We start from the raw sequence: 142,496 nt of genomic DNA, 5'->3' as shown, positions 1-142,496 counted from the left end.
CACCCAGCTCAATCTCCTGGATCCCACAGGCACCTCAAAATTAGATCAGGCAGCTCCTAAGAAATTAAAGGCTATGTGTTATAGGCAAATAACCCAGTTATTCAGTTGGACCTTTTTACAATCCTCAATTAGAATCCTCTGGAGGCCTGTGAAAACATGAAAATCTATGCTTTCATTTCTTAATACCCAAGTTTATTCCATGCTGGCAGTGGAGAAGAGCTTGAAAAGCACTATTTAAGGCTTATATACCAGAAACAGATGAGAAGAGCTAAAATTCCTAATTACTTTAAACATTTCATGATTTTAAACTAACCCCTGTGAATTTTGAGTGCTGGGAATTGGCAATATTATGCCATAAGAATTCTAGATTAGATAGGTGGGGTCTATTTGATTTGTGGATATGGATAACATTTTCTACTTATAAAGTAGCTCTTCAGGGGTCTTTGGCTCTACTGAGAAATCTGAGGAGAAAACAGGAGTTCTGAAGATTTTGCACAGAGTATGATGTGCAAGGTAACTGCATGCAACCGTCTGTAACAAGACTCACTGATCCAATAGCCTAGTATGAACAGCAGACTGAGCTGCTGTTAATAGAAGGCTTTGTAGTTAGAAAATGTCAGGTTCACGGAAACTGAAAGAATTTGCAGCTACAAATTCTGTAATGTATTTCTTGGGAAAAATTCAGATAACATCTTTCAATAAGGTGGAAAGGTTCTGTTTCAAACAATTGTAGAAAGTAACATTTCAATATATCATTTCCAAATGGTCTTTTTTGTACTGAAATAATTTTACGTAATACAGAAGTAATGTTGAAATTAAAAAATTACAATAAACCTGATGAATTTCTGGGGCTATATTTTATAAAAAGCAGAAATTTAGCAATACTCATTTTTGTTCCAATTCGGGAAAGGAGAGTCATTCAAAGATGCAGAATTTCCTATAAAATGGAAAACTCTGGTCTTCCCAGGCCCAGCTGGACAAGTAAGAGACTTAATGGGTTTCAATCCTGAATTTAAACCATAAATTCTTCAAAATAGAAATAATCCTTTGCTCTGCTTTTGCATGCAACCTGACATAATTGGAACCTAATCTTCACTGCAGCCTCTGCCTCTGTTGATACTGTCATAAAATGGGTAATACAATGATCTGACATGGGCAGGTCATTTAAACTCTCCACTTACTTTTCTTATTGCAAAATGAAAATTATGACATTTATTTTAAAAAGCAAGTTTAAAAAGTGAGAAAATCATAAAGTACTAAATGCAAGATTTTAAAAAGGATCTAAAAATTATGGGATTGGTTGGTCTTAATTACATTTATATTACATTTTATACTTTCTACAGCTTTTTCTGAAGTAACATCCTTAATCTGGGGTTGAAGGCAACTTGCAGACATTACAAAATCCAGCTATTCCATAAGCACAGAACCCATTATTTCTCTCCTTCCTACCAAACCTTTACCTTGGCTTCCTTCCTCCATTCCTGTTCCCTGGATGCTCTCTTGTACCACTGATCCAGCCAAAGTTTCTTGCAGTATCTTACGGGTTAATGTGACGTAAGATGAATGCAAAATAGGACGTTATCCTAATAGAGTAAAAGTATATCTGGAAGAACCTTATGAAGAGAAGGGATCTGCTCACTAGAGCACTGAACTGTGTAGTGACATTGACACAATCTTTGTTCTGTCTTCGTTTATTTACCATTTAAAGAAGATTGGATTAAGGCCAGCTGTTGGCCCTGTGTGAAAATGCAAAGGAACAAGATGTCTGTGTTTGCAAAGGACTTTGCAAGGTGTAATTTGTGTTACCATGACAAGTATAGATCATTGTACCTAAATTTCAACCCAGAAAACCATTCCTCAGCCACACACATATGCCACAAACCACATGTTCACATATTCTACTGCACACACAACACACAGACCACACACACAGAGAACCATACCCAGCACATCCTTTCTTAGGTCACAGATGAACATGAATTTGCCTGCATTACAAAACAAAAACTCAGACTGGTAGAACTCCTCATCACCCTTCCTGCTTGGTCACGGAAGATGAAAGTGAACTGTAAGTAATCACCAGAGATCTGCGGGAAGTCTTGAGTGGGCTAAGAGGAGGAGCTGTGGATCAAATCTCAGGTAGAAGCTTAGCATAAGAAGCTCAGCTCAGTACAGCAGCGAGGAGGGCTGAGGTGAGAAAGTAGCTGAGAGTTACAGAGCTCACTACAGTCCTTATAGGTCCCCAAAACAATCTTATTCTGTCTTGCAGCATTCCTCTTGGAAATGGTCTTTCCTATGCATTTCATGAGTATTTGTGAAGTCATGAACATTGATTGCCTTTGTAAATCTTTTCCAAAGTGATATTCTTCATATCACTATGGAAATACAATGGTAGTCAGGATCTGGGGAGTATGACCAGCTAAGTGTAAGGAGTATTAAACTGATCCCTGACAAAGACTAAATAACATGCTTGTACCCATGGGTATCCTCTACCCATGCACTTTGTAGAAGGTGCATTATATGTCAGTAGTATACCAAGATTAAAAATGCAATGGCATCTGCATAGGGCACTGGATTTTCCTTTACCCTCTCATGGTGACCAAAGACCACTGACTTAATAAATTTCTTTTCCACCTCTGAGTATGCCACCAGCTTTTTTTCTTTCTCATCCTCGGGGAATTTCTCAGAAGAAGTATGTGTCAAAGTATAAGTTGGACACTGTGATGCTATTATAAAGTCTAGCGCCTGCTGTTTTGAAACATCCCTTCTCCGGTGTCTCTTAGCCTGAGTCCAAATAACTGTAGTGTCTTATATTATTGCACTAGGCTGTTGCAGAAATGGGTTTAGAAATATATTGGGCCCAGTCAATTCAGGGTTTTGTAGCAACTCCTTAACGGTATTTCAAAAGTTATAAGCAGCAAGCGAAGAGGTGAATTGTCTGAGGCAGTGCAAAAGTATTATGATTAGGAAAAAAAGCACTGGAATAGAAAAATTATCATGGTAGGACAGGTATCTGCAGGCAGGTGGCAACTCTGTACCTGGCAGAAGAAGACATGAGATAGCTAAGTTGTTCACTACTTTGTTCATAGATACATGGGTCAAACTCCACAGGGGGAAGGGGTGGCAAAAATTGCATTTAGTTTAGAACCAAGTTGCACAAAAGTAAATCGAATTCCCAAAGAATAGACTGTAAAGAGGAATCCTGCTTTGCCAGATAAGAAGAGCTGTGTCTAAGGTTTGATCTGAGTGCCTTTTCCCTAGGCATTTATTGAACCCCAGAGAATGCACGTGCCCCAGGGATGCCTCCTGTCTAAGTTGCAATATGAGCTAAGTCCTGTTGGACTTGCAACAGTTTCCAGCTGATGACAGCCCAAAATAGCAAAACAGCTTTTGGGGATGCTGTGTTGCACCAACGTGGAAGAGCATGGATTTAAAACTTGTTCTGACACAGAAAGCTTTTCTACATTCAGACAGGCTTATCTTAGAGTTGCATGTAAGAGGGGAGAGGAAGAAATCCATCAATGGCCAGCCATAATTAAAATCCATCCAATTTCATTTCTTTTTTTCAATAGCAAAAATCAAAGCATTGACCTTTTCTGAATGATTTCTGCCTGAGCTAGCGCCTATCTGATTATTTACAGGACACTAATTAAAGAGCTAGAACATTACCTGCCACAGTAGAGCACGGCCAGTTTCCTGAAGTGGTGAAATCAACCGATACCTGAATAGTGTTATCGTCATATGTAAATGAGATACATAAAGAGGGGCATACTTCAGGACTCTGATGTCCAAGGGGACAGTTGCTTTCCTTCACCTGAGAGAGCTTCCAGATACTTCTTGGAGTCATTTTGCTAGTTCTGGTCTTGGAGTCATTTTGCTAGTTCTGGCTGCTGCTAAGTGCACAAAACTGTAACGCTCTTGAGGTTGATTCTCAAGGTGAATATCAGCCCCTGTGATTACTACTGGACTGTCAGCTCTAGAAAACAATCTTCCATTTGTGTGCACCCAACCCAGCATACCTCTGCTGTACACCAGTAAATTTGCTCAGCAGAGTGAGGAAGAAGTCCAGCTTTTGTGAGTCTGTCACATTTTCACCAGAGGGGTGTGAGATTCAAAGATTTGGGAACAGAATAAATCTTTAACTATGGATTATTTCTCTGAACTGAAAACTAAAATGTTTTTGATCATTTGAATATCTTTTTGGTTTTATGCTCTGCGAAACAACCCTTCCTGCCCTTTATGTGAGAGAGCAGCTGGAATGCATGGAGCTCTGCCAAAGACTGGACAATGAGCCAAGTGAAAGCTTATGGGTAAGGATTAAGGTGGAGACTAACATGGGTGACACTGTTGTGGGTGTTTGCTATGGGACACCTGATCAGGAAGAAGAAGTAGATGAGGCTGTCTACAGACAGCTGGAAGTAGCCTCATGTTTGCAGGCCCTGGCCCTCATGGGGGACTTGAACCACCCTGATACCTGCTGCAGGGACAACACAACAGGCCACAAGCAATCCAGAAGGTTCCTGGAGAGCATCAGTGACAACTTCCTGATACAGGTGATAGAGGAGCCAGCGAGGAGAGGTGCTCTGCTCGACCTTATGCTTATAAACAAGGAAGGACTGGTTGGGGATGTGAAGGTCAGGGGCATCCTTGGCTGCACTGGCAATGTGATGGTGGAGTTCAGGATCCTGAGAGGAGGGAGCAGGGCAAAAAGCAGGATCACAGCCCTGGACTTCAGGGTAGCAGACTTGGGCCTCTTCAAGGATCTGCTTCGAAAAATCCTGTAGGATAGGTTCCTAGAGTGAAGAGTAGTCCAATAAGGCTGGTTAATATTCAAGGATCACCTCCTCCAAGCTCAAGAACAGTCCATCCCAATGAACTGAAAGTCAAGCAAAGGTGACAGGAGGCCTGCATGGATGAACAAAGAGCTCTTGGCAAAACTCAAAAGTAAAAAGGATGTATACAGAAGGTGGAAACAGGGACAGGTAACCTGGGAAGAATACAGGGACATTGTCCAAGCATGCAGGGATGGGGCTAGAAATGTCAAAGTCCATCTGGAGTTTAATCTGGTGAGGGATGTCAAGGATAACAAGAAGGGCTTCTGTAAGTACATAAGCAGCAAGAGGAAGACTAGAGGAAATGTGGGCCCAGTGCCAAATGGGGCAGGGGCCCTGGTGACAAAGGATACAGAAAAGGTTGAGGTACTGAATGCCTTCTTTGCCTCAGTCTTGATGGTAAGACCGGCCTTCAGGACTCCCAGGCCCTGGAGACCAAGGGGAAAGTCTGGAGAAAGAAAGACTTTCTCTTGGTGGAGGAGGATTGGGTTAGGGATCCCTTAAGCAAGCTTAACATACGCAAGTCCATGGGCCCCAATGGGATGCACCCATGATTGCTGAGGGACCTGGCTGATGTCATTCCAAGGCCACGCTCAATCATCTTCAAAAGGTCATGAGTATCAGGAGAGGTGCCTGAGGACTGGAAGAAGGCTAATGTCAGTCCAGTCTTCAAAAAGGGCAAGGAGAACCCAGGGAACTACAAGCCGGTCAGCCTCACTTCGATCTGTGGAAAGATGATGGAGCAGCTAATCTCGGATACTATTTCCAGACAGGCAAAGGGTAAGGTGATCGGGCGTAGTCAGCATGGATTTGTGAAGGGGAAATCATGCTTAACCAACCTGATAACCTTCTATGATGCAATGACTGGCTTGGGAGATGAGAGCAGTGGATGTTGCCTACCTTCAGTACGACTTTTGACGCTGTCTCTCATAACATCCTCACTGACAAACTGAGGAAGTATGGGCTGCTGGAGCAGACTGTGAAGTCAATTGAGAACTGGCTGAATGGCAGAGTTCAGAGGGTTGTGATCAGTGGTGCAAAGTAGTTGGAGGCCAGTAACTAGCAGTGTATCCAGGGGTCAATACTGGGTTCAGAATTGTTCAACTTGTTCATCAGTGATCTGCCTGATGGGGCAGAGTGTACCCTCAGCAAGTTTACAAAACTGGGAGAAGTGGCTGATACACCAGAGGGTTGCATTGCCATTCAGAGGGACCTCAACAGGCTGGAGAGATGGGTAGAGAGGAACCTCATGAAGTTCAATAAAGGGAAGTGCAGAATCCTTCACCTAGGGAGGAATAACCCCATGCAGGTGTACAGGCTGGGGGCTGACCTGCTGAAAAGCAGCTCTGCAGAGAAGGACCTGGGGGTCCTGGTGGACAACAAGTTGGCCATGAGCTAGCAATGTGCCCTTATGGCAAAGAAGGCCACTGGTATCCTGGGCTGCATTAGGAAGAGCACTGCCAGCAGGTTGAGGGAGGTGATCCTTCCCCTCTACTCAGCCCTGATGAGGTTGCATCTGGAGTACTGTGTCCAGTTCTGGGTGCCCCAATACAAGAAAGACATGGAGCTACTGGAGCAAGTCGAGCAAAGGGCTACTAAGATGATGAAGGGACTGGAGGCATCTCTCCTATGAGGAAAGGCTGAGAGAGCTGGGCCTGTTCAGCCTGGAGAAGAGAAGACTGAGCAGGGATCTTATCAATATGTATAAATATTTGAAGGGAGGATATAAAGAAGACAGAGCCAGACTCTTCTCAGTGCTGCCCAGTGACAGGACAAGAGGCAAAGGGCACAAACTGAAACAGAACAAGTTCCCACTAAATTTAAGAAAAGACTTTTTTTTTACTATGAGTGTGACAGACCACTGGAACAGGTTGCCCAGAGAGGCTGTGGAGTCTCCATCCTTGGAGATGTTCAAAAGCTGTCTGGACAGGGTCTTGGGCAGTGTGCTCTAGGTGACCCTGCTTGAGCAGGGGGGTTGGACTAGATGATCTCCAGAGGTCCCTTCCAACCTCAACCATTCTGTTATTCCTCCAAAAGACATCCCCAGTGTCCACTGAAGGAAATGCCTTGTTTGACCCAAAGACATTTTTTAAAGTCTTCTATAAAGTTCTGTTTTGAATTAAACTTTAGGAGGTTTGTTGTTTTTTTTCTTCAAACAAAAGCCTTGCTTCAAAATGAAAAATGAAAATTCTTTGTTTTCAAAATGCTGAAACACAATACTTGGCTCCTCTGAATTTTTTCTTCTTTCTTTAGGCAAAACTTTTCCCCAAATTCAGCCTCAGCTTTCAATTACCTACACATTTCATTTCCCAGTTAATTCATTCCAAAAATGCTGCACTTCTTTTATCAGTACATTGCTATTTAGGAGAAATGTATTCCACACTACAGAAAGGGCTAGGTGTCGCACTAGGAAAACTGCTGACAGAAGCAATTCAGATCTCCTATCCCAGCCTCTCACTCCTGTGATTTGTGATTCTAAAGTAAGGGTGAATGGCCAGCCATCCTCATGAGTATGAAAGACATTCTCCTTCACTCCATCCTACCACTGCATTTGGAGCCTAAGCCATAAGATATGAGCCAATAATGGAATTTACTTTCCTCTGAAACATGAGATATTGACTACTGTCTGAGGTAATAAAAAAATAAGTCAGATCCCATTAAAGCAAATCCTATTATCCTATTACACAACTACCCCTTTTCTTCGCTCCTTCCCAGGAAGTACTGAAATCACTCAAGAATCCTCTGCTAGAAGAATCGTAACATTTAGAAAGACAGGTACAATTCCTTTATCTTCTGTTCTCTTTTGAGCTGGAATTTTTTGTTAACATTTTTTTTTCTACCAGCCCAATTATTCCCTGTTCTCTCACGTTTTACTCCTGCTGCACTAGTGAGCTCTAAGAAGAAGAAATGGTGTTTTGTCCACTCCCTTATCCCTTTTCATTACCTAAAGCTAATGTCCCCTGGACAACCTCTCAGCTGTTCTTCCTGACCTGGTCCCTGGGTGTGGACTTCCAAGCAAGCTAGCGGTTCTTTACTGTTTCCAGCTGGATTTTTGTGTTGAGAGCTTGGTGACAGGGTTTGTGGTGAGGCCGTCAAAAGGGGGGTGAGAGACTTGATAGTGTGATGAAGTGTGATGAAGATAGTGGGAGCTCAGCACTTAGCAAGAGTATTTGGAATGTGTGCAAGGAACTTTGAGATGTTGGAAAACTGCATTGCTTTTCTTATTTTTGAGGAATTTTTAGAAGTTTATTTTTGCCAAAAAATTGTTCATGTTCTGAAAAAAGGAAATTTTCACAGTAATTTCTAGTTGCCAAAAAGCCTTTTTTTTTGCCACCAGTAAGTGATTATGCTGTATCTGTGCTGAAAAGCTAGCAGTGATGCAAAATGATCTAAAAGGGAAAGGATGACAGACCTTTCAATCCCAGCAGAAATAATGGTTTTATCAAAACTTGTGGTTCTTAAAAACATAGAATAAAATGGACACATTATTCAAGGCCAACGATGATTCTATTTAGTCGTGGCCAGTAGATGGCAGTAAAAGATGGGGAATAAGAAAGATTAAACCTTTAATTTAGAAACTCCAGGTGTTTTTTTCTCCCTTCTATTCAAACACTTTACTGTAATCTGGTCCCATAGTCTGTTTTCAGTCAGTCTAGAAAGCCTGCATTCCTTGATTGTTTTGAGAGCTATTTTTCTTATGTCTTTTGTCTTTTTCCTTAGGTTCTTTGGATGCTCAGGAAATGTCAACATAGCTGCACAGTAATTTTCTGTTTTCACAGTTTAGCCTTATAAATAAGATTCCCTAAAAAAGAGTTCCAAGCACAATGTCCATTTCATAGGAAGGATCATCTACATACTGCTGAAACTCAGCTCCCCCTCATCAAAGATCCACTAACTGTTAGATAATGATACAGCAAGACTAAACCACGGTTTATGTAGAAAGTGAAGAATACAGACAGCTGAACTATAGATAGGCAGTTGAAGTAACGTTTGGTCAGCGTTTGGATTAGCAAGCTGAATATGGAGGGAAGAAAAAAAAAAAAAAAAAAAAAAAGCCCAGGATCCTGAACTAGTATAGTGGTCAAAGCCCAGGCTATGCATTTTATACAAAGCAAAACCTTGTGCAGCAGAATACTCTGTTGGCCTGCATTGTGTGAGCTGAGTAAAATGCTCTACATTGTAGGCTACATTAGTTATGATGTCACTTTGCAATAACTGAGCACTTCCCAGCTGGGCATTAAGGGACATGACTATCATCTGTCACATTTAGAGAAATGAAACCTAATGAAACAACAAATCTGGAAGGAGTCCTGGGACACTGATATTTTATCCTGGCTTTTCAGGCATGCCCATCACATTCTGTCTTTAATGAATTTATCAAGCTCCACCTTAAAACTAATTCAATCTCCTCCTCCTCACATTAGAGGGCATAAATGTCCTCTAATTATCACGTATAGTTATCCATAGTTCTATGCTGGACTATACTCCAGCTGTAGTATGTAACATAATTCTATAAACTGCAGTGAACACAAACACAAATAGTATATCATACAGAATTAATATGATTATATAATTTAAATACATTAAAAGTGTAAATATAAATAATAAAATAGCCAATTCAGATTGAAAGCAAGTTGACATTTTTCACAGAAATGGCTTCCGACAAGTAGAAATTAATTCGTTTTTCTTCAAAAATATGAAACTTTGTCAGCAGGGAAAACTTTTCGAAGAAACTTTTTCAACAAAAATAGGAGCATTAATCCACTGAAAAGCTTTTTCAAGGGAAAACTGTTTAATCACAATGTGATACTTAGAGGAAATAGCATCTTTAGCAGAGTTACCAGCAAGCACAAAGACTCCTGGAAGTTAGATTCTAGGCTTGTCCCTGCTGAGAGATCCCTCATGTCACGGCTCTAAGAGAGTTTAAATTAACCCGACCTTATGCACATTGTCTGAGGTTGAACTTAATTTAATGGCTTCTGCCTGATACCCTACAGGGGTACATGTTCTCTAAAGACACTTCAGCAAGACCCTTTGGTAAGTCCCAGTTTGTTTGAATTTCTCCTTGAAATGTTCGATTGATCCTTTTCCTCTTCTTTTCACAATCACCACCATTTTAGACTCATAGAAAAATTTATGTGGGAAGAAGATCATCTATGTCCAACCCTCTGTTTAAAGCAGGAGTAACTTCAAAGCTTAATCAAGTTGCTCAGATTTTCTTGTAGCACTGAGGAATCTAACACAACCATGTAACGAGGGCAACGGAAGAGCTCATTTAATGCCATGGAAATTCTTTGTCATAGCATCTCTTTAAGCCAGAGCTGAAGGCATTCACTGACACACCATTATGAATACAGAGTTGCTTGGCTCCTGTTACGTTTAGACTGTGAAGAACTAGTATGAAGTGCACGTGTGATTTCCATTCCTGTTTTGTAATAAGTGTGACAGTTTGCATGCTTATATAAAATGTAAGTTACAGTGTATAAAACAGTCATGCGCTGCGATACCCAGACAGATATTTAGTGATGGTAGTGACTTGTCTATCGCTTAATGCCGTGACAGCTCTTATCAAGCTCTGTCTACTCTTTGGTGAGGAGATGGCTTTACCTTGCCAGGTTCTAAGGATGTCTGCATTTTGAAATTACATGTGAGGGTCAGTAGTCCCTTGGAGGAGTGTTAAAACTGACTTCCATGTTAAGTTATGAATCACAGTAAGCCTTTGTGGAGTTGGACTACAAGGAAACTTGCCAATATAAATCATGATCCTCTGCAATGAAAGCAGTACCTGGGACAAGGATTGTACTTGAATGGTAAATCCTAACCTTAAGGTAGTATAAGAGGCTTGACAGCTGTGTGAAACAGATGAGAAACTTTCTGGCACTAATGTAAATTTATATGTAAATTTGCTCAGTTTCTGTGCACACAGAGCCAATTCAAGTCTTCTGAGCTCTGCAGGCAAAGTTGATTTTGCTGTCCCACATTCAGGTGCAGGAGCCAGACTGTTCCTGACTTCGGAAGTGGAATGAGGAGGGGAAGGGGCAGAGCTAGAATGGAAAGATAGGGGCACTGCTGAGCTGTGCTTTCTGTTCCTGCTGTTGCCTTGGGAGAATGACATCTTTTGCTTCCTACTGGTACAATCCTCCTAGTAGCAGCTCCCCAGCCTTCCCTTAGGTAGCAACAGCAAGCCTGGTCTTCCAGTGCTCTAGGAAGGGCTCTGACTATCGCTGGTCCTGGCAACCTACTTTCCTAAGCATTTAGATACTTTGTCTATACCTAGAGCTGTTCCTATGCACACAGTAAATGTGCTGTCAACATCTGAATGTAGTAAATGCTTTATTTCCTTATTTTTCATTTATCATTTGCTTGCTGTAAAGGATTTCAGAGACCTGGCAAACAGCAAGGCATCCCATTCCTATGGGTGAGGGAATCTTTAAACAAGAGTACAGGACCACTTCCCCAAGATCTAGCCTCTCCAGTACAAGATTCATGGGCAGCAAGGCTGCTCTTCCACTGAGCTCCAGCAGCTAGGGTGAGAGCTGGTGAAACGGGATGTTAGGGAGCCGTCAATGACCAGCATCAGCCATATGCTCCTTGGGATTTGTGCTCTCTGAAGGAGACCCAAGGACCTCTGGGAAGATCTTTCCTTCCTGAGGCATTCAATTGTCTATATGGATTTCTTATGTCACAATGTTTTCAACAAGATTTTCACTTAGAAAAAAGTGTTTTCTAAATGTTGTCTTTGAAAAGAAGATCCATTAAGAACTATATTGTTGGTCTCTGAGAAAACAGTGTGAAGGGGTCCAGTTGCTTAAATAGAGGCATATCTTTATTTGGGATGCCCTAGGATTTCTGAGAAAACCCCAAGAGATTGGCAGACATGGCATAGGACCTATAGGAGGCCTATGCCCTTCTAGGGAGGCAGCTGGAGGCTAGAAGGTGCATCTAGGACATATAAGATGGCTCTAGATGTTCACATTTTGGTATCCCACCCTTAAACTCACTGTGCAAAATGCTTTTTCCATTCCCTCAGGAGAAGGTCTTCAGGAATCATTTTGCTTATTTCAGAAATCGGAACAATTTTGCAGCAATTCAGGCCCCAGAGGCCTTTATGCTGGGCCTTATTGCTGCTTTCAGCCCCTACTTGGCTTCAAGCAGGCAATACATTGCAGCCAGCCACCTGACCATTGTCACGCTCTCTCTGGCCATCATTGGCTAGTCAAGTTAAAATGGCCTCCTATAAGACTGAAGCCTGACCTGTCAGCCTGGTGCTGATTGCTCCATATTTCAGATGTATACAGGCAGATGTATACAGGAACCACCCTAACTGTCCTGGGCCGCTCAGACCCTTTCCTGCAGCTGTGACCCAGACACTTGTATCTGAGCTGAAACAGGTAGGATGTCAGTCACATGGACAAGTAAGGAACTAGAGATGAAAGGAAGTGGCTGCAAACAGGGGAGGGGAGACTAGGAATTTCAGAACTTCCCTGCATGCAAGTGCCATGCAATGATCTGTTTGGTAACTATCAAACCCTGCTATGTCCTAGAGCTAATTTTTATCTGATGACACTTCTATGCTGACTCATCCTATACTTAAGCTTCTGACAATCCTATAACGCCATCCACCAATGCTCATGCTCTAACTCCAGCCTCAGTGTTCTTTCCTATAAAGCAGCAATGCTTTAGAGCCTGAAAGTAGCAAAACAAACTTTTCAACAAGACCCAATGACCTGCATGTGCCCTGTCACCACAGCACAGTGATATGACCAACTAGCTCCTCAGATAATTACAACATTCTCAAATGTTCTTAAAATCAGTCAGTGTGAGTGATATAATTTGGAACAGCTGGACTTCTGCAGCACAGCCAATATGGTCCTAAACCAGAGCTCAGCAACAACAGGTCACAGCAATAACTTCAATCTTGTATTTCTGAAAGTCTCCCCTAGTTATACCTTAATGTTAGGAACAGCAATTGCGCTGAGAGGAAGTAGAAAATATCTCAGTGCCTGAAAGTGATGTGGCAAAATTACCTCATGGTCAGTGCAATCATACCTAAACGATCTTCCCTTTAACAGATCCCTCAGTTCAGAGTTGCTCCCTACAGGGCCTCATTCATTCTCATTTAAAATGCCACCAGTGGTGGACTTCCTGTTGTATTTATACAATTGCACAGTCTGATATTCCAAGTGTCAGAACTGATCAGAGTTAGTTGAATGGAATCATATTTCCTGAGGTATCATTTGCTTGTTACTTTATGTTTGGTTTCCTTACATGACAGCCTCCTTTCTATCACTAAGGGCATTACTACAGAATCAGTTCCACTGATAAATTCTTTTCACTCTGATTTCTTTCTAAGTACCTGCTATCACTATTACACGGCTTAGTTCCCTTGTCTCCAGAAATATCCTCTTCCTGCAACTACGGCCTCCAGGCATAGAAATCTGAAACAGAAGACAGTTGACTAGTTTACTCTTTGCTCACCTTCTGCATGATAGGCCATCTTCTTCAGTGGTTCTGGAACAGCCCAGGCAGCCAATAGGGATCCCTCCGCTTCCTATCTGTGCCCTTTACTGAATCCCATTTCATACACTCTGTAGCAACTACAATCTCTTTATGCTGAGCCATACTGCTACTAACTTTCTGGTTCATCGACGTGTAAGTGCTAGGAATTGGACAACAAAGATTTTTCTGCTCTCAAGTAAAACGAGAAACAGGCAGAAGCAGTTAGGCTTTTCTGCAGCAGACAGGTGAGGTAAGAGGTGAAATGAAGTAGCTGGGAGTCTGCAGTATGTTGATGGATGCACCCAGAAGAAAAAGAATGGCTTCCATCACATGTCACTGACCCACTCTGTCAGCTACCATGTCCCTCCACATCTTAGGTTAGGCTTCTCAGCTACCCAAACACTACAGTCTAGTCCATCCTAGTCCTGTGAGTCTCAGGAAAAAAATCACATACATACATGCTTCAGGACCATTTCAGAAACTCCTTGCATGGGAATACTTCAGAGTCAATCCAATGAGACTGGAATTTGATTCCTATAGAACTTAGAACAACCTAATAAAGTTAATTATGGGTTCACCAAAACCCTATTTCCAGACATATCATTTTTTCTCATGACTCGTATTTGTTGTGTTTAGAGGTCATCATTTGAGTGCACCACTGTGCCAGCTGAAGAGTCAAGTTCAATTGGTAAGTCCTTTTCACTTTCATTTTTTTCCGATCTACTATTGTTCAGCTGATTTCCCTAATCTCCACCAACTCCTGCTTCCCAGGATCTGTGATAAAGGTAGAAGCTGGAGTGTGCCTAGAGTCAGGATCAGAACAAGTAGCAAATATCCTGCTTACCATCCTTTTCACTTCACATACAATAGTCTTGTTCTTCATACAAAAGTCCCACTGGCTTAAGGAGGATCAGAACTGCCTTCTAAAATCATGATTCTCAGACAGAATATTCCCAAGTATCAATTCCACCTAGTATTCTGAACTGAAAGTGAGCTGATCTTATGAGGAGGTCACATGAGAAGTGGTCTCCCCGGATATGATTCTCCACCATTCTGCCAGTGGCGTGTGTGAGAATAAAGGTGCTCTCTGAACTAAATTACTACAAGTAGAATTTTTCTACAACATATGCAACTGCCTGCTGTGGGCTCTAGTGTGTGAAATCTTATTTTTGATGCACAGTTACACACTGCAAAAGGAACTATATGAGAATGCTCTAGAGATCAGTTTATAATCTTAGGCTTCATGGGGGGGATTAATAAGATGATCATTTAAAACTGTAGTTAGAAAAAAAACCCCACTATTAAAAGCCCTGCATTTAAAAAACATTTTCCAAGTTGTGTGTTTACAAAATGTTCTGAAAGAACTTGCATAATGCTGGCAACAAGATGCCAGCTTTACAGTCCCTAGAAACTCTCTTTTGCCCCAAATAATCTTAGAATGACTTGCTCCTTAGATTTTTCTCCCAGGGGTTGAGGGGAATTCTTACTCTCTGACCTATTTTTCCATTCCTCTTTTTTGACAGGCAAAGAAACAGAATGCAGTGAATTTGTTCTGTAACATACACACCTATTCAATCAAGAACAAAATGAGGCTTTCTGCTTCACAGCCAAAAGGAACAACTGGGCACTACCATCCCATAGTCAGACAGGAATCAAAAACCAAGAGCTGAAAAATGTCTATTATTTGGTACAGGACAGTGATGAATAGTCTAAAGTGCTCCTACAGTTCAAAGGCATCTTTATTTACATTAACTCTACTTCTTACCTCACATTAGCAATGAAGAAAAGAGTTTGCCATACATAAAAGCACTGCTTTTCAACATATGGTTCCAAATATCCAGCTGCAGAAGAGATAAGCAAAATAGCTAAGGGAATTCTCTGAAAAACACTTTCACTTCATGTAGTCAGCTCTTGCACTGAAACAGGGGTCTTCAGTTTCTGCTCAAATACAGTAAGGATCCTAAGTATACAGAAGTCTCAGCCAGTGGAGGGCAGCAGCAGCTGTGCATTAACACAGCAATAAGCCTCAGGATGTCAAGAAACATTAACACAGTGAATGATTTTTTAAAAAAATTGTTTAGGTTTCTAGCTTAATAACAAGGATTGTAGTAAACAGGTTTCAAGTAAAGAGAAAGGTCAACCTAGCAAACAGAACAGTACCCAACAGAAAGTGAGATTTGCAATTAGGATAACAAACGTCATTAATTTCATCAGACCTGGCAGAACAGATCCAAGGTTATGTCAGTGACAAGGAAATACATTCTTACATTCTTTGACATAATGAGATTCTTCAATTATTCCCATGTTGAGTGCGTAAATGTCATGTTGGAACATAAAGTCAAGACTGAAATTTCAGCCACCCTAATGACTGTTTCTTGCAAATTGTCACAAAACACACCAGATGGAAAAACTCTTATGTAGTTCTGAGAAATGCTCAGGACATGGTTCAAAGTGTCGCTACTGAAAGAACCACTCTGGAACAATGACTATAATGCACTCAAATTCAGCAGCCCTCCAAAATCCTCTACACTAGCGTTAACTTTCAGGAGGAATGACATAGAGCAGGTACAAAAAAATTAATACCAGCAACCAAAGTGATTAAATACTTTAAAAGTAGCATGGACATTGATAAAAAGCAATCAGGGAAAGGTCCAGGGAAAATATTTCAAAAAGACTTCAAAAGAAACTCTCATCTTCATTTCTTCCTTCCTAAAGTCAGCAAGGCTAAGCATCCCATTTAAGTACACTTTCAGGAATAATAAACAATCCTGAACAAAGTTGAAAACCTCTCCAAACAAAGAAAGTAGAAAAGAATGTAAACTTTGGTAAGTTAAGTTACAAAACCACTGTTAAAATCTGAATTCAGGAAAAGCTTCCCCATGGCATACAAACTATCTACTGATTCTTTTTCAAGCTTATGAGAATCACAAATCCTGCCTGGGGATCTGTAGCACCAACAGATGATCAATCTATTGGACTATTCTAAAGAAGGAACATTTAAATAAATAAAACCTTTTGGCCCTTACTGTGGAGAAGGTTAAAGAGGTTCTTACATCAAAACTTTTTTTTAAATGAGGGATGCAATAGAAGATCTGTCTCAAATTGGTAAGATTTTAATATGATGTAAAAAGAAGAGTTAACAAGGACTTTAACAAAGGTGCCCTACCAGTGTGCTAGAGTTTTTTGAACATAGACAAAGGTGATCGGACTTGTATTGCATTTTCAGATTTTTTTTAAGTGCTTATGAAGAAATCCCCCAGTCTCCCAAAGAACAGAAAATTGCAAAAGAGTCCTCATATGATTATCTAGTTAAAAAGAGGAAATAAAGAACAGGAATAAACAGTTACATTTTCACAAAGGACAAAGGCAACCATTTATGTCCTAAAGGGAACTTTGCTATAGCCTGTTGTGTTCTATGTACTTATGAATGATCTTGGGCGAGGGGGAACAGGTACAGAGAAGAGTGACAGAAGCTGCTGATGCTGAACTGTTTAGGGCCATAAAAACAAAAGCAGACTGTGTAGAGTTGAAAAATACTAAGTAACTAGAAAATAAAATATTAGACTATATTGACTATTGAAAAAATGCAGATATGCACATATCAAAAAAACCAATCTTGCCTTCACACATACACACTGATAGGCTGTGAACTAGCTGTGGTAAACTGGAAAAAGGATACTGGGCTAAAGATTCTTGTCTCAGAAGGACAGTCTAGGACAGTCTGTTCCATTAAGCAATTCTGACAAATTATTTCATCAGGTGGCAGGACCAAAATAAACAAGAGGAAACACTTTTTCCATGTTAAATTGTCAAACTTGTGATTACGAGATATTGTATAAGCCCAAAATTTACATTAACAAAGTTAGACAAATTCTTGAAACTGCTTGGAGGACTTGTAGACACTAATATACAAACCTTGATTTGGGAAGTCCCTAACTAACAGACTGCTGAGAGCTCAAAATTAGGACCAGAGACAGTATCGCTGCGTAATTGCTCTGTTTTTGGCCATTGACTGAGAGAGTATATCAGAGGTAGACTTGCTATTTGCCCTTGTATACAGTTTGCTGTATAGCAGAAGTGCATTATCACATATGGACCAGCTGAGCCATAGTACAGATCTAAATGAGGAAGGTCATCACCAACTCAGACTAGAAAAGGGCCCAGTCCAAAAGAAACCTTTTCTAACGTTTAATTAAATTCTAACAAAGTTGTTGAAAGTGAATTTGTGAAGTAGTTTTCCCTATCATTTTACAGGAGGACAGTTAGAGCATGTGAAAGCCTGCGTTTTAGAAATGCTTACATCATAGATTCAGGAGGCATTTTTTGGCGATTAGCACATTTGAAAACAAAGCCAGTAAACCCATCACAGAATCTGACAGCCTTTACTCAAACCTACCAGACCACACTGCAGTGTAGCAGCACCTTGGCATCTTAAAAGATTTTACTATCATTTTCCATACTCTGTATGCCTACCCATTTGTATTCTGTCACTATTCCTAGAGGACGAAATACTTAATGGCACCAAACATATACCTACTTGTGCAGCCTACAGCCTCAAAAACTTCATCTTTTGTGCCTAATCTCTCTTGGTCCTTATTGCTACCTAGAACCACAATCCAGTTTCTCCTCACATAGTTCCTCTCTTGCTTTCAGCCTGAGATGGCAGCTAGTAGCTGGCAGCAAAGGAAAGTCAGCCATGCTAGAAACCCACATCAGACAGGGCACTGAAGAGGACAGGTATTAAGAGTCACAACACACTTAATCTGTGTATCAAGAACTGATGCAATCACAGTTTTGGTGGTATACAAGAGGCCGGTCATGCTGCATCAGCCAGAGCTATAGCTCTCTACCCTCATGTCTTTGATTTGCCAAGCAGGCCAGGAAAAGAATGCAGCACAGAGACTCAGAAAAATAACCAGTTTTCTGAAGCGTTTCAAAAGAGCTTTCAATGATTTCCGTTTGGTTTTGCTAGTTTACTGCAAGATCAGGTCTTTGGATGGTCCATTTTGTTGCTCTTCAAGAATCGGCAGAAATATTTCCAGCCCATATCATACTGTCACCATACCTAGAAAAGTGTCAACAAAGCATCTTTTCCTGCTTGCAGGGAATTTGAGTTCTAACCCCATTTGAGCAGCTTGGATTCTGTATCTCTTGGTGACCTTACTAAACAAAGCACTACAGCAGGGCAGGGAAAACACAGGTGCTCATTTATTGTAATCCAGATTCTAAAAATATAAAATATAAACAAGTTTCAAATCAAGTTTTACAAAAGCATTCCTGTCCTACAAAACAAATTCTGTAATTCTAGGAATCAAATATTCTTGTGATGGAACTGAGGTTATCAGCTGATGGGAAGGGATCTTCACTCTGTACATCATATTCTATAGCGAAGAGAGAAAAAAAAGAGTTGGAATTGGATATTGAATTATGAGGTTCTGAGGTAGCTCCCAACTGTCCCAATGTGACGTAACACTCAACACTGGGACTTCTAAGGGACTGATCCATTTGTTGGGAGATCCTACAGAGCTAATTCCCTTTTCTTTATCATCTCTTTAACAGAGGTTCTTTAAATAGATAATATATATGCGTATATATCTGCAATATATATAGATAAAATGCAGATAGTTATCTCAATCTGGATGCATACATTTATCTATTGGTTTTGACAAGTTTCATATTAATCTTATGGAAAGAAAGAAATACCAAAATGCCCCTCTGATCAGGTCAGGATCCTAGAATTTAGGGCACCTGAATATCAGAGCAAAACCTAGGTGTCAAAGAAAAGACATCAGTGTATCATGTATCAGCATATCATGTATCAGCGCAGGAGATGGAAGGATCACATCTGTCTGCTGAGAAAAAAAACAGTATTAGGGAACTGAGCAAAAAGCATTCACTTACAAGGCTGATCTTTTCCTCTTACATTTTCCTTGACATAGATGATCCCTCTGTAACAAGCAGAATGGTCACATTACTGGACACCACTGCTGCTCCCCTCTCCCAGTCCCCACCAGTGAAGATAACTATATAGTCAAAAGCAGGACATAGGAAAGCCCGAGGAAGCTGGTACATATCAGAATAGCCCTCAAAGAACACTAAGGGGCAGTGTAAAAACAGGATGATCTGAAAGAGTCTAGGCTGCCTCTTCATCTAAAAGTGTTTATTACCAAAAAAAGCAGCCACGCAACAAGCCATATTAGGTAATTCTTATTCACCCCAAAACACCTCAACTTGTGCCTTTCCTTCCATCCAACTAAGTCACTCTTAGAAGCAGACATAATCCTACATTTTAAAAAGATTTAGATACAGACCCAGATCGAGACATATCCACGGTTCATGTCTGATCAGATGTGGGAGACTAAGCCTAGTCATTACAGAGTCAGGATCCAGATATGAACTTTCCCAATTTCCCCCCTTCCTTACGCTTACACAAGTGCACAAACTTCTAGAGATGGGAGGAGGCTGGCTCAGGCATATCTTTGATCAGACCACAGAGCACTGTGTCCAGATCATGAAGGTCTGGGTTCTCCCAGAATCAACAGAGAATTGGTCAAGATCCTGAAGAGTACATAGTTTATGTAAGCTCAACTTCTGTATAAAAGGAAGAGCATGACTTTTGCTGTGGAGGAAGGAAGAAAAAGAACAGGGGAAAAAAAAAAACAAAAAACCAAGAAAACCCACAGAACTCACGTGGGCCTCCAGTCACAGATTTTTCATTCATATTGATGTTGTGCTCAACTGCTGGCATAAGAAAAAGATATTAAAAACAAACAAGCAAAAAATTCCAAGCCAGTGAAGTCAGTTGTTTGTAGCAAATCATGCTACACTTTGCTTGGTCTTTTTCCTTCACAACTGGATATGAAGTACCCTAAAGAAAGTTATCCGGAAACCGAGCACTGTTGGTTCTGGCACACAGCATGGAGCACCTGGGGCTGGCATACAGGACCTGATGCCAGTCCAGCTATGCTGTGTTTGCAGGGAAGAAGTCAGATATGGCCCTATATGGCAAAATTAAGAATCCTGGAATTGCTGTGCACTGGCCAAATCCCTTGTACATTATCTCCATAGAAGAATTATATTTTTACATCTGTCGTTGATTCTTTACGGATGGTTTTCCTTGTCCTGAACCTAAGCCAGAAACCTAGTATAGCAAGGAGGTCTTCCATATGTGATATTGAGACAAACGCTTATTTTTCAATTATCAGAAGATCTAGGTACCCTTATTATGAGCCATGGAACTATTTTATTAAGCACTGAACAATATCACAGCAAAAATACCCATCTTTGCCACATTTTCCTCAGTCATGAGTTACAGGTCTCATGCAAACCTTTATTAACTTACTACTGTTTTCTACCCTCCCAGTGTAAAGACATTTCTGTAGATTAAAAATAAAAATAAAAACACAATCACAAACCCCCTCTCCAGCACTTCATATTTATTTTCTTTAGTGAAATTTAGGAAGTGCCTGAGAAATAAATTATTAGCATAGTGTAATAAAGACAAAAATATTGTCACTTATAAGCTAAATAAAAATAATTCAAGAAGACACTTCTTACGTGTTCTGTTGAACATATATTGCTCTGTGGAGATGATGCTGGGCTCACCTACAGATTAAAAAAATAAAAATAAAAAATAAAATCAGCACTCTGGAAATTTTTGGTTAACATTATTTTCAAAGCCACTGTACAATGCCACAGCAGGGTAAAATAAGGTTGGCTGAGCTAAGCAAAGGCAACAGTAGTAGTGAGCTAGCTGAATTTCCCACACTCCCTCCCAGCAATAGCCATAACAGCTAACAGAGTTTTTCACGCAAAGTCTGCCAGTTTATCACATATGTCAAGTATGGGAAAACAAGTGTGCTATTTTTCCTTTCCCAGAGTAAGTACCCAGATATTTTTGCATTTGCTTATGTTCCATATATGTAACTCAGATCTGATGCAGGCTTGAAGAATCTATGACAATGAGAAAACTAACAAAATATTGGCAGTGCAACAGAGAAAAATCAAAACAGTGCCAAATGAGAAGGATGTCTGAATACTGTTAAACAGGGCTTTGGGTTCTGTTAACATTTATTTCAGAGTATGTTTATATCTGGACAAAGGAAGTGCATAAAAACTTCATTATTCTTCCCATTTCCACCATAACGTAGTATAACTACTTCATCTCTTGAGAGCTCTAAGAAATTCTCCTACCAAACTAGAAGACCAGACTTGAATGTTTTAAATATTTTTAAGACAAAAAAAATGACAGGAAACAATAAAATCCTCCTTCCTTCTGCCTCTTACTATACTTCACAAAGGAATAGGCTGGGAAGCTAATATCCAGGCAGTGACTATAAGATTTTCCTTCTTCTCTCTACAGGCCATAACACACTATAGGAATAAAAGGAATAAAATCAAAGATAGATGTGAGATGCGTAATTTTAAGACTGTTGGATGAAGATATCTGCATACACAAAAATAAAATAAGGGAAAGGGAACTCACTAGACATATCAGTCAAGTAGTATTCCTCTGTGAGAGAGTCATATTCAACTATTAAAAAAATAGTATGAACAAAGCCTTTAGAAGACACTTCAGCCCATTATAACCAAAACAAGGTTCATGTTTCACTCACATGAAACACTTAGATTAGATTTAGAAGGAAGAAGAGGATGGAAGTGGTATTCTGACCCACAAACCTCTCCACCTACATCATCCAAATCCCTCTTAAAGATCTATACTACCAAGAAAAAAATGTATTAAATATTTTACTTGCTACCAAGCAGATTAAAAAGTTTTATTTCTAATGGGAGCTAAACCACTCCTATCTCTCAACATTTTTGACCCAGTGCACAAATGTTATGTAATAAGACAGAGAAGCTGCATTCTGGCTGGACTCCTCTGGGCACATATCCCACTAGAAAGCACACATTTCCCACCACACACAAGCATCTGTGCTATGTAGCAATTCCCACAAATCAAGTGCAGCTATTCAGCATACTGACCAACTCTGAACAACACTTGGGGACTCAAGACACGAGAAAAGTTGTATATCTGTGCTACAAAAGCATGAATCCAAGAGCCAAGGCAGGAGAGTAAGAGTCAAGGACCAGATGAGCTAAATTTATGCATGCTATGTGAAATCAGATAAACATGAATTCTTAGAAGTAGAAGAGCAACTACTGAAGCACCAAGGTCATGGAGAAACTCAGAGCTATTTTTGTCTGTGTGGCAACTTGCCCAAATAATTTAATAATAAGTCTGACTTGTTTATTTCATATGAAATGCTGTGTCTTGTTGGGATGCTTTGATCAGATGTAGAAAAAAAAGACAATATCATCAGCAGAGGATGTGGCAGTAAGTGTGCCAGAGTGAGAGACACTAACAGAGGTGCGGGGGGAAACCAGACCTGGAAGGGCAGACTGAGTATAGGTCAAGACTAAAGGGATATTAACAATATTATTAAGGAAGAAGATTTAATAGGAATAAGGCCTTCAAAACTAAGAACAGAGGACTCTTGTGATAAAGAAAGGCAGGCATATAAAGAACATGCAACTTGGGTTGAAACTGGTTTTCCCCACAGTTCTCTGGTGTGAAAACAGGGCTAAGATTCCCAAAGGCCTGAAACACCACTGAAGTCAAATCTACACACCTTTAACAATCTGGGTCTTAGTCTCTCTGTGGCCCCTACAGCCTCTTCTATAATGAAAGCTACACTCTTTCATGGAGATATTGCAAGGATATAACTCAGTAATTGAGTTACATAATAATTAAGTACTTTAAAAGTAACAGACAGTACAAGACTAACTTACTGTATTCACTCCTGCCTCTGCTTCCACTGATGCTCATTCCACCTGTAGAAATAAACTCAAGAGAGTATATTCAGGCCAGCCATACTCCACTAGCTGCTCTCCAATCCCTGCAACCATTAAGGCACAGGTGGCCAGCTAGTGTGTCTATGTGCCCCCGTAGTAAGGTTAAAACATCTGGGCTACTTGAAAAATACCACCCTGAGGCCTCTGAGGTAAAAGCTCTAACTATGTTTCATATAAGGAACAGATCACAGAAGTATATAGGCAGCACTTCGCTGGTGTTTTTGGTTTCATACACAGATGTGTTACAATTAACAGTTGGTCGTTTCTTAAAATGCTCCCAGAAACCATCCACTTCATTATGGTAACGGACAACACATTTTTCGATAAATCTATACTAAATTAAAGTCGTCTTTTTAAACAGTCATGCCATCAAAAGGAACAAAACAATGCTATCTAAGAGATACTCTGCTGCATCACTCCCCGCTGCTGATGGCCTCATCACTGTTACTTCAACAGCAATACCAACTTATGGAAGCTGTTCCCTCTCCAGTAAGTTTTGACTCCTTTTTCTTTACCAGAAAATGCTGACCTTTCAGCTGTAGTGATCTGACTATTTGAGAAGATATGCTGTGAACTCAGGAAAGAGAACAAATCCAAATGGAAAAAAAATGCAAAAAAGAAATCTGGGATTGCAGCTGATGCTTCCATAATCAACCAAGAGCTCTGGATAGTCAGTCACAGACTGTGGCTAATAGATAGCCCCTCTCAGGAAACAAGGGCACCCACTGAGCTTATCTGCAGTTGGGTCAGAGGTGAGTTCAACCGGACAAAAAGAAAACATTTCAGATGCAAATTACTAGAAAGAATTGTTGATTAGTGCTTATCTTTTAAGCAGAATACTTCTTTCTTATAAACGCTTAAACACGTCTGCTAAGGAGGCATTCCAGTGTAACATGCCATCCTGGAGTAACCTGCAACCACACCAACAGCAAGAAAGGAACAACTGCTGCAGGGCATAATTAAAATGTGTTAGCACAGCAATAAAGAATACAAAAAACCCTAAAACCACTTTTAGTGGTATTGAAATATATTAACAAAGCTGTGGGCAGACAGCTAGGCTGGGGCTAGCTGGGTGGCTTCAGGGCAGAAGTGGGGAGCACTGACAGTACTGTGTGGGAACAAATTTCAAATAGAGATTATATCTTGTTTTAGCATCAGTAGACTTAGTGATGCATATATTCTTCACTTCTTAATACTACACTTTAAAACTGAACTAATATACTTTTAAGATATTTTACTTTACTCCTTAAATAGGCCATTGGCAAGGAGAAAAATAGGCTTACACTTTTTGGAAAACAAAAGCAAAAACACAGTTTTTCAGTTTTCTGACTTTTAGAGAGTTATCAGAGAGATACGAGGTATGAAGGCCATGAAGGGCTCTGAAGAAAAGGACAATACCAACTCACGTGTTGTCTTTATGGTGAAGTCTTCATTGTTAAAGGCAGTGATACCCAGGAAAGCTAAGGAAAACGGACAAATTAGCAGCCTTCTTACGAGTCTTGTTCCCTTGCTGGTGTTAATGAAAAATCAAAGTAAATGAAAGAAAGCATCTCGGACTCCAAAAAAGGACTTCTCCCTACTGGTCTCAAGATATTTTATTTATTTTTTTATTGCTTGCATCAAAAACTAAGGTCCTGAAGCTTGTATGATCTTTCTCTAACACACATGAATACTATTATTAGAAATAATAGGAAAATTCACTGTCTGAACTCAGCTGAAAATTCCTTGGTAATACATGAAGCAAAATTGGACCCAGCCCACTTTCCCTAGATGGTATTGTATCAAATAGTACCAAAGTATTTTTGGTACTAAAATAAATGTGAATGTTTAAGTTATACAGAATAGCTTATTCAGTTAATTTGCTCATGAATCTGTTGAAAGCAATTTAAGTATTTGAACAAATAGAAACTACCCACTGAAAGTTTTCATAAATCCTTCTTGGTCTACTGATTGACCAAGTGTACTTTCTTTCTGATATTAGGTACTAGAAATTTAAAGTGTTAGTGAACATTCATTATAATATAGGTTATATTATTTCTTTTGTTGATTCAGCATAACTTTTACTTGCAGACACATTGTAAAAAAGAAAAAACAAAACAAAAAAAAACACACATAATAATGATTTAAACTTTCCTTCCTGCAAATATTTTCTCATACTTCCTTATACTTTATCTTTTCCATTAAATTTCTCTAATGTGTTCAGTGACAATGAACACAATAGATACAGAGACACAGCTAAACGCAGCTCCTTTTTCTTTTCCTGTGTAGATTTAGAGGTTGAAAAAAAGTGTTTGATAAAAATTGCTCACTTCCAATAAGTTAAAATCAGACAGACAGCAGAAGACGACCAGAACAATCTAATTTGGAAAAGAACATATTTTCTAACAGTACATAAGATGCAGAGTACAGTTGCAAACTGGCTATAGGGAAATAGATAAATTTCTCAGCAAAAGTATTAAAATCAGTATTACTACAGAAATGCTTATTAATATTTAACGGATATTTTCAGAGGTTGGGAATGGAGCTATTGCATTTTTTAGAGAAGAATTTGGATAGCTCAGATATGGACTCACCCCTCTTTTCTGTAGTCGTTTCTTTCACAGAAGAGCTGACATCTATGGAAGACAAAACCAGCTTTGATTGAAAGCCTGGAATACATGTTGGAAAACTAGAACAAATCCCTTTCATTCAAACCTTTTAAATAATGGAAATCCATTTCTCATAAGTGCAAGAAAATTTTAAAGTTCTTTTTCCTAACAGGGAAAGGGAAGATTCATCATTTCATAGCTGAGCTTTTCCTTAAATATCACTAACACTGGGATATTTTGGAGGTATTAGCATGCTTCCACAGGATCCCAAGTTTCTAGGAAACTAAACAAGTGTTATAATTCAAGTGGAAACTCACCAACTATCTTTGCTGCTGCTTTCTCTGTATAAGATCTGGTGAAATCTAATGAAACAAAAAGAGAAAGGTTCAAAAACAGTTGGAAACATTTTAGAAAACTGACTAAGTTTATCTTAATTACATCTATCAGATGTTTCATACAGTCATAAAGCATGGCTAGTATTAAATGAGATGAAATGAAAATAGGAAGTGTTGTCTATGAATATACTTCTATGGAGTTAGTTTCTAGTAGATTGTGAAAACATTCCTCAGGAAAGCAAACTGCATTACTCAAGTCTCAGTCTACACTAAGTAACAGAATACACCGTGTGAATCAATCCTGGAAAGACCAGAACAGGAGTAAACCACATGCAATCAAGTCTCTTACACACCAACTTCTAAAATGTTTTTACTTCTCTTGGGCATTTTTAAAGACTGTACATAACCACATATATAAGTATACTGGATAATAATCTGACCTAATTTAAAGCCCAAAACAAGGCAAAACAAGACAGCACATATCTAGGATATTACTTGCACTATGCAAGAAGTGACAAAACCTAGACAGTTGTCTAGAACACTCTTGAGATGTGGCAAAGGCAACACCTGTAGACATTTTCTATGTCAAATAAAAGTCAGTGAAGCCTGAGCAAAATTTAGAAATGAAAAAAAATAAAACTCCTTGGATGGACTTAAACATAATGAGCAGGGGTTGCTGCAGAATCAAGAATTCTGTACCTCAATGCTCATCCTCCCTAGCAAGGTTCTGTTAGAAGTCATTCATTAATGCTTACATAGTACTTGAAAACATTAAGCCATTGCTTTAAAAAAAAATGGTTGTTGGCTTCAGACATGCTGTATTTGAGGGCTCAGACCAAATTAATAAAAAAAGACCACTTTTCACTTGCCACAGTTACATACAACCTGCCATGTACTTGGTATATTTGTGTAGGAAAAGTTCTATATATTAAAAAAAGTAAAACTGTATTTTACGATTTGATGTCTGACAACACAGAGATATTTCCTTTTTATTCAGCAGGCCAGTCCCTTCTCTGCATTCATAATTTTATCTGCTCACTTCAGTAATTAATATTTATTTGTTTCAGCTTCTATTGGCTTTACAGAGGTGGCGGCCATTGTTTACAGCCCTTGTCTGGAATTTGGGAGAAAGGAGTGCCAATGCCTGTTCTGAAATTCCTGTGTGATTCTTGATAAGATACAGAGCCCTTGTGTGCTTCAGTACCCATTTGCAAAAATGAGTGCTGATAAATGTATTACAAATTGTATTACAGTGACGGAAGGCATAGAATTAGCTTGGATTAAAAGAGAGCAAGGCTCAGAGAGGGAGCTGCATCCTGTTTTTTAAAAAACATTGCTCTTTTGTTATGAATTGATTATGAAGTTTCCGTCAATAATACTTATTGAAACTCATAGCAATGGATGCAACTCAGCTGTGCAGATTAACAGCAGGAACAGGGCTCTGTAGAGCCTTTAGCTCAGCAGTTGAAAGGCCAGTCTGACTTGCACAGCACAGGAAAAGATTATGGGGGCTAACATATTCTAGGAAGCATTCCATTTTTGTTAACCCCATTTGGGGGGTTGATTTTCATGGCAGAAATTTTAAACTACTCAAGAAGGGTTTTAGGACAGCATCATATGATGAGCAGAACAAGTAAGAGCTGCAAGACCAGGTGCCGTACCAAGGAAAACCACATGCACCAATAACGGAGACTCCTTGTATGTAAGTGTGAAGGGGAACTGTAACCACATGACTGTGCCCTGGTTTACGGCACATGACTGCGCCCTGGTTTACGGCACATGACTGCATGCAGTACCAGTTCGTAACAAAGGGAAAAAGAAGGCAAAAGCCTTCAAAACGTCTTTTGGTGGGTTTGCATTTGGCAATGCCATATCTGGCAATGCCAGCTCTAATCCCTCCTTCCAAAGCTATCATGGATCTTGTGGGGGCTCCAGGCCTGCGTCCACTCCTGTAGTTTGTTGTGGATTACTGAGCAAGCAAACTCACCAGCAGCTTCTGCTTCTGTTGTTGTATCCTCTTGGTAAGAAGCTGTGACACCCAGAGACGATAATTATGAGAAATAATTAAATTTCTCCTGTATTTCAGAGGGCACTAAATACTTTCCAGCAGTTTTAACCTCCACAGCAAACAGTCTGTATGAGTAACCCAGCACGCTACTGTCTTAAAAAACCTTCAGCTGTGGGTCCTTCAGAGCAATCTTAATCTCTAGAGGCCCCAGGCATACATGATGATGTTAGCAGAATTTTCCACAATTGATCCCCAACAGCATCTTGGGTCTCTGCACTGTGCTTCTGTCTCATGTTCCTCACTCAGTCCTGCTTACAGTACATGGTACCAGAGCTGTACTAGAGGAAATTTCTGCTGCACATTTTTCATCTGAGAAAGGAAACAGGATTCAGCTACTGCAACATTTATTTAAAGTGGAGTGGCAACAGAGCTGAAAATTACAATTTTGCCAGCACAGCTGCATTTGTTTGGGGCATAGGGAATTCACACATTCAGCTGAATTCACTCGTCCATCAAGCCACAAAAACGAGCACTGCTGAGAGAAGAGGGCTTGTGCTAGCTAAATTTCCTGAATTCCAGGGACAGCCCAGTTTCACAGCCAGCACACGCCAGTCAGCAAACGCTGTGCCTCCGACTGCAGGCTATGCCTACAGAGCTGCGAGGGCTGAGCTGCAGTGGAAGAGGCCGCTAGCTAGACACAAGGAAACCTGCTTTCTTCCAGCATGTGCCCCAGTAACACATGTCGCCCGTCACGGTTTGCCAAAACACCGGGCCTGCCGCCTCGGCCCGTTCTCCGCCCCCCCCCCCCCCCGCTGCGCCGCAGGGGGAGGACGACGACCGTTTGGCGCCACGAGCGCCACCCACAGGCCCTCCACCACCGCCCCGCGGCACGAACGGCTCCAGAGCATGGCGGAGCCGCTGCCGAAAGCCTCCGGCTCCCCCTCCGCCTCCCCCGAGCTCCGGGGTGACGTAGCGCGACACGCGGCCTCCCAGAGGCGGCCGCACGGTATCTGGCGGCCATTAGCATGGAAGCCGTGCACTACCACCGCTGGCCTGTGGGCGCAGCCGCCCACCTCACCTGGGGCGCCGCGCATAGCCGCCCCTCGCCCCGCAGCGTCTGCCGTCCTCCGTGCTGGCCGCACAGGGCTGCGGTTACCTGGTGCTCTGGTGGGGAAGGCCAGCAGCGGGGCCAGCAAGGCTAGGAGGAGCGGGGCTGCCTTCGGCATGGCTGGCGTCACGCCCGCCGCAGGAGTCCCGGGAAGACAGCAGAACGCGGGCCGGGGCCGCTGCCGCACGCTGCTACTTAAGGAGCTGCGCGGCCCCGCAGGGGCATTCCCGTGCGTCGGGGCTGCCCGCGCCGGCGGGGAGCCTGATGAGCCGGGGGGCCGTACAAAGGATGACTCCTGAGGGCCAGGCAGGACTCCTCGCAGCCATCCAGAAACATTCCCGCATTTTATGGTGGTGGCAGGAGAGGGAATTCCTGCCTCTCCCGTGCTCTGGCTCACAGAGGCGCAGCCCAAGGGCAGAGCAGGGCGCCCTCTCCTTCCCGGTCCTCCCCCACCCAGCCATCCCACACGGGGGCGGAGGCTGTTCCGAAATGGTGGTGCTGGGGCTCCCCGCGGGGGGGGGGGGGGGGGGGGGGGGTGCCTGACCCTGCTTCCCCCTGGGGTGGTTGATACCGTTTCAGGTAATGGAGGAGAGGTGCTGTAGGCTTATACATAGTCTCAATGTTTCCAACTTCTGCTCCAGGCCTGGAAAGGGCCAGCAGCCTGGAAAGCATGGGCGTTTTTTTGAAAGCTGTAACCTGCTGTAACAGAATTTAGCATGTTCGTTTATAACTGTGGCTTGCATCATACAGCACTTAAAAACTTCCCGTTAAATCCTATAAATTCACGTCATCTAGATTTGATCCTTCTGGCTTTGCTTTTGTGAGCAGCCCCGTTGCAATTGGCAGGATTGCCCATAAGGAGGAGGATTGCAAGGGCCGCTTTCCAGAAATGTGAACATCCCCAGCCATCTACTGTAGTGTGAGGAGGCCGTTGGTAGACCACCATGAGTCTACTACACAGGTGATCATCCTTGGAGAGCCACCCTTTAATTGTCCTCATCAGGAAGGAGCTGCCTGCTTGCCTTGGGAAAATGAACTATTTGAAATTATTAAGTGACTTATCTTAATTAGCAGCATAACATGCTTTTAAACATGGCTGACTTTGTATGAGACATGTGGTGATTAAAATGTATGAATTAAAGACCAGATATTAAAAAAACTTCCTGGTCTAGACTGGGTGGTGTTATAGCTCTGTCATCATTAATACTGGACATGGGCCCAGCAGGGTTAAGCCGGATAGTTGACCACAAGGTCATATTTCTGGTGAACCAACATGAGACAGCATTTAAGATGGTGCTTTTACGCCAGCTATGAAAGGTCAGATGATGACTGCTCTGGCATCAAGTCCAGTGGTACAAAGTTGAGCCTTCAGCATTTTTAACAGATTTCAAACAGCACAAGATAGGATTATTTTGATGCAGTACTAAAAGACCTCAGGGCAAATTTACTCTGACACCAAACCCTGTCCTCAGTTTCTCTGCTTACTCCAAAGTGTCTCTTCTCAACAGGCTAAAACCTTTGCTTGCTCAACCCCAAGGAAAAGAAACAAACCCTCAAGACCCAGAAGGTGGATTAACCACAAAGGAATTCTGAAGAGATTTGACAGAAATCCATAATAAGGAGACGCTAGTAGCAGCAGTATCTGCAGAAGAGAGATTCCTCAGACCCAAAACTGATAAATGCCATGCAAACTCCTGTATGGGATTCCATGAGGTGCTCGGCACTGGCTGTCTGTGAGAGGGCATGGGCTGCAGTCAGTGTGTGCTGCAGAGAATTAAAAGGTGACAAACCGGTGTTTCCAGTAGTGACTCTGAACTGAAATACTCTCATTAGCCCCCCAGCTTTTCTCTTATGTAACTGATACAGATCTGTCAATGAGCCCCAGGGAGAAAGCAGTCAAAAAAAAGACAAGAATTTCCTTTAGGGAGAAAAGGAGGAGGTTAGGAGTGGAGAATTAAAATGTAAACAGATGTTTTTTAACCCCCAGTGTCCTTCCTCACTGTAATCACTTCTTGATTAATTATGTCTTGCTACCTTACTTTTCAGTTAAATACCTTCTTCTTGCCCTGCTGCTTTGCCAGGATGTAATGTCACTGTTCTCCTGTGATTCTGATACCTTACTGATAATTTCATGTTATCCTTAAGTTGCATTTTTTTCTACTGCACATCTGATATTCCCAATCTTTTGTTCTTCTCCACTTGTTAAACCTCTAGTCTCATGCTTTTGCCTTTGTCCTGGGCTCATTTCTGGCTTTATGAACTATATCCTGAAGAGAGGAGGACTAGGGTAAGTCTTAAAGAAAAAGAGTGTAAGTAGCAAGAGCTGTAAGACAGACATGCCACAAACTGGCTTCTACACAAAACCCGACAAATGAAGGGGATTTTACTGGTGGTGGCCCTGTAGATTATATCAGGCAGTTCACAATGTATGGATTCCTCACCTGTTCCACTCAGGACTGGGATGCAATATGACCTGTGCTTATAGGTCTGCCTGTCCCACAAGTTGTTATCTGGCAACACGCCAATCATGCTTTTGAGTTGAAAGAGGAAGTGTCTTATTTTAGCATTCACAACATCTTTATGTTTGTGGTAGGCGTGTTGCACTCCCCCTTTATTACTCCCAGTTTAACCGCATCACATTTCATACAGCTGTACAAGACTTTACCTTTTTTGGTGCTGTATGACTATCTCAGCCCAAGTTACCACCAAGATTTACAATAAGGAGCAAGAAGAGAAAAAAAGTGTACTGACAGAGACTCCAGTGAGAGTCCAGGGGACTATGAAGTGCCCTGGATCCTCACGACAAATCTCATGTCTCCTTGTATATTTGTGTAATGTCATTTATTAAGGTTTATGCATTTGCTAAAAAAGGGAAATGGTGATAAAGGAGAGACTGTGCAGCCAGATATCCCCTGACTTCAGGGCTAAGAGCTATAAATTATTCAGGACTTGCCCGTCTAAAAGCGGAGGCTTGCCAAACCGTTGGGAAAAGCTGCTGCTTGTTGTCAGTCATTTTTTTCCAAAAGGGTAAAAAAATTGCCAGTGTTGAATTGTTTTGAAGAGAGATTCTGTTTCAACAGCATTTCTTACCATCTTGTATTGGGTGTTAGGGTGTTTCACCATTTCAATTTTAGGGCCTGTGTTTTGTTTTTTCTGAGCTGATTTTCTATTCAAGCACTGCTGAATGAGCATGGGGCCTGATCCTGTAAACAAAAGGTTGGTATTTTGCCTTTGAGTTAAATGGGGTCTGGATAAAAGGCTGCGCAGCAGTTTGTAGTTATGAAGAAAGATCTAAGAGTCTGTAATTAAAGCACAGACTGAAACTAGCTTATAAATATATTTCATTAGAGTGAATATATGTAAGGATACTGATTCAAGAAAAAATGACATAAAAGGTGGTATTTGAAGGCAGATTTTTTTCCAAGTCTTGTTTTTGTTGAATCATAGCAATTACCACAATTTCAAAGCCATGAAATTAGTTCTTAAATTTCCAACCATCTTTAAATCATCTCCTCTGCTGTACAGCCAGTGGTGTGAAAAGTCTAATCACTATCACACATAAATGCATAAGGAGTGATTTCAAGCAGGTAAGGACTAATCCATGTCCTATTGGAGCCGGAGAAACTCTCAAGGGTCTGAGCACTGCTGAATCAAACCTGCAAAATGAATAATGATTGGGCTTGCAGTTAGAGACAGCATAGCCAGCCGGAAACAGCAGCTTTGCAGAAACCCAGACCTGAAGCATGGCCAATGGGAGGCCAAAGTGCTTCATCCTAAAAATGCAGATTTCTGGGAGCTCAGGATATGGAAGCAAGGAAGTTGTTCATGACTGCTCCAGTCTTAAAGAATTTGTAAGCTGGAGAGACTGTCTTTTGAAGTAGATTAAAAAGACATTTTAGGCTGCCAGATAGGAAAAAATCCTGCCAGTGAGATATATGAGGCTCTGAAATGGACTTTGAGGACAAATGCATCAGGAAGATTTAGCCTGCCGTGAGTCATGTTCAGAAACACAAAGTGTTCAGGAACTCCTGTGAGATTCCTAATAATAGCATTGCTTTATTCTTAAACTGTAAAACTAATAATCATTTTTTTGTAATTTTTATGCCAGGAAGTAAAAGAGGTCGGGCAAGAATGAGATGTGTGCTCTTTCAACAAGGGAAGGCCTCAATAACTACTTTAATTTCCTGCAGACTTTTATGTGCGTTCTGGTTGTTACATCATCCAGAAACAGAACTTACTTTGGAGCATGCTCAGTAGCATGGACAATCTTGGGATACAGTTTTAATTATTGTACATTGCCTCTCGGTGGACCCATCCAATTTGTCTCAGGTGGAAGCAGATTCCAACTCTGATTGTCCTTCCACACTTCTGAAAAGGCTCCAGACAAGGAAATGCCTTTCAAAGCAGCTCCATTTAATATAAGGAGTGCATCTATCAAGAGTAGAAATGGTAAGACTGTGATTTTTTGGAGAAAAGCAACATGATAAGAATTTATATACTGGTCTCAGATTCACTTCCACTACTTTCTTCAGAGATGTCAAATGCACCTGCGAAAAAACAAAAACAGATGCTGAACTCAGGAACTACATGTATAAATATATTATTATTTTACTAAGGTATAACCTGTGTACGGAGTTCTTCTAGGTAGTTCTGGTCAGACATTTTCAAATGGAACATTTTCTGTATGTTTGATCAAATCAAAATTGACTGATCAAAACAACCTAACAAAACCCACATCAGAGAATTATTAACTCAGAAAGAACAAAATCTATGTGCTATCTTAATTTTAGCAAAAGTTTCATATTTTCATTTCATAATGTATGTTTTTTGATCCAGAAAAATGTAAAGCACTTCAGAACTCATGCTGCTTGTGGGGCACATTCAGACAGCTCCCTTTACTACAGAGAAGTTGGTTATCTCTTGAATGTTCTTACAGGGTCTCCCTTTAGTCTTGCCTCTCAGTATTCTGGTAGAGAAATAAAATATAAAAATAGAAACAGGTTAAAATAAATTGTTTTAATTTTTAGTGAAAGTAAATATTTTGGTGAACCCCAAAACATTTTTTTCCCCAAATGCCTTTTGACATAAAATGTCATCATTCAGTGTTTCATGCTCACTTGAAGCAAAACTAAAGACTGTAATCATGGAATTTCCCACAAAGCACAATTCCTGTTTCCTGCATAACATTTATCTTAACCCCTCAGCAGGCCTCTGGGGAGGGTGCATCTGGTTCATGCGTGACTGACCACGGGAACTACCCGCCCAGTCTTTTGCTAAAGTCCAGATCTGTTAATGGATGAGAAATATTCAGCCTATTATGACTACTGCGGAAAAAGAGTTGAGCAGAGTATATTTTGGCCCTCTCTATCCTCTGATAGATAAGTAGAGAAAAATTACATTAAAGCAATAGGAAAAAACATGATTAACTTACTATGTGGTTGCCCCCTGGGATCCCAGCTGAATTCTGTGTTTGTGTACTGCGGTACACTCTTGGGTCTCCACTAAGTTCCCCATTTGGTTTTCCAGATTCAAAGACACCAGATCCCCCTGGAGAAACAAAAGAGAGCATAAACATTGATGCATAAGTGCTTACAACATACAACATGAGGTGATATTTCTCCCTTCATAACATTATTTTCTTCTTCGGTGCTCTGTTCACATCCTAATTCATTTGGGATTACTGAATGAAGTATATAGAAATTGTGTGACATGGTGATTTACTTCCTCTTCCTCTAGCATATCTGTGGGATCTAGGGGAATGTGCTGGTTTCCCTCACCTTTGTATCAAAAACATGTTTGGAAAAATCAGAGCTTAAAAACAATAGCAAACTGCCCTCCTCCCAATCTTCTGAGGATTATAGTAACATGCAAGACAGTTCATATTTTCCTGGACAAAGGAGGATCATCTTGAACTTGCACTCCCAGATACAGGAATAGTTTAATTAGGCTGGTGGTTGAAAGGAAAAATCAAATCAACTAAAAAAATGTTAAAGGACTTATACACCAACGGGGCTGGTCCTCAGCTAGTCCTCTGTAAAAACAAAGGAAGCTCATCTGAGTGAACCAGAACTGTCACAGTGACTGACACAGTTCACAAAATTTCCTGTGATTTCAGGGCCCAAATACTATCTAGACCTCAGGGGACAGAGGTAGGTTTCTGTTCAACACAGGCAGAGGATTACTGAGACTCACCAGAACTTGCAAGAAACAAAACAGAGCTAGATATATTTTGAGACTTTTATAATTTTTAATGCTACCAGCTCATTCAGAAATAAAACCCAAGTCTGATGCCAAAGGCCTCTCAGCTACAGGGAGCATCTGTCCTTTTATTTATGATTCTTGTACATCACTGAGAACAGCTTGGTCATGCTAACAAGTAACGATAATATCGCAGTGTCTGAGTTTGCTGCTTCAGGAATGCAGACAAGACTTTTGTTGCAGGTTTGAATTAAAAAGATCCTAGACCAAATCTTTCCTGTAAATACCAATGAACTTCAAAATATGCTCAGGTTACCTTTTGTTTGTATCAGAGAAGTCATAAGCAAAATTAGCAGTATCACTGCCTTTTCTGACATTGTTGTTCTCTTGAATGAAGCCCCCAGGGCAGACAGAGAGGAGAGAGGAAGAGCTCTGGCTACGTTTGAAAAAAATTCTCCTTCTTAGTGAATTTTCCTATGACAAAAAATAGATTTCAGAATGAACTAGTCTAGTTCTAGTTCTAGACTAGAAGTCTCCCACCTCACAGCAAGGTTACATACCTGACTGGAGTGTCTAGCTATGTAGGTAGCTGGTTAGGTGATTTATGCCAAAGGCAGTGGTCTACACCATCTGTGTGATCACAGAACAGTATGTCCTGTCATCTAGAAGGAGCTGTATGAGTTTTACTTTTGAAAGACTCTTGAAGTCCAAGAAGTGATGGAGTCTTTGGCTTGTTGTGGAATGGCACATCTGTGACATACATCTGATTGCAAACAGAAGATAAATACCTGTGTTGACTCCTCTGAGAGTGGCAGTCCTCTCCTCCTGATACCAGTATAGTTGTCTCCAGCTTTTACCTACCCTCTGAATGAGACTGCTGCACTTCTCTGTGTTTGGAGAAGCACTACTGAGTACAGGCTAACATACTCCATGGAAAAGGTCATGATTAGACTAGCTTAATACAGCAGATTCATCTCTGAAATACCAGAGAGCTTTCTGCTGACACTCTTGCAGCTTCGACTGCTCGTCTGAGTGTGTGACGCACAGCTAGCTGCTACAGCTTAAGTGCAGACAGGACAGCAAAGCTGTTCTGGGATTCACCTCACCAGCCACTTCCTCATGGTTGAGATGACCCTAGCCTTCATGTAGTAAATGTCCATGTCTGATTCTACATGATGGAAAAGAGTGTGGTTCCACAGCATGCTGCACACACCTGTCTCAAAGACATGCACACTGAATACCCAACAGAGGGCAAGCATGCCCTACAGAGAGCTAAATAATGAACCAGTACAGCTTGCAGAAGTTCCATCATGTTCATGGCTCAGGTCCTAACCAGATCACTGGTCTCCCAAGCACTTCCACAGGAAGACGTGCTGGAATGCACCTTGGCTCTCTCCCTGCCCAAGCCTCCAGGGGAAGGATACACAGCTGTCTCCTATCTCGTCCCTGCATGTAGGCAGGACACAGCTGAGATCTGGTCTTCCACTGTCCTGCATGTAGGGTTGACTCTGCTCTGGGATGATTTCCTAGGCAGGCAGGTAGAGAGCTTTTTCTAACAAACTTTTCACATCTCACATTGGTGACTTGATGCCTGGTATTAGCCAGAACAGCATTCTGTGCCTTTCCATGTGAGTAGGGTTTGTTACAATTTCTCTCAGAAACTGTCCTCTGATGCCATGACGAGGATTGCAAGGCAGAGTGTGAATACTGAGTATTCTGCTAGAGCAGAATTTGTCTGTCTAGGGAAGAAGAAGGAATCAGGGTTACAGAGATGAACAATACTACCTCTTTCTTCATACGGACTCCTGTCCCTCCTATTACCACCCTGACATCTTTAAAGAGTCTGCTGAATTGCCAAAGAAAGTGATTTGAAATTAGCCCTAATTTAGGATTTTGGTTGTTCTTTTAGGATTTTTATATCAAGGTCCTAACATGTTTGTTCTAGCCTGTGCTAGTTAATCAAGGCTATCCTTTCAATGGTTTGTTTGCATTCTTTTAATTATCCCTCTCGATCTTCACAGCTTCATTGCTGCCTCCACAAATAAAAGGGATGGTGCTTATCAGCAAAGGCTGGGAGAATGGGTGAAAGGGTAGAAAGAAAGGCCAAGCCAGAACACAGGAAGGAGTGCCACTCCTAACTTCAGACTATGCCTGAAGCCAGAGAAAAGAGAGTGCAATATAAGGAATCAGGAAGCTCCAAGGAAAAGAAAAGGGACAAGAAACAAAGGAGAGAGACAGCTCCTTGGTGCTAGCTTTGCAGTCAGCTGTGATTTTTATATGTCATGTGTAATGTCCATCAGCAGTTAGGGAAACCCTTTCCTTATTTGAGGCCATTCCAGTCTGAGTTGATTTGTCCCTTAAACATGTAATATTCCTTGTGCACCTTCCATTCAAATGTCTCAGGAGCTTGTTCCCTGAAGGATTAAGCTTGCTGGCATGCTGTTACAGCATATGAGGAAACTGAGGCTTGGAATGGTGAAGTCACTTGCCAAAGATCAGGCACTAGGTCAGCCACGGTGCAGGCTGAGGGTCTGAATGCTAAGGTCAGTGACAGAACCGTGAGTGTTCTGGCAAGTGCTGCCTAATGCACAATTGCCTTTTTTGTTTTGCTAAGTTTCTTCCTGTTTTCCTCTATTTATAAAATTCTCCTCATACCTGGGGTTTAAGCTTTAGTATTGAATAATCTTTTTTTCCCCCAGAAAGAATGACCAAGCAGCCTTGTTTCAATGATTCAGTAACAGATAGGTCATTTTCCTCTCAAACTGAGTCAAAGAAGGATGAAGCACAGAGCTGATCAGCTGATATGGCTACAACAGCCAAGAAATAACCAAAGAGCTGAGCTGGGAAGAGCTTACTTACATACCTGGCCATCTGTCCTCCAGAGATTTCTGTCTGTTGAGAACCGTCATCAGGGAAATATTTCCTGTCAGCATTTCAAAGACACTGAATAGGTCATAAACATTGGGAAACTCCCACAAATTCAGTGAACACAATTATATTCTCTGCTGGCTGAGCTTGAAAACCAGATTGAAGATTGTTAAACTTGCCTTGAATGCTATAGTGGGCTCTTTGCTGAAACTGTTACAAGACAACCCTGAGAAGCTCAGAAAGAATGTTTGAAGTAGGTAGATTTGGATAACTTCTATCTTAGATAGAATTTATTTAGCATGAGTAGCTGCACACTTGCTTAGCATAAGTAGCTAAATTTGCTGAAGCCTTAGGCCGTGCTCCTAGTTCATTAAGAAAAGGCCTCAGAGCTGGTGCAGGCTGGAGAGATAAGGGAGTTACAAGCAGTCTGCATTCCTGTGCCCCACTCTCCAGAAGGGAGGATGCCAAGGCTGAGAAATAAGGCCTGTTTGGGCGCCAAGACCTTGGGAAGTAAAAAGCTTCCTCTCACTGTTAAAACAGTGATGATTAAGGGGTCTGGATTATGTCTTCTTCCTCAGGGCCTTGGAAGATAACACCTACTGACCCAGCTGGGGCAGTGTTAATTAATTGATCAGAACCTTGAGAAGCAGGGGTGGGACCCAGGGAAATGTGAAGAAATCATTAACCAATCAGTGTAGAAGAGGAAGGAAGTCACAAATATGGCAATAAGAGGAAGGAAGTCACAAATATGGCAAATTTGATTGTATAAATGCTACCTGAAAAGTTGGGGGGGGTGTGCTTGATTTGTGGGAGACCACCAAGCACCCAGGCTTGCGCAACTCTGAAATAAATAAATAAATGTCTCTCCTGAGTGTGTAATTATTGGCTCATTGCACACCGGGCAACGAATCCGCTTTTCGGACAACAGTTTTCTGGCGACCCAGATGGGACCTCGCTGTAAAGCCTTGCCCGGATCGTCTTGCCAGTTCCGGCGGGGAGACACTGCTCATCGGACTCCAGCGCGCACCGACCGTTTTGTTCGGGGACTCCGTGAGCACCCTCCCCGGTCGGAACAGGTAAGCGACTCAAAGGTGCAACGCAGTAATTATTAAGAGACATTGCATAAAGGGTATGATACAAGGGTAATTGGTTGTGGTAACCAAAGGTAAGCTTTGTACACGTTTGGACAGTGACGACTGGAGTGTACGAAAGCGTAATTGGTAAGAACGTTCTTTTAAGGGTGGTAATATGGGAACAGGACAATCTGTGGGGGTATCCTCCTGTTCTCCTTTAGGATGCATCCTGAAACATTGGAGAAAGTTTGGTGGGAATCCTTTAACAAGGAGAAAATTAAAGGAATACTGTACTCAGTGGTGGCCAATGTATAAACTGGAGGATGAGGAAAAATGGCCAGAAATGGGAACGCTAAACTATAATACAATCTTGCAACTTATGTTGTTTTGCAGAAGACAGAACAAATGGGATGAGGTCCCATATGTAGATTTGTTCTTCTCTCTGAGAAATGATCATGAAACTAGAAAAAAAATGTAAGCTGTTGATCTCTGATTCAAATGTGTTAATGATGATGGGAAACAAAGAGAAAATGTCTCGGTGTTGCTCTGCTTGTAGCATTGGGAAAAGATGTTTAAAAGCGGGTGATGAGGAAGAGGATGTACAATTATTGGTCTCTCCTGAAAGAGATCAAGATAGTGTTAATAGCAGAAATAAGGGAAGTGAGGCATGTAGCCCGATTGCAGGCAGAACTCGGGCTACTCGGGCTCAACAAAATCCCGTGATTCAGGCCCTGCTGCGTCAAGCAGTCGGACCAGACGGGATGCCTGTGTATGTGAAGGTCCCTTTGTCAACTACAGATTTAATGAATTGGAAGGAGTCTGCCGGGTCGTACCGAGAAAATCCAGAAAAGATGTATCAATCCTTTAAAATGATAATTGAAAATCATAATCCAGATTGGCAGGATTTACAGGTGCTTTTAAATACTTTGCTTTCACCTGAGGAGAAAAGAATGGTATTAGATAAAGCTCAAGAGGAAAATGAAAGGCAAAATGCCAGAGACGGACCAGACCGTTTTATGCCGACCCGGGAACCGGGTTGGGATCAAAACACAGGGGCAGGCAGGTTAATGACTAAACAGTACCAACAGTTAATACTATATGGGGTAAAGCATGGAGTGCCTAGGCCCAAAAATATTGCAAAACTATATCAAATCGCACAGGGTAAGACTGAGGATCCCTCTGCATTTTACGAGCAGTTATGTGAAACTGCCCGAAAATGGACAGACTTGGATCCCGAGGACGAAGCAAATAAAATAACTTTTACTACATTATTTGTAGGACAATCAGCACCAGATATAAGGAGAAAGCTTCAGAAAGTAGATGGTATGTCGGGGATGTCGATATCACAATTAATAGAAATTGCAGATAAGGTGTACAATAATAGGGAAGAAGTGGAGAGAAAGGAAAAACAAAAGGAGAAACTGAAAGATAAGAGGCAAAATGCTGCAATCTTGGCAGCTGCATTTGCCCAAGCATAAACTCCCTCTCAGGGAAGGAGTTTTCCGAAAGGACAAGGACGTAGAAGAGGGTATAGAGTAAGAGGGAATTTGGGAGATGGAATTCCGCTAAGGAGAGATCAGTGTGCAATTTGCAGGGGGAAGGGGCACTGGAAAAATGAGTGCCCGAAGAGACAAACAGATCATTGGAAACCTCAGTCTGCATCTGTTCCAGAGGCAGATTTGCTCGTGTTCGGTACAGAGGATTCAGACTGACGGGGACCGGGGGTTGAGGAACTGGATTCCCCAGCCGAACCCCTGGTTTCAGTAAAGCTGGGGAACGAAACAGTTAAATTTTTAGTAGACACTGGAGCAGCATACTCAGTACTAAATAGCTGTAAGGGACCAATGAGTAAATTCTCTATGCCAGTAATTGGGGCCACGGGAAAGCGAGAGGTCAAACCTTTCTGTCAACCAATTAAATGTGAAATAGGAAATAAAGTGTTAACACATGAATTCTTATACATGCCAGAATGCCCATTACCCCTAATGGGGAGGGATTTACTGAATAAACTGGGGGCACAGATAACCTTTGATCAAAACAAAGTTAAGGTGCACATTCCACAAAGTAACGCCTGGAAGGCACAAGCATATATGTTGCAGAAAGCACTGGATTCCGAACAGGTGGAGGATGGACCAAGTGAAATTCCCTCTGAAGTAATGGACGCAGTAATCCCTTTTGTGTGGGCAACGGAGAAACCTGGAAGAGCCAGATGTGCAGAACCGGTAAAGGTGAAATTAAAACAAGGAGCTAAACCGGTAAGGTGAAAACAGTATCCCATGAAGTTAGAGGCCCGTGTTGGACTGGAGCCTGTGATTAATAATTTCTTAAAGTATGGACTGCTGCGAGAATGTCAATCCGAGTACAATACTCCAATCCTGCCTGTAAAAAAAAAAAAAAAAAAAAAAAAAAAAAAAAAAAAAAAAAAACTACATGAGAGAGGGCACCAGGCTTTGGGAGTGCTTGTACAGACTTTAGGAAATTGGAAAAGACCTGTGGCTTATTTTTCAAGACAGCTGGATAAAGTGAGTGCAGGGTGGCCAGGATGCCTCAGAGCAGTTGCAGCTGCTGTGCTGTTAATACAAGAGGCACGAAAATTGACATTGGGACAAAAAGTGACTGTTTATGTGCCACATGCTGTTGCAGCAGTTTTAGAACAAAAAGGGCATCACTGGTTATCCCCAAGTAGGATGGTGCAGTACCAGGCAGTGATACTTGAGCAAGAAGATGTAACCATGAAGGTGTATAATACCCTTAATCTGGCATCTTTATTACCATTTCATGAAGGGGGAGGTTGGCTCATGACTGTCTGCAAACTATTGAGCGAGTATATTCCAGCCGTCCAGATTTGAGAGATGTTCCATTGCAGAATCCAGACTGCGAATTATTTACCAATGGGAGCAGATTTATAATAAAGGGAGAAAGAAGGGCTGGATACGCTGTTGTCACTTTGGAAGGAGAAATCGAAGCAAGATCACTACCAGCAAATACATCAGCCCAGAAAGCAGAACTGATTGCTTTAGCCCGGGCTCTGGAATTATCAGAGGGAAAATGGACTAATGTGTTTCAGAAGAAGCCCCCCCCAGGGGAATTAAAAAGGGGCTTCATGCCTGGGGATTACTGGCAAATTGATTTTTCTGAATTACCAAAATGTAATGGATATAAATATTTGTTGGTGATTGTTGACACCTTTTCAGGATGGCCTGAAGCTTTCCCGTGCCGTACCAATAAGGCCAGGGAGGTAGTAAAAATGTTATTAAAAGAAATTATACCAAGATTTGGGGTATCAGAAGAGTTTTCTTCAGATAGAGGACCTCATTTTATAGCAGAAATAGTACAGCAAATCTCAAAAATACTACAAATTAAATGGGACTTACATACCCCCTGGAGGCCACAATCCAGTGGAAAAGTGGAAAGAATGAATCAAACAATTAAGAGACAGGTAGGAAAATTGTGTCAGGAGACTCAGATGAAATGGACTGATGTTTTACCTCTGGCATTATTAAGAATCAGAATAACCCCAAGGGTTAGGGAGAAAGTTAGTCCATTTGAGATTCTGTATGGTAAACCTTACACTGTAAATTTAACTGGAAATGAAATTCAAATGCACGTTAAGGGCGATCAAATTTTAAGTGATTATCTCTTGTCTATGGCAAAGGTTCTTACTTCTCTCCGTAGGTACATCCAGTTAAGATCTCCTGTACTTTTAGATTCACCTGTACATTCATTCCAGCCAGGAGATCAAGTGTATCTTCGGACCTGGAAGGACGAGCCATTGGTAGAAAAGTGGAGGGGACCGTATCTTGTACTGCTAACAACAAATACTGCTGTGAAACTGCAGGGAATTGATTCCTGGATCCACTACACCCGAGTGAAAGCAGTACCTCGAGAGACGTGGAAAGCTGAACAAGTTCAACCTCTAAAGTTAAAAATACATAAAGATATATGAGTTGTATTGGAAGCGAATCGGTTTTAAATTTAGATTGTATTCAGGAAAGAATTGCTTTAATCTGTTTGTTAGGAATAGGGTTAATATTGTTGTTACGGTATCTATGGTATCTGTGTAAAAATGATGTTCTCCCAAATAACCAGGGGAGAAATGTGGTGGTTAGTTTTTCTAAGTTACCTGAGCCAAACAATTAAAGGGAATCAGGAAGGATTTTGGAGCCATAATCTCCATTTGGAAGTAATTATGAAATCTATGAAGATAATTAACCAGAAGGATTGCTGGGTGTGTACCCACTTCCCTGAACATTCCAACAAGGGCTTCCCCCTAATTGGAGTGCCTCTTAATTTTTCCTTTATGGAATTTATGAGGCAGATAAGAAATGATAGTGATCAAACGAAATATAATGAAACAACCGAACAGGAATGGGAAGTCCAGAGTGTGACAGGAGATTATTACCAATGTATCCGAAGATGTAATAATAGTAATAGATGGTGGGAAAAAAAACTGTACCCTATGGAAAGCAACCGATCAACTGTACTGGAGCCATTAAGGTGGGAGGTTATAAAAATTGCTCTCATATACCTGAAATAGGTTATAAGTGGCCAAGTAAGGAACTAAATGGGTGGCATGTTCCGAAAGGTAGTGGATGGTATTGGTTGTGTGGGAACAAGGCACGAAAAGTGCTACCTCCTAATTGGTCAGGGGCATGTACTTTAGGGGCAATAATCCCTAATGTTACTATAAGAAAAGAACTGAGTAATAAATATCAAAAATCCTGGCTAAGAACATTCATGAGGAGACAAAAGAGGGTCAATAATCCTTTAATAGATCGACCTACTAGGTTTCAGTCATTCGTAAGGTGGCTGTTTCCACAATTGGGAGTGAGTGAACTTGAAAAAGCAATAGTAAATATTTCAGCAGTTATTGAAAAAATAGGGAATAAAACCTCTGATGCCATTGCAGCTTTACAAGAGGAGGTTTCAGAAATTGCTAAAATAAGTACCCAAAACCGAATGGCTCTAGATATGTTATTGGCATCTCAGGGAGGAGTATGTACAGTAATAAATACTAGTTGCTGTGTATATGTGGATCAAAGCGGGAGAATTTCTACTGATCTAAATGAAATCTGGAAGCAGACTGAAATCTTACATGAGGTTCAGAAAGATGATACTTCTTTCGGATTTGAAGAAATATGGAAATGGTTGACTTCCTGGTTCCCTGATGTGAGCTCATGGGTTAAAAAATGTTTAATAATTTTAGGATTGGTGTTAGTAGTTTTTGTATGCGTTTATGTAGTGATTCAATGTATTTCTAAGTGTTATATGAAACTAATATGGGAAAGATTTTAAAAGAGTGAGACTAATATGAAAATGATCATATAAGTCTCAAAGGGGGGAATTGTTACAAGACAACCCTGAGAAGCTCAGAAAGAATGTTTGAAGTAGGTAGATTTGGATAACTTCTATCTTAGATAGAATTTATTTAGCATGAGTAGCTGCACACTTGCTTAGCATAAGTAGCTAAATTTGCTGAAGCCTTAGGCCGTGCTCCTAGTTCATTAAGAAAAGGCCTCAGAGCTGGTGCAGGCTGGAGAGATAAGGGAGTTACAAGCAGTCTGCATTCCTGTGCCCCACTCTCCAGAAGGGAGGATGCCAAGGCTGAGAAATAAGGCCTGTTTGGGCGCCAAGACCTTGGGAAGTAAAAAGCTTCCTCTCACTGTTAAAACAGTGATGATTAAGGGGTCTGGATTATGTCTTCTTCCTCAGGGCCTTGGAAGATAACACCTACTGACCCAGCTGGGGCAGTGTTAATTAATTGATCAGAACCTTGAGAAGCAGGGGTGGGACCCAGGGAAATGTGAAGAAATCATTAACCAATCAGTGTAGAAGAGGAAGGAAGTCACAAATATGGCAATAAGAGGAAGGAAGTCACAAATATGGCAAATTTGATTGTATAAATGCTACCTGAAAAGTTGGGGGGGTGTGCTTGATTTGTGGGAGACCACCAAGCACCCAGGCTTGCGCAACTCTGAAATAAATAAATAAATGTCTCTCCTGAGTGTGTAATTATTGGCTCATTGCACACCGGGCAACGAATCCGCTTTTCGGACAACAAAACCACAAGCTAGTGTGCCAATTTCTTGGTAACCCACAGAAACAATCGCTTGAATTTTTAAAAATTCATAATTTCTCATTTTAATCAAAATAGTTTCTCCCCTTCAGAATTACTGAGCAGTACATGCATGCTTTTTATCCAGTTGTGTACATATTGCTCATGGTTAACTTTCAGATGCTAGGACCCATCACTGAAATTTCTGAAGATCTGTTAGCAGCAGCTGCAGACCTAGATATCTGCTTGAGTGTCTGTCTGGCTTATAGTCAGTGATGATTTCTAATTGGTCCTAAAATGCTTTTCCCTTTTCTGTGTTTGCATAGGCAGCATCTGGATGGATGTGCAGTCTGTTCCTTTGAAAGCTGCCTTGTTCTAAAATGGTAACTTTCCATGTGGTTGAGGTAGTATTCTAGGAACTAATAACTATGATAGCTACTGCTGCATGTTGCTTTTTGTATCTGCTGTTATTGAATAAATTAAATACAAAACTACATCACTTTAGTTCTCAGAGACTGTGACATTTTTCTTGCTTTTGAAGAAAGCTGGAGCAAATTAATTAGACCAGCAATTTTGTTTAGCTGTAAGGATTATTTGAGAGTATAATGTGAAAAGCTACTGTCTCTAGAACATTCAGGTTAAAATCAGATCAGTGAAGTGAAAGACAACACATGCAGATCCATTTCAGGTCAAACTGTCTCCTGCCACCTCTTCTTTTATTATCTCTGTTTTTTAAGCATTTCTTTCTCCACTGCTATTTGACGAGGCGGGATTTATCCCACATCTCAAGAAAAATGTAACCATTTTGTTCTACTATTCCTTTGGCGCTCAGCTCTGCAAGGCAGGGATTCTGTCCTTAGATAGTACTTACCAGAGCAGCATCCTGCTTCATGATAACAGCTCAGAGGTGCTACGGTCATATGAGTACTAAATGTTATTTTTCTTCTAGTCTGACTGACATAAGAACAAACACCAGCATCTCAAGTGTTTTAATAAATCTCTTTATTGATATCTGGTGCATATACTATAAACAATGTGGTACATTATTAACAGCAACAACAACATGGCTTAAGTACAGATAAAGTTAAATACAGGGAACAGTTCTTAGAAATATTTGCTGTACAGGACTCAAGGACTGCAAATCGTTGATATCAGCCTGCCCCAAAGGAGTTAGAGTATATCTGAGGAGAAATTAAAACCATATAAAATCAAACACCAAAACAATAACTAAAATCAAATGCATTTGAACCTGAGGTTCTGGCAGAGGACTCTGATTTAACTGAAGCTACACCATTTGGAAACATAAGATAGCACAGAATGAATTACTGCCCCAAGACAGAAACAACATATTATGGCTCTGTGAAATACTGTTCTGGACAAGTAGAATAGAATTTTTTTGTTCAAGCTAATGAGGGAACAAGACTGAAACTTCTCTACTAATCTAATACAGTTTTCCTGTGCTGTCAATACCTCTCTTTCATACAAATCCCACCAAGGGCTGTCAGGATAGGAAAACTCACATCTAGATCAGGATGTCATAAAAAACATCCAGTGCAACCTTTCCCATTCCCTGTTCTATCCCTGCATTTTTGCCTTTGAGCATATTGAAATCTAAAAGCTTGTGTACATGGCAAATTTTTGCAAAATCAAGTCAGATGTGAATTACAAGTGATGTCTCAAATTGGCCCATCTGGACATTTGCTCTGCCTAGACAAGCCTCAAATCCAACTTTTAATTCAGCAACTTGAGGCCATGCCTTGTCACAAGCACTGATATCATTGAATGGCTGCTGGTATTATGGGTCTAATCAAATTCAGAATAAAAGTAATAAGATATATTTTATCCATATATGGGGAGGTTGAAGGTTTCATGAAACTCCTGGTAGAAGTAACTGAAGTGTGATCAGACTGACAGCATGTCTTCTTTCATAAAAGTCTCTTCAGAGAAAATAATATAAAAGTAAACAAGTATTATACCATGTTTTGTTGAAGGAGCAGAGCCTTCTCAAGCTGACTTTTCTGGAAATAAAAAAGACAGAAGCTCTTAGAAGTTGAATATCTTTTTGAAATTCAGCATGCTGTAAGTGTCCTCTGGAGCAAAGGGAGGGCAGCTACGTGCCATGAGGGCCATGGCACAACGTGTCATGCTTTGGGATGAGGCGTGCTGCTGCAAACAAAAATCGTGAGCTGCTGCCCTCCTGCTGTGACTTGCCCTTGCCTTCTTAGTGACTGGACATTGGTTTGACACAGGATCCACTGTGGTGTCTTCAGCATGGCAAGAGACAACTGCCAGGGAGAGTAAGCCTGGGAAGTAATTAAACACACTCTGTTGCTCTGCAAGAAATTAATCTTTGTCTTCATACAGGGTGTACGTTGCATGCACTGTCCTTTGAAAATGTCCAGTGCTGTCTGGTGATTCCCAGAAAGCTCCAGCATGAGATAGACACAGATACAGCATTTTTTCTTTTCTCCCCACAAATCCCAACTGCTCTGAAAGGCATAACATGGAACTGGCATTACCTTTCTGAAGCAACCCCTAAAGAACTCTGCTGGCACTAGATGTGGAAGGGAAGGTTTTCTGAAGAGGGTTACCCACTGCTGTTCCCAGTCAGAAGCAGGCAATTGTTCTCCTGCTTTCCTTTAAATCTCAAATTGATCAACGTGATTTGTTTGCCCTAGTGTTACTTCACCAAGTCATCATTAATCCTAGTCTTGACAGTAGTTAGGGAAATCACCTCCAGCTGCACTCAGCCATATTTTTGTTTCATTTTGTGGAAAGCTTATGGAGTTAATTCACAACACAGCTGGGAAGCACCTAAAATTAAGTGAAGTTTCCTAGTCTCAGAGTAAAAGCAGCAGAATCCAATACTTGGTGTGACTGGCAGTTCCACCAAAGCTCTTGGGTATTAAAATGTGCTTAATTATATACAGTATGCATCATCAGCAGAGAGCTAGATGTTATCTAGTGTGATTGTGAATTGCTGGCTGGTTGAATTTATGACAGGGACAGGCACTTTAATGTTTGGATTGGGACACTTCCTTTACCTCTTCTTATAAATGTTGAATGAAAATATAAATATGGATAAAAATGGTTTACCCTGTATGTCAGCTGGACTGCACCATTCACCTCAGAGATGATGACATTTCACAGCTAAGAGGATCACAGTGATGAGCAGAATCACTGCGGTGAAGTACAGCGCAATAGCAACGTAACACCAGTGTGAATTCTCAGAGCAGACCACTGCCAAAGAGAAAAGGACGAGGAGTTTCAGAACAGACAAAAGCAAGGGAAGTTTTGTTTTGAGTTGTGTTTTATTCCCAGGAAAACTGCCTTTCTAACTGGTATACTAAATCATTCTTGCTAAGTCCTCAACAGGAGTGTGTTACTATATATGCTATAGATCTAGTACTCATGGAGAGTGAAGAGAAGTTTATGAGGAAATCCTCAGTGTGCTGAAGATTCAACTGAAAACATACTGTTTTTTGGGTTTTTTTTTTTTTTTTTTTTTTTTTTTTTTTTTTTGCTAACTCTGTAGAAACTAAATCTTCCTTTGGAAATTGTTGTCTTAATCAAGAAACAAAAATTTGAAAACTGGAAAACATGGGGTCCTAGCATTTTATTAAGTAAAAAGAAAAAACATTTTATATATATGTATATGTATGTATATGTAATTCACATTCTCATGGTCAGAAGAACACATTTCCTGACCAGTTCTAGTTCTATCATCATAGCTGTTGAGACGGTGTCTAAAAATGTGATTTCTCGCTTTTTGAGGCTGTGCACAGCTTTGCCAGCACTGATCACTTTGCTCTGGAATAGCCCCTGCAATCCTGATCCTGAGCTCCCCTGGAAGAATGACATGTAGGGGTGACGGCATCATGGGTTGTTACTGTAAAGTTACACAATTGAAGACCCACAGGGAAATCTCACAGTCCACATTCAGGCTTTTAAAAAAAGTTTTCATAGGTAATTTGGAATTTCTAGACCATTTTTTCAAGTAGGCTCTTATAATCCTTGTTAAGCATAACAAAGAAATGCATGTATAATTAGCTGTTAAATCTACACCTCTATCTTTCTGCTTTAACTGAAACCCTGAGATCTGTATGTGTGTATTCTTTCAAAACCCATTCCTTCCTACTTCCTAGCCTGATATTTATGAATAAAAAAAAATCTAAAACAGAATTAGAACAAGCATCAGCCCTGCGTGTTTTTTAAAGACATTTCAGTGAAAAACATGAACATGTTCTTAGAACAAAATTCTGAAAACCTCAAAATATGGATAGTCTAGGCAGAACTGGAGAAAGGAAGGAGTGAAGATGGGACTGAAGCATGAAAAGGCAGTTAATATACTGGAGGGCTAATAATGGTATATCAAAACCATACATTGCATTACTGATGAGACTTTTCATGTTGTGGTCCAATCTCAATTTCACTGTTATAAAATCAGAGGGAACTTAAATGAAGCCAGTACATTGTTTTTACCTTTATAACAGCAGAATTGAGATCTGCATTTGATCCACTCTTTTCTGCCTGACTGTGCCATATTTAATCAGACACATCATCTGAAACTTTTGGTTTCTCTTTCCTTGTGAGGCAAAATTAACTCAACAGTGGAAACAATGTTTGTTCTCACTTAGCATTTTCTGCAGCTAACATTTTTTTCCTAAAAATATCTCAAATGCTTTTCTGCATTGCATGAAGTCTTTATAGAAGTTTATACTTTCTTTCCTTCTCTTCTTCATTTTCACCACCTACAAGTACATGAGATTTAAAACTCATATCCAATATATTATTTCACTTTGCAAATCTAAATTTACTTTCAAAGCTGGCTACACTTTTTGAAAAAATAACTTAGCATATTTTAAAATATTCATTTCACAAAAAGATGAGACACAAGTACTTGAGTAACACAAGTTAATTCTTCAAAACCTAATTTTTGCTCCCTAGCTATCACTTTATGTTTTATAAAAACAACTCAATTTATGTGCTTTGAATACTATTACTGAACTGTTCATTCACTTTAAATGCATTTGGAATTGGAAACTGTGGCTAAAATGAAGAGTTGAGTTCCCAAGTGCCTCCACTGCAAAATAAATTTTAACTGTGTGTTCCAGGTACCCCCTCAGGAGGGGAAATAGGGAGAAGTGGATCAGGATCATCAGCAGAAAAGAAGGAAAGTGAAACTCTCCTCTACCCTGGAAAAGTGGGCTATCTATTTGGCTGCTGATAGGTGGGGAGTTGCTGTGTTTTGTGCAGATCTACCCACTACAGGAATGGATTGGCAGTTTGCTTCATTTTCCTTCAGGTCCTGGTCCTCCAGTGAGCCATACTGCATGCCCCATGCATATCTGTTTTCCCTGGGATCCTTCTGGGGTGGACTAATTGTTCCTTCCCAGAAGAAACTGGGTCATATTTCTCAGAACTATTCCCTTCAAATGGTGAAGACACAGTTGATAGCAAATGTCACTCCCTCTGTCCAGAAAAAAACTTCCAACATTATCCCAGATGGAAATTCCCATGGTCCCACACACTTTTTTTCATGTTCCTAAGAGCATATTGTAATGTCTTCTGTGCCATGCTATAAAAAAGCTACTGTGGCAAGGTGCAACACAGTCTTGTACTTTCAGGCATTTCTGTACCAAAAAGCCACAACCAAAAAAGTCTCAAGGGGCCCAGAGGAAATAAGGGGCCAAGGGCTCTGCCATGCAGATGCAGCCAGTTTGCTCCATGGATTGCTGGCACTGACCATTGTGGACACAAACCAGTTTGCACCAACTGGCCAGGGTACCACCATTTACCCCAAGATGCAATCCATACAAATAACACAGACATGACCCAAAGGCCCCTTGGCTGAGTTCGGAAGGCAACCTAAGGCAGACAGTGCTGATGCTGTGAACCCTGGCAGGCTGACCTGTTGGTCAGGGACAAAACATTCAGCTCAATGAAAACCTTGGAGACTCTAACTGTACCTGCTAACTCAGAAAACATCACCAGCAGGCTCCAGGCATCTCAGGGATAATCAGTAGCTGGGAAAGGTTTTGAAGATCTTCTAATTTGCCTGAATCATATCTGCATCTCTTTGTGCACCTAGCCCTAAGCATCTCTTCCATTATCTGTAAATAGATAATTATGATGGTATACAAAGAGAATAAAATATAGTAAGAAAGTTAAAAGTTTTCAGAGGTATTACAATACCTGTATGTGTAGTCTTGGGTGTATTGTCAGACGTGTCAGATTTCCATTTCACTTTCACCTCAGCGTATGTCGTCCTATCACCTACAGAGACAAAAAGTGCTGCAATTAGAGAAACTACCAAAGGATAGCCCTCACAGGTACTGAACTGCCACAGTTCTCACTGGATCAAGCACCCTGTCAGATCAGAAAATCTCAGAGAAAACTCTCTGAGAAAATGAGAACAAGAATACGTGAGAGAGGTTGTTTGGTTTTTTTTTTTTCTCATAAGACATCTATGCCACTGAATGATTTTTTTTGCCAAAAATAAATTACTGCAAGAGTGCATTATCAGAGCTCATGCAGGCAATTGCCCCACCATGCAGTTTTCCAAACAAATACAAAAATGTTATTCACCTATTAAATTTTAGAAAATTAAAAAAGAAACTGTAGAAACAGTTCAGCACTATTATCACACACTAAACTACTCTATGCAAGTAATATAGTACTATTAATTCTTTTTTAATCTTATTATTCCATATCTTTTACCTACTTATATAAATTCTGACAGTTTTTAAGCAAATCAAAGGCAATTTTGTTGGCTAGATTCAAATTTTTCTATGTATTTCTCAAGAAACTTGTTTCTTTCAGGTGCATTCAGATCTTTCACATGGGTTCTAAGCATGCCTGTTTTCGGCTGTTTCTTCTTGCACAAAGAGAAGCAGTTCCTACTGGCACAAAGCTATGTTATACTGTGTATGCATTGAGTAAAGACAAGCTGTTTTTCAAACACATATGGACTAGACATCATTTCTAGCCATTCAGAGTAGAACTTCAAATGTACAACATCATGCAAAACATAAACATACTATTATCATGTCATCTACGAATTTTTTTTCCTCAGGAGCATTCTTCCAAGTATTTAAATGAAGTTTTTATCAATTACTAATAGGGACCACTGCAGACAAAGCACAGATGTTCAGCACAATCCATGAATTCAACTTCTTCCACAGAAAGGGGAAAGGGAAGCCTGACTGCAGTTAATTCTCAGCCAGAACAGTTGAAAAGCAGCTTTTTCTGTTCTTAATCACGGAAGACAGAAACTTGGAGAAAGAAGACTTTCAATAGACTCATCTGAGTCTTTACTACTTTGCTAATTTATGACCTTTCTCATTTGCCAGCAGAAGAGACCCCCTCCTTTCTTACATCAGTGCCCATGATACTTGCTTTCCTTCGTGCAAAGGCATTTGCAAGAAAGCATTTGAAGCTTTCTGTACTTGCTGCAGAACGAGCATGACCATTTGAGTTGCAGCAGCCATCTCCACTGAGAAGCTGAGACATCCTCTTCTCTTGCCTTGAAAATCACCATTATGCAAACCAAGGAAGTGAAGCAGATGTTTCTTTTATTACAAACTTTTACCCTATTTGTTGCAATGAGGTATTGAAGCCACAGGGAACAATTCATTTTCCTCCAGTCGCTGCTTTCTTCTCTTGTTTCTTCCAAGTGGTGTTTCTCGTGCTCCTTGCTGACTTTTTTCCAGTTTGTCAGCTGCTCAACTGATCATCAGGATAAACGTCTCCCCGGTGCATCCTTGTTCTAAGATATCTGGTTTTTAGGATTTATTTTGTAAAATACTCCTGGATCCTTGTACTTCATCAGACTGTCATTGGCAAATGTCATAAATAAGTCTGTCAAATACTTGTGCCTCAGAACATGTGGTCAGTCCTTTCAAAAACTATGTAGCATCTCCAGACTACTTGGAGATATTGGCCCATATAGATATACAAAACTGAGACATAGCTGCACTAAAAGAACTGCCTTGAGACAGAGAACATCCAGGCAAAATAAATCATACCTTTTCTGTTACTGGGGGACATGGCCTCCACATGCAAAAGTATTGCCCCTTGTTATGCATTGAGCTTGTGGCAGGCACTTCAGCATCTTCTGTGACACTCTCACATTAGGCTTTCAAACATGGCAGAGGACACAGGAGCTGCTGGAAATGTCCCTGTTCCTTATCTAAAGGTCAATCAGTAAAAATCAGTTGCCCTGGTAACCACTAGCATAGTTGTGACACTCGTGGTTGCCACTATTAAAAAGATGTTTTCAGCCTGTTTTACAAGATTTTCAGGCCCAATGAACAATATTGAAAATGTCAGGGTAGGTTCCCCCAGAGGCATGGGATTGCCTGACAGACCCTACATTCCCCTCCCTTACCTCTGGCCTCTCAGGCTAAATAGGGAAGAATTCCAGTCTACTATGTTATCTTGGGTGTTTGATCACCTGGGTGGGTTTACTAACAATAATGCAAATTGGGCTGGAAAAGAATTTGGCAATAGGATTTTCAGCAGCAGCTGTTCATTTTCCCAGGAAAGAGGGTGATTTGCTCAGATTGCTTTGCATTAATACTAAGAACCTAATCACTGCTTTCCTTGTCTTAGGAGGCCTCGCCTACACTTCACTGTTATCCTGAAAGCTTAAACTGGGCGTCTCCATAACAGAAGAGATCTGTTTCACTATCACTGTAAAAGCAGTGTATCCTTCAGAGATTGTAAGTTCAGTAACAAGTGCTAGAAGTGGTAGATGCTCAAGGAAGGCAAAGATGATCTTTTGATACCTGATTTCTATTTCCATTATGTTGTCTAGCTACATCATGTACACATTGCTTTCAGATGCACACACTTAAACATGTGCCCAGAAGACATCTCACTGCCTGGAGGGTCTCTGCAGGTCTATTGGCCCAATGCTTCTTTGCATTATTATAAAATCAGAAGAGCTGACAAGAAAGAGTATAAATAGGAAGGTGACTGCAGATGTAATAAGGTAGGGGACTGCCATATGACACATTTTCTCCTCCATCTTGCGGTATTAAATCCACACATTAAATGTCAGAGTACAAGGCAGAGGAAAGGTGGAGAGTTACAGGACAAGCGTGACTGACCCTGGTAGCTTTCTGTAGGTGTGGCAGTGGAAGGAAGGAAGGAAGGAAGGAAGAAGGTGTATTTTTATATCAACTGGAACACACTGGTTTGAAGGTTGTCTTCTTTGCATATTTTGCTTCATTTCACAGGAGTTATTTCCATCAAATTTGCTTGTTGGTAGCGTATGAAATAAAGTGGCTTTTCTTAAGAGAGAAAGCAAATGGATTTTTCTCTGAAATGCTATGGGGAAGAAGAGGAAATGCAAACATAAGCAATATGAAATGTAGGACAAGTCCAGCAACTTGGAGATTAAAAGGTCTAGCCAGCACATGTGAGAACTCAGGGAAACAGTGGAGGCAAGGAAGGGGACTGAAAAGAGAGGAGAAGAAGGTGCAGACTAGCAAGGAGACAGGCATAGTGGCCATGGGAAGCAGACAAAGTGTAGAGCTGTATCATGAGACAAGACAGCACAAACTTTGAAGTCCATTGCTCAAAAAATGTTCAGATACAGGGCAGTGTGAATCTCTTTTCTTTGCTAGTGTAAGCTGTTATTCCTGTCTCACAGGAGCAACTTTGACCTTTTCCAAGCCTTGATGTATCAATGATTTAATGTAAAATATGTGTGGAGCAAGACAACAACTACGTCTTTTGAGCTTTGTCAGGCAGGTGTGTGCTAGCTAACTTAGCTGCTCTGAACTTAAATTTATTGTAGCATGACAAATGCCAAGCTTTTATCTAAAGAAAAACAACCTCTTAAGAGTTCCAGAGATCCTGAGGTTTTCCTTGGACTTATGAAAAACGCTGAATCTAAACAAATTTTAGTATGGAGCACAATCAAATCCCTATCACATTGAATGCAATTATATATTTCTCACACAGAAAGCATGAGTCAGAACAGTGAACAGTGTTTGCCTGGCAGAAGATTAGGATCACAGTTTTCCAAATTAGTGTTCAAAATTAAAAAGCACTTAAACACAAGTTTAAATTGAAAATAGAGATTATAACAATATAAAATGCATATGCATACACATAAGGACATGAAAGAAAAATAATGATTATGTAGGTTAGGGTTTTTTTTTTCAATGTATCTCACTAGGATGCATTTGATGATATTAATGGATGGCAAATTCAAGACTGATTTAAAATACTTCATGCAGTATGTTAGGATAAGCCTGTAGAAGTCATTGCTTTAGGGTCTTATTGAAGTAAAGAGTTTATCGGGACACTAAAAGGATCAACATTCATAGGAGTGACAAGAATATTGGGAGTTGCAATGGAAAATATTTTTCAAAAAAATATGAAAGGTCAAATGCTCTACAATCATACTCTAAAGCATAAGAAGAACATGTCTGAAATTTGGTTATTTAATTGGTCTCATAATTGGCCATCAATTTTTTTTTTTTTTTTTTTTGGCATTGTCTTTTCAAGCACCTAGTACTGGCAACTCTTCAAAGTAGGATATTGTGTTAAAGGGTTCTCAGGATAACTTAGAACATTAATTTCTAAATGCACCTCACTCAAGTATATTAAAAAGTATGTGAAAACACTTAAAACTACAAACTAATGGTAGCATTAAAATATACCTGGAATTTTGGAGGATAATCTTAGATGAGGAAACAAAAAAAATAGATAGAACAGATTTTTATGCTTTCAGATTTTGAAATATTTTATACAGATGGTTGTACTAGGCATATGTGTACATCTCCAATAAATATTTATAGTGTAATTCTACACTGGGGTACTAAAGATTGTCCTGGCAATGCAATCCTTCTATGGAGATCTGATCACCATCTAAGGGACGGAGTTAATGCGTGATAGATGAAAATATTGTACTGTACAGATGTTTTTAGTAGTCTCCCAGGGAACGAATCTATAAAACTTATTTTTATAGATAAATGTTGCTTTGTTAGCATATTCAGGACACATTTTCCTTTCATAATTGTGGTCTCCAAATAGTATCACTTTAAATAAATTTTCCATGCTTAATTATCTTATAACTAGCAAAGTTCTATTTTTTGACTGGAATATAAAAAATAGAACTTGATGTTTTTGTTTTAAAAGTGTAAATTATTTCCTAGGTATACCCATTAATTGATATATTTTGCATTTTATTTTTTGAAAATATGTGTTTAAAGTAATGTAGTTTTATATTTGAAGACTTGTCAATAGGTCATACACAAATCTTATGACTAACAATTTTCAAAATTATAGAAACTTTCATTGACTCCTGACTTCTGTTTTTCTCAGCATAGTAGTTGGCTCTTCTAAACTTATAGTAGAGAAAGAAAGAGAGAAAGAAAGAGAGAAAGAGAGAAAAACAGAGAGAGAGAGAGAAGGAAAAAAGGAAGAAAGAAAGAAAGAAAAAGAAAGAAAGAAAGAAAGACCGACAGACAAACTGACCTACTGTTTTACAAATTAAAAGTATTTCTGGTATCTAAGAAAATTAATCAAAGCAAAATGTAAATATACTGCAGGAGGAAGAAATCTATACAGTATCTTCACTGCACTGTAACTGCCAATGAGTTTCTAATAATTTGTAATAATATCTTTAATTTCTGATCATTAAGGTATTTCAGAAACAGCACATTTCAGCCATACTGATGAAATAGAATTTGGGATTTGAGAAAACAGTCTTAATATTTGTTAGTGTTTAGTGCTGCTTCTACTAATAAACATGACTTTGCAAGTGGTTAGATTTATAATAGACACAGATAGATACTAATAGTTCTAAAAATGCTTTCAACATGACTTCAACTTCTTACGAATATTTCAATTCAAGAAAGGATGAAAGTTTAAAATTTTGTCATTGAACAAATAAAAAGTGAGTAATATTTAACTGACCATTTTTTACCTTCATCTGAAGTTTGTGAAGTAAAATGCCCTCTCTCTTCTGGTGATACTTCTGCATAAATCACCTCACTTGCCATTTTGAAAAAATGTCTTCAGATCTGCGATCAAAATGTGCTCATTGAAGAAGCAGTACCCGGTATTACATCCCTTCCGGCCTCCCTCCACCCATCACACCACATTAGGTCAAAAGAAATGTTTAGATGTCTGTTAGAGGGAAGGAAACAAAACACTTCATTTTTTTTCAAATGTAAGCTCTCATCTCCTAGTCTTCTATAAACTATTCTTAATCATGAGCCCCTTCTGTTGGTGCGTGTCCTATACAAAGAGCATAACAATGATTTTTATCAACTTGCTGGTAAATTGTGACCTTCAGCCTGCTCGCAATATTCATGTGGAACCTGACCTTGCACATGTGGAGTAACCAGGGCTAGATTACACACTAACCATCATAACGCAGGGGGCATCACTAAGCTCAGAGTTAAATCAGGACTGAACTTGACCCATGAGTGCTCTGCATCTCAGTTATCAAATGTCCTCACTAAACACAGGCAACTCTCTTTTTTTTCCCGCTGGTTGAGGTATTAGTTAAGGTCAAAGTAAATGGAGTTATCATGGTGGGAAGTCAAGATGTTCAGTTCTATGCCCTCTTGAGACCAACCATGAAACCATGGCTTTTTCATCTTGAACCATTAAACTTTTTCAAGGATGGGCTGTCACACTGGGAACAATCCTGCACTGTCAAAGAGGTGCACTGTACTCTTCAGCAGTGTGTGGTGGAGGTAACAATAAAATGACCTGCTTTGTTAGGATTAGTATTTCTTTAGTTTCTCTGCATTAGATTCCAAAGGACCTCCTAAATTAAAATTCCCACTGACTTCTTAGACTCTAAGAAAAAATTTCAATGTCTTAGCCCTGCAAATATTAAATACAATACTTGTTTTCAAATTGTAGCAGTATTCCATTGTCTTATTCATCACGTGTATAGTTTTTTTTTTAGTGTTCAGGGAATATTCGATGGGTTTAATAAACTGAGATCACCTTTGCTGAGGAATAATTTTCTGGTTTAGTTTAGCATGACCTGGTGTCCTTTTGCAGGAGGTTCAGGAGCCAGACTTTATCTGCTAATGGCCTTCAGAATGGGATGATTTTTCTTGAAAATTCAACAGAGCACTTTCATTATACCCTTTCTTTTGTCCACTGTGAGCTCATGAAAAATCTAATCTCTGTGACTTCTGCCACAGTCTTGCAGCTTATCCAATAAGGGCAGATTCCTGAGCAGAGTCCTACATATGCCAGCAGAATTGTGCAGGTGAAAGGATGCAGAGCTCAGAACCTGCAGCTTGCATAGACTCCCAGGCTTGGCATTGAGCTTCTTCCTCCCTTTGAGCCAGTCAGAAGGCTAAACCATGCCAGGCACCTGGGAGGCTCTGTGGTATTCCTTATTCTTCCAGGAATAAGCTTGGAGTGAGGTGATTTGGAGGCCAAGCTCTTTATGCAGCCCATCATACCATGTACTTTGAACAGAAAAAGAAAAAAGTGTGACACGAGTGTACTGACTTTTTTTTCTACTCCAATGATTTGGAGTAAATGTAAAATACTCAGCCATACTGAAAGGCTTACTGAAAACTGTGTAGGAACACATACATTTAACTCATACATACATTAAACACATATTCCTATTTAATGCCATGATAACACAGTGTAAGTTTATAATGTCTTTATGAATGATACTAGAGAACAAGCCATCACCTCCAGGTCAATATATCCAGCCTGGCAGTGTAGGCACACCTACACTGTTCTAGGTTAGTCACTCTGGAGGGAACTGGATGTATTCACAGTGAATATTAGCTGGAATAATTGTTACCACTCTGTTACTGGTCTCCCACAGACCTCTCCATCATGTACCACACAGTCACTACCATGTCATCACGCTCCTTATCTGGATGCACAAGCCCTCAGATTCTGTTTAGCACTCATGGCAAATACTTGCTCTTCAGTCCTGCTTGGGCTATGTAATAGCATGTCATAGCCAAGGACTGCGGTGAGATTCGGTTCATGCAATAGGATGATTGCAGATGAGCTTGCACTAGACATTATGCCATCCTTGAGCAGGCTGTGCTCTGCAGAGAAGGGAGAAATCACTTGCTAAGGGCATTTTCAGTAGCTCTGGCCTCTCATAGCAGCCTGATACAAATCCTGACTCAGAACAGTCTTCCTCTGCAAAAAGGAACCATTCCTTATATGCATTATTCTGTGCACCTGGGATGACCAGGAGTGGAGTGATCACACTCAAGTCATACCCCTGGGAGTCAGTTCCTGCCCTTCAACAGAAGCCCATCACATTGAAGGAGCAGAGACATACTTCCTTCTGGTGTGCTTTACCTAGTCTGTCCTGTGGGAGACATTCAACGATCATTCATCTGACCTGTCAGGATAAGACGATAAGTACCCTGGAGATAGCAGTTTCTCTGTCCTGATTGCAAAATAATTGTAAGTAACCACCTTAGATTTAGACATCTAGCCTTAGGCACCTAAATGAGGAAGCAGAAAATTTCAGGATTAAAGCATCCCTGTCCAAAAGAATATCCACCACTTCGCTTACCAGGCAGGTGATGATTCAGTTGAAAAGGACATTTGCTACCTGACTTTGTAGCCAATATGTATTGAGGTAGATTCTTCACTTCAGGAAAACACATGGGGAACAGATTTGTATTGGCACTTAGGCGCTAAATTGTGCCATGAGTGATAGTGATGTAAGTCCAGACTAACTTCACTAATCTTACTAGCATTCTTCTGGATTTATTTATTGTAGAATCTGAGGCCTCTGAAGACACCTAGGGAAAGGAACAAAGGGTTTCTGAGGGCACAGAAGCCATTGATGTTTGATCGCTGCTTTTCAGCCTGCTTATTATTATATCCCACAGAATAGCCCAATTGCACAGGACTGACTAAATTATTTTTGTCAGTGGATTTGAGGTGAGCATATAAAGATGTATGTATCACTAAAAGGATACTTCATAGGTTTGGGAGAGGCCTTTTGCCCTCTTAAATTAACCATTTACATTTTAATAGCACAAAATAGTCAGTAGATGTCTCTATTGCACCATAAAATATACCAGAAAATATATTCATTTAAACTGAAGAAACTCTTATATTGCCATAAATCTTTTTCTTAAAAGTAGAAGTTGCATAAAATAACCTGACAGAGAGTGTGAAGAAGAAAGAAGCATGGAAGATGAAAAAGGAGCACGTGAGATGGGTATTGGCTACAAACTCACGAGGCGCAGGAGATTTGGAGATGAGCATTCCCTGACCTGCTTGATTTCTTGAGCTTCTGCGTGTGAGCCTACTTTTTCCCAGAACCTGAAGCTCTGGTACTGCTCCTAGCTGAAGGAAGTCCCTTAGTTTAGGTTAAAAGAAACATTTGTCTTTTTTTCTTACGTAGGTAATAGTAGGTAGGTATCCTCCACTGCGGCACAGTAGGCACTAGACAACCTCCGGAAATCCTTTCCCAGCCTTTTATTTTTGTACTGTTTTTAAATGATTTTTTCATGGTTTTGGATTCTTCACTATGAAGAAATGGGAAATAAAACCTCTATTTTCAGGAGGGTGGAGGCCCTGCCATCTCATAATTAGCCACTATTTCCCTAAAAAATGATGTGGATTCCTAAAAAGGGGGCAGGAAAATGTTTTTATTAATGCTTACGGCTATACTGCTTATGAAATACTTTTATCATTGCTTGCTCTTAAGAATGTATTAAAAAATACTGAATAGTTTGTTTTTATATTTACCTAGTTACTTTTCATTGAAAAATGTATAGAGTAATGAAAAATATGAAGAATATCAATTTATTTTCTTCCTATCTCTAGATGCAATTCAGCTGTTAAAAGAGCATGCTGCTGGAAAACCAAGAGTATTAGCCTGTTCGCAGCTTGATTTCTGTCTCACACAAGTATTTAGTGAAATGGCTAAGATTATGTATGGTGCTGGACTGTAACATATTCAGGTAAAAGTAAATCAGAGGCAAAGACAGTGCTGACACATAGACCTTTCTCATTTTAGCGCCTTGCCAACTCCTGGTCATTTCCAGTAACTGCAGCAGAACTCAGGTGTGGGGATGACAATCTGAAGGCTCTCAGTCTTTGTGGGAGACCAGAGGCAAAATATTGTTTCCTTCTGCAGTACAGCCCATTATCAGGAGAAAGCTTCAGGCAAGACTGTATATGGTGACATTATTTCAAATGTTTGAAGATCTTTGTAAGTCTGAGTAGAACAGTCTGGATGTATTACACAGTGTATATCATAAATGGAACTAATATCAAGGAACTGAGTTGCAATTAATAATCAGCTGCCTTCTGCCAGAAAATCATGTTGTATTTTATACACAGCTTTTTAAAAAGAATTTATTTTAAAGGTTTTATGCATTTAAAAACTCAGAACTGCTGTGAAACATCACTAAAAGCAGTGCTACTTCAGAAAAAAATCTTAGGAAAAGGAATTAATCACATTTTGAAATCTCTAGTATTAATAAAATCATTAATACTGTTGTGTTAATCTTATAGAAAATCTTATAGCAGCTTGCTATTATTATTTTTAATAATATTATCAATATTAATATTATGAGAAAGTACTGTCCTGTTTTGTATATGGGCCTGAAAGAACCAGACTGTTGAATTCTGAGCCTTCTCTTGCCCAGCTCTCCTAAACTCATTTGCAAGCTTAGGTAATCTATTTTTGATTGTATAATGTGGAACAAGTATTATACAAATATTAAGATATTAAAAGAGGTACAAATTGTAATTCTACAAAGAATATATTGTTTTAGGGGGTGCTGACACTGTTTCAATCATTTAAATTCTGAATTGTTCAAATAGCTTAGAAGAAAGCACTTAGATAATAATAGTAGGTATTCCATAAATGCCAGGAAAGTGAATTTGGTGAGAAAGACAAGTACTCCTACCTTTCCCAAGTCATAGAAGGCAGACAGCTTCATCTGACTCAACTGTACATTTGTTCTGTTTCAATTCTTAAAAATAGAAACAGCAAATTTGACTGTCTGCATTAGATGGTCATTACATCATCCCTGTCTGATGAGAAGTTCAATGAGGTTCTGCCACAAGTTTTTCTCATCATCCGCTGTTCCTGCAGACACCACGGTGCCCACAGATGGCAAGGGACACAGCATATGTGATGAGAACCATAGCTAGTCGTCAGTGTCTAGATTTCAGCCAGGTAAATACACACCATATCTGTACCAGGATTCCAGGCAGCCCGGCCCGGGGAATGGCCAGGAAGGGTATGAATCCCCCCAGGACAGAGGTAGCTGCATCATGGATATGTCTCACCTTGTGGAAATAGACTATCTGAGGGTTCAAGGGACTGTAGAGCATCCAAGGGTTCAAGAGCTGTCCTGGACCAACAGGCATCTGATCCATCAGCTCTGCAGGTAGGACAGCCATAGCTAAAGCTAGGAGTGATTTTGCAGAATAAAGTTCTGTATTTCATGCTTGTCTTTGCTTAGCCCTACATGCCCCCCCTGCCACCTTCTCCTCAGTAAGGACTGAGGAGAATAAGCAGCAAGAAAGAGATGCAGGGCCGGAGAAAACAAAAGATTTTTCTAGGGTGATGTTCTGGTAGACTTTATGCCCAGTGCACGTCCATGCCACTGTACCCCTCTGCCGGGTGAGATCTCCCACGGCAAGCACCAAGCAAGTGTAAACACTACTGCATGTGGTTTGCAGCTAAGAGTATGTGCTCATGCCTTGCTTGAGTCAGTTATGCTAGGTGTGATGCAATATGGCAGTTTTTATGCCAGAGCAGACCTGGCCTTAATGTGATGTGAAATCATGGTTAACAGTTTTGGCAGGATTAAAAGTATAAATCTTCTGGGGTAGGGAGGAAGGGAAAGTCTGAGTGAGAAGAAAAACTAGAAAAAAAATCAGGTTAAATAAAACCATTCTGTAGATGTAAAAGAACTTCCTTTCGTCATATTTTGATATTTCTAACCCCTCATTTTAAGTAAGTATATCTACATTTTAAAACATGATTGAGATAGGCTTGGATCAAGTGTAATGGTTTTCAACAGCTCAGATAAGGTGTAAAATCCTGCAGCATTTGAATGCTGTCACATTCCTCTTGGGATGGGTAGCCACAGGTAATAAATACATCAAGATTGAGGACAGTTGTAAGTCAGGCTTCCAGACTCACCTTGTCTGTTGCTAGACTTCAGTTTCAAAAGTCAATGCTTAACAAATTCAATGATGCAAAAAAGGAGGGGAAAGCATCCCGAAAATATATGCCTTAGATTTTATTTTCTGCATGATTTTTTTAAAACTGTGTTTTTGTTTAAACAATTTCATGCCTCTTTTGCATGAAGTGGTAGGACAGCAGTCACAACTCCATCCAGAATAGTTCAAGGGCTTCAAATTTGTGAAACCTGCAACCTAATCCTGAGATAATGAAGATTTGACTAGTTTTAGACTATTGGAAGAAAGAGGCCACAGAATTGCAGGGAAATTGTTCAGCATTGCGCAAAGCGACTACTGATTATTTCTCATCAACTGATTTTATTTGCCTGTACCAATCAATTCTTTTGAATGAAAATCATCACTTCATCATCAATTATGGATTTAGGAATAGCAGGAATACATTGGGAGCTGACAATGTTCACAGTATGTCCAAGCATGCTAGGGAAGCACAGGTGAATCAGAGTGCTTTAATACTTTGGGAGCTGGAAAATATTTGATGAATTGGGAAACTCTGCTTTTAGAAACACATTTACTCTAATTGTTAAAATAAATCTAATTACTATTGTAGTAACTGAGCACAGGTAAGTATGTTGGATTCTGTACAGATCATGCAGTGAAAACTGAACTGTCTGCCATAAAGCTCACAACACAAGAAGTTTATAACCCAGACAAACAAGAAATCAAATATTCCTCCAGTCTATTTCAATTGTAATCACAGTGGTTAAATAAAATAGGAAGCCAAGTATTATCTTGACCTTCTGGTTTTGTGGGTTGTTACTTTGATTCAAGCTTAAAAGGAAAATGCGTTTAGCAATTCACCTGAATGTAATGGTTCTGGTGCTATGTTCCTATCCTCAGATCAACTTTGCTTGAGAGACTCACAACAATGGTGAATATTATGCCAGTCATGCTTGACAAAAAAAAGCTTAAAATGAGAAGTTCACATGGGTTTCAGTTTTCTGAAAGCTATTTTAAAATTATCCCTAATCATCATGTAAGACTTTTAACGTGAGGCTGTGACAGAGCTGCAGAGAAGTACACCTACAACAGCTCAGGCATGGACTGAAGGCCCCGTGCTGAGCTGCAGTGGGGCTCTTGGGCCCATGGACAACAGGTGTGGGTACAGGCCCCAGGAGAGGCTGGTCAGAGCCACGTGCACTAACGGCTCTTGACACCAGTGCTGTTTTGGACTTCCATGGAAACATGCTTTAATGGAAGATATGTAACAGCGGCTGGACAAGGATCGTGCCTTGGCTTCTGCACTCCAGAGGGTGACCATCTGGAGTCACGCTCATGATGAACTTACATGCCATGCCATGTTCTAGTTCCATACTGAATTTGTAAATGTCACTGTAGCAAAACATTCTGTGCCCCCCTATCGACAGCAACTAAACACACATAAGCAAGCAGGTACCATAAACTAAACAAAGCAATCTTGAATCACCACAAACCTAGGGCAGAGGATCAAGCTCAGCCAAAAACAGAGACCCAACGCACAGCAGCTAATAATTCCTTTAAGTTTTTATTGGCATATTACAACACAGCATTATGGAGGACAACTGTATCTTTGGAGTAAGAGTGTCATGGACAGTCCCTCCAGCTCTTACCAGAGCAATACAGGTGAGCACCTGCCAAAATGGACTTCTCACCCTGTCTAGCAGTTCATGCCCACTCCCTCAACTGACCTTTGACCTGTGACATGGTAGGAAATATGTCCCAATTCTGGGATTTGTAACCCTCTCCAGGGTTGCTTACAACCTGCTTCCCTTTCTGTTCTTGTGCTTTCTTGGGGAACTCTCATGAGAAACTAAGAAATATTGTCCCTCTCTGCGCTCTCTGTTCCAGTTTCTTGTCTCACCTGTTTCTTTCCCTCCAGAGGAGTATATCTGCTTGATAAACACCAAAGGTATCTGCAGCAGTTTGCAGTTTCTCCTTTGCAGATCTCTGAGGATCTATATGCCAGATTCTTCACCTTCCCTGTGAAGTTCTCTGGGCTTAACTTGGCGTTCTGTTCCTAGACTAGCACATTTTCCTAGCTCAAAAGGCCCTTCTCATGGTTACACCTTTGTAAAGACAGTAGCATGTAATCGTGTTTTGTAATTCTGAAGCTTATTGTCAGAGTCCTCAAATAAAGTATCCATTGTCATGTCCTGCAGTTTCAACAATGAAACCATATTCCCCAAAAGTAACTCTGTTCTTTATAAGAGGCATTTTATCATCACTTCTTGGTCCTGCCACTTTTTAAACAGAGTAGCTCTTTTCATGGAGTCACTATTATTGCCTGTATTGCTTCCCAGCTGACCTTGGGGAAGTTTGGATATGATCCTCCTCCACTGCTTCTCTTGTTTCCGTGGATACTGTGATCTCCTACAGCTGAGAGTTCCAACATTTGGAATTCCAGCTTCATATGGAGTAAGTCTCTGTACTTACACAGCCAGCTGTGCTCTACTGTGAGCTGGTGTTGGGATTAAACTGACCAAGGGTGCAAAGCCAACTCTTGAGTGAGGAGCAACTTCTGGTAGAGATGAAGGCTGAATCTATATGGACACAATCTCCATCATCAGATGTATTTACATGAAATCTAAAAAGCCAGGAGAAAAATAAAAATTAGAGCAGAACTTTGGTATGAAAATTAGGCGATGCTAGAAGACCTGCTTCTTGTTCTGGGTCCTATGAAGCTGTGGAGAACAAATTATAGTGAACAATTTTAAAAGGGTCCAACAGATCGTTGAGAGGAACAAAATTCACTTGCATATGAAAGTCACCCCCCCATTGTGATGCTCCTTCTACTAAAGCAAGTTGCTTTGTTCCCAGCAGAGATGTGTGGTGTTTGCTTGTACTTCAGAATCTGCAGTATGACGTGAATGTCAAAGGCATAAGTCTCCAGAGCAGCAGAGATAGTATAGCGGAAGGATCCAGGAGAGCAGTATTTGCCAGTACAGAATGGGGTTCTGCCACCTCTTCCCACCTGTTTTGCTGTGTCTCTGCAGAATACAGGAGATGTGGATACTAATCAGCATGATACAAAATGGGCAATAGCGATGCCTTCTGAGATACAAGCCCCCAGCCCCCTGATCTTTAGGGCTGCTTTTGAGCCCCTCAGTCAGTCTTAGGAGCCCTTGTCCTACAGGCTGTGAGCACTGAATCCTGCAAGACCAGCAGAGCAAGCTAATTAAAATAATCTGTAATACCTGGCACTGATAATTCCTCATAAAAAGGCAAACTTTTGTTTAGTGGGATTGTAGAGAAATAGTTACTATAGACACAACACTAACAGCCTAGTGCTACAGATACATAAAAAAGCAGGCAATGATATTATATACAATAAAAAAAACAGATCTAAGTTTATTCTTGTTTGTACTGATAGAAATCTGAGGTAATTTCATTTCAAACAATAAAGCAGTTTCACGTGAGCACTGGTGAAAATGAACAGAACAGAGCCTTTCTCTCTTCTTTGCTACTTACATATTTTTAAAATCAGTTCTAAAATCTTCTTCCTGTTAACTAACTTCCCCCTCCCTCACATTTCTGTCACAAGTAGTCACTCGTTGGCAGAACAGCTCTGCCTTCTCTGAAGGACAATGGCAGCAGCTCCATTTACACATGGGATTTGTGCAGGTGCAATTATTCCCTGGAGTGAGGTGCCTCTCACTGATACAGCTACAGCAGCCCAGTTCAGCTCATATGCATGCCTTTACACGAGAATAAAGGGACACCATGCAACTTCCACCTTATTTTGTGCCCCTTCCCCACTTCTCTGCAGACATACCTAGTTCATTCAGTATTAGCATTTTTACAGCCATATGACAACCCTCATTTGGTAAGCCATGCCAGCTTATCTATAGTGGATTAGTTAATACAAAATATAACATTTCTACATGGACAAAAAGCAACTGATTTCCCTTACTCTCCTCCTACCCAGTATATTTAAAAGGAAACTCACAAGTTTGTGTCAAATGATTCTCCGTTCACCCAGAAGAATTCACTTCCTCTCTTGCGTAACCCAATCCAAAAATCTGTAGTACACATTCGATATATTATAATGTTCTAGACAAAACAGAGTAAAATGATATATGGCTATGATTACAATTTATTATTGGATAGCTCATTATGATTATATAGCTTTTTATAAAAAAATTGCATAAACAGCTACACAGAGTATACAACAGTAGACAATTTTTTCCCACAGATCGCTAATATCTTATTGCTAAATTTCATTATATGAAATATGAAAAGAAACCCTAGAGCCACCACTAACAATCAATTAAATCCCAGATATTTAGTTTCTATTCAAGCAGGATATTACTGACTGCAAACCCACCCCCTGCCCTCCCCCGTCACTGAAAAAAACCACACATTTCATTAGATATAGATCATGGATACCATATAACACAACATACTGGTCAATTAGTGCAATGGTTTCACTGTATCACCAGAAAAGGTATAGAAAATTAAGTTTCACTAAAAGCATATGCAGTCAGGGACACGGTGCCTGACCCATCACAGGCTGGCCTGGCTGTTAGGTCGTTGTATTTCCTCAGTTACCTTTCACTTTTCTCACTCATGAGGCATACAGAAGATCCTGAACTGGTAGGACTTTCTACAGCAGATTTCAAGAAAATAGTAAAATCAAAAATGATTTGAAAACATGAAACAGTTAGAACACACTGCATGAAGTCCGTATTTTCAGTACCATGAGTCCCAATATCATATAACCACAATCAGTCTTTGCTTTTTTGTCTTTTATGAAAACAGAGGAATTGTCCATTTTGCATAGAACTAATAACACATTATTGTTTTTAGTTGGCCACTAAACCATTTGTTATACTAAAGAAAGTACACTCTTTAAAATTATGTGCTTAAACAATATGATGAATATAAGATACATACACGTGCATCAGTGGTCAGTTAATTCAAAATTTGTTTAGAGTTATATTTGGTGTGGGAATCACTGTTGCCTGGAGATAAATCACTTCTGCATACTCTAGAAAGGGAATGAAAATCAAGAGTATGGGAGGACAGGCTAAGCTGCCTAACTTAAAATGCATACCTAAATTGCCTATTTAAAAAAATAAGCCTTCCTTAATAATTAGGAGGCACAACTCCAATTTTATATTCCTTCAGAGATTACTTTTAATTTATACATATTTTGCCATTTTAATTTCTGAAATACCTCTAAAGTAATAAAAGAGTTTCTGAGGTGGATCTTAGTAAACAGACCACATAGCATTGAACAGGTTTTGTAGACTGCACAAACTTGCAACGAACAAGTCTGCCATGCAATATGCTGGGTTTCAATCCATGCAAGGGAGTAAGGGATGGAGTTACAGAAACTGTTATGGCAGCAGGCATAACACTAAATTCAATGCACTGGAAACTCTACCAGCTCTTGGTGGCTGTCAATCACTGCAAGAGAAGCTCCATGGGCAGAGCAGAATTTCTGGCTGGAATCCCAATCTGCTGCAGCTCCTGAATGATAGTAACATTTCTTCTTGTAATACAGCCAGTCATCAGGGCACGGCTCCAGCTGTAGTAATCTAGGTGGATCTTTTGTTCAAATGAAGAAAGCATTACTTACTTAGCATGAAGTATTTAAAATTGAGTTGTATACACAATTATAAATCCTGGACCTGCTTCCTCTAGCTTGAAAATATCGGAGACTTGCATCGAATGAAGCATGAAATGGGTGAACAATCAAGGTACAGTGCTCAGTGTTAGTCTTCCCAGTATACCAGCTACGGTGTGACTAGGAATGCTCGATTACATGCTGACACACCGGGCACGTGCCAGCAAATGGACTCCTGCAAGTGCACCTGAGACACCACTGGCAAGCAAGTTGGGACAGAAGGCTGTCTTTGACAGAGAGTGCAAACACAGATAGTGATATCTAGAGTGAAGCATCCAGAATAAGGCTCAGGAAGGAGTGCTGGCTCTATGAACTCTGTTGTAAAAACAACTTTCTGGGCCAGAACCAAGCCAACACAGAACGGCTTTACTAACTCTGCTCATGACTCTATTGCCTTTGCCATTCTTCAGCACTTTGCGAAGCTGCAGTAAAGCAAAACCCTGCAGAAAAGTAGTGAAGTAAGTTAGTTTAATGCTACTGTAAACAACTAAGGACAACTCCTAAACGAGCAACTTGGTTTCACTTTCCTTTTCTAGATTTACTGTAACAGCAGCCATGAACGTGTGTGGGAATGCTGGAAACAGGTGGAAAACACCTCTTATCCATCAACAGTGAGAAGACTAAGAGGAAGAAAACGTTAACGAGAAATACTGAATCTCTCTTTCTACAGCTAGTTTATTCTAATAAATGCACTCACTTAAGCTAAACCACATTAAGAGTAAAATCACAGAAACAGCAATGACAATTCCAGCAATTCTCTTCTAGAAACAGAGGTGTGAACACACATCTGAAAAAGAGAGAAATATTAATGTGTTTCAATGTACAAAGCACATGTACAGAACTAAAAAGATTGGGGCCCCGGTCAAAAAAAAAAAAAAAGAATTAAGCACAGATACGATAAATTAATTAAGACTTATGGGCTCGCAGATCCCCCGTCTCGTCCCCGTCTCGCCGCGCCGCTGCCGCTGCCCCGGCCCCGGCCCCGGCCCCGGCCCCGGCCCTGGCCCTGGCCCTGGCCCGGCCTCGCCCCCTGCCGCGCGGCTCCGGAGTCCCGCCGCGGCGCCGCTCCCGGCCCCGAGCAGCCGCTCTGTCTGCGGCCGCGCCGCCCGGCCGCCGCCCACCCACACTACAGCCTGGGCGGGCGCGGGGGTCGCGGGCGCAGAGTGGCGGGGCGGCGGCCGGGTCCGCAACGGGTCCGACCAGAAGCGCCGTCCGAGCCGCCGCAGCTCCCCGCGGCGCCACGACGAGAAGAGCCGGGCCCCGCAGGCATCGGCCTCCTCCATCGCTGCCGGCGGGGCGGGTGCCTCCAGCTCCTTTCGCTTTCAGCGCCGCCCCCCCACTGTGCGCGTGTCCGTGTCCCACCGGTGGCCCCGGTAAGAGGCGCTGACACCGCGGCCCAACCCGGTGCGGGAGCAGGCGGCGGCGGCGGCGGCCCTCGGTGCTGCCGGCCGCGCTCCTCCGTGCTACCGACCCACGCGTTTGGGCTGCTTTAGTTCGGTTTACCTTTTTAGTTTCTCTTTTGGGCTCAGCCTTTCGCATCCTCCCAGCACTTTTCTGCTCGTACGGTGAAAACAGGCTGGGGGAAGGACTGAAAAGGGGTATGAACAGCGAAAGGGCCCGGGGCAGGCTGGCACTGTGTGTGGTTGTGTGTGTGCAAGTGGCTGGGCCCCCTGGCATCCTCCCCGGCAGCGCGTACGCCCGGGCGGGGAGGGCTTCTGCTCGGGACCCGACGGTCGCGATGCAGCAGCGCGGAGAGGAGCTGCCGCGCTGCCCGCGGCCCTTCGTGAGACAGCGCAGACCAGGAAACAGGCACCCAGGCCGAAATCAGAGGTGAAATGTGCAGCTAGGTGTTTGCAGTTCCCCACACAATGCGGAACGCACCTCCTACAAAGCGAAGCGCTGTTAAGTACTGCTAAAGACAGGAAGAAAGTGTGCTCCGTTCTCAATTGCTTTTTTTTTTTTTTTTTGGGGGGGGGGTAGGTTGGATCTCCATGGTTTGCCTCTGCTTGTCTGTAGCCTAGAACAAACCGAACCCCTGCTGCTCATGTTTCATCACTACTTTCAATGATTAAGAGTAAGTTCCTTTGCTAAATAAGCTCTCAGAAATGGAAATATTTCTTGTGACTCAGGGAAAAAATTGGTGACCTTTAGACTTCCTGTTTTTCTTCAGTCTTCAAAACATTCTTTGAAACTCTTCTGCCAGCTTCTTCCTTCAAACAGTGTCATGTGTTCCAGAGACCAATAACTCACCTGTCCCCCAGCTTGTTACATTGCTTGCTGCTGTATCACAAAAGCCAAAAATGCAGAATAGGCTTTTTCTTTAGTGTGGACAAAAAGGGTCAAGAGAAATTCCTCTGTGACTGGAATCAAAATCAGTGCTTTTACAGTATAGTAACATAGTTTTAGTAGATTCGCAGGAGACAAGAGGCCCAGCCTGCAAGTAAACCTTCATTCATGTAGCAAACAACTGAAAACAGGCACTAAAATTAACAAAGTGTTTATGGGACAGGTTCCTGGGCAGTCAGAAGAGTCTTAAGGGAAAGACCACCCATGCTTAGAAACATAAATGTGATCCTTGGTTTCTTTCTGCTTGTATAGGACTATACAGATGGAACCTGGTCTTTGGAGGTGTTTGGGCGCCTAATTGCATTTATGAATTTGTACTGTGGAGGAGAATTCTTAGCCATGTGTCAGGGAACATAGTAATAATAATGGAATTAAAGATGTTGAAGGCTCTTGTAAACAGGAGTGTTTTTTTTTTCCCCCCATTATAACCTAAGTCATAAATTGAAATTTTTAAACGGGCACAATAATGTGGCTACAAATTCTTCCCTGGGTGACTTTTTCAGTTTAATTTATGTCACTGGGAGTGGGATTTAGGAAAAACTGAAGGGAAAACATCACTTATACTGGAGTGAGCTCAAAAGAGTCTATGCTGTGTAGCCAGAGAAACTTCCCTGTGCAGACCAGATTCAGCCTCACTTGGGAAATTGAACTTTTCACATGCAGAAAAAACTACTTGGAGCTACGCAGGGTTGAAGAGGAAATCTCTCTTTCTGGTCACCTTTCCCTCCTGCCTGGTATGCTCCATCCCTTCCTTACCACACTGTTCTCATCTGCTCCCTCTTTCCCTCTTCATCTGGTACGGTCCTCACTCCCTTCCCTGCGAAGCAGTTTTTCTCCCATACCACCTTCTCCTTTCAGTGAGCCACAGATATACAGCACCTGCTCCTCATTTTCCATTTGTTTTCTGCTTTCTCCATCTACTCTGCCTTCATCCCATCAGATACAGGTGTTAGCAAAGGGAGCTGTGGAATTTCTGCTGTTGCCACTAGTTTACAGACAGCAGGGGAAGCACTGATTACACATAGCTGCTTCCCATCTTCCCAGCTGTGGATGGAGCCTGAAGATGAACAGGAGGTTGAGACCACCCAGACTGCTGGGAATATGGAGCTCATTAATGCTATCCTCATCCAAAGGCACCCAAATGCCTTGCAGGCTCTTGGACAACAGTTACTCCACAGTTTGAGGGAGCCAAGAACCCCTGAGCCGAGAAGAAGGTGCTGCAAAAATTGGATCTGCCTATCGACAGGCAAGTTTTTTTGTTTTGTTTTTTAGTGCTAGGTAAGACACCTTCCTGCAGGAAGCTGAGGAGGCTATAACTTATGCCCAGCCTTTTGTGGTTCAGGTTTGTACTTTGCAATATTGGGCTGAGAAAAAAAACTGGAAGGAAGGGGATGGGCCAAGATTTAGGTTGTTGGGAAAAATCAGGACTTGAAAGGGTGGAATGGATGGGATGACTGGGGAAGGGAAACAATAATGACATTTCTGAAGAGAAAAGTATTTAGCAGATTTTTGCAGGCAGTGGATACTGTAGTGATTTCTGGTTTCTAAGATCAGAATATACTGAACAGCCAAAATCAACGATGGCAGCTCAAATCTGTGCCTATAAAAATCTGGACAGTCAATATCGGACTGAAGTCTACCATCAAAACTTTTTAAAGGTCCCTTGGCTTGGACAAGATAAGGACCTGAGATTTTATTCTAGGCAAAGCTGTCAACACAAAAATTGAGATAGCTGTTTCAGTTTGCTCCAAGTGCTCACTTTTCTATGGAAACAGACATTTTTCCACATGGTAGTTTATCTGTCCAAAATACTCTTGGATAAAAGGTAGGAAGTGAAGACCTTATTAAAGAAAATAGTTTTGTGCCATTGCAACAGATCACCTTGCACATCTGCATGGAATTTTGCGTGCGAGAGAGGGTTCATGACAAAAGGGAAATACATTTGATTCAAGATTGCAGCTGTGCTCTGTACCTCCACATTTGATGGTTGAATTGCTTGAGAACATTCTGTTTTCCAAGCACGTATGGCTTGATTTGAGTCAGTGATGACCTACAGATTCTGGGGCTCCAGACATTATTGCTAAGAGATCTGCAAAACACAGTGGAAATGATAAACGTAGGATTGGAAGGCTTAACTTTTCTATATGGGGGTCTATGCATCTGTCTAAAACCTTAGGGATCAAAAAAGGCCAATTAGGTGATAGTTGGCCATTTTTTTAAACTGTCCAGTTATACAGATACCAATTCAGGGTGCCTCGTTTGATTTCAGAAATGCTCTGCATTGACATACATTAAATTAAAGGCTATCCTGATTGCTGTCTTAGTACTGAAATATAGTCTGAGTCTAGGTGCTGTATACATTCAAAGACTTTAATCATCATCTTTTTCACAAGCCTATTGTTTCTTGCTGGACTCGTGCTGTTCACTTTACATGGTAAGCTTTTGAAAGCATTTTCCATTTGAGATAGGTTTCATCTCCCCTGCTGGGCTCCAGGATTGCAGAAGTCAAGCACACACACTAACAGTAGTACTCTGCACTGCCTGCAGGGTCAGGAACAAAACAAGGGACTTCCATCACTATTTCAGTTGTTTTTGTATCATTATAAGGTTGAATAACCTCCAGATATAATTTTAAATAAGAGTGAAGTTTGCCAGTCCAATTTTTTTTTATCTCTACATATAAAATCCAGATGATTTAGATGTAAACTTCCCTTTTTTTTTCTTTTTTTTTTTTTTTTTTTTTTTTTTTCCTTTTGGCTGCATGCTTACTGCTATCAAGAGGGGAATATCCTGCCTCGTCACCCACATGGAAGGTACATGCTCCTCCTGCCTGTCCTCATCCCCTGGTAACCTCTCTGATTATACCAGACAGTACATTAAATCAGCAGCACTTCTCCAGGGCATAGACTGCAGCTGCTCCTAAGTCCAGTCGTGATGGCATCTTTATCACCACACTGGAAGACAGCTGTGTAATATACCTAGCTTATCTTTCTCACAAATGATCTCTGGGGGGCGTTCTGCCTTTTTGTTTTTAAAAATCAGCTTGTGTTGCATACTGTATTTTTAAGGAAAAAAAAAGTCAGCCCTACCTGCTCCTGGCGCAAAGGAGGCCAGATGTGCTCCTGCTGTTCTACACCAAACTCATCTACAGGAGCAAAAGCTGTACTGCCTGGTGTTATCTGAGGTAGCCCAAGTTGCTGGGTACATGCGTGTGTCAGTGGCCCCTGCTTAGCTCAGTCTGTTCAGGGAACCATTGAGTCCCTGCACTGAACCTATCTTCTGCCTGCCCCCAGTAGCAGCACGTGCTATAGCAGAGAGGTCTGTGTACACTTGGGAGTGAATCAAGGAAGGTAATGACATTCGTCCATGTCTGTTTTCCTTTCCTTTTTCAGGCATTTGTTCAAAAACAAGCAGTCACACTTGGAGGGGCTGAGGGCAGTGCTCATAGGTGGCCTGCCAAGTAGTTTCCAATTACTGTGAGCAGAGCAGCTGGCAAGAAAGGAAAAATAGATGTGGACTGTGGCAACAGCAGGCTACCAAATTTGGGAGATAAATTCACTTCCTGCAAGCTCTACTGCTCACATAAAGGCCAGTTACTTTCACTTCAGTATTAGCCACCAGCAAGCTTAAGTAGTGGATAAATGTGCTTTGGGTGAGGAAGGCCTGGATCCCACCTCAGCAGGATGACTCAGAAGTGTACCATATCCTTAAGTGAGCCTGGATATTATATAAAGGATATGATGCTTCACAGAAAAGGTCATTCTCTAACCACTTAGTAAAGATCATGGCATGTTGTAATTCATATTAGCTTTATGTGGTTTGTCCTTCTAATCAGTCATATAATTACTGTAGATAACTTTGTTTAGAAAATGGAAACCACAGTAAATGCAAATTAACTTTTTTCGCTACTAGAAATCAAATCATCACTGAAACAAAACCTGCCAGTTAGTTCTCTCACACCCACAGGACTAGTGTGTCAGACACAAGATGAACAGTGGGCATCACAACATCCTGGGGAACAGCTCCAAAGAACCATCCTCCAAACCATTATCTCCAAATAATGTATTTAACACCTTCATCAGCAGTCAAATTTCATTTGCATCATGATATCAAAATCTAATTTAATTATCTTCACATTGTTTTATCAAGCACTTAACAGTTTGATGCAAAATCAAAGCAACTTGTCTTCATTAAATATCTTAACAATTGTAGGCATTCAGACAATTTCATTACTTAGAGTGAGTTAGATTAATAAGTTAACATATTATGAGGATTATTACCTTATTTCTGAATTAGAACTTGTGTCAAGGTTAAGCCATAGATTTTCAGTGCTTCTAATACTCTACAGTTCACAAGTCTTTTCAAACCCTACTTATATTCCTTTTAATAACTGGGCTGCAGTCCACAACTCCCACATTTCTCAGCTGAAGACAGTGAGAGTTCTGCACCTGGAAATGCACGGGCAATTAGGTCCCTTGCCCTTCCTTTGGCTGCTCTTCTGGCATCTAGTGTGGCACTGGCTTTCTAAAAATCTAAATTTTAGATTGAGTTATGCCAGTGAATGATAAGATTTCACTATGTAAAAATTTTGTTCTCTCTTTTCGTTTTTAGCCAAAGCCACTATGAAGAACTTCCTTCTGAACAGTGCCCCAGTGAGCGGATCGGTTACAGAAAGAAATGTTTTTTCATCTCCGAAGAGGAGAAAAACTGGACATCTAGTCAGACCTTCTGTGCTAAGGATGGATCTTTGCTTGCTGTTTTTGAAAACCAGCAAGAAATGGTAATGGGATAAGAAAACAAAACAGAACTTCCATGTCTCTCTCTTCCTTTGACCGTGATCTACATCTATCTCAATTTTTCATGCAATGCTTTGCCTTTAAATCTTTGTAAAATAACCAAGTTATGTGAATTCAGGTAGTGAAAAGTACTGGATTTGTCGATGTACATAGCTGGTTGGCTGTCTGGCTGCAGCAAGTGCAACAGCAGTGCAAGCTTCCCCATACTGCTTTTGCACCTCGATTTGACTTGAATAACTATGGAAAGCTCTTTTTATGAACTGAATCTTTTGCCTAGTTTTCTTTTTCTGTCCTATGGAACTTTTTCTCCAAAGCAGGTTTGAATCTGTCCAACTCCCAATTTAGACAAATAAACAGATCCTTTGGTTTCCATCAAAAACCAAATCCTGAAAGCCATTGCTCAGCATAATGGGAATCATCCATTTTTGTCTGCTTGTATCTCTTTTTAAATATGCCTTAATTCCTCTTAATTCCTCTATGCATGCTTATATCAATGGTGGAAATAGAACCCCACTGAAGTAAGTTTGGGCATTTTCTCATTCTGATAGTTTTATTAGAATAACCTGATTTTCCTGTATTATGGCTGAGTTGCACTGAATCAGTGAAAGCTAGTGACATCTTATTACTGCATGTTACTAAAAGTGGAATTTGCTCTTACAGACCTGCTCTCTTCTGAGTAATGTCAATGAGCAAGGTGTTTGATCAGAAAATTGGCTTTTAAATAGACTGACCTTAGTGCTTTGTTGTTACTGTGATTGTTGAACCTCTGTCAAAAGGCTGCTCTTCTGGTTGGCTGGCATACATTTTACTGGTGTAGCAGACAGTGAAATGGAGGAAAACTCAGTGAAATCACACACATGAGGTCATATCTGAATTTGACCTAAGCTACTTCTTTGCCAATAGAAGCAAATAGAAGCAATAGAAGCTACACTTCTTTGCCAATAATTCCAACCATATTTGCCAACTTGTCCTGTCTCCAACAAGCATGCTCTGCCTTGTTGCCCTGTCAGTGGGATATCACATCTTAAAAAATTTGTAAATGCCACTCTTCCTTACTTGTCTAAAAGCTTAACTTTTAACGTGGTGTCTGTGATAGTCAGATGGTGAACTGGGTAGGCAGTGTTGGTGGTATTTATGCTGCTGCTGAAATGCCTTATACCTGTAAACTGTGAACAACTTATGAAAGAAAAGCATAGAAACACTGAAATCGGCCTACTGGGTCAGACTAGTGCTCTGTGCCATGTGGTGCCTTGTCTTCAGCACCTGACAGTTATAGCCACACCAGAAGCAGGTACATGAAAAGATGGAGAAGTGGTATTGGAACTCTGCTGAGACAGACAGTTTCTTCTGAACTGTATTGAATTGAAGTTATCAGAGGAGAGTGCAGGCCTATAGTAGTATTCTCCTTAGTCCGTTGAAAAACATTTCATATTCCTGAGATCCTTGCTGACAGCAAATATTTATATTATTTTTTTATTTCACAAACTAACAATATCTGACTGTAGGGAGTTCTATTATATTAACAAACTTGGGGTGCTAGTACCTGTGCTGCTTCTCTGCTACCTCCCATTACTCTTTGCTCTGTGTGCTACAAACTATATATATATTGGTTGCTAGAAACTTCTGAGGCAGTGAGCTGTCTTTTACTTTTTTTTATCTGTACGCTCACAGGGTTTTAAATAAGAACTGGGATGGGGAGAGAGTACCCGTATGCTCATCTGAAATGCTGGTATGGCATGCCTATATGTACCAGCCCATTCAGACCAAGCTCCATGTGTACAGATTGATAAACATGTACAGACCTGTGCTACCAATATGTGGTGTCTGGGTATTACTGTGTATAGTAAACAGTGATAATTTTCAAGGGCATAGAACTGAATAACTTTACTGAAGCAATGGTATGAAAAGAATCAGTTCAAACAAAGGCAGAATTGGGCTCATAACTCTTAATGGAATACTTACAAAACCCTTTCAAATGACAGAATGATAGATTAGTCCTCCTCAAAGGTCACAGGAAGGATTTGCTTCTCACCTTGAAGGTGGACTTGTAAGTTCCTTGTGATTGCCTTAACACATACCAGGACACTGAGAATACCATCAAGTACTTAAATGTAGAACTAGGGTTTATAGCACAAGGTAATTTCTCTCACAGTAGTTTGTTTTGCTGTGATTTGTAACTGTGACTATGAAAAGGAATTCTTTTATAATTAATACCAATCTAAATCCAATAGCATGAATGCAGAGAAGTCCCTGATTAAAAAAAGGCATTTTGGTAGCTCAGCAAATCAAGATAATGATATCTGTTATCCCTATTTACCTTCATTTGTACATATTTTTCAGGGCATAGTGTACGCATTTCAGTCTCTTTTCAGATGTTCACAATTCTTGATTTTCAATGTGATGCTTTGTGCTCATCTTCCTAAAATACACAATATCTAGCAAGTATTGTTTCAGTGTGGCTAGTGATAGTGTTGTCTTACGTATTTGTAGCTGAGTCTGTTTTTTTTTTTTCATTAACTCTCAGGAGATAGTGATTAAACCTGTGTTTGAATAATTCTATCGAAATTGCTTGCAAGTTCTGCCAGACCCATTCTTTCTATTGTTACAGGTCCTGTGCAGTCCTCTTTTTGCCACTTTGTCCTCATTCAGCATTGTCCTAAGAATTTTTTCTCTCTGTGCATTCATTCATATTAAATATAGAGCAACTGCTTTGTTGCTTCATACCAAAGTGCCCTCACTGGGTCTTTCCCAGGTTGTCTGAAGACATTTCATTTGGAATCACTGTTTCCTCCCTTCTCAGCAGTAGTCCAGCCACTGTGGTCAGCTCTGTTGGTTTTAGATACTTGTAAAAGTGTCGTGAACTTTAGACATTGTTTTTTCTAAACCTGGATCCCCTTTATCATCTTGCCCTTCTTAGAAATTCTGAAGAAAAAGATGTGTGACTGGAATTCTTCCCAGGGCTCACTTTTTACTTTCAGTTTATAACCTACATCATTGTAAGAGCTTGGGCTAGGTTATTAACAGTGGAAAAACTAGAAGAGATTTTTTCAGGGAAATTCCTCAGGACTTTGTCATCTATTTTAACAATTCCTGCAAGGACACAGGTATTGGTGGCATTTTTGACATCCAGTGACAGTTGGAAATGGAAATCAATTCTTCTCTAACCAAGCTTTTTTCAGAGACACCCCTTCCCATCATAGTGCAATGCCAATTGCTGTGGCTCTGTTTCCATCTTCACAGCATGGATTGATTGTTCTGTATAAAGGGTGATGCCCTTATTTATCCTCCTGCTTTCTGGAGGTTTTGCCCAGGTTGTTATTTACAGCCACTCATTTTCCTTCCTCCCAGAATTCATAGGGGTGCACTGTGATTTTCTTTTAATCCTGGTAGGAAACCTGATAAATAGGTCAATCATCTACATGTAGTTTCCAGATCTTTAGGGAAAACTTGGTGCTTTTAAGTGCTTTCTCACCTTCACTTTCATGAGGGCTCATTCCCTCTCTTACAACGTAACTTGCTCTGAAATACTCATTACTTTTTTCTAGAGACGTATTTACTGTAATTCAAAGCTCAATCATATTCCAGTCATGTATCAGCATTGCCGTTAGTTTTTCTTGTACTCTTCTGTGTTGTTGCCGTAAATTGGAACATCACTGACAATGGCTTTGGCTCCTTTCAGTCTTTCTAATATTTCATCCACTTATTCCTGCAATATCTCTTCTACAATTGAATCAGCATCTTTCAAATAGGTTTACTGAACTTTGGCTTGCCTAGTCTGTAGTAGCTAGATCTCAGCAGAGGTTTTTCCTTTTAAAAGCATTGAGTTAATTTGTTGGGCTGATACCTCCACTGTTTCATTTATACTCAATTTATCCGTCCTTTGAAATTCCACTTCCATTGGGGCTGTATTGACAGTGCCAGGTATTGTTGTGGTACTTGTAGATAGCCTGATTTTGCAATATCTATTAAACAACCCATAGCTTCAAACACATCAGGTGTGTTTTTCTTACTTTCCTGTCTGTGAGAAGTTCTTTCAAGTATTCCACCACAAATCACAATGCAAATGATTTCAGCACCAGCACTGGGTTTGTAGCCTGGTTTGTAAATGGGAATCAAGGTTTTGATACTCTTCTGCATTTCTGTTTTCACTCCATGTTTATGCAGAAGATTCATTTTGTGGCAGCAGGAATATTCCAGTACTAGATATGCATTCTGCTTTGCATGATGAAATACAAATCTCTTGCAAATTTCCTCTCTTTTGTCTATGCTGCTCAGCTCTGTTCTTAGGCTGTATGTGACTGGTGACCAGATTGTGCTTCTGTAGCTCTTTGCTGTGTACATATGTTTATGTGAGAGGAGGAGAGAGAGAGAGACAGTCACAGACACAACAGGAGTGGTAATACTGAATCCTTTAACCTGTTGTTTGGGTATTTCACGTGTTTCTGCTGATTCTTTCTCAAGCTGCCTTGTCCTTGTTTCTCTTGAGTTTCAACCATTAAAATACTATGAATATGTCATTGGTTAAAACATAGAAAACTGAGAATAGGAATAAATGATCCATTCTCACATTGAAGTGACATCAACACTGAGGTCACACAGGTGTCTGTACTGGGATTTAGGCAGCGGCTGAACATAGTGTGGAAAGGAGGTGACAGTTTGTTGACGTCAGTAAAATAATTCAACTGTGAAGAACTGCAGAAGGACTCCATCAGAATGAGTGGCTGGATGATAAAAGAGCAGATGAAATCCATTATGAATAAATGTAGAACACTATGTAGCAGGAAAGAGAGTCCTGTCTTTACCTGCGAAATAACTGACTTGATTATTACCACTCAGGAACAAGGCTTTGGATTGCTAATAGTTCCATGAAAATATTATCTCTGTCATCATAAGAAAATGAAACCAACCATTAGAATAATCAGAAAAGGGACAGAGAATAAAACAAAGGACATAACCTACCTCTACCTACATGCCATAACCTACATCCATTATGCACCCACATCTTGAGTACTGCATGTATTCTGGTTCTCCCATCTCAATAAAGACGTTAAAAAAAAAAAAAAAAAAAAAAAAAAAAAGGAAAAAGTTCAGAGGAGGAGAAAAATAACAGAAATAACACACTGTCTTCTGTAGGAGGAGCAACTGAGTAAACCAGGACTCTTCAGCCTGGAAAGGGACAACTGAGGAGGGAAATGAAAATAAAATCAGGAATGAAGTGGACAGCATGACTAGAGAACAACTAACTTATTTTCTCTTTCAAGACAGTGGTTATCAAGCAAAATTATTAAGTAGGAGTGTCAAAGAAAACCCCCCAAACTCAAGTGGTTAAGTTGTGAAGCAGAAAGTTGTGCCTGCTACAGTTTATGGGAGATCAGAATTGAATGGAGAAGTTCATAGAAGAAAAATCCACAGAGAGCTATTAAATATAAAGTCAGTATCTCAGGCTTAGGAAGTCCCTGAGCTGCAGATTGTTGGAACTATTCAGGACCATCATTAAATGTTTACCTTGTTATGATACTCTTCCCTGGACAGTTGCTCTGGCTATCTTTGGAGGAAGAATTTTAGGGCAGCTGGAACTTTGGTCAGAGCCAGCATAACCACTCCCAGGTTTTTCATGTTCAATACCAGTTGCTGTATGGTTTCTTCAGATATGTTGTCTTCTAATCAGTGGTCTTAGTAGGTCATCTGTTTTTCTCTCATACACTTTTTTTTGCGGATGAGAGGGAGTGAAGTGATGGATGTGAGGGAACAATCATCTTCAGATGGATTAAGGAGCCTAACAAGCAAAATCCCATGTACTTTAGTGGATTTATCATAACCTGAACATATCCCAGATTTTTTCCCTACTTATTTTAGAAAATGCATGAGCTACAACAGGTCTGCATCAGGCCCACCAAATATCAGTTCCCCTTGTCTTACTCTTCATAGCATTTATGACCTTGGTAGTTTTAGGCAGCATATGTCATAAACTATCTTTTTTCTTTCCTTCTGTTGCCATATGATGCCTGGTCTGGACTGTTCACAGAAATGCAGATTCACACAGTACTGCATGAGCTAACCTGACTTTTCTGACAAGATTTGTCAAACTCACCTTGCTTTTGGCAGCTGAAACTACCATATCCCAAGTGACCAAAGTCGATGTCTATGATTCTTGTCCTAAGACTCTGTCCCCTATCACACACGCACAAAATAGAGCAAATTTTTTAAATAAAATGGAGGTGATGGTGGTGATCATTTCCCCTTGCTCTGCCTTTGGTTTTTGAGCAAAACACGTGTCTTCGAGCTTAAGGGAATTGTTTTCAAAACAGCGATTAGTGCTTTAGGCTTTGTTAAATTATGCTAAACAGTTGATGCTTGAAAAGAGAAATACAGATCACTGTTCCCTCCATGTATTACTAAAGCACACACTTGATCACAAGCTTTTAACTCACCTGTATTAGATCAGTCTAGAATGGATACATATGATTGGAAGCTACTTCAGCCAAAGTTTTGTTTCACCGTGAGCTAAAAGATTCGGCTCTGTAGTAGGAATTATTTGTTAATGGTTATTTTCTGTCTTATTTTTTTCAGGTTCCAGATACAGAATCACTCTGAGTGTGCCTACCTGGAGTCCTTCACAATCTCCACATCAGCATGTTCTTTGCCCAGGTGCTGGATCTGTGTCTGGTCTTCCCTAAAATGATACCTTTGAGACCTCCATTTGTGAATGACTGTTAAGAAATATACACTGCACCATCAGTTTAGAGACACGGTAGGCTGGCTGTGGCCGTGTGTTCTCGGGCCATCTGGAAGCCTGGCTCAAAGAGGGAAGGGCCCATGTGTCACTTCCCAAAATGTGCTGTTTGTAACACACCAAGTCATCTATTCTAGGATGGTTCACAGAGAAACTCCTCACTCCAGGATACATTTACAGATGACCTACACTAGGGTCTACTAGTGCTAGCTGTTGGGGGTAAAGGTTCAGTGGGATTTCTGCTGTCCTTCTGGTAAATAAGGGTCTCTGGTTGTCTCCTTCCTTTCAGCACATGGCCTTGGGGATACTTGGCAGCCAGAGACATCAGCCAGCAGGCACCGCTGCAGGAACAGTTATCAGGGCTCCTGGATTTCTCTGCAAATGCCTTGTGCTCTTGGCTGCGCTTTCCCTGGGTTTGGGCTGACTGGCTCTTCTACACAACCATTTCCCCATCTTCCGGTCTCCCAGCCTCACCTTGAGCATTTGTCCCTCTTAGCTTTTGCTTCTGTACTGCTCTGTGAATCTCATGTTTTTCCATTTGACTTTTGTCCTCTTAAGTAAACAAATGTGCCCAGTTTGCACCATGGCCAGTCTGTGGCCATCACTGTAATAAACACTTGCTATGATCAGAACAACAGGAAGGGCAGGACTTGCCAAAGGCAGGGGCTTCTGCTGACTCACCAAGGGCTTCCTACTCTACCTGGTTTGCATGTGGGATTTTGTACAAATGTTTATCAGGCTTGTTCAAGCTAAGATTTGAGCTTGCTCAAAAAAACAATTGGCAGCCCAAACCCCATCACCCCCTACACATTGGGAGTATTCTTAGCCAGTTGCAGCATCTATAGATTGAATGTATTTTCAGTGGGTAATCTGGGGTTTAGAGCTCAATCTATGTTTCAGAAAAAGGGCACATTCACTTAAAAAGGGCACATTCATTTAAAGGTTTTTTTTTTCTGGAGGCAGTATTTTCATAGTGCAAAAGACCTCCTGCCACTGGAAAGGCAGTGTGGCTTTTACAGAACAAAAAGTGTAGGGAAAATTTCTCTGAGCAGACAGCCGTGGCAGACTGAGGCACAAGAGATGGGGATAGTGGGAACTTCACTAACCTCAGTGAAGTTTGTTGGAATTTGTCTGAACCTGTAGCCAGCTGATTACTGACAATGTTAGTAGAGGGTTGTGTGTTTCTCTCCCCCTTGCATCTTACCCACTAAGTAACATGTAGTAACCCACATGTACCCACTAAGTGACACTAAGTACATGGTGCTAGAGGCATTGGACTGTATCAGTGAATTACGTTTTGAGGTGCTGTGCTTAGCAACACTAGTCCTGAACCATCTCCCACTGACACAAATGTAACACCCAAGTGCAGCCACAGCCAACTTCACAAAGGTTATTCCTGCCTTACACGGGTGCAGATAAGTCAGGCCTCTTGCTTTACACTTCAAAAGCAGTGCAGGTTCTTATGACCAAGGTAAATAATGTGTGTGATAAAACAATGTACTGAGAGGAATGTAATGTGGAGAAAATAAGTCTCAAGGACTTGGAGTGGGGAAAGCCCCACTACCAAGTGCCTGTGAAAAGGCTGTGTGAGAGGGTAGGAAGAGGTGTAAGGCAGTTTTTGACTCTTAACTGCCATAACTTGGATGTTCCCTGGGGGATTCTGTGAGGAAAAAGGTAACCAAGAGCTGCCCTGAATTAATTATACTTGTGTGCAACTACAGATTTTGTTTTGTGTTTGTAAGCTGAAGTAAGCTATCTTTTCTTACCAAAGGCTTTCCCTACATGTGCAGCTTTCAGCGATCATCTTTTATCGGTTAAAGGTTTGAACTGAGATCAGCAAACTTTCAGGCAACCCAAGTAACTGGCATACCCATGAGTGATGTCTGCACACAGATATCTGTCCTTCAGCTTGGTTCTTCTGAAATCAGTGTTCAGGGCTGTGTGCTGAGGACATGCAATGCATGTTCATAGAAAGCTGTGAAGGGGGGGGATTAGCACTAGGCACTGTATATAGCAACTGTGACACACGCTCATACAAGCCTGCCTTGAGAACACAAGCATTACAATAAGCAACTCAAAACAGTTCTAAACAGAAGTGGAGAGGCCTAAATGGCCAAATATATGTGATTTTTTTGAAATTCAGCAGAATCGTCACTTTCTCATAGGTTCATTTGTATGTTGCATAACAACTGTTTGGAAAGATCCATTCCTTCTTGAAAACAGACCACTTCCAGCCATTCTCCAGCCCCACATGGTGAACCTTAAAAATAGGGGAAGATACTCCAGAGAGATACCAATCTCAAAGCCAACAGTGATTCAGATGCAGTCTTTAGTCTCCAAATAATTTCTATTCAGGGCTGATTGGACATCAAGATCCTGGTGTTTTTCCTGTGTCTGGTAGGGTTATAGCTTTTGCCTCCCCAAAATCATAGATTCTCTTCTGTGTGGGTAAACAGGAATCTCTCCAACCTGCATACATACTGCAGGATCTTTAAGTAGCAGGTACAGAACTATACTATCATTAGAGTAGTACTGCAGTGGGAGACGAATGCAAGGTGATTGAAAGGAACTCTACTTCTACCAGTTACAGGTAGATGAACGGGGAGCACGATCTGCTGCAAAATCACTGGCACTTTCCAAAGACACCAGTTCTGCGAATACAGAGAATCACCAAACTGAGTATCTTTAAATCAGAATCAAAGTTGATGTGCTGCTGAAGACCAGTTTCAAGGAAAGACATGCCATGGTCTCTGGGACAATGGCCTTTTTGTCCTGTAAATTATGAATTCTCAATATCAAATAAAAGTAATTGCACTTCCAGAAAAGTATCAATATTTGCACTGGGGAAGAAAACACAAAGAGATGACTGGAGCAGGTTCAGTATCCAAGTTTCTGAAATTGTGTTTTATTCCTATATTCTGAATCTTGTATAGTCTATATTATATCCTATACTCTGTATCCTATCTCTATCCTAAAACTCTGTTCCTGAACTTTCTCTAATTTGCTTTACAGAACCTCAGGACTGGCAAGTATTAAGGCAGAATGAAACCTTTGCCTTACACCCCCTGTCACCAAGGTGTGAAAAAATTACTTGTTATTGAAACAATATCAGCTATTTTTTTCATCACCCTTTAGTTCCTGTTCATCACACTGTCAAAGCAGATGAAATACAATACTGACAAAGTATCAAACAAATTTCCTCATGACGAAAGTAGAAAGATGGCAGCAGGAGCGTGAGCAGGCCTGTTACACTATCATGATTGCGAAAGAGGTTAGGAAATAGCTGGTTAGCATAAAATTGCACAGCAGGTACATATTTCCCACAAGAAAGTCTAGACTAGACTACACACCTACCTTTTTGCATAGATAATGTTAAGATAAATTTAACTCTTGTTAACTTGTTTAACTCATCTGTTGTCCGATGAACTCTCACTTCCTGAAAAACTGTCCTCTCACTGAGATCCCAATAGTAACTGCTGTGTTTAGTTCGTATGGCAACTGCAATGATCCTCTCTCTGCTAGGTCTAATTGAAAACCCTCTAAAAAGAGTGGTTATGGGGATCCACCAGACTTAGAGGTTGAGGGAACATCACAGCCCTCCTGGCAAGACAGGTCTCCAGCCCCAGTCTTTCAGAGAGGAAGAGGAGGTGAAGAAATCACAGCCTAATTTGCAGGACAGGAGCAGCCAGCCAGCCACGCTTGTGCCACTGTGCTGCATGACTGCACTGTGGCTGCTCAGGGTGGGGCACTAAGAAAAGCAGCAGCAGGAGGTTGTTCTCCTGTGTCGGGGCAAGGGCTCTTCACACCCACAGAGAGCTTTTCTTCCTTCCCTTGTTGACGCAACACCCCTTTTATAGATGCCTTGAGTGGGGCCATAACATTTAGTGCAGGAACAGTCAGACGCATGTGTGAGAACCATGCCTAGGGTCCGACATCCCTGCTACCAACCCCTTTGTCATAATTCCTGCCCAAACAAAGAGAGCACCAACTGGAAATAAAATATGCAGGTTAAAGAACTTGCATTGTGACAAAAGGAAAGCCTAAGTGTAGAGAAGAGAGTTTTTTATAATCAAGACTGTAGACATTTCTAACCCTGATCCCTACCACATCACCTCCAGCTTTATACCAGTGCAGCTGCCAGCCTGTCCTGGTACAGCTGGGATGCACTGGACATCATGGACAGTGCTCACCTCAGCTCCTGGCAAGGGGAGAACCAGAAACTGCCCATATGTAGACACGACCTCCACTTCCTCCAACAACTATTTGCATATTACCCAGAGACTTAAAGGTTGTTAAAACCACAGTGGTATTTTCTGGTAGCTCAAATCAGGTCACCTGAAAGCATTCTCAGACAGTAGGGTTGTAACTGCACTCATATTTTTCTTGAAATCATCCACCAGTAACAGGAAGGCTATTAAATGTGGACTTATTGCATGTGCACCTTTGTCAGGAGAATGGGTCAAGATTAGGCCTATTTCCCACAAATAAACAGCCTTACAAGGATTTTCTTAGGAAAGAGAACACCTCATTTCAGGCTGATTTGCAGAATGCAAAATTAAAAAGAAAATTGCAGAAGCAATCCAATGTCAGAGTAAGGGGCTTTATGGAAAAAAATGACCCCAGCCTCTTGCTTCTCCTGACATGACTAGATATGCATGTGATCATAGTGCTAGCAGACAAGAGTGGTTTTGAACTCATGAACACAAGGCCACCTGTGAACACGTGAACACAAAAGCGTCCATAACCAGATAGAACTGCCCTGGGAACTAGTATTTGAAACAGGAGTTAAATGACATTGTTTTTTACATCCAAGAGGAGGCCCTTTAATCTGTGAAAATGAAAGTAAATTAATCCATGTCCTGAGAAGCCAAATACTTGCAGAAAGAGAAGCACTACGGACAGGCAGACATCTTCAAGAGACTATGTCAGCTTTTGAAGAGGATGGGAATGTCCTTCATGAACAAGAGTGGCACTCATCTACCTCTGACATAACCTCACAGAAACAATCAAAGAAGTGGGAGATCCCTGAAGAGGAAGTCTTACCCAGGCTTCCACCTTCAGAGAGAAAGAACTTCTGTAACAGAAAAATCAGGAAGAAACCAGGTTAAAAAGTAAAAGTACCTCACTTTCTATCTTGTTCTTTCCTTGCCTCCCTCTACTGTTTCCTTCTTAATTTTGCCTTCTGAAAAGCAGCCTGGAGTAATCTGTGGGAACTGCTGTGATCACCAATCCCCAGCTCTTTCCAGCATTGCTGAACATCTACAATTCCTGCTGATCTGAGTGACAGCTGCAGAAGGCCACCAATGTGAGCACTGTGGCAGAGTTTTCCTCGCAGCTTCTCTACACTGCGTTTTACATTTACTGACCATCCATGCTATTTGCTTGCTCAGGTCAGAGACCACTTTGGAGCACCCCAGCCTCTACAGAAGAGAAAACATCAGCTGTGCCGTATTTATGTATCAGGTCCAGCAGCTGCTGTCTTTCCTCTTACATGATAATATCATCTCAAGCATACCTCTTCCCAGAAAGACACGAAGATAATCTGCCACAGGGCAGAGGTGGGATCTGTAGGCGGCCTGAGCTCCATATGAGGTCAGGCTGCCTGTATGCACAGTGTGGACTTCCTGAGCCTGCCTTGGGGTTCAGGCTACTTGTGAAATCTGCCAGCCCAGCTACCACAGAGGTCTATTCTTACTTCCCAGCACCACTCACTAAGAAAATATGCAGTGTAGTGAGGAAAATGGAAGAAAGACCTGTCTTGTCTCTGCTTTGTCCAGGCTAGACCTTGAGAAATTCTGCTTGAGTGCCAAGGCTCCTCACTGTAGACTACTCAGCTGTACAAAACATCACGGGTTATGTGCAAGGCTCCCTGAATTCACTTACACCAGGTACAGAGGGACACCTGCCTGTCACCTCAGCAACATCAGGAATCTCACCTCCCTGGCTGGAAAGAAAGTCAGAGATTTAAGAGTCTGTTGTCATCCTCTAAGGGAGGGAAGGACCTCACTTACCGGAAGTCATATACCACTGATCTGTTGTTTCAGACCTCTGTGCAAACCCAGGAACAACGCATCTGCACATTGTTTTAACTGTTGCCAAAACCAGAAAAAAAGCTCTTCAAAGAAATCCGCAGTTCTAAAGTATAGGATGACAATCTCAAAACAACAATACAGACACCTCACTCTGCATTATATTTGAGCAGGCCTACCTCAAATTTGATTCCCTCACAAGCAACTGAAGTGAGGCATGAATTCAATACACGCAATATATTCTTGGAGCAATGACAACTTATGCATACTGTCAGCTGTGCTGTGAAGACAACAAAGAAGTTCTTTCTTCAAATGTCCTTTTCATTTTTTTAAAGTCAAATCATCCAGAACTGGAAGCACCTAGTTGTCTGCCCTCGGGTGTTTCTTTTACCTGGCCGAATTTCAAAGGCTAGATAAAAACATTAAGAGCCCATGAATAAATACACGAGAGTTTTTCCTAACAGAAAATGTTCTCTTTCTAACAGATTTAGTTCCTGATCAGCTCTATTAGCCATATTTATGAATACTTTTGCATAAGAGTAATCTCTTAGGCCCTATTCTGGTAAGCTAATTAATTAAATGAAAAGCATTATGCAGCAAGCTTGTGTCTTGAGCTTGGGGTTGTTGAGAATTTCTGTGCCATTCCCCTTTCCATGAAATGTCTTTATGCTATATTAACACTTCAGTGTGTGATGAAATATCATTAACTGAACATAAGGATATTTATTCTGCTATTTGTGATAATTCTAATAATAGCTAAATGAGCATTTTAATTACATGCTGAGGTCCTGCTACTTGCTGCCTATACTACAGTCTGACATGCAGAAAGATTAGGGTTGACAACACTCAGTGGAGAGAGCTCTTACAGTTACATGGAAGAGTTGCACATAAACAGATAGAGATTGAAGTTTGTTTCTGTTTTTGTTTTACAAAAAATGATAACAACATGCAAAAGCATAAAGAAGACCATTACCCAGGGTGAGAAATTATCACATGAAAGTCTGGAAAAGTTAGAATCAAGCTTGCCCAGAAAGTCTTAATGCAGATCTTTTGGGCATATGCATACATTTACATAATTACATATTGAATTCTGCTTGTCAAATGAGTAATTTCAGATAATTTTTCCTCCCTTACTTTGTTTCTGAAAGATCTGTGGCTGCATATACTGACTCATTACACAGAAATACTCTACTGGTAATTACAAATAAGTAGCAAAATCTGAGTTACAATGAACCTAATCATTGGAAACTAATGAATATTTGTTTTATGATAATACAAAAACATAAATAAATACTGACATTTTGCCAAGATTCCTACATCTAACCAGCCTAAGCCTATTTATGAAATAATAATACAGCATTTATTTCTTAGGATATTGTGCGAGATGTTCAGTTATTTATTCTTATTCCCTTTAGATACAATCACAGCACCGACTTTGAGAATACTACTGTTACGGTCTCTTATCACTGCAACAGTAGCCTAAATCAAGTCAGGAAGAAACCTGCACACAGCTCTAAAGCTTTCTCTAAAGAGAAATTTAGGTAGGTTAATAAAGTACAGGACTAGAAAAATGTTCCAGACATCACTGCTTTCAGGATCACGCAATGCACAGAGGCCTCCAGCCACTCTCCATTGGTCTATGTAACCCTCTTAACTCCAAAAATGAAATCTCAAGGTGAAGGGGTTGTGAGCCACACTGTTAGTGCTTATGATCCAGTCATCTGCACACAACAATGCAGTCATTGTGAAGGTGCACCCTTTTTCTCCAACTCCTCTCAGTGTCTGAGGGACTTAGCCACCACCACATTGGTGGAAGCGATGCCTCTTCTTTCAAAAATAATCCACATCTGTCTTCATCCCACTCATGAAGGCAGCCAGATTCAGTGCAAGTCCACAGGACATGACACTCCTGACCTCTGTCCTGAAGCCCACAGGCCACATCTCCATATTTCATTCAATCTCCACTCTCCAGCTCTGTTGAGTCTGATGCTGCTGCTCTGTGAGATGAAGGGCTCAGCCAGTAAATACCTCTCAAAGTCAGCTCTGCCAAAGCCCATTCTATAACAAGCACAGTCTCTGAACATAACCTGAACAATGCAAAACCTCTAGAGAAACATGGTGAAAAATACAAGCATCTGGTTTCCTAGTACATACATTTTTCATCGTGATTTTCCAGTTTCAAATGGCCTGTTCTTAGTTTAGTTGTATCTGAAATTCTTCTTACATTTACATTGCTCAAAATCAAATATTTCATATTGTCTTTTTATGAGAAATGTTTTTCAGTTTCCCTCCAAATTTCCTTTTTCTCTTACCCTTTCCTCTCTGTGCTGACATCGAGTATGTAAAGGTGGGAATTCCTGTGACACTGCACAACAACAAAGTACATAATTCTTTCAGTGTGATTTCAAGTTTGGCCCAATGCCCAGTGTCTTTGCTGACCTTTTGTTTGATGTGTTTGGTGTGTTTAGTGTAGCTCTATTTGTAGCTTTGCAAAAAAGAGAAGGGATTACTTTTCTTATAAGTACAAAAGAATGAGTGAGTTTGTCTCAATGCAGTTAACCAGAAAATCATACTAAGAAAAAGGGCAGAAACACTCTCACATGCATGTCTGTCTCTCCCCCACCCTGCCAGACCACTGTGTGGCTCTTTTCAGAGATATGTGTTTCAGTAAGGAGTACCTGAAAAACAGGAAACAGGGTTGTGTCCCGATGGTGTAGTGTGAGACACTCCTTCAGTGTTTTTATCCTGAAAGCAGGAATGGCTTTTATCTCTACCTGTGAAAGCAACCTATGTGGATATACTTCAGATTGGGTTTCAGTTCTAGTATTTTGAGTCACGTTGTGCTGGAAAAGGACCAATGTATAATAAGATTTTGGCCATTCAAAATTGGAATTTTCCTTCTGTAGAAAAATCTGATAAATCAATTTTGGCTTTCTCACCCCAAATCAGAATGAAAAATCAAGATGTTGAACTTTTTCACAGGAAGGAAAGTTCAGAAACATTTTGATGAAGAAAAAAGTTTCTTTCACCATCACTGTTGAAGTTTCATTGATGCAAATCAAGAAGTCATCAGTCTCCCAATATCAAAGTGTTTTGCTTCTCAGTTTGGTGTCAAAAACTATCTGATTGAGCTCCCTGGGTGTTCCCTAGGAGCTGTAATCTAGACAACCCATGTCCCTGTTCTTCTTTCCTGGCCAGTATCTATCTCTCCAGCTGCAGAATGGTCCCCCAAATTGTCAATCTGCCATTGGTCTTTCTGGAAGTCCCATGACTATGGACAATTTGAGCAAAAAAATATTGAACAGGTTTGCTACTAGTTACATGCTTTATATATCATTTTTTCTTGATTTTAAATAAAAAACAGCTGTGTGATAAATAGAACAAATGAAGAAGGGATGATGAAGCACAAAGACTTCTGAAAAAGTCAGAAGAATACTATGGGATTTGATAACAGGCAATCCAAATTAATATAGCTTTATTGTCATGCAAACTGGTTTAATCAACTCTTTATTGAGAAAGAAGGCTCAAATTAATACTAATTAATCTGCATTGACAACCTGTATCCAATTTGGTTTTCATACATAATTTCCTTGTAAAAGAGATGGAATTTTTAAAATTTTAAAAAATTCAGTTTCTTCTTGAATTTTGCAATTATAGTAGGTTAGGGAAAGCACAGCATCAATAATGTTTAAAACATTGTGTGCTTTCATTATGGAAAAAGCTCCTGTATTATGAGTTGTGGACTGAAGAACAAACCTTTCAGAAAGCCAGTACCTTGAAGAGCATGCACAAAAATATGTAGATTAAGACAAAAAACTGAATAGTCATCACAAAGGTCCAGGCTGGGAGATTCATTTATCATTTTCCTGAGAACAAAATGGAGGCCAGAAACCTGTTACAATATATCCATAACTTCTCATTTTAGGAGATGGCATATGCAGCCATTTTACAATACAGACTTTTACAACTGGAGAGAATGAGACTAATCTATTGGAGAATATATGAGAATAATCTATTTTAGATTATTGAATGAATTCACATCTTTTCAGATCAAACTTATCACCACTAAAATCTCATGCTGCAGAAATTTTCCTTGGTGGAGAAAATATGGTTGAACTTTTGGAGTTCAGAATTATTCTTCAAGAAATTTCTTTGCATTTGTGAGGGATGATTTCCCTTTACAAATATATCTGCCAATATTGAACATATTTAGGCATATAACGACAAATTCTTTTCTTTATTTGAATTTCTACCACTTTTCCAGTATAAACATCAATTTTACTCATTGGTAGTTCTCCAGATCTCCTTTGAGACCCTTAAAGATTAGCCTCACCTTCCAGTCTTTTGACATCTGAATCTATTTAAGCAAGTTGCAAACCACAGTTAGTTATTTTCTGCATTCCTTTAGAAAGCTTCGGTAAACAGCATCTGGCCTTGGCCTTTTGGGCCTATTCATTTTGCCTGTTTGTCCCATAACCTCTTGTAATGACCCTGTGAACTGACAGAGTCTCTAGTGTGTTGCCCATGAAGCAAATTCTAGCACAGCAACCTCCCCAAGTTCCTCCACAGCAAACACAGATGCAAAAAAGCACTATTTTTTTTTCTGCTATAGTGTGCCATTATCTATAATATGATCATCTGTTGCCTTACAGATATTTTGGAAGGTTCCCTGCTCCTGAAAAAGGAGAGTTTAATTATTTTTGTCTCTTGAAAGCTGCTCTTCAGTTTCTTTCTTGTTTTGTTTTTATCGTGTTTTCACACTCAACTTTATAGAATTTATGCTCGTACCCTTTTGCCTTATTTCAACACCTACATTTCTGTAGATTGGCTTCTTGCTATTCCTTGCCTTTTTTGTCTTGTTGTTTAGTCCTGCCAGTTTGTCATTGCAGTAAAAAGAATGCAAATATCCTTCCAAAATAAAGAAAAAACAAGTGTTTCGAAGTTGCAGGTACAGTACTGTCTTGCCAAAAAAGTGCTTGTGTGCCTTACCCAGAATTTGATTTCAAAAGCCCTTGTTTTTATCGTTAGAAGTATAGACTGGACTTCACAAGAGAAAAGGAAATGATTTAGCATTATATATATGCATGTAAGCTGCTTTGAAGTTTTTTTTCTGCTGAAATAAAATGTGAAGTGCAAAATATCTTTAAGAAACAAGAAGCTGGATGAAAGAAAGATGAAGCCAGTTCTCTGAGCATGCAAAAAGAACTAGGTTTGTCGTCTTGTGAAATAGTATGCACATCAACTGGAAGTACACATGTATTCAAAAAAATCCATGTGGACTCTCACACTTAAGTACAAGTATGCCTAAACTTTTCTTGAATTGTTCCCCTGGCTTGGTGTTTGGGGCAAAGTTGCACTCTGCATCCTTCTGTTGAGATATCCCTGTATTTCATCACCTCCTGTGTCCTGTCAGACAGCGATCTACATTTTCAAGGCTCTTGACTGTGTTTCCTGCCTTGAGCTCAACTTAACTTGCTAACTTGTTTAATAAACACCTCTGCATTTTTCCCCAGACTCTGCCACAGCTGGAAGACACTGCCTGTAAATATCTTACTCCTTGCCTATAGTGTCCATTCCCAAAGCTATCCTCTACTAAGGTGGAATTAAAACCTTTGGATTTTAGAAGCTCCATACTTCTATTAGAAATGACTTCCCAAAAAGCTGGGGATTCAAAAATGGCTAATATACATATATAATTCCAGTAGAGTTGAAGTCAAGCATGTAAAAAATCACAGCGCTGTCCCTGTAATCGTGAGATTCTCTCAAAAAATATATATATACAAAAAAATCAAGTTATTAACCTTTAATTTCTGTGTGATTTATGTTTATTTTGTGGTAAGTCCCACTAGCACACATATGAAAGCAGGCCCTCATATCTGTGCCTAAAGGTTTTGACAACACAATGGTGTCAAAGGAGTTTTAGCACTCTGTTGTTATGTAGAGGCCAAAACTCTCATTTTTACTTAGAAAGTCAGATGAGAATCTGAGACTGTATCTTCATGAGATGAAACTCTAAGAAAGGTAACAGATACCATATCAGCTATGTGGCTGGATTCAGGACAATCTAAGAATGTAAGTGAAACAAGGCCTATGTAGAGATGTGGTAGTAAAGCTTAGAGCATGCAAATCCTTCCAGAGCTGTTCCAAAATATTTAAAAACTCTAGTTTCAAACTTTGTCTTCCCAGTATCAGAACGATAGAGAGAGTTGGTAACACTGCAAGGGTTTGTCTACCCTTGCTGGAGAGCTATTTACTGTTGTGATGCTGAGTGGAGTACCACCGCCTTGTACAAACAGAGAATGTATTTATTTGTCGCTCAGCACCTGCTATTTCACACTGATTTACTTATCAGCCCTGGTTTGTATGCCTGTGTTTGAGAAACTTCTTTGGAGTTCTCACTTATTTTGCAGCATGTGATTGTACTGCATCCAGCTTGGCTGATCTTTCAGGTGCTAACCACAATAAAATGTTGAGCTAAAGTTACTTTGGTTTTCAAGTTCATAGGACCATTCCTATTAATCAGAGTGGTCTCCGTGGTTTGGTCAGAGGTTTTGTCTAAGAAATCAGTGTGTACAATTTCTGTGTAGTGCTCTGGACACATTTTTATTCCTCCAAATAGAGGTGAAATATTCATGAAATATTTCATTGTGAAATATAGCTAATGGCATGATGGATTATGTCTTCTGTGATGGATCACACTAGATGCTACATGAACCCAATAAAAGCGAGGCCAGGATGTGTTATGGGAAGTGTAGTCCTGGTCCAAACAAGACCTTGGCAAAACCTGGCAAAGTTGAAAACAGAAGTCATTAAACCATTTCAGAGAAAAAAAAAACCTTTTGACTTTCTGCTGAATCCTCATTTCCAGAAAGAAATATTTCAGACTAGCACTTACAAGAACATCAAGAAGCTGCTAGGTGGGATCTTCAGTCTCTTCTGGGCCTTCTTGGAGACCAACAACCTAAAAAGTATTCGAGATTTCTCAACGTGCTGCTGATGTCAAAGGTGGGTCTGAACATGCCCTGCTTACCTTCTGTCTACCCAGAGCTCATTCCTCTCAGGATTTACTGCCAGCAGAAGTAAATAAATAGAGCAAATTTAATGTCTTTAAACAGGAAAAAATCCCCAACTTCACTTCTTTTTGGAAGAGATCTCACACAGCAATTAAGAAACTAAACAACTGCTTGCTAGTGGTACAAGAAGCTTGTCCTTTTGAAGTGCAATGGAAACACTGCAAGCTATAAGGTTTGAACAGAGCTGCTTCAGTGGTTCTATGCCACACAAGTCTCCATTTATTAAAAAACATTGAGTTGCTCAACTCCAGGAATAGTGGACAGGCACAAAGTGTAATCAAGGACTAACACATGTATTTAAATATCCTTTCAAGCTACTTAATCAGAAATATGCACACAATCTTATTTTGATAAAACAAGAAGCAATTCCTAGCATTTGAGAAAAACACAGAGGTTGACACAGCTGCTTTAAATATAAGGTAGAGGAGAACAGTCCATCAGTCCAATGAAATGGACTTGAAAGGGATCACATCTGATCTCCCAGATGCAGGAAGACTTTTGAAAGACTGTTTTCTCTGGAGAAAACAGCTTTAGATGTATTAGAGTAGGGTCTGGAGTTTGCCAGAGAAAGACGGAGAGGTGGAGATGAAGAGAAGAAGAAAACACTTGTCTGTGCAGCTTATATTGTTAAGTTCCTGTCCATAGTCCTGCTACCATTGTTTGAACTAAAAGCACAAATGACCAGCCACCGTCCCCTTCCTGTTTATAAGACTTGTTGAAGCATTTCCCATACTGAGTTTGACGCTGTCATTTGTATTCATTGGTGAGAAGTGGTAAAAAGAGCTTGAAATGGAGGATGAAGAGGGCTATGCAAAACTTCATTTCAAAGCAAGCAAGAAAAGCTCCAATGCAGGTAAGCATATAAACATATCTAACATGTTCTCCAGCCATATTCAACTACATTTGAGCTGTCATAAAAAAACCTGCCAAAATTTTTAGATGATGTTACTAAAGTTGCCACAGATGCATGGCAGTATACAGAGAAATATGATGGATAGTAGATAAAATGCGGCAAAGCAGTTCCAGCAGGTTTGGAGTACTGGTGCTGACAGTCCCAGTACAAGACAGAGAAGTGGAGATGGAAGCATACGGGGAAAAAAATGAGACAGTAGTAGTAAGCAAGCTTGGCAGTGGTCTCAGCTTGATAGCAGCCTAAGTTTTGTCCAGCTTGTTTGCAGGAATCATAGCTAAGGAGAATTTAAGAATAATTTAAATGAAAACAGTAAGACAGATTTTTCAACAACTTTGGGGGATTTTGTCTAAAGTGACAGCAGTAGCAGAAGAGAAATCATGAGCAGAGGAGAATCAAATATGTGTGCTGGAAGGCTTTCACACTCACCCTTGCTACACTATTTCTTTTAAATGTTGGACTATAAAGACCAAGTCCTTAAGGCAATTCAGGCATCCAATTTCCAAACAGTTAATCAGCTGTGATGATCAGTTCCTGAGAAATGCTGCCTGAATATTTATGTAAGAACAACTATAATAATAAAAAAGAAGAGCCAGTTTAAGATACACAGTATGACAGGATAAACTGTGTGTGATTTTATTGACATAAATTATGCCAGTTTTCCTATAGTAATAACAACTTAACTAAGAGCCTGTTCCCAACTGCAATAACAACACAGAGCCAGTAAAATTGAGAAAAACATTGGAAAAATGGTTGTAAAAGCTTATATTTACTTAACTAAGAATCTTCAATGATCTTTAGAATATTCAGCAAAGTGCACAAAAATGTTGCTGTGACAGAGCAGATTGAATATTTCCATTTCAAAGAAGCAGAAAATCAGGCAGAGCATATGTCACCACATATGCAGACATCCTAATTGCCTTTTTTATGTCAAAATTGCTGGATAGTACCCAAGGAAGAAGGAAAATGCACACATTCTTAACCATATTATGTTGCATACTCAGTAAAAAAATACTGCATTCTGTTTACATCTATTTTGCCTTCTAAATAAGGTGGAAATATAAAAATAATAGGGATTAGCTATTTGAATATTTAAAGAAGATTAGGTACAGATGCAGCCTTTCCCAAATAAATACTATTGAACTGATAAATGAGGAAAAATGATGTTCAACCTGTGTGCAAAACTGTGATAGGTAGAAACCAGACATGAAGGGAAAGTGTAAGTGAAAATTAGCTTATTATATAGTACAAAGTTCAAATCATATCCTGATTTTCAAAGTTCCAAGTGTTAAAGTTTTCAGATAACAATGTTACAGCAGAGAACTTTTTAAACAGTCTGAATTTGTTTCCTGATTCAGATCTGAGTAATGGCTTTTAAAGGAGAAATCATATCCTCACTTCAGTCCTTACCCAAATTCCATGGGATACTTCCTGATCTTATTTAATAAGTACAAACTGTTCGCCACAAGTTATCAATTTTGGCATCCTGTTTTGTCTTCCAAGATTGGCCATTTCCATGAAATGACAATTTCCATGAAATGAAAAGTCACTGTTCTGTTATTCTCTGACTTTATTCCTGGACCCCAGCTAAAGGAAAATTAGCATATAAAATCTTTTTTCCTATGAAGTTAAGTTTGGAGGTAGTAAACAGTATATTGTGTTGCAGTCTTTCCAGAAGGAAATTCAGAAATGTGTTCCTGAAAGCACTGCTGCTAGAAAGCTAGGAAGCAAATTTAAAGTGACATTTCCCACATAGCTGGGCAACTTTAACTGTTCTCCTCCTTGCCCTGAGGATTCCTTTATGGCGTCATAGAACATCTTTTATACTTCAGTTATTTTAAAGAGCTTTGCTCTCTCACAGCCTACACTAACTATATTACTACCCCTTCCAAGAGAAGTCCAGTGAAAGAATGAGTCCAAGAACAAGTCCAGTGGAGGGCTACCAAGACAGTTAGGAAGTTGGACAAACGACACAGGAGGAAAGGCTGAGCAAATTGGCTTTGCGATGACTTGAGAAGGCTCAAGGGACTCTTATTGCTGTCTTCAACTACCCAATGGGAGACTGTAGAGAAGACACAGCCAGACTTTTCTTGGAGGTGCACACTGGAAGGACAAGAGGCAATAGACACAGGTTGGAACATGGAAAAACCTGATTTGATATAGAGAATTTTTTCTTCACCATGGTGGTGGTAAAACCATAGGACAGGTGCCCAGAGAGTCTGTAAAATCTCCATCCTTGGAGAAATTCACTGAACAAGGCCACGAGTAACCTGATCTAACTGGACCCACTCTGAGCAGGAGGCTGGACTAGATGGCCTACCGAGATCCCTTCCAACCCACATGATTCTGTGATTCTGTGTCAAGACACAGAAATCCAGAAATAGAGTGAGCGAGCAAAAAGAAACTGCAAGTTTCACTAGGAAGAGGTATGCCATGAGTGTGGCAGTCCTATAAGAATAAATTTTAAGATTATTGGGTACTGTTGAGAAGGAAGATTCACCTTGACTGTGCATTTCCAGGCTTTCTTGATTCCAATTAAAAGTAGTATTCTTAGAGTTGTGAGAGAGCTCATTTCTGCATCTCTAATCACTGATGTCTGGAATTCATCAAGCACCCATTCTGCAAAGGAGCCCTGTTTAGTGCACTGATACTTAATATTCCATAGATTTTGTATTAATCTGCCAGTGGGAACTGGCTGAACATCAAGAGCTCAATAAACAAATGAGCTCCAAATTGTAACACTGACTTTTCTAAAGACCTTTGACTTGGCATCCAGTGTCCAGTGATGAAACCTATCTGTGGGTCCTGAGATTACAGAGCTTCTTTTTCAGAGAATCTAGTGGACCCTTCTTGACTAATAGTATGGATATCCACAGGCCCAGAACTTTCATTTTTATTCTTCTGTGTTACATACATGTCTCTTTTCTTCACAATTGTTGGAAACTTTAGTTCTTCCTTACACCTCTCTCACCAAGCTTGTGAGGTTTTGTTTAACAACATCTGTTAAGTACTTGCTGTGACATCTAAAAGTCTTCATGATATCTGCCAGAGTGACATCCCCATGCTATGAAGAAGCAGAAACTGTTCAATAGGTGTTCCACTCACCGAGATAAGTTAAGAGCATGGACAAATTCAGAAATGTTATACAAAAGGACAAAACCTCAAATGAACAGACAAGCAGTGAAGACATTAGACTGCAAAAATTCAAGTCCATGATCTGAAAAGCTTTTCATAAATGAAAGTTTATTAGAAGCAAGAACTACCTGATATGCATAAGACAACCAAAAGGGAGAAAGCAACTGTGACAAAGTACATGGAATAGTGATCATGATGGACATTCTGTCTGACAGATGCCTAGAGAAACCCAGCGTTATGTCTTGGGGAACATCTCATGCCTATTTGTAAACCATCTTCTTTTTTGCAGAACTTACTTCTCGTTCCTCAGGCTTGCGATATGTCATTGTACTCTCAGGATTTCTGAATGTCCTGTTTCTGGGAGCTGTGATCACGCTATTTCAGCACTGTGAGTGACTGAGTAAAATGTTTTGTTTAATACCTGCCAGTTACACAGGAATTAAATCCTTAAGTTTTACAAGCACACTGCTTTGATAAGGTGACAAGATTGTTCATATCTCTACTATTGGATTTCTGAGTGTGGAGGGAGTCACTAGGGTTTTGGGGCTGTGGATCTGCACAAGGTCAGTGGCTTTCAGGGGGCTGTTGAACGTTTGGGCTTTATGAAGAAGGCTGGAGTCTTTCTCACTTTCCACTGCCCCAACCTGAGAGTCCCTCTTCTTCTTTTCCAAAATTGAACAACCAGCCAAGCCTTCCAGCCAAAGCATCCATTCAGTTATTTGGAAAGCCTCTTTTAATAATGAAACATAATTCATTCCAGACAAATGATACAACTGGAAGCCCTTCTGTCTCCTTCTCCCCTTATCTTCATAGACAGTCTTCAACTCCTGGTGCTCTACTTTGTGTGCCATAAGTCTCAGCCAGTCCTCCAAAACCTGTACAATGGGAAATGTGAGCTGGTCTTCAGGGATGGATGAGATAGGAGGCTGGAAGATGATATACTTAGATTGAAAAGACCTCTCTAAACAGATACAAAAATGTATGCCTCTGAGTTTATGAAAGTCACCTTTGCACAGTGCATGGAAGTTATGCATAAGCACAGGGTCACTGCCAGCACTGGCTGCATGCATACTGAGCTTACCTCTCCATCACAGATGTCTGCTATTATCACTGGGCATCTTTATGGATCAGAGAGGAATGGTTACAGTTGCCCAGCTTAAGTAAGTTTTTAGATGGCCATCAACAAGCATCTGAATATTCACTGAGAAGCCTAATTTTAGATTCCTCCTTTATAAAATCTTGGCCTGGTAATCCCAATGTCCAGCTTGCTTTCGGACATCAAAATCACCTTGTTCATCAAAATCACTTGAGAACCCAGGACAAAATGCGATTTCAGAAGTACTTCTGGATATAAGTGTCTTCTTAATGGCAGAGTCAGCCATGCTCCCTTTCTTTGGATGTGAGTCCTACCCTTCCACATCACCCCATTCTTTTCTGAAAACAGCTCAGTACAGATTTCAGGCAGTGGAAGATCAAAGACACAGCCATATTGTTTGAAAGATAGCTGTTGCATGCCACATTGACAAAAACCATGACAATGTTGCAGTCTAGACTATCTTTGTAAAGTCAGTCACCTCACATATTTGTTTAACATATAGGAATCAGAGGCTCAAGTCCCCATTTACAAGAGAGCTAGAAGGACTGAGTTTCCATTTAGAACTTCCATTATTTTCCATGGAAAAGGACTGTGGGGCTTCTTGACAATTCACTTGTGAGCTTTATATTAAAATGATGAGGATTCCTGTCCAGGTGACTTGCAATCAAGTGACATGTGGAAGCCCAGAGAAAATCTTTCTGAAAGTGATAATACTTCTGAAGAAGATCTTCATGAAAACAGCTTACTTACTGCATTAAAGGACAGCTTATGCATACACACAAATGGTAAGGAAATAAAGTCTTGCCCACAATAGCATAAATGGTCTGTAGAAACAAACACCTACACAAAAGGATTGATCTGCAAATACCAGAATAATCTTGTTTCTGTTGTTAAAGATGTATAATGTGATTTATTTTAGAGATCTGTCCTTAAAAATTTTAGTTCATGCAAGAAATAAAAGTGGAACAGTGTTGCTGAAGATCCTTGTTGCTTGTTCATAGATCCTATCTGAACTAATTGTACTACTCCCAGTGATTTCAGCAGAGCAGGGAATTTACTCCATGGGTTTTGCCCCAACTTTTATGTAAGCTATTTAGCACAATTATCTGGAGTTCTGAAATGTCTGAAGACATAAAGAGGTCCCTAATGAAAGAATGACTATGCTGATTACCACTGCAAAGCAGGAACTGTATACATGCATAAAAAGAGATACAGCATCACAATTCCTGGCCCCTGGTTTAAAGCTTCTTTACTCTCATTTTCAAAAGCCCCAGTAAAAGCAGAAGCCAATAATAATGATTTCAGTTCTAAATAAAGAAGTGACAAAAACCTTTCATCCCAAACTCTTCACAGACTCCAGATGTGAACTCTGCCCCATTGGCTGGAAGCTGCATTATGGGCGGTGTTATTACTACTCAGAAAATCGTGATACCTGGGAAAATAGTAAGGAGTATTGTTCAGGAAAAAAATCTGAGCTCCTGGTTATAGAGGATGAGACTGAAATGGTAAATTTGTAAGGCATTCTGTGGTTCAAATGTTCTTTTTATTATACTTTGTGAATCTATGTATCAGAGTAGAGCTTTCCTTGTACTGTAAGAAGCCATTTTTAATCCAAATATGCTCAGAAAATGTATTGTCAGTAGTGAGTGCACTGATGATCAATTACTGCATGCTAAGGAACAATTGTCAAGAAGACCACTAGCCCACATTTCATTTAAACAAAGGATGCCACAATATTCCTAGAGATTATCTCTAGTGAGAAGTGGCTGGTATTTGATTGGAGGATTCTTGCATGCTTTATTCTAAGAAAAAAAAGAGCTGTTCAGAAGTAAGCTGTTATAAAAGCTGTTGTTTTTCCTTGGGGGATGCAGTTATTTCTCTGTGTGCTTTGTACATTTTTAAATGTCAGTGCCAGGTCTGTGTCAATAGCAAAAGCAGTTCTGTGGGCCAAATCCTAAGCTGCAGTCTGCCTCTTCAGTGCTACTCCTGTTGCTTAAAGGTGACCAGGTCCAGGCAGTGACCCACAGCACTTGGGTATGGTTTAGAATCAGAAATAATTTAGATTTTTTTCCTCAATTGCTTGGAAAACATTCCTTGGAATCTTTGGGCATGAAAACCTTGCTATTTTTAAAGTACTAATTACCACTGAACGTTACCAGTAGTGGATTTTTTTGAGGTGCCATTATTATTAGAGTACAAAGACATACCTCTCTCTCTAGGTTTTCTTAAACAAAATGAAGGATAAAGACACTGGCTTTGTTTGGACTGGGTTAAGCTTTGATGAGAATGAAGAAAGATGGATATGGCTTGATGATCCCAAACGCCTAGGGCACAGGTAGGTCTGTTCTGGGATGAATCCGTGTTGGCCTCCATGACGTGTCTTCCACTCTGTGTGCCCAGGATATTCAGCCATCAGACCAAGACAAAGTGACCATAAGATGTAAGAACCCATACTCCAGTTAGGCAGCTTGACCTATTCTGATTTTTCTCAGTACAGAATTATGATCAAAATGTGTAGCTGGCAAATGGAATTTCCTGGCAGCTCTCAGGAAAAGGAACTAATTTTATTAGGTGTGTGAATGCTTTTCACATACATCTGCTTTTCACTTCCAGCTACTTTGCAAGTAGAGAGATAGAGAAAGGATAAAATTTACTAAACAAATAAAACCTCCCTGTATGCCAGAGAATCAAAAGAATGGCAGCTTAAAGACAGAGAAAAATCCAGTCTTTGTGGTTTCACTCCTTATATTTGCAAACAGAATTTTTCAATGACCTTCACGCCTGTGTTTTTTTTTTTTTTTTTTTTTTTTTTTTTTTTTTTTTTGCTCTTACAGTTTTACAATACAGAGGAGGAAGCAAGAAGAAAAATGTGCTGCCTATAAGCTGACAGAAGTGCATGCTGATAACTGCCACTCCCTATACAAGTGGATCTGCAGGAAGAGGGCAGTCGTGTTGGCTATCTAAGAGACTGCAAAATGAAAGTGAATAGGGACTTTGAACGTTTACACCATTTTACAGCAAGTAGAATAGCTGATGTAAAATTAAAGGGAAAATTGTTGACTTGAATTTTGATGAATTGATACATTGTGATTCTCTTTGTGATTAAAGTCCATGAAGATTTCAGGCTTGTGTCTCTCTTCTTTTTCAGGATGAAGGCGTAAAATGTGTCTGTGTGTGCTTGATGCACTGCCCCTTAGAGCTATAAAAATAAGCAGCTTCCCAGCTTTAAGTAGCTTATAGAGACTAAGAGTTGTGTAAACTAAGGCAAATGAGGTTTTTGTATCAGCCTACCAACTAGATGTTACAGAAGGCAGAAAGGTATGATTGCTGCTTCTGGTTTCTTTAGTTGAAAAGATGATAATCAGCACTACGCACTTAAATGGGCTTGCAAATGTCACCAATAAAGGACAAATATGGGAAGCCAGCATGGCTCTGCATAAGGAAAAGTCAAGATCTAGTGTTTTTTCAAAAAAGTTTGATTTCATGTACTTCTTTCAGGGTTACAGAATTTGGCACTTGCTTAAAAATACCGGAAACACCTCTTCAATTCTGAGATTTAATCACCTGACATAATGTATTTGTTTTACTAGCAATGTCACTACTAGTAATGGCAAAAACTATTTATGGGGCTACAGGGCTACCAGATCTCCTTTTGGTAGACCACTTCACAGATTTTATCTTTTTATAAGTCACAAAAGGATGTCTGCCCCTATGGTATAGAAGACCATGGACAGAGACTGACAACTTTTTCCATAACAGATACATTTCTATGGTTTCACTTGGCTTGCGCTAATGTAGGCAATAAAATTTTTCAGTTTCCAGTCTTCCCTTTAAAGCCCATGCAATCTGATGCATCCAGTAATAATGATAGTATAGTACTGCAAGGTTTGTATCTATGTCAATTATTCCAGTGGCCCAGTCAGAAGTCATAGCAGATGCTCAAGACACATTCTCCTGAGAAGCCATGGTTAAACTAGTATTAGCATCTAATTTAAGAAGCCATTTAATGCAGCTTTTTTTATTTAAAGCATCTACTTGCAGGCATCTGATCAGCAGTAATCATTACTTTTTCCCTAATAATTCACTCTGACTTTGTATTCACTTTGTATTCCCCTGCTTCTGCTTTTGTCTGCCCACTTCCTGCTTTTACAGCAAACCAAGTAGTGATGGGTGATATGGGATTAACTTCAAATGCTGGCAGTACCTCAGCATCAGGAGCATGTGGGCTTTTAGCCTTGTACTCCCCTGCAGAAGGGTTAGCAGCTGCATTGAACCATTAATCCCCATCCCTTGGCTTAGCATCCTCATGAGAGGGTGCCTTGGTAAGACATGCGTTCATGCCTTGCTTTCTGCATAATGCTGCTTTTTTAGCTTGTCCAGCTCAGCCTAACAGGCTCTGCACCCTCCTCTTTTAGAAACTGTGTTTCTCATAGTGATACTCAGACTGCTACTTAAGCTTCCCCCACACATTTTGTACTAATATTTAGTTTTCTGTTTATTTCCCTGATTTTCACTCATAGCAGTCTTTCTTCTAACTTCCTCTACAGCTGCAATCCCTTCCAGAGTTTTACACTCTCAGTGTTTTAAATCAATGGGCTTCTATTTCAGCTTGTAATTTCTCATCCCAGCCTTTAAAGTCTGAATTTCTTTATCTAGCTTATGTGTCACTGACCACATTGCCTGTGTTCTGTCTCACTTATTTATTTTCTTTATGGGAAGGTTTTGGTGTTCATACTTTAAATTTTGCATTCTCTTGTTCAGTTTCTGAGATGTTTTTACTTAACTTGAGTTTCAAGTGCTTGGTCTTCACTGAGCAACCTCATTCCCAAGCTTGGACAGAGTCAGGATAAAAACAAGTTAGGCAATTGTTACCTGACTGCTAGACAACTGCTGCCACAGCTGAAACACACTAAAATCAGCTGAGGCCAAGACAAGTCCAGACCAGTCTTGCACTGAAGGATCAAGGCCCATTACCTTTAAGAAGTAATGAGACAAACATATTTACCATGCTACAGGGCTACCTTGTTTTCTTTTCCATGTTCTGTCACAGCCTTTCTGCAGAACAGTGAATGGGCCTTTCATAGGGATGTGATATGGATATCACAAACATCGTATGGATAGCAGTCCATAGCAGCTCATCCAAAGACACATGGAGAATTGCACTCTGCCATTTATTCACCTGAATGCTGGATCTTGCCATTCCTACCTCATATGCCCTAGTGTCCTGCATGCCATTCAAATTCTTCTGTGAAATAGAAAATCATGAATACTTGTAGTTGTAATGTCAATTACCTAGCATACTTGCAAAGTGAAAAATAGTTGTGCCAGGGTACCACCCAAGCTTGGAGATCTCAGCAGCTTCTTTGTGTTGAGCTTTGCTGTGCTCATTTTTCTGATGCCCAGCAGGCACACAGATGTACAATGAAAGTGTAGAGAAGAAATACTTCATTGTCCATCAACAGAACAGTTCAAGTGTTCGACAAATGTCATTGTTAAAAGTGCAAATTAAACAAGCTAAATAACAGAGGAATGAAGGATCATCCTCAAGGTCTGTTTTTTTCCTGTTACAGGCTTTTGAACACATGATGTACACACCATTTCATATAGAAATGCAATCAGTTTGGCAGTGTTTGGCAGCAAATACAAAACAGCTTTCTCACACACTCAGAGTAGTTGGCAGTCACTCTGAGCACTAGATTTTTATGCTGAAACCACAAAGGCAGGCAAAGGAGTCCTGATTCTTCAGGAACTGAGTTGCATTTACCTGTGAAAGACCATGTGCTTTCTCCTCAGTCATCAATTTCTAGCTCTAGAAACCACTCAGTCGGACTTCTAGTTCATAGTAAATTGTTAGCCTGTTATCATGCTTGGTTTGCTCCTCTGCAAAGCTCTGCACAGTGTTTTTGCAGGGGAATCAGGTTAGCATAGAAAACCAACCAAGACTCAGGCTTTATTGTGGAAACTTCTCCAGGAGCTGAATTCTGCTCTGTGTCATCCCAGGTGGTACATTACAGTTCTGCTGACTCCTCTTACAGAAATTTTATTCTTTGCTCCCTGCGACTGAGACCTGCATCACTACCCAGTATTGCAACGTCATATATTTTATTCTTCTTCTTTGAGGCATTTTGATCACTGTTTCTACTGTTTAGCTCACTGAGTATATTCTGGGCTTTAAATTGTTTTCTTCTGTTAGAAAAAAAATTGATTAAACATTATACAGCATATTATGAAAAATATAAAAAGGACAGTCTTCTCAAAGGCTTCCTAATTAGTCCCTTAAAAAAGAATCTATAAAGACTCAAGCATGGTGTCTGGTTCCCACAGAATTACTCTAAGGAAGGCTGAGAACAAATCTCTTAGCTTCCTGTAGGCTGTTCCCAAGAAGAACAAGCACTGATGACTTCTTCTCTGCAGAGCTGTAAATGAAAGAATTCTTATAAATATGTGTTTAAGCATATTCATTCATGGATTGTTTTTCTTCCTCCTGGGAACAAAACATAAAGATTTTGCATGCTTGTAGAGAAATAGCACTAGAGAGCACTGAAAGTTTTGTGGAAGGAAGTGCTTTTTGTACTCCCGTTGGTTTCCTAAACTGGGCTGCAACAATTCTCATTAAGACTGGAGAGCCCCAAAAAGGACATGCTGGTCCCATGCTGGCCATATGCCTCAGATGTCTCTGTTCCTTTAAACATCTAGGGTGAAAGAAATCACAGAATCATAAAACCATCAAATAAATTGGGGAGGAAGGGACCTCTGGAGATCTGTAGTCCAAACCCTTTCTCAAAACAAGGCTAACTTCAAAGCTGGATCAGGTTGCTGAGGGCAGCTCTCCTGTCCAGGCGTGTTTTAGAAATCTCCAGGGATGGAGATTCTGTAGCCTCTCTGGGCACCTTTTCCAGTGCTGCACCACTTTCATGAAGGAAGAAATTGTTTCTTCTGTCCAATCAGAATTTCCTTGGCTGAAATTTGTGGCCATTTCCTCTTGTCCTATCATAGCGCACATCTGAGAAGAATCTGGCGCTATCCTCTCCATAACCCCCCCATTAAGTGGCAGGAGGCTGCAATGTGGACCTTCTTCCCCTTAATTTTCTCTTCTCCAGGCTGAACAGACCCTGATCCTTCAGCCTAACCTCACATATTGTGTACTCCAACCCCCTCCCCACCTTGGAGACTTTCCACTAGGTTTGTCAACATTTCTTATGTAGCAGGAGGCCCAAAACCAGACACAGTACACCAAATGTGGCTTTGTGACTGTGCTGAGTGAGCAAAGTGGAAAAAATCACCTCCCTGCATCTGGTGGCTACACTCTTGCCAGTGTGGCCCATATACAGTTAGATATATCATTATAGCTATATCTATACAGATATAGATATAAACTATTATACTCTTTCTAAGAGCTTTTAAAACATGAATAGTTTGCATTTCCTGGTTGGCTGGTGTCAAACTATCCTATCACAATGAGATCTCATTCAGATCTTATCTCAAATTCAGATCCCTCTCCTAATGATTGCATCATATCCAGAGAAATTTTTGGAAGGAGGGAACACTCATCTATTCTAACTTTGAAAATATTTTGTAAGCTGATTCTGTCCCTGTGAGTGATGAGGAAGAGACCATTCCGGAGGACATGCCCAGCACTCCACACTGCAGTGTGTTCACATGGAGTCAGGATGTGTTCACCCTGCCACAGTGCTATGGTCACACCAGGGTGATCTGCAACTCTGTACCAACACCTCTGCTGTGTCTCACTGTGCAGAAATCTCTGTTATACAAAACACTAGGTGCTGTTGTGTAGACATATGGTCAGCAGAGAGACACACTATAATTTTCCCACCAGCCATTCTCCAAGTCACAGATATGGAATTTCTGAGGACCAGAATGTACCTTATAGCATAGCCAAGTGCTTTCCCTATGGAGGAAGTCCTAGCAGATTCAGTGCTTCGGTGTTCTGAAGCAAAACTAACTCACAATGTGAGAGATGAAGGAAAGGAGAGACTGCAGTCCAGGAATGTGCTGGAGGGGATGTTGACTAGCCATCATGACAGCCATGTTGATGTACTACCACCAAACTGGGTAGGAGATTCTCCTGCCAATATATTCACCCCATCACTGCCTAGCATTAAATATTAACCCAAGGTAATACATGGCAGTCAGAATAAGTACTCTAGACAGTAACATCTTTAGAGAATGAGCCTGAAGTTTAAAAACAGTTGACATGCCAAACCCCAAAACCAGGGAATGAGCCCATCTCACAGGATTCTAGTCCTGTTTGCTTCACATCTGCTCCTCAAGTCCCACCTACTGAACATGAAGCTGATGTCGTGGAAGTATTCCACTTGCAATACTCAGGCACTACTGGTTTGTATTTCCTTGGTAAATCATTTTTGCTCTGTTTAGAAGACATCATTTTTGCTTCAGTATGGAATAACAGTGCATAGGCTTTCATTTGTAGGAGGGAGTGTCTTATGCTGTAGCCGTTCCTCTGATCATCTCCTCCAGGTGTTACTCTTACATCACATTGTATGTACAGGCTGTCCAGGTCACAGGGTTTAGACTCGCAACCCAAAATGGAGACATAGGCACTCATTCACTCATTTCAGCTTGGGACTTTCTCTGTTGCAGCTCTGTTATCAGAAAATAGAGATTTGTTGTCCAAGCAGCAGTTCAAGCTCTTCAAAATGTGCAGCATGTGGAAAGTGGAGCTTTGGCCTGAACTGCATTTTCTGTGGCAGAAGGTGCTGAATTCTGCTTTGCAGCCCATGTTGCTGTTTTCAGTCTACATTTTGCCTTTGCACACATTGAAGGACATGCTGTCACACCCACAGAAGGGGTGTCATCTGCAGCTGTTATCACATCTGCCCTGTGCATGACTGGAACTGGTAACCATGCTAGCACCAGAACATCACTAGCTGGTAGCTCGATGATGAGTGTTAGCAGCAGAGACTGTGTCTATGTGCAATTGGGAGCACATGTAAAGATGGAAGAGAACCTGAGCTAGCATTCATTTAGCTACCTCACCACAGCCACTTGAGCTCCACCTTGCTAAACTCAAAATGATGGGCAGAGGAATCACAGCTAACAATCCTCGCTATCCTTCCCTGAGGCAGTATTTACCAGATGTGTTCATGCTCTGGCAAATGGTCTGAAAACTCAAAGCCAAAGAAACACTTCCCTCCAGTCATGTGGCTGACTAATGCCCACCAACCCTGCTGTTTACTGGCCTCACCAGTGCTTGTATACTATAAGCTAAGTAAATTAATCAGGTGGCTGGGAGGAGAGTAGAGGGTGAGGTACTGCTCCATTTCACCCAGTGAAGTCAAAAGACACAGAGTGAGCATGGATCTTGGGAAAAGTTAGCCCACATGGTTGCACAACCAGCTGAGATCTAGGCTTCTGATGAAGCATACAGATATTTGGACAACTTTTTTTCCCCAGCAATAATAAACAAAAACCACTAAGACTTCTGAATGAGGACACAGCAAAAAACAAGAGGAAATGGGCAAAAGTTGCAGCAAAGGAGATTCTGACTGGATAGAAGGAAAGAAAATCTCTTCCTTCATGAGAGTGGCGCAGTGCTGGAGCAGGTGCCAGGGAGGCCATGCGAGCTCTATCCTTTGAGATTTCTAAAAGCCAACTGGACAAAGCCCTGCATGACCTGCACTCTCTTTGAAAGCAGCTCTGCTTTGAACAAGGGGTGAACTAGAGACTTCTAGTGATGCTTTCCTCCCCAGATTATTCAATGATTCTGTGATAAACAGGCTGGTAATCCTCCAAAGCCCTAGATATCTGACTCTTCAACTTGAATGGAACTACCATGCCCAGACACATTTGGTGGGATGAAGAGGCCTTTCCTCATCTTTCTGAGTAGCTGGTTGTTCTGCTACCAGACCATCTCTTGGTTCAATAATGACCTTTTTTCCACAGCAGCCAAGACACAGGGATTGTTTCTTCTGGACTGAAATTGCCACAGACACCGCATTGTGAGACATCAGTGAGTCAGATGGTGAATACAGCTGGCTGAATATAAAGCTATTATTTAAGATGAAAGGAAAGAAAAGAATGAAAATACTTACAAAGCTAATATTAGATCTAAAGAAAATACTTATCTTATGAAAATTAGGTTGCAGCACAGTATTCTTCTTAAAAGTAATAAAAATTTCATCCTTTTTCTGTGACATAGAAAGAATTCAAGAAAAATGTTTTGCAAAGACTTTTACTCTTCTGTTACCTCTAGAGATTAAAATTCACCTTCCTTTTCATTATCAGTCATAACAGTAAGTGCAGCTAGTAGACTTTACATCTAAAATGCTAAATGTCTATGGGTGTTTTGTAAGTATGCACTGGAAAATAACTGTAAAGACTGTGTATGGATTTGCCATTTTCTTCAGAAAAGTAAGAATGTTCTAAGTCACAAAACATGTAATTATCTGGTCTCCACTGTACACTTATTGACACTGCACTTGTGTCTGAAAATGTATTTTTAGGAGAGGAGAGGAGAGGAGAGGGGAGGGGAGGAGAGGAGAGGGGAGGAGAGGAGAGGAGAGGAGAGGGGAGGGGAGGGGAGGAGAGGAGAGGGGAGGGGAGGGGAGGGGAGGGGAGAGGAGGGGAGGGGAGGGGAGGGAGAGGTAAGGTTCCTTTAAAAAAGAAACATTGTTTTTTTCCACTAGCTCAGAAAGAGCCATGCTTAGATAGACTATGTGTGATTAGATCTTGATGGTTTTGAATCATTTAGAAGGGACTGATGTGAGAAAAGCCTGCTTAGGTATATATGAAATGATGGAAAGTGAGACTGAGAGTTCAAGCATCCTGTTTGGCCATCTCTCTTTCCATTATGGACCAGACTGAAGGGAAAAAAAAAAAAAAAAAAAAAAAAAAAAAAGGAAAGGTTAGGGGGGTTTAGTTGTTGTTGTTGTTGTTGTTGTTTTTCTCATTTCAGAGCCTGACTATCCTGCGGCAAAGGATGGTAAGAACCTCGGGGCAGGTAGTGGAAACTGACTGTCAGAGGAGAACCAGGTGTCAGTTTGGATCAGTCATATGGTTGATGTGTAGGTTGCCATGAAACAAACCTTATCAGTATCCAGTTAGCAGTATCCACATCTGCATACATGGCTGTTCACTTTGTGGCTGATAGAGCAACAATGATTTAGATATGTTGTGATATAAATTGTATCTGAGTGGCACTTCTGAGTAATGTGTTCCGTTACTATCAAAGGTTGATTTCTTTTTTCCCCAAACCTTTTTGTTTCTGCATTTAACACTGTTGCAATCACTGAAAGTAGGAAGGGAAAAGATCAGTAATGCAAGATCACAAAAGCCAGACTTTTCTTCATTTTAACCTGTAGGGATGAAATAGTGTCATTGAATGTAACAGAAAAGGAGAATAGGATATATCAACAGAGTAGAAATATTATTTTCAGTTAACTGGTGTATGTTTGTGGAGTTTATCATTTGTGTTGAATTTTAAAGGAATTTCCTAAATGTGAATAAAGCACAAAATCAGTAACATAGCACTTAACAGGAAATGTCAGAACTGTCTACATGTACAAACCTCTGTGTTCTGACACATATTTTTAGGCGTGAAAAAGGTTCTAAGCTTCAAATTAAGTCTGCTTGTTTTATTTTGTTTTGTTTTCATAATAATAATAATAATAAAACAGTCATCAAAATATCCTGCAGCAAAAGTGTGAGTTATGAACAAGGAGTTAAAGGAGACTCAGACTGTGGAGTTTCTGGGTCAAACAGGAGACAGCTGAAACAGCTTAGGAACAGCAACTCTTGTCCTAGCAACTACTGTTGGAATAAAATAAAAGTATCCAAACATTATTTTAAAATGGATTGACTATATTGCTTTTTGTTTATTCTGAGTTAAGTTTAATGCATCTTTGATATCTTCTAAAGTCAGTTTTTAAACCACTGTAGAACTTGGTGGATGGAATAGACTAAAATAAGCCTTACATTTCTACAGCTCTAGCTGTGGTTGCAGTTGCATTAGCCCCAAAACATCTTTTACTGATATATATCTTGTTTATCTTCCTTTTAGGTGAATAAGCTATGTAAGATCATGCACGCTAGTATAATACATCCACAGCGGTGATTGTACTGCTTTAGCTACGCTTGTGTAAATCAGCAGAGCTTCTGTACCCATGTAAGTCCCTTTGTGGGTAGACCTTAGAAGCATTGCTCTATTTTGGCCAAAAAGGCATTTTTTACATTAATAAAAAGATTTTTTTTATCTTTATTTTCTCCTGTATTCTGAAGGGCAAGAGATCACACAAGAAGAGACAGAATGGTGGCTGCAAATAGGCTTTGAAGCTGTACTGAAAGAAGTAACTTCCTTCCTTTTATCTGCTTCTCAGCCTTCCTCAGAGCCATAGCACAGTGTATGTATACTTCTGGAGGCAGGCAAAGCTAATACAGGATGCAACCCACCATATTCAACCAGCTTTTTCCAAAACTTAGAGGGACTTGTTCATCAATGGCAGGCGATATCACTTATGCAGATGTAGCAATGCTGCCCAGGAGGGAAAGACCACACATTCCTTCTCAGACATCAGCTCCAGGTAAAGTTCTTGGATGTATAGTGTCTTCTCCCTCTCTCTCTCTCTCTCTCTTTTTTCTGTTTTAAATTGCCATTGGATAATACTAAAAGAATGCTATAAAATGCTTCATGCGGAAGTCATGGGAAGAGTGAGAAGCTGCAAATGGTGAGAGAAATCCTCATGAGAAACAAATCAGGAAAGCTAGTCTTAAGTCAGTATTGTTACAGATCTGTGTCCCAGTTCTGGCCCAGTGTTTTGAATAACAGGATGAAAGCAATAATTGCCAAATTTTGAATAAGGAGAAGATTTTTTTTTAATATGAATACTATGATCAAAAGTTGTTAGAATATGCTCCACTAAATTGCTACCTTATCCAAAAATCAGGTTAATGCATTTTACAATGTCTTAATGGAAAAGTGGTAGTAAATTAACTCAATCAGAAAACTAGTGGTAGCTGAAAGTGCAGAAACTGTCACTGAAGGAAGTACTGAATGACTCCTAAAAGCCTACTGCTCTTCCTCTTTGATTTTCCAGTAGGGATTTTCCCAGAACCACATTATCAGTTTGTGACCACTTCATATATTTACAACAAAAGACAAAGGATTAAGTGAATATCCAGGATAAGGAGGTGATTTAAACCCTATTTTCTTAAGAGATAGCATTTCTAGTACTTGGAAACAATGTAATTCATTCTTCAAAGCATTTTGTCAAAATTCTGGATCACAGCTAATGCAAACTACAGTTTTCACTATAAGCAAATAGGAAACACACAGTGGTCAGAGTAAGATGATATTTCCATGCTTTCAAGATATACTAGTAATTATTGTATTTAATTACTTAAAAAACCAAACATTGCATAATAAGCATTTTTAGAATACATGTTCCACTTGCAGTGAAGTTTAATAATGATGATGGTGATCTGAAAGCATGCAATTAAATGATAGAAACATTTAAAAAATATTTTTACAGAAGCTTTCTCTCATAAATAAAAATTAGTTCACTTTAATTATACATCTAACAGAAAATATTACATTGTTCTTCATATACATGCATCTGTGGATGTCATTCATATTGGTGTGACCTGTACAACACAAAGCATAGAGGTTCACCCAGAATTTTACCCCACTTTCTAACAAAATATCATCTATTTGCAGAAGGAGATAGTCATCAAATCTTGATTTGAAGCTATCCAAGAACGTCCCTTGATAATCAGCTAAAGGAAAAGCTTGAATTTGAATTAGTCAGGCCTTAATTTCCAATTAACTTCCAATTAATTTCTGTTTAAAGTTCTCATTAACATCCAGATAGTTCTTGTTAAACTTTTGTCTATTAGTCTTTAGCACTCAGCATTTTCTCCCATAAAGATACTGGCTGAAATAAGCAAGTCATCTCTGACTCTTCCGTTGCCTTTAAATCTTTCACCATAATTAATTTTCTATAGAACTCTATTTTTGTGGCTCTTTCTGTACATTCTCCAGTGTTTCCAACTCCTTTAAAAATGTGGGTAACAGGGGTATGCACAGTATTACTGTGAGTCTCAGTTATGCTGTATAGAGAGACAAAATTCTCTTAAATAATCTTTTCTTCATTTCCTTCATTGATCCCAGTGTCATCTCCCCTCATTCTTGTATCTTGTTATATTCAAAAATGTTTTGTTTGAATGGGCTTGAATTTACCAGGCAATCCTGATCCGCTATATGACTGACATTATTTATTGTTTTGTTAAGTTTCTGTTGTTTTCAGATTTTATCAGCAATGATTTTTATATTTACTTTGACACAATGGGAAAAAAGCACTAAATGATATTGAGCGACTTTAGAACGTCGCATGAAATATCTCCCTGATGACAATTACTCTTCTGTCTTCATCATTAACATACTGTAGTGCTAGCCTATTAACATAGGTTTTATTGCTACTGAAGTGGACAAAAACTTGAGCCATATTATCATGCATTAGAAAATTCAAAATAATCAATTTTGGTTGCTTTTCCTCCCTTGAAGTTTTAAAACTTTGCCTGAAATTCATACATAATCATTCAGTCGGGCCATGTTCTTTTATTCCAAGAGGTTCATCAAAAAGGAGTCACTTTTAGCATAGGAAGAATGGGAGAATTTCCACAAAAAACTTTTTTGTAATTTTTTTAAATCTCAGTAGGAAATTTGGGAAAAAAATCCTGAAATGTGACTGCGATGTCAGGCAATGTTCACAAAGCACACCAGGCTTAGTGCAAGTATTGCAATGACTAGTCCTAAGCTTCCCTGCTGTGTAGTGGATGCTGAGATATGAGAGATGCTTTTGCAGCTATTGGAAGAGTTGGGAATCCATAAAACCCAGCATGATGAGCCAGGAATTGCCCAAAGCAGCTAACAGAAAAGACCAAAGATGCAAAGTACTGCTCAGTCACCTTTTTTCTCAGAGACAGATCCTCCCCCCTACAAGCTAGAAAGAGTGCTCTCCTGCATGGAGTTAGCTGCTGTGAGCTGCGGTTAAGGCAGCTTGAATTGAATGGCTTCCTCATATCAAACGCACCCAGTCTTACAAGATGACCCACTTGTTACCACATCCTAAACAAAAAGGTTTCAATACTTTCTCCAGTTTGGAGCAGGAATTTGAAGCCAGCGCTCAAAGTGAGATTCTCAGCCCCAAAGTGAATGCACTGGCCACGAGCCCTGGGACTGTCAGTGGTGAGCACCATAGGCAAGCTCTTCTTTTGGCGATATCCTGACGCTGTGACACGTTAAAGTGTCCACTAGAAGGTGGCTTGGTACCCAGGTCTCTCCCTTCGCCATTTTTGCCAGTCTCAGTCTTGGCCAGAAATGTCTGACTATCCTGCAGAAAAAGAAGCAGCTTCAAGATGGTGTTGAGAGAAAATACTATACGGGTAAAGCACTCACTTGGGGAGGAGGCAGATTAATCACCATGCCAAATTCCACAGAGGAACGTTCAGAGCAGCAGATTCTCAGACCTGAGGGAAGTCTTCAGATCACTAGCTATGCAAAACTGAAACATCAACACCTTCTCCTGGCTGTATTTTGTGCAAGTTTAAGATGATTAGATGCAATTTACTAGAGGAGATGATAAAAAGTATGAGTTGTGGTGCATATCTAATTTACTGCACTACAGTAGCTGTAGTGTCAGCTGTGTCAAGATGTGGTGCAGGTAAAGGGTACATATGCAGGAAACCGAGTGGTTCCCAAAACTTTGCAGTACCTGAATAGGTTTTTTAAATATGTAAAACTTGGATTTGGGTGTCAAAGTCCCTTTGCAGATCTAGTGCTCTACTCTTTTGTAGCTTTTCTTTATCCATGAGAATTTAGCCAAATTATACAGATATAAAAGTGGATATGTATGGGAAAATCCAAAAGGAAAAGTCTCTTGGAGTTGTCCCAAAATATGTTCTCATCTGAACAGCTATTCAATATATTTTACAATGATACAGAAAAAAATATAAAAAATCACTGATGGCACGGTTGCAAAGGGTATATAAAATTACATACTAATGATAAGGAAAACTCAATTATTGAAACCTTTCAATTAAACTGCATGTTTAACATAATGTGGAAATAAAAGATGTCTGGAGCTGTAAGTTTGGGAGGCTGTACTCAGAAAAGTGATTGAAATGGATTTGTCATGTTCCTATTCCAACTTGGAAGTCAACAGCAAGGTTACTACACAGTCAGTTGAATTTCAGGTCTCAGTTAAATGCTCTGAGCTAGAAGGATGAAGTGAATCTTGGATGCTGAAGCAGGGAATGGTGAGGAGGAATTAGGAGGTGATACTGGCTGTGCATATGCTTTGGTGAACCATCACTGGACTAGCAGGTGCTGTTGAGATACATGTGCTTCAAAACAGATGTTCAGAAGTAGAAAGGAGTTCCAAAAATATTTGTAAGGATAAATGGAATACGGAAATTCATTTCCTAATGAAAGGCTAGGGCAGTTTAAGCTTCCTAGTTTACTCCAGAAATGTTTGAGAGTGACCTGATTGTGGTTCATAAATGATTACACATGAACCTTTTCTCTCTAACGGAAGAACAAACCAGGAAGAGTTCATCTCCCTCATCTAACTACCCTACATGCAGTCATAGGCTGGTATTCATTTGCTCCTTGGCTTCTTGTCCTCCTCCTTAGCCTCCTCAACCCTTCCAGGTGCTTCAGGCCTTGACCATCTTACTTGCCCTCTGCTGGATCCTTTCCAGTTTCACCAAACCCTTCTTGAACTGATGGCTCGCATCTGGACACAATATTCCAGGTGTGGCTTCAGCAGCACCAACTGGGGCAGGAGAGAAACTTCCCTTGTTCTGCTGGCCACGGTTCTCCTGATGCAGCCCAGTAGGCAGCTTGTGTTGGCTGTGGTGAGGGTGCACTCTTGGCCTATATTTAGCTTGGTGTCCAGATGACCATAAGAGCCTGACTGTTGTAAGGTCTGACTCTTTGGAATGAATGATCTGCTAGAAGGACTCCCTACTTGCACATTCACCAAGTAGAAGTTTCCAGTAAATAGAAATGTCTTTCAGCACTTTACAATTTGCATATAGAAATGAAGTGAAATTTCAGTTTTAGTAAGTGATAGAGACCTCCACCTAGAGAATCAGGGCTTGTTGCTGAACTAGGTAAGGGCATATAAACATCCAGCAAAATTAAGGTTGCATGGGCATTTTGAAACCACTTGCTGACTTCTGAGGAGTTCATGTCCAAATGATCATGTGCCAATATAGATTTCAATAGAAGCATTACTTTTATTTGAACTATTCAGATCACAGATGAGAATTTCTTCTTTCATACATTGAGATAAGTGATCTTTTCACTCTTTAAAGGTATGGATCTTTATTTGAGAGAGAAAATATTTAATAATGGCAGCAGACTTTCTAAAGTACCTATTCTAGAAAAAGCATCACCGTTTGTATGGCTAGTGCATTTTAAAGTTTAAAAGTCCGCACTGCTCTTTGAAAAATGTTTATGTTGTAAGAAGGAAAGCCCTTACAAACATTTCTTTTTGAGAACAGACTGTTACTAAATCTATACAGTTATATATAATTTACAGATTTTCTATAATTCATTGAGCTAATAAATTGTAATAAAACAAGCAGCAAACTGTATTAGGTGACATTCCCTAAAACACAGTAGGTCTTGCCTGTATGAATATAATTTACCAGCAGTTCCTCTGTATTTTTCCTACATTAAACACTAAAATCTCTCAACACTCTAGCAACTCCCATATCAAATACTACCTCATGTCACTCTAATGAAACTCTGTTCTTCCCTTCTGGTAGGCTTTTCCCTGATCAGTGAGATTTTGTACAACACAAAGTGCTTACTTCTTGTTAAAAATCCCAGTAATCACAAATTAAGGCAGTAGCACAGAAGCTTATTCTTGATCCAGCTTGATTAAATCTCACCTATTATGGAAAGAAAACCACAGTCCCAAAGGTGCAAATATCTTTCATAAAACTAGCAAATAGCTAGGATTATGGAGGAGGCTTTTAGTTACTTCCTGACACCAGCGGGAAATGGTAAGTCATCAACTTGCCTGTTTTTTCTTAAAAAAAAAAAAAGCTGAACTAGCAGCTTGGCAAACACATGCCCCTTTTTATACGGACTCATTCTTCTACATACTTCTTGATTGTTTCTTTGCTTAGTGGCTCACACAACCACAAATGTCAGCATTTCCCTGCTCCTTACAGGAAACACAATCACATACGCTGAACTACACGTGAAGCCGAAACCCAGAGGGAGCAGCAGATCAGACATTTCCGCTTCTGGTATTGTGCTATTTTCTTTGGCTGTCAGTTACTAATTATAGATTCAGTCTTTCCTATTAGCCAACAGTAAAACATGTTATCAGGAATCTTTACTTCATATACAACCTCTCAATAAAGAACTGAGGTATCGTTTCACAGTCATGTTCCTTTTCACTGGATTCTTGGATAAACACACTTTGCTTGTAAAAATAATCTTGAGATTTTTAAAATAATTTACAAAAAGCTTTTTTGCCCTAAACTGAACTGAGTGAGGGTTTTTTGTTTGTTTGGGTTTTTCTAAGAATGCAGGAAGGAAGTATTTTTTAGCAAACAACTCTAGTTAGAACATCCCTATAGTTAGAACATTCATGAATGAATCAAAATGTACTGGACTGGGGTTTGGTTTCATGCAGTTTGGATTTCATGGCCTCAGTATAATTTCACGTTTTTTGAGGAACTGTCACATAAGTGCAAACTTGCCTGTGTCTCTGCAGGAACAGTCACAAGGGCAGATTTGGCCGTGGGAGTCAGTGTAATGCCCAGATCTTTATTTGCTAGCTGTGAACAATGGTGCTAATCCTCTGCACTGAATGAAGTTTGCCAGACAATACAAGGCCCACAGAAGTGCAAACTGAGAAGGAATGTTACAAAATACACTTGAGCCAGCCAAAGAATGAGGAAATATCAGGAACACAGTAATTTCAAAAGTGTAACTTTGTGGCTTGTGGAAATGGCACCTTGACCCCAAATTTCATGGGGGGGGGGGTCCCCTCTCCTGAGTTTTACACTGTCACAAACTGATGAAGGCCAAACAGCTGGAGAGATACACGTTTAGCTGCACTTTATGGTAATATGCTATCAGTACGGGACTTTGCCTTTTGTATACTTTTGCGTAAGTTGGTCTTCAGCCCTAGGAGGCACTTTACCATGTCCTTATCTTTTCCTGTGGAAGTTCCACAGAAGAGAATGATAGAGAGGAGGAATATACCACAAACCATTCCTGGTACTTCCTCTGAAGTGCTCTGCAGTATCTTACAGGGTACAGGTGGGTAGGTGGGAGGAGGCAGTGCTTGAAAACATTATCTCGAAGGAGAAAGTGAGAATTCATTTCCTCAAGCCCCTCATATCTTCGTATACCTGAGAAAGAGGCACTGGGTTAAGACATCCTTGAGAGTGCCCATGACCTTCCCTGTGGCTGAGGGAAGCTGATGGGACTGGAGCTGTACTACCAGGACATGATTAAAGGAGAGCTCACTAGCCCAGAGAGCACTTCAGGAGGGGAACTTCCACCTCAGCTTATCTGCCACTTAATAGACAATTCCTACAGCAGGAATCCATATGTGATTGGTGGGATTTTCAAAATCCCAGTTAATGTGACCTAATTGCTTGATAATACTTTTTATTATGTCACAGATTTTTCGGTATCACTTGTACTGAATTTCCTCCTACAAACAGTTCAGTAATTCTTAATGGAATAATTAACTGAAAAGCATTTTCTTTTTCTGACAAAATGATCTTTTAATTTCACTTTCACTTACGCAAAACAGATGCAAATTATTAATAAGTAAAATGTCTCTAAATACTTTAAACAGCAGAGAGATTTTAGATGGATGTTTTCCATATAGTTTCCAAGTTGGAAAATGGCATATATAAAGGCAATGTTAATTTTAATAAGGCAAAGATTTTAAGCTGTTCTTCTACCTGGCTTTCTGAAGGTGCCCGACCTCAGCGTTCAGCCTGGTTTTACGTGGCCGTGATCCTGGGAATTCTCGTGCTCGTTTTGCTGGGTGTTATGGCTGTTTTAGCAAAGCAATGTAAGTAGATCATAGCATCTACTTCATCTCTTCACTGCAGGCATGGTTGAATTTCACAAGGAGTATGTTGCCAAAAGAAAAATTTCCTTAATTTGCATTAAAGGTGTCAAGTTATACATAAATACAGGAAGATAAATGTAGCATTCCAAAGGGAACATTCATTATTTGTCATTTAACATATAGAGCGCTGATGAAGGGGAGTTGCTACAATCTACCTCAACATCAGTGATGCTGAAGGCCTATATAGGGACATTTCAAATAATTATGATAATCAGAACCTTTGACCTTCCTGACTTACGAGTTAAAAGTTGCATCTATGATCCTACTTCGAGATTATTTCCCTTAGTTACTTTACAGGTTTGAAGAAATACAATAAAAAGCAGACTTCAAAGTTCCTTGAGTAAAACTTGTTTCATTTAATCAGCCTTTCCTCGCACCAGTAATATAACCCACACTGCACTCCAGTTACACGAAAACTGTTCTAGGGAAGTCATTAATTTTCTAGGATAAAAAAAATCTTGAAAAACTTCATCCCTGCATTGCTGCCAACCCTCCTTAAAGCCCCCCCAAATAACACGCATTCTTTAAATACTCAACTATCAAAAATGGCACAAACTTATATTCATTTTCCATACTGGTTATATTATTCAGCAGCTACACCCTTTGCCAGACAGTTATATTCATTGAGTACGCAGTTATTGTATGTACATACACGCGCACACACACACACACACATGCTCACTCTCACATTCGCACTTACAGTATCAACCTGGATGTAAAGATGACATTTCCTCGACCCTGTAGTTAACTGTAATCTCTTTTTCTGTTAAAGTCGTGAAGGGCAGAGAAGAAAAATCGGAAAGTTTGTCTCAGCATAGTCTTAATAGCACTCACAGTCACATTTCTTCAGTGAAAGCTGACTCAACTGTGCTACTGAAATGGCTAATGGAGGAACTGTGTGAAGATGGAGATGGTAAGAAAGTTAGTCTTTCTACAACACAGAACACATGCTGTGTGTACACTTTTGTTGTCTCTTACTCCCATTTCTGCAATTTATGGGAAATTACTAGTACTACTCACAGAGCATGGTGTCACTGCACAGAGGTGGTGACAGGATCTAAACTGACACTGTAATGGTAATAGTTTTGATCTTCTTTTGGTACATAATTTTCAGTACTTTCTTTGTGTTTGGAGCAGGACTGCCAGGGGCTGCTGTCAGAAATGTCCTATGCCTCTGATCCTCCCTGTATCCTGGAGAGCACTTTGCAGTCAATCGTTTGTTTGTTTGCAAAGAGCAGGAGGGAATTTAACTTTCATATTCTTTTGTAAGGATCAGGCAGGGGAAAAATCTTCCTAGGGTCTTGTGGTCATGGATTTATTATTTGTTGGTAAATTGCAATGCTTTTCTAAGGATTGATTATAATGAGAAAAGGGATATAGACACTATTACTTCAAAACATTAGAGGAAGCCAAGATGTTCCCCACACATGCTCTGAGTGAAATGAAAAGGAAACCTGGGAGTTACAGTGTTTGCCTTATTTAACACAGTTCCTCCTCCAGCTCCATAGCTGTAGTTCGGACCTCAACAAAGTAGCTGGGCTTTCCAAACACCTAATGTGTCAAATACACATTCTCTACATCACATTGCATCACATGGTGTCTCCTCACAAGGGGCTGTGGGAGGAGGAAGAGACCCAGTGTCTTGGCAGCCCTCTCGGTCCTCCCCTGCTCTCCATATGGCATGTGGCACTTAGGAGGTGACAAGAGCCTGGTACTGTGCAGTGGGAATATGCTCAAGTGCACAGCGCCATGGCAAGGGATTGGGAAACTGAAGAGAGCAGGCACACCGAAGCCTTCAACCCTCACTCCACAGCCAGTAAACCCACACCTGGGAGAGAGGATGAACTGCTCTTGGACCGGTCAGCCAGGCAGATTAACTTAAAGTGCTACAGGGCAAGCAAAACAAGCCACAGTGCTAGCTAATGGTTCCCCCCTTCCCTACCCACAGGAGCAACATGTGAGCTGTGTCCACCAGGATGGCAACTACACAGGGGAAGATGTTACTACTTCTCTGAGGAGGCTGTAAGCTGGGATGATAGCCAGAGAAACTGTCTGGCTAGGAAATCCCAGCTTCTTGTTGTTGAAGATGAAATTGAGATGGTGAGCCTTGCAGCAGCCCTAAAATTGTGCAACAATCAATCACCTGCATTAGTCAAACATTTCACCAAGTGAACCCTGAAGCACTGCCCAGATGACAGGTGCACATGCAGCCGAGCAAAAGCATCAGGTGCAGAGCATCTAACTCCTTACAGACCAGACTTGTCTTGGAGTGGACCTACAGGGTAGAGCTGAAGAAGCACAAGAGGGGCAAGTGTAGAAACCGGAGTGGCTTTGACTGGGAGGAGGAAATCCTGGGGGCCTCCCACACATTTCCATCACTTGCCTCTGGGAGGAGAGGCTCCATTCAGCACTGAATGGAAATCCAAATAGTCAAACCTCCTGCTCATCTTCTTTTGGGAACATGAATGGCAGGGTATCACTAAATGGCAGGTCATGGCTCTTCTAAGCAATTCATAGTTCCCTAAGGAGCAGGGTTTTGGAGGTTTAAGGAACAGGCCTTGCAACCTAGCACATTAGAGTGAGGAACACCAGAGGCCATTTGCAAGCAAGGAGGGGTTTTGAAAGTTGACAGGCAGTCAGAAGAGAAATTCTGTGGCGAGTCAATGTGTATGGGCCAGTGTAATGGGCATCACTTTCATATGGCTGGATTCCTACCCTAGCTCTCCACATGAGGGAGACTACATTAAAAAGCTGTGCATGAGACAGAACAGTGACAGAGCACAGCAGAAAAGCTTTGCTGCTGAATAACGTGTTTCTACTTGCTCTGCAGGAATTTATAGATAATAAAGAGAAAGATACCAAGTATATCTGGATTGGGTTGAAGTTTCAAGAGAAGAAGAAACAATGGAGTTGGCTTGAGAAGCATGGAGTAAGAGAAAACAGGTGATGACTAGGAGTGGGGAGGTCTTTGGAAGTAAAGGCACATTACTCTGCATGGGAACAGTAATCCAGCCACAGCCCATGTATACGTACATTGATGCAGAGGGACATAACTGCACAGTTCTGCCACTAAAATCACCATCGGCAAACTCTCTCCATGTACAAACTGTGCACGCCACCTCTGTTGAATGTGATGCCATGTAGACTGGGTGCCTGGGATTCATGCAGCTAAAGAGTCCTTCCCCTCCCTCTCACTATTACAGTGCAGCATTGTGCAGCAAATTTTATCTAGTACTGAATTTGAAGCTGACCACTCATTAGGTTCTTTTTGTTCTCTCATCAGGATAGTGCTAAACAGAATTGAGGCTGACAAGAACTGTGCTGTTTACAGAAGAAAAAACATGATCCAAACAGATAACTGCCAGACTTTTAAAAAGTGGATCTGCAAGAAGAATGCAACTTTATTGGCTCTCTGAACCAGATTGCCAGATAACAGGCAGTGCTCTTTGTCAGGAGACGCATTTTACTGATAAAAGCATCTAATGTAAATAGCTGTAAGAGACACAAGTTTGAAATCTGCTGTCCTGTGCCCTTTGCCTCACTAAGACGGTATCTGATAAATCAAGAGGGAGCTCAGAAGTTGCCAAGTTTCAGTATGAAGACCAAGCAGTAGGACTGTAACTCAGCACATGTGGTTTTTGGGGGTGCAGAGGTTCCCACAGATACTGGCAGAAATTTGCTAAGGGAAAGGGGAGGGGACAAGAGCAACTCGTGAGGATGAGCAATAGGTACAATGAACTGTGATGTGCGAGAAATCTGCTGTCTGTGAGGATGGAAGTGTGTGTTGGAATCCATGGCTTTTGTTTACATCCTGGAGGCTGCCTTTACTGAGCTGAGGCACTTTTTATTTGGGATTCAATATTTTTTGAAGTTTTATATTTTTTCCTTATAGTCTAATTGTGACTCTTTCACAAGTCACTGGAGGGCTGGGAGAAATGCTTTTACGAGACACTTTTAAACTTTTTCAGAGCTGGCCTGCATGGCCGTTGGCAATATAGACATTAGACTAAGCGCAAAGTGACTCATAACACTCGTGGTTCATAAGCTGCTACCTTCTTCTGATACTGAACCTTATGATCTGAAAGAAAGCTCTAGCACAGGAAAGGGCTTGGACCATAAGATCAGACTGCAGCAGAACATGAGGAAATGAAGATGGTAGCCTGCCTTTCCTCCTCTCCTTGCCCTTTATGTTGTGAATTCTCTGACATGCAACTGTAAGTACCGCCTGGATGGTATGCCAGGAAGGCATGATGAGGTATTGAAGCTACACAAAGAACAGTGAAATTACTGTCTGTGGATGCACCTACTAAACACATTGCTTGGTCATTCTAATTTCAGGGACACATGCTGTTTCTGGGTGTAGAATAAAGGAATGATAGGAGCAGTCTGACTTATTGACTCTATTCTGTAATTGAAAAAGTGGAGAAATGTGTTGAATTGATTTCTGTGAACACAGAGAGACCTCACAGTTGTTCCAGCATTTACGAACACCTTAGTCTGATACAGGTAATAATTATTCTAGATCTGTGGCTAGCACATGTCTTTGAAACCAGAGTGAACAAAAGCAAAGAAAATGCTTGCATTTGTCATTTCCAGTGACTCATGTTGCAACAATCAGGAAAGCAAGTAACATGTAACCAAGGAAATTTAAAAAATAATATACGGGAAAGTGGAAGTGGAGCTGCAATAAAACTGTTTTCTTCTTGTTCGCAAATCATGTACATTCACTTAGGTATTATCAGCGCCCTGAGTGCACAAAGAGGCCTTAATAGCCCTGACCAGCCTCTCCTGAGACCCTCACCCAAACCTCTTGCCTGTGGGCCCAGGAGCCTTATTTAATCCCGAGCCTGGGCCTCTAGTCTCTGCTTGAGCTGCGTCATAGATGTACCTGTCTACAGCCCTCCTGGATTGACCTCGGAACTTCGCTGGAGTTAGCTTGTCTCCTGGATGGATCCCTCCATCCAAGTCCAGTCCTGTCTTTGTCCTCATCTCTTGGAGAGACTCTGGCCCCACATCGTAGCTTCGTCTCCCGTCCTGTCTTTGGCTGCATTTCCTTTGGCTCTTGACTGGAGTCCCTGGATAGACCCTGGATCTGGTTCATTGCTTGCCTTGTCTGGGACTTTTGATGAACCACTATGAGCACCCTGCTCCACTTGCTGTAGTCAGATCCTTCAGTGAGGGCACTGCCCGTGCTGAGGTCACCCTCAGCTCCTGGCTCACCTTCCCTTAGGTATACTAGTATGTACATCAGCTGTTACCAAGCATACCAAGCCCCATAGCTGGCACTTTCAGTTCTTTTGTACAGACTGAGCTATGAGTTTTGTGTTCCTGCAAATAGCTTTTTCATTATTGGAGCCCAGAACTTTGGCTCTGCAGATTTTATGTCCCTCATAATGCTCAGGTGCCTGGGGATCTCTGAATTACTCCTGCCCATACGAAGACTCGCAGATCTCTTTTGTCCTTCCCAAACATCCACTGAAGCAGACTGCAACCCCTTTCATGCACAAATTCACCCAAATCAAAGACATGACTCTTATAGAAAACTGTATACCATTTATATGTGTACTTCCACCCTCTGAGCTAACTTGTATGTGTAAACTTTATTTTCTTCTTACAGGAGCAGTGAGTGGAAAAATGTCTTCTCCTCCAAGTGCAGAGGTGAACTGCCAAACCTTAAAAAGGTGGATCTCCAAGAAAAACACAACCTTGATTCTTCTCTGCCAGATACCAGGCACTATTTTTCACAGTCAGAAGATACCTGGCTTGCTTAAGCTAACAAGGGCTTCTACAAGGGGTAGATGAACACAGTACAACCTGTATATTTTACTGTAGCAAAGAATACCACCCTCCCACAGTATGTTTGACTCTTGTTCACATGACATATGCACTACAGTCATGGAACACAGTCATAACTACATTCAACATGGAAACAAAACAATGAACTGTTTTCTTTTCAGATGTGCTTTGAGTCAAAAATACCAGACAGAATAGCATCTGAGTCCTGCCTACATGGCAGGCTAGACAATTAAACTGGTGGCTGGGCCAGGTTATCCTCTGAATAAAATACTAAACAAATACTTTTGATGTGGAATCTAATATTCAAAAAGTTCAGAAATTAGTTACGTTTTCAAACTGTGAACCTGTAGTCTTATAGTATATTGTCACTTTGTGGGGCAAAACAACTGAAGCACTCTCATACTTACAAAGTGCTGTCTTACAAAAGTGTAAAATCTACTCTGTGCTTACAGACAGGACTGCTTATGTAAATTTTCATTTTACCTACTGTAATCCTATTTCAGATAGGACCTCTTCACATGCCCATTAACTTAATTCTTATTATGCTATGCTTTCCACAGTAAGAAGCTGGATTCTTACATCATTTTATAGAATCACAGAATAATTTATAGTGGCGGGGATCTCAAGGCCCTTTTATAGTCAGTGGGAGATTCTAATATCCCAGGGTTTTACTAAAATTTTATGTACTTTTACACAGACCATGGGTGGGTTGGGGGGAACAAATGACATTAAAATCAAAGGTGCTATTCGAACAAAAAATGCATAGACTGGAATTAAAGTCCTTATAGCAGAGAGAGAGACAGTCCAATGTGGCTTTCCAAACACATAGCTTTAGATAACCTTTATTGTGATACACACAACTAAAGGCAGCTGCATGTTTCCAGATATGTTGTCTCATACCTGTACCAGATGTCAAACGCCCCAGTGGAGGCTTGTGGTTAATCTCTAGCAACTTGTGATGAGTAACTAACAGACACACTTACACAGAGCTCTTGGCATAAAAGTACCCCGGGTTTAACATACATGAGTCCAGCTGCAGAATGAAAGGTTACTGAGCAATATGGTAACACCAACAAACTGACACCCCTCCATCACTGCGTGTGAAAATGAGTTCTTCACTGCAGCAAAAGCAAAGAGAAGACAAATAAAGTGGTGTGTGAGCCCTGAAAGTCAGAGACCTGAGAAACTACATGCATAGGACCTGCAATAACCACACTGAATGTTAGAGGAGAGAGAGGGCCTAAGAGAAGTAACTTTCTGTTTAATTTTCAGACTCCTGCACAAATGTAAACCTGGTATCAGGTGAGAATCAAGCTATGGACGCTGATGGGTAACACCTCACTTAGCTTGTTTATGGACACCCAAAGGTGTCAGGAAGGTGGTAGGTGTGTGTGAGAGCTTTTAAGGCTCAGAGATCCTCTGTGGAAAGATACTAACCACTTGATGCAATCTGCTATGTTCCATAAGCATAATAGGATGGCTTTTCAGAAGGACTTTGAGTCCTACATATTAAAAAGTGAACAACATCTTCAGTGAGGGTGACTTTCTCTCAAGTGAAAAACCAACCCAACTTTCCCCTACAGTATGCAATATCAGCAGCTAAAGTTTCATTTGTAAAGCTGTTATTCTCGTGTTAAAAAAAAGAAAGAAAGAAAAGAAAAAAGAAAAATCTCAAGGCAGCATGTGCGCGTGGGAAAGGTTTGGTTTGTTCATTTTGGATACAGAAGCGAAGGCAAGGCAATGGTCTGAAATGAACACGATATATCTTGTCCACGGGGAAAAGTGTGTATATAACTTTAGGGTACTTAAAACACACTTTCCTTATGCACTGCAGACAACTGTTGAATTGCTGTTTTTATGGCAGATGTTTCTCAAGCTATGCTGAACTTAACAAGAAAAACTTAGAAATTACTGAGCTGGTTTCTCTCAAATCAGTTGTGGTGTTTAAGTTTCACCAATATTTATAGAACATCTAGTATTTGAGCATTCTGGCTGCAATACTGTATTTAAACACTTTTTTGTAGGGCTATACTGAAGCCCTTATCTACATTTTAAGCAGTCACTAAATCCTGAGCATTCCATTGACTTTAAAGAAAAGGAATGGGCATTTAGCTGTAGTAGTTCACTAAACCCCACTGAGTAAAGGGAGTTCACAGTCTGACCGTTCCTTTCTGAGCATTACAGACTTTGGATACTATGTAAGATGCTAATTATACCCGTAAAGAGTTGGGTGGTAATAACCCAAGTTATTACCTACTGTGCTCGTAGTTTCTCTAAAACTTCCCTTAAGAACCAAAATTTCCCATATTTGCAGTCTATCCATAGATGACTGATGGAAAATAATCCCTCGATCACAAGAGAGCATAAAAATGTTGTTATTCTATAGTTAAAAAAAATGTTCAGGTAAAGCAGCTCAATAAAAAAGGCTAAGATGCAATGTGTTATCTGAATACTCCTTATTCCTTACATATTTTACTAAACTTGTAAAATGTACCTCTAGTATGCCCATAATGTAAGTAATCTGATAACTGTGCAAGTGTGAGCAATAGAAATTTCACAGTTCTCTCCAAAGGTACTGCACTGTGTGTATTTCAGCATTTCTGTTGAATTAGTTCAGCATTTCACTTAAATAATGTTTTTGTTAAAAGTTTGACATGTTTTAAAGTGTTAAAAAGATTAAATACTTAGAAAGCAGAATTCATTCTCTTCTGGCTCAAATGTCATGTTTCATGTCGACCCCAACATCATTTTTAAAGATCTTTCCATATTCAAAACCTGAAAAATGTTATTTTGTGTCAGTCTCTCTCTCTTTTTTTTTTTTAAATGATGCTTGAGCTGAAAAATACTTCCACTGGCACAATATTAGCACATGCACTGCTGGAATTCAGAAGCTCTGTAAAGTTTTTTAATTAGATACCTTTTCACAACTATTGCACATATCATATCCTTCAGAGCTAATTAATTTAAAAAGTCTGCAGGACAAGAAAATTACTAGTTAAATATAAATTAACATAGGTTAGTAAGGCTATTCATACTGTAGAGTCCTGTTACTGTGCATATAAAGGACACAAGCAATAAAGTGTAGTACAGCAAAACTTGTGATCATATATAAAGTAACATCTGAAAGACACAAGTTATTACAACATTCATACTGCATGGTCTTGTTATGCTAAAGTCCTATTGCCACAGAAAATAATAATAAACAATACAATACAATGAGCAAAACCGGGCAGCAATTGAATTTGCACAAAAAAGCAGTGAAAGCAAAAATAATTACCAATAGAACAAAAAAAATACTGCAAATAACCTGTCAAACCTGCAAATAACCTGTCTTCCCTTCCCTGAAACAACAGTGCACTCTAGTGGCTACTCAAAAAATCTTGCTCCTTTTAAAGCTCCACGTAGTTCGCAGTCCACTCTATAGTATTCCAGATGACAAGACCAACCATGCGCACCTTAAGAGATGGGCAGAAAGTAATCACAACACTGAAGTACATCCTGAACTTCTGTTAGGTAGTATTCTTCCACTTGAATCAGTTGAACAACACTGATTTCTGCCAGATGAGGAGCTGTCCTACATTTCTCAACAAAATACATTTGTAACTTCTACTACTGGGGTGATTCTACAGTGGTTATTGGTTATTCTATATTGATCAGGGATTCTTAAAATCAAAGTCTAGTGTTTTCAGATTTTATTCTGAGCAGAAAGGATTTTATCCTCTTACACATGAGAATTCCTGATCCTTCCCTCTCTAGAATGGCATGAATATTCCAGTCCCTCTATGAAAATAAGTAGTTTTGCTTCGTCTAGACAAATTTCACTTTCTGTCCTCAGTTTACCTGCTGCATATTGAGTGGATAGAGTGCAGTGAGACTGTGCCCCAGTTCTGCGCAGGCTCACATCAATTCAAAAGCACTGGATGTTGATATTAAAAATGGTATGTGCATAGAACAAAAGAACTGATTGTCCAGCCAGAAACTAACCATTTGTTTGCAAACCTCACACTCCAAGAAGCATAAGATGAGGTAATCATGAAATATCCTTTGCTATTAATTCTCTTATTCTCTATTTATGATTTTGCTGCTGACACCAAGCCAAGCTAATTTAACAAGATTAATGCAAAATAGCAACAAAACATTTAATACAATGCACAGCTGCACAACAAGATGCACTCCATCAAACTGGGAAAGCAAAGTTCACAGTGATCCTGTCTAAAACAACAGTGCTAATTACTGGCTTATCCACTACCTGAGAGACACAGGCAGAGCCACTTCAAAACACATACCTGTACACAAAGCCTTGGTAAGGGAAAGGCAGTACAACTATCTTCAAGTACACACCAAAAAGGAAAAGAAAGAGCAGCAGCTTAGGATCCCACAAGAAAAGAGTTAATGGAAGAAATACTGATGACATGGAGAAAAGAAACAAAAAGCTGAGCAGTAGCTAGGAAAACAGGGCATGGAAGTTAATGAAGACCCTGAAACAATTCATGTAAATGACACAGTGGAAAAGCAGAGGACGGAGAATTCTGGCTACCAGAAGAGACATTCACCTCTAGGCAGGAGCTGAGAAACATTCCCAGGTCCCAGAGTATACACATAGCCTGTAAGTGGCAGAGGTGGTGGCTTTCCCCACCTTTATCATGCTAAGCTAGTACTCAAGCTACAGACCCACTTCCTGGTTAAAGAACATCCAGAGGCTGAGACTCCTTTTGATTCAAGATAGGCACAGTTTCCAGAGCCCTTTACTTCAATCCTGCAAGGGACAACAAAAGATACAATTACTTTGACACCCACAATCAAATAATTCACTGGTACGAAGGGAACCAAATGGATTGCAGATTCTCCTTGTACAATGCCTAACTTACTACAGCCAAGGCATCACAGGACGGAAGATGACAGCTTGCACTTTGGAAAGAACACCGCAAAGATTGTCTTTTCCTTATGAGGCCTCGCCCCTGGGACACAAAAACCTAGAACTTTCAGTATACCTGCATCTTGTCTAGCAGCTGCTTAATGTGAAATGCATCCTTGGAGCAGACTGGAATTCATGTGCCCTTCTCAAATAACCCGTGCTATCAAGACAGGCTCCCTCTTCAACTTCCATATCCTTTTGTACACCAAAACAGTTCTAAAAGAAGCTGTGAAAAATGCCTCCCTTTCTCATTTCCCTCTTCCTCATAACTGAAATAGCATTATGGTTAAGGGGGTGGTGAAAAACAGGAAATGAATCTGTGTTTCTACACTATAGGTGTTGCTATGTAAGAGATAAGAGCCTCCTTTATCAACTGTGTTTTAAACCAAATTATAGCAGTTTTCTGAAAAGGCCAGTCAAACTCGTAGATGCTCTGAAAATGCCAATGGGACAAAGCCCCAGTATTAACTTAACTCTGGATACCAACTGAGCTTAGACATCAAGATGCTCACCCTTGCAATGGCAGGAGGTGCAGTTTTAGGCATGCAAAAAGGCAGAAGTATAAGAATGTAGGAAACTTCAAAGGTGAAAAGTAAAACATCCGTGGATGTATGTATCACTGGCCTGAGGATAAGCAAAAGTGGGAAGGACTGCAATTTTGAACTCAGATGCCTATGTTTTGCTTAGATTTCACATTAGATACTTATGATCTTCATTGGATCAAGTCCTCAAGACTTGCTGAAAAACAATATAGTCAGGCATCACTAGTGATGTCACAAACTTATGAAATGGAAAATGTAAATATTCAAAGTTAATTTCGGACTTCTCAGATTTCAATTCACATTACTCTTATTAGTAATTCCACTGACTCCTGCTGACAGCTGTCCCATGAAGAGAAGCAGCAGTCATTCAGAAGATGGGGAAGCAGTCACTGGGAGGAGCAAACCAGCCCATGCTTGCCACCAGTGAGACAGAGCACAGACTAGTTACTATAGAGTAGCTCACTGAATATAAATTCACTTCACTTTTCCCTCCAGCAGTTTTTTTGTACACACGTACCATGAGAAGGATGAAATCTCTCGATTAACCTGTCTATAAATCTCAGATAGTACATTTCCAAGATATATTATATAACAAGGAATTCACAGTATTAGAATCTTTTATTTCTGTCCTCCTTAACTTTTGTACCTTAGTGGTCTCTTGGTTTAACTCTCTCTTGGCTATACTCTCCGTTACCATGACTCCCCTTTTCATATTACCTCTGAACCTGGTGTTATGAACTTATCTCTTAATTTTCATCCATCACAGTTTTAACACTGCTGTGTGAAATCTCTGTTGTATTCCATACTCCTTCCAACATTGCCTTTTCAATGTTAGTATAGACATTTCTTTCAAGTCACTACCTATATCTGTATTAGTTTTCCTTTCTTATTCCTCTATAATCTAGTATCACTGTCAAAAAACCTCATCACCAACTTACAGTTTGTTATCTAATGCGTTCCCATTAATCCAAAAGAATTCTTTGTTTCTTTTATAAAGTCCAATCCATGGGTCTTGCTTTGTTATCTTCACCGTAAAATTCTGTATATGAGAAAAGAATATTTGTATGTTCGGTTCAGTTTTCAAAATATAAAGTCTTTGATCAAGCTCTATAAAGCAAAAATATGATCTTGTTTTCTCCCAGAAGGAACAATATCAAAGATTAAATCTAAAAAATTAGTGCAGCATCTGGATCTTGTGTAATCTACATAAATGAAAGAAAATCTACAACTTGATTAGAAATCAAAAGGACCCATTTTGAGCCAGAATTCCTGCAGCCCTCAGATATTATAGTGATAGAAATTCCTACTATGAGAATGGAAGTCCACAACTGAATATTAAGAAAATACAAGAATTTCTATGGAACTGCAAACACATCACTTTTTCTAAGGAACTGCAAACATCATTTTATGGTCTCTCCACAAGAAAGTCTTCAATGAACCATCACTTCAGCAGCCAATGGATTTCTCCATCACTGACGCTTCTTCAGCATACTAACTCTTCGCTACCAGGTAGCAAGGATCTGTGGAAGATGTTTTAGGGACAGAGAAGTAAAGAAAGATCCTTGTCACAGTGTATGCAACAGAATTGTCATCCATGCTCAATACACTCCTTATACTGGTGTTTCTGATGGGGCCTACTGACCTAGGGACAGGCTGTTTTAGAACACCGAAGCAAGTGCTGTCAAGGCCTATAGCAGATATGGGAGAACATATTCTCCTGTGACTTTATGCTAGATGCAGTCTTTCCAAGTATTGCAGTATTACAGAAAAAGAAAATTCAGGCTGTAATTAGGAGTACTATCTCCTAACTCCTAAGTTCAAGGTTAACGTATTTGCTAAAACTGACTGTCATTAACAGACCTTGCTAAGGTTGAACAGTTTCTGTTTAATTAAAGATGAATCAGAAGCAACAGTTTTTCCCCTGACAATGTGAGTATTTCTGACTATAATAAGCATAAAATTTAACTCAGATACACCTCAGCTGTTTTCTAAAACATTAATTGCTAAAGCTGATACTGGAGTTTGCAGGGAGAGGAGGGACACAGCTTTCTGTACTCTGTGACTTGTCACAGTCATCAGATTTCAAACTGTTCAGCTTATGAGACTGGAAAAACACAAAGGTTCATTGTGCAGCTCCCTACAAGTGAGATGGGATTAAACCATCATCCCCTTTCTGTTCCCTTACCAGTTCCAGATGATTTTCAATCACAAGGAGGGAAGCATTGTGTAACGAGCAGAAGTTCTGACTGGAGTTCCAGTTGGCTTCACTTTCTGAGAGGTAGTAGCATTTCCTCTGGAAATAAAGCCAATCTGCCGGACAGAGTTCCAGGGAAGGACAGCCAGCAAAATCTTTCTCCGAAGAACTGTTTACTGCTAAAAAACAAAAACAGTCCACCTATTCCTTCTGACTGACACTGGAAAAAGCTTCTGGAGTTTTCTAGCTTGCTTTCTGATTGCATCATCTAATCTCATCCAGTTCTAACCATAATGTCATTATTTCTGCCCAGCAGAAGTAATTATCCCAAACTGATTGTACATTCTGGCTCCTGCACCCTTACAGTTGCTGATACATCTTTAAAGTGATGATCACAGACAGGCAGGCAGAACTAGATGAGAAGGTGATAAAAATGTTTGCTTCAAGGACCCTTCTGTAAAATAAACATTTCTGACTGATAACTATAGCTTCTGCAAATGTTACTTTTTTGTACCTGCATTAATAGCTTTATTAATTATAGTGTCATTTTCTGAAAAACTACAGATTGGTTGCAAAGAACAAGCTTCCATTTGTTATTTGTTTTCTTGAACTTGGATTGAGATTAACAGTAAGTTTATAAATTAGAATGTCGCACTAGGACTAATGTGAACACTCACCTAACTCCGCTGTAACTACTGAAGTCATTTCTCCAGCACTTAACCTCAGTTTTAAACAGTATGTCAGACAGGACATCTATTTAACTTTGATATAAGGTAAGGTTTATATAAACCCAATGAGTTTTGGGTTTTATTTTCTTAATCTATAAGAACTTCTGACCACCTAGAATTCCAGTAATTACTGGGCTAATTATAATTTCTTTTAAAATAATTCACACACTTACCAAACTGAATACACAAAATCAAAACTGTAGCAACAGCAAGGAATCCAGCCATACCTCGCCAGAACCAGATATTTGAGAATAGACCTGAAAAGAAGAAATGTCAGAAATTTCAAAAAGATAGCTGAAAAACTGATTAGAGCCCAGGATCCACTAAGCTATTCCAAAAGAAGTCACTCTCCACGGAGAGTAGACTGGCAGCAGTGCTGGAGTGTGTGACATTTAGCTTGTCATCACAAAGCTGTTGAGCTAACAAGAACTATGAAGTACTACGAATTTTAATTACATAATTCAGAACTCATTCAGAGCTAACAGTGAGGTAATTCCTTACACTCAAAAGTGATTGAAAAGGAAAGAAATTAATGTAGAACAAATGAGTGTGAGACAATAAGTCTCAGACAGACCTGATGTCTGAGTATAGCACTGCTAAGAGAAGTGAGGCAATTCATTAACTCCAGAGCCCCAAACTTCCATTGAGGAACTTCTAGTCTCACCACACAGAGACACCTTTTCTAAGTTCTTCTTTTCGTCCCATCTCCCTTCTAGGACTGTGCAGTAAGCTGGGTTTGATGGCAGGAAGGACCTGCCAATCTATCATTGCCGCTTGTTGTTTCAAACTTCAGAGACAACAAGAAGGGATGAAGCACCTAAAGCATCGCTGAAAGACCCTCTCACTCGTGGTTACTGTATGATCTGACAGTACAACGGCCTCCTTGGAAAGCCTCCTTCCTTGCTCCGTGGAATGCACAGGTGTTATAACCCAGCATTTGCACGCAACGTGAGTGTACATTTGATGCTGCTTGGAGAGCAGGGGCAGTGCCCAGCCTCAGGCACGCTGCAGCCTGCACGATGCTGAAGTAACGCGGGCTGCTCCCGGATCATCTGCCCAGCTGCCCAGGGGGTCGGGTGGCCTGTGCCAAGCCCTGTCCGCCACACCATCCTGCCCCAAGGCTGAAGCCTTCGGCCCCTCCAGGCCAGGCTGAGGCTGCCAGAGTAAGGGCGCTGCCGGGGCTAAGGGCCGCGGCCCCCTGGCCCCCCCGCCCGTCGTCGCCATTTCATCTCGCCAGCAGCGTCGTCTCCCCAAAATGGTCTCTGGTGCCGGACAAGAAGGGAGCTCGGCTGCCAGGCAGCCCCCAGGCGGGAAACGCCACGCGGCGCCGGCGGCGTCTTCCCGAGCAGCCCGGCTGCGCCGGGATCGCGCCCCAGGCCGCGGCCGCGGCCGCGGTCCCGGCCCGCAGTGCCCGGCTGCCGAGTCCTGCCCGCCCCGCAGACCCGCTGCCCGGCCCGTAGAGGGGTCCCGCGCCGCTCCCGCTCCCGGGCAGACGGCGGGGTACCTGCTCCCGGGGCGGGGGCCGAGCAGGGACGCCCGACCCCACCAGCCAGCCCCTCTCAGCCCCTGTGGCAGCTCCCGCCCGGCTGCAGCTGCGGAAACCGCTGCCGCTGCTGCCCCGTAGCTGTCCACCCCGCCCCTCCCTCTCTGCACCTTTACCCTGGGGGGTCTCCGTCCTCCACCCAGGAGAGCCGTGCGGCGACCCCCCGCCGCTGCGGCCGTCGTCGCCTGCCCCTCTGCCACCCATGGGTGCCAAGCTGCCGCTCCGCCAGCAGGGGCGATCACGGGGCCGGAACTACCGAAGCGGCCGGCGGCGGCGGCCGGCTACTCTCCCCTCCGTCGCCCAGGCCACGGGCGAGGGAGGGCTGCACCCACCTGCTGCCCGGTGCGCTCTCGGCCCCGCAGGCACCCGCAGGCTCCAGCTCCCCAGAGCTCATCTGCACTGTGCCGAAGCTGGAGAGGCCCCAGCGGAGCCAGGTGTCTTCAGGAGTCCTTGGTTCCTGCCTGGAGGAATAGGAAAAGAGATGAGCGTTGGGAGAATTGGGGAGCTTCGGCTCCCCTTTCCACAGTTTGGGTAACTTGGAGGGCTTTGTACTGTTTGCACTGTTTAGGCCCGCCATGAGTGCTTCATCTCTGTTTGTGAGTGTCGTCATCTTAGTCTACAGGCTTGGTATCACTGCAGCACTGCAAGAAATCATACCATTTTATAATAGAAAAGGAAATGGGAAATGGTTTCAAGAACTTGGCTTCCACCAGTTCTCACTGTGAAAGTCTTATTCTCTGAAATCACCAGATTGCTGGATGAGGAACATTCGGGAGGGGGCTGGGGAGACTCCTGCTGCCTTTAAATTAGGTGACTAGTTAAAACTTGATCCCTTTCGAAAATCAGGCCAGTGATGGGTCTCACCCAGAAAAGCATTACATCTGATGATTCTGATCTGCAACTGTGGGAACGAAAGAGTATGAGAAGTTGTAGCAATGCTTGAAAGATAGGGCCATAGATATCAGGTGGGTTGATGTACAAATATTTCAGCTGGTGTATTATGCATAGTAACTTTTACTCACAACAGATATTGGCTGTAAAACATGTTTGAATATCCAGAGGAATATGGCTCTCTTCAAGTCAGCACACAGGCTCTGTGCAAGCAAAGAATTTAGTGATGGTTTATCCAAAACACTCATCCATCTGTTTCTAAGCAGAAAACCTTGAATAGAAAACCAGGAGAATAGAGGGTTACCCTTTATGTCTTCGTTGCAATCTCCAGTTGTTTTGATTTGTCAAGGATTTGAGCAGCTTTGAGGGTAGTCAGCTACTGAAAATAATCTCTAGGTGTTTATCGTTACATGTAGTAAAAAGCAGTCTAAACTTCATCCTTCCATAAATATAAATTAACTTGCAGTTGATTTTAGCCTTTGTTTGCAGCAGCTGCTGGTCTGAGCAATGAATTGGGAGAGATGGACAGGCTAGCATGCTCAGGACAGCACTCAGGAAGAAACAGAAAGGCAAAGAGTAAGAAAGATACATGTGGACAAGGAGAGATGGCTTAAAACATGGCAGCTTTTGGGAAGTTAGGGAACTGAGAATTCCCAGAAGAGGGTGAATGGGAGAAAAGGCAGGTAATAGGTACAGCGACCATGACCTGTAGGCACTCCAAGAGATTTTGGAAGATGTGAGCTCAGAGGAGTGCAAATGAGAGTAGGATATGGACTTAGGACAGTGGGAAGGTACAATACCCATTTCACGTAGTCAGAGCAAATTTTGCATCAAAGGAGGTAGGGGAATGCTAATGTGCACAGTTACTCTTGTGTTTGATCCTAAGAACAGGATATTCAACATTTATTCACTGTTCTATTTCTGGCTATTTAGTAACAAAATTAGGCAAGCCCCTCATGAGTTAAGCAAAACAAAAAACCTAGAACAGAAATGCCTTGTAAACTACTCCATCCACCTTCCTCCAACCGGCTGGTACACTAGCTTAGTTTTAGTCTTAGGAATGACCTGGCTCTGAAGAACTAGCTGGCTCTCTTGCGATTTGATAAGTGTGTCAGACCTGCCTGTTACTGAAGTCATAAATGACTTACTTGGCTTATAATCACAGTGCATTCACAGACACCCTTTTCACCCTTACCCACTAATACAGAAGATAGTTTTGGCATTTTCAGGGCATCTTCCAGGCTGACAAAAAAATGAGAACCTATAACATCTTCAGTTGTGAATCATTTGATGCTCCAAAACCCCTATAGTTGTAACCCCAGATGCTTCTTGTACAAGTGCTCTGACTTTATTGAGGCCTTTGACCTTTAGTTTCACAGTTTGGCTAAGACACCTTCTCATGAAGATTGTGTAGTGTGCTGCTGTTATCAAGAAAGTGTGATCTGGCAGGCTCACACCATGTGAGCCTGCTGCTTCAGTGCGGGAGGGTAGCTATTGAACTAGAGATAGACTAGTTGAGAGTTTGCACAGAGTATTCAGGCTTATCTTGGAGGAGAAGGAGAATTCATCCTCATACTAGTGCAAATGCAATGTGTAGACTGAGAGCAGCAGGGACACTTTTCCAGCCCTCTCTCCTTTCTTGTGCAGTAGCTTGAGCCAAATGGCTCAGGCCTGTAAGTTTGCAAATTCCTCTGCAAAGCTAACTGCCATGGACGTCACTGGGGTCTGTTAGGGTGCTAAGGACAGCTGTTTAGAAAAGAGAAATGATTATTTCTGAAGGAAAAGATGTCTTCCATAAGAGACATCCCTCCCATAAGGGATATATGTTTAGTTTTAATTTGGGTATTTTGTTTCTTTCAGTGTTTCCACATTTCATAAAATGAAAATTGAAAAAGGAGATAGAAATTTATTAAAGGAAAAAGGCACAAGACAAAAATACCCTCCAGCCAGAATCACTGGAAGATGACTTTAAAATATTGCCATAATGTGGGGTGAAAACACAAACATTTTAATTTAAAGGCAGGTCATTTTCCAAAAGAAATTATTTTCTCTGAAAAACTATTCTGTCCCTGCAGTACTGGCAGTCTCACGGAATTGACTCGTTACGGTTGGTCTCTGTGATGCCACCTCTTGTTCACTGCCATTACAAATAATCTTTGATTATCTTTTCTCGCTCTTCAATGTGTTACCTCCACCTTTTCTGAAAAATTGCAGTCACATGCATGTATCTCCTTATGCAAGGAGAAATCATTGCATACCAGAAGTTTAGAGGTAGAATACATACTTAGGAAGTGTCTACACTGTGGTCACAACAGCATATTGCACAGATGCCTGAGTTTGACTGGAACTACCTACCTCATACCAGTAGCAATCTAGCTGTGATTGCACAGGCTAGGGTAACTAATTTACCCTGCCTTTGATTGACTGAGTCAGTCCCTTTCCATCTCCCTCCCCAGTCAATGGAAGGACTATCAGTGAGTTCAGAATCTTTAGTCAGGTCTTTATGCATTTGCACCCCAAACATGACATTAAGTTCTGATATTCTGAGGTGCTCTGGAAACTCTAGTAAAGTCTAGCTATGATATCAGACAAGGGTTAGTTTCTTAGGGTCGCATCAAACTGGCCCAATCCATTTACTACAAAAGGAATGAATCTTAGTGTGTGTTGTGTGACGTCTTACTTTTTTTTAAGCTAGTAACCCTCAATTGATCAGTAGATAAGTACCTCTCATGGAGAAAAAAGCAGGGCCTATTTCTAATGTTTTGATTAACCCAAAGCTTCCTGATTGCAGTATATCTCTGTACCATAGGACTCCTGACTGTAAATAAGAAAGAGGTAAGTCCTGAAGGATTGTTTTTTGCTTACTATTCCTAAAGTTCACTTTTGTTTGTGCAAGTGGCCCTGGTGACAAAGGATACAGAAAAGGCTGAGGCACTGAATGCCTTCTTTGCCTCAGTCTTTACTGGCAAGACTGGCCCTCAGGCATCCCAGGTCCTGGAGAAACTCTGGAGGAAGGATGGCTTTCCCTTGGTGGAAGAGGATTGGATTAGGGATCCCTTAAGCAAACTGGGGAGCATATGCAAGTCCATGGGCCTTGATGCGATACACACACGAGTGCTGAGGGAGCTGGCCGATGTCACTGCAAGGCCACTCTCAATCATCTTTGAAAGGTCATGAGTACCAGGAGAGGTGCCTGAGGACTGGAAGAAAGTAAATGTCACTCCAGTCTTCAAAAAGAGCAAGAAGGAGGACCCAGGGAACTACAGACCAGTCAGGCTTACCTTGATCACAGGAAAGGTGATGGAGCAGCTAGGAGCAGCTAATCCTGCATACCATTTCCAAGCCCATGAAGGACAAGAAGGTGATCAGGAGTAGTCAGCATGGATTCACCAAGGGGAAATCATGCTTAACCAATCTGATAGCCTTCTACGATGGGATGACTAGCTGGGAAGATGAGGGGAGAGCAGTGGATGTTGTCTACCTTGACTTCAGTAAGGCTTTTGACACTGTCTCCCGTAACATCCTCATAGGCAAGCTCAGGAAGTACGGGCTAGATGAGCAGGCAGTGAGATGGATTGAAATCTGGCTGGACGGCAGAGCTCAGAAGGTGGTGATCAGTGGCACAAAGTCTAGTTGGAGGCCTGTAGCTCGTGGTGTAGCCCAAGGGTCAATACTGGGTCCAGTCCTGCACCATTACACACTGGGAGGTGATTGGCTGGAGAACTGCTTTTCAGAGGAGGACTGGGGGGTCCTGGTGGACAATAAGGTGACCATTAGTCAGCAGTGTGCCTTCATGGCAAAGAAGGCCAATGGTATCCTGGGCTGCATTAGGAAAAGTGTTGCCAGCAGGTCGAGGGACGTGATCGTTCCCCTCTACTCAGCACTAGTGAGGCCACACCTGGACTACTGTGTCCAGTTTTGGGCTCCCCCATGTAAGAGAGATACGGAGCTACTGGAGGGAGCCAAGGGAAGGGCTACTAAGATGACTAAGGGACTAGAGCATCTCTCATATGAGAAAAGGCTGAGAGAGCTGGGGCTTTTTAGCCTGGAGAAGAGAGGATTGAGGAGGGATCTTATCAGTGCATTTAAATATCTGAAGGGAGGGTGTAAAGAGAATGGGGCAAGACTCTGTTCCGTGGTGCCCTGTGGGCAAAAATGGAAACACAGAAAGTTCTGTCTGAACATAAGGAAAAACTTCTTTACTGTGAGGGTGACAGAGCACTGGAACAGGTTGCCCAGAGCGGCTGTGGGCTCTCCATCCTTGGTGATACTCAAAATCTGTCTGGATGGGGTCCTGAGCAACATGCTCTAGGTGACCTTGCTTGAGCAAGGGGGTTGGACTAGATGATCTTCAAAGGTCCCTTCCAACCTTAACTGTTCTG

The 142,496-nt window shown here is 40.7% G+C and overlaps 4 protein-coding genes, 1 long non-coding RNA gene and 1 pseudogene across 11 annotated transcripts; 3 read left to right on the top strand and 3 right to left on the bottom strand.

The window, feature by feature from the left end:
- Nucleotides 1–46,404: 46,404 nt before the first annotated feature.
- On the bottom strand, nt 46,405–57,490 carry LOC112986805 (uncharacterized). Of its 4 annotated transcripts, XR_003260115.2 has the most exons (5): nt 57,361–57,490; nt 51,612–51,692; nt 48,513–48,656; nt 47,393–47,434; nt 46,405–46,597 (listed from the first exon to the last, which is right to left on the bottom strand). It is a non-coding gene; the product is annotated as an uncharacterized LOC112986805 (long non-coding RNA). The 4 variants fall into 4 exon arrangements; XR_003260113.2 differs by having other exon boundaries at nt 46,405–47,434; XR_003260116.2 differs by having other exon boundaries at nt 46,405–47,434; nt 57,351–57,476.
- Nucleotides 57,491–65,111: 7,621 nt separating this feature from the next.
- Nucleotides 65,112–70,233, bottom strand: LOC112986822 (C-type lectin domain family 2 member L-like). Its single transcript, XM_026106304.2, has 4 exons — nt 69,932–70,233; nt 68,992–69,155; nt 67,552–67,655; nt 65,112–66,592 (listed from the first exon to the last, which is right to left on the bottom strand). Exons 1-4 carry the CDS (start codon nt 69,945–69,947, stop codon nt 66,370–66,372), a joined length of 507 nt encoding a protein of 168 aa, XP_025962089.2. The 5' UTR covers nt 69,948–70,233; the 3' UTR covers nt 65,112–66,369.
- Nucleotides 70,234–70,469: 236 nt separating this feature from the next.
- LOC112986821 (uncharacterized) lies at nt 70,470–85,934 on the top strand (annotated as a pseudogene).
- Nucleotides 85,935–96,943: 11,009 nt separating this feature from the next.
- LOC112986823 (killer cell lectin-like receptor subfamily F member 1) lies at nt 96,944–104,466 on the top strand. Its single transcript, XM_026106311.2, has 6 exons — nt 96,944–97,064; nt 100,546–100,644; nt 102,006–102,137; nt 102,706–102,857; nt 103,572–103,687; nt 104,187–104,466. Exons 1-6 carry the CDS (start codon nt 97,001–97,003, stop codon nt 104,314–104,316), a joined length of 693 nt encoding a protein of 230 aa, XP_025962096.2. The 5' UTR covers nt 96,944–97,000; the 3' UTR covers nt 104,317–104,466.
- An 11,967-nt stretch (nt 104,467–116,433) lies between these two features.
- LOC112986818 (killer cell lectin-like receptor subfamily F member 1) lies at nt 116,434–126,220 on the top strand. The gene is made up of 7 exons (XM_064516998.1): nt 116,434–116,575; nt 119,530–119,652; nt 121,347–121,445; nt 122,278–122,418; nt 123,454–123,605; nt 124,336–124,448; nt 124,789–126,220. The coding sequence occupies exons 1-7, from the start codon at nt 116,434–116,436 to the stop codon at nt 124,919–124,921; spliced, it is 903 nt and encodes a 300-aa protein (XP_064373068.1). The 3' UTR covers nt 124,922–126,220.
- Nucleotides 126,221–130,184: 3,964 nt separating this feature from the next.
- LOC112986817 (C-type lectin domain family 2 member B-like) lies at nt 130,185–137,504 on the bottom strand. 4 transcript variants are annotated; one of them, XM_026106292.2, is made up of 5 exons: nt 137,334–137,504; nt 135,854–135,937; nt 134,944–135,128; nt 133,697–133,797; nt 130,185–132,057 (listed from the first exon to the last, which is right to left on the bottom strand). In XM_026106292.2, exons 1-5 carry the CDS (start codon nt 137,425–137,427, stop codon nt 131,943–131,945), a joined length of 579 nt encoding a protein of 192 aa, XP_025962077.1. In that variant the 5' UTR covers nt 137,428–137,504; the 3' UTR covers nt 130,185–131,942. The 4 variants fall into 4 exon arrangements, with proteins under 4 accessions (XP_025962077.1, XP_064373916.1, XP_025962076.1 ...); XM_064517846.1 differs by having other exon boundaries at nt 137,340–137,504; XM_026106291.2 differs by having other exon boundaries at nt 134,944–135,131; nt 137,334–137,503.
- Nucleotides 137,505–142,496: the final 4,992 nt, after the last annotated feature.

This window comes from Dromaius novaehollandiae, chromosome 1, assembly GCF_036370855.1.
Source record: "Dromaius novaehollandiae isolate bDroNov1 chromosome 1, bDroNov1.hap1, whole genome shotgun sequence".
In the NCBI taxonomy this organism is placed as follows: Eukaryota; Metazoa; Chordata; class Aves; order Casuariiformes; family Dromaiidae; genus Dromaius; species Dromaius novaehollandiae.
This window is presented reverse-complemented; position numbering and strand designations above follow the sequence as displayed.

What these genes read in the sequence shown, in the direction of transcription:
- LOC112986822 (XM_026106304.2), bottom strand. An exon ending in TTGACAGCCACCAAGAGCTG is followed by an intron (nt 67,656 to 68,991) that starts GTAGAGTTTCCA and finishes TGTTTTGTCTAG; the next exon opens with AACATTATAATATATCGAAT. An exon ending in GAATCATTTGACACAAACTT is followed by an intron (nt 66,593 to 67,551) that starts GTGAGTTTCCTT and finishes TGTATTCTGCAG; the next exon opens with AGACACAGCAAAACAGGTGG.
- LOC112986823 (XM_026106311.2), top strand. Translation starts at nt 97,001, where the DNA reads ATGGAGGATGAAGAGGGCTATGCAAAACTTCATTTCAAAGCAAGCAAG. An exon ending in CAAGAAAAGCTCCAATGCAG is followed by an intron (nt 97,065 to 100,545) that starts GTAAGCATATAA and finishes TCTTTTTTGCAG; the next exon opens with AACTTACTTCTCGTTCCTCA. An exon ending in GATCACGCTATTTCAGCACT is followed by an intron (nt 100,645 to 102,005) that starts GTGAGTGACTGA and finishes ATTCCTGTCCAG; the next exon opens with GTGACTTGCAATCAAGTGAC.
- LOC112986818 (XM_064516998.1), top strand. Translation starts at nt 116,434, where the DNA reads ATGACCCACTTGTTACCACATCCTAAACAAAAAGGTTTCAATACTTTC. An exon ending in ATCAGACATTTCCGCTTCTG is followed by an intron (nt 119,653 to 121,346) that starts GTATTGTGCTAT and finishes GGCTTTCTGAAG; the next exon opens with GTGCCCGACCTCAGCGTTCA. An exon ending in ACTGTGTGAAGATGGAGATG is followed by an intron (nt 122,419 to 123,453) that starts GTAAGAAAGTTA and finishes CCCTACCCACAG; the next exon opens with GAGCAACATGTGAGCTGTGT.
- LOC112986817 (XM_026106291.2), bottom strand. Translation starts at nt 137,427, where the DNA reads ATGGGTGGCAGAGGGGCAGGCGACGACGGCCGCAGCGGCGGGGGGTCG. An exon ending in TTGAAAATCATCTGGAACTG is followed by an intron (nt 133,798 to 134,943) that starts GTAAGGGAACAG and finishes TCTCATATACAG; the next exon opens with AATTTTACGGTGAAGATAAC. An exon ending in AACGCATTAGATAACAAACT is followed by an intron (nt 132,058 to 133,696) that starts GTAAGTTGGTGA and finishes TGTCCCTTGCAG; the next exon opens with GATTGAAGTAAAGGGCTCTG.